At 36.2% G+C, this 106,175-nt stretch overlaps 11 protein-coding genes and 1 long non-coding RNA gene across 20 annotated transcripts; 6 read left to right on the forward strand and 6 right to left on the reverse strand.

Moving 5' to 3' along the window:
- The first annotated feature begins 359 nt into the window (after positions 1-359).
- On the forward strand, positions 360-9,744 carry LOC117912336 (ER membrane protein complex subunit 1). Its single transcript, XM_034826889.1, has 12 exons — positions 360-520; positions 658-785; positions 909-971; positions 2,036-2,157; positions 2,585-2,700; positions 2,786-3,596; positions 4,394-5,125; positions 7,049-7,270; positions 7,409-7,504; positions 7,602-7,796; positions 7,983-8,096; positions 9,307-9,744. The coding sequence occupies exons 1-12, from the start codon at positions 417-419 to the stop codon at positions 9,565-9,567; spliced, it is 2,964 nt and encodes a 987-aa protein (XP_034682780.1). The 5' UTR covers positions 360-416; the 3' UTR covers positions 9,568-9,744.
- A 148-nt stretch (positions 9,745-9,892) lies between these two features.
- Positions 9,893-12,577, forward strand: LOC117912337 (U-box domain-containing protein 25). The gene has a single exon (XM_034826890.1). It carries the CDS (start codon positions 11,396-11,398, stop codon positions 12,422-12,424), a length of 1,029 nt encoding a protein of 342 aa, XP_034682781.1. The 5' UTR covers positions 9,893-11,395; the 3' UTR covers positions 12,425-12,577.
- A 1,334-nt stretch (positions 12,578-13,911) lies between these two features.
- LOC117912408 (L-gulonolactone oxidase 3) lies at positions 13,912-17,225 on the forward strand. Its single transcript, XM_034826976.1, has 3 exons — positions 13,912-14,711; positions 15,911-16,166; positions 16,256-17,225. Exons 1-3 carry the CDS (start codon positions 14,022-14,024, stop codon positions 17,086-17,088), a joined length of 1,779 nt encoding a protein of 592 aa, XP_034682867.1. The 5' UTR covers positions 13,912-14,021; the 3' UTR covers positions 17,089-17,225.
- Positions 17,226-19,676: 2,451 nt separating this feature from the next.
- On the reverse strand, positions 19,677-21,422 carry LOC117913584 (proline-rich receptor-like protein kinase PERK10). The gene is made up of 4 exons (XM_034828587.1): positions 20,634-21,422; positions 20,441-20,512; positions 19,986-20,195; positions 19,677-19,874 (listed from the first exon to the last, which is right to left on the reverse strand). Exons 1-4 carry the CDS (start codon positions 21,283-21,285, stop codon positions 19,783-19,785), a joined length of 1,026 nt encoding a protein of 341 aa, XP_034684478.1. The 5' UTR covers positions 21,286-21,422; the 3' UTR covers positions 19,677-19,782.
- Positions 21,423-23,122: 1,700 nt separating this feature from the next.
- LOC117911996 lies at positions 23,123-23,831 on the reverse strand. Its single transcript, XR_004650959.1, has 2 exons — positions 23,744-23,831; positions 23,123-23,659 (listed from the first exon to the last, which is right to left on the reverse strand). It is a non-coding gene; the product is annotated as an uncharacterized LOC117911996 (long non-coding RNA).
- Positions 23,832-30,577: 6,746 nt separating this feature from the next.
- On the reverse strand, positions 30,578-33,209 carry LOC117912844 (protein PLANT CADMIUM RESISTANCE 5-like). The gene is made up of 3 exons (XM_034827593.1): positions 31,553-33,209; positions 31,343-31,414; positions 30,578-30,963 (listed from the first exon to the last, which is right to left on the reverse strand). The coding sequence occupies exons 1-3, from the start codon at positions 31,761-31,763 to the stop codon at positions 30,938-30,940; spliced, it is 309 nt and encodes a 102-aa protein (XP_034683484.1). The 5' UTR covers positions 31,764-33,209; the 3' UTR covers positions 30,578-30,937.
- A 384-nt stretch (positions 33,210-33,593) lies between these two features.
- LOC117912843 (protein EMBRYONIC FLOWER 1) lies at positions 33,594-41,004 on the reverse strand. Of its 5 annotated transcripts, none has more exons than XR_004651046.1 (7): positions 40,764-41,004; positions 39,585-39,763; positions 38,685-39,115; positions 38,494-38,604; positions 36,942-38,401; positions 33,962-35,804; positions 33,594-33,876 (listed from the first exon to the last, which is right to left on the reverse strand). XR_004651046.1 is itself a non-coding variant. In XM_034827592.1 (7 exons), the coding sequence occupies exons 2-6, from the start codon at positions 39,743-39,745 to the stop codon at positions 34,026-34,028; spliced, it is 3,942 nt and encodes a 1,313-aa protein (XP_034683483.1). In that variant the 5' UTR covers positions 39,746-39,763; positions 40,764-41,004; the 3' UTR covers positions 33,594-33,876; positions 34,003-34,025. The 5 variants fall into 5 exon arrangements, 4 of the variants coding, with proteins under 4 accessions (XP_034683483.1, XP_034683479.1, XP_034683482.1 ...); XM_034827592.1 differs by having other exon boundaries at positions 34,003-35,804; XM_034827588.1 differs by having other exon boundaries at positions 33,594-35,804.
- A 5,971-nt stretch (positions 41,005-46,975) lies between these two features.
- On the forward strand, positions 46,976-54,661 carry LOC117912132 (protein tesmin/TSO1-like CXC 6). Of its 2 annotated transcripts, none has more exons than XM_034826612.1 (8): positions 46,976-47,531; positions 48,818-48,925; positions 49,132-49,309; positions 51,188-51,544; positions 51,914-52,014; positions 52,110-52,204; positions 53,183-53,572; positions 54,138-54,661. In XM_034826612.1, exons 1-8 carry the CDS (start codon positions 47,272-47,274, stop codon positions 54,437-54,439), a joined length of 1,791 nt encoding a protein of 596 aa, XP_034682503.1. In that variant the 5' UTR covers positions 46,976-47,271; the 3' UTR covers positions 54,440-54,661. The 2 variants fall into 2 exon arrangements, with proteins under 2 accessions (XP_034682503.1, XP_034682504.1); XM_034826613.1 differs by having other exon boundaries at positions 53,186-53,572.
- A 5,986-nt stretch (positions 54,662-60,647) lies between these two features.
- On the forward strand, positions 60,648-65,422 carry LOC117912239 (putative esterase YitV). The gene is made up of 13 exons (XM_034826753.1): positions 60,648-60,989; positions 61,385-61,461; positions 61,559-61,639; positions 61,865-61,993; positions 62,085-62,171; positions 62,558-62,611; positions 62,915-63,005; positions 63,093-63,163; positions 63,272-63,341; positions 63,720-63,772; positions 64,044-64,137; positions 64,800-64,897; positions 65,112-65,422. The coding sequence occupies exons 1-13, from the start codon at positions 60,764-60,766 to the stop codon at positions 65,199-65,201; spliced, it is 1,221 nt and encodes a 406-aa protein (XP_034682644.1). The 5' UTR covers positions 60,648-60,763; the 3' UTR covers positions 65,202-65,422.
- Positions 65,423-67,240: 1,818 nt separating this feature from the next.
- On the reverse strand, positions 67,241-78,635 carry LOC117912994 (protein PEROXIN-4). 3 transcript variants are annotated; one of them, XM_034827823.1, is made up of 6 exons: positions 78,539-78,635; positions 71,345-71,396; positions 69,656-69,775; positions 69,451-69,579; positions 68,348-68,477; positions 67,241-67,544 (listed from the first exon to the last, which is right to left on the reverse strand). In XM_034827823.1, the coding sequence occupies exons 2-6, from the start codon at positions 71,348-71,350 to the stop codon at positions 67,456-67,458; spliced, it is 474 nt and encodes a 157-aa protein (XP_034683714.1). In that variant the 5' UTR covers positions 71,351-71,396; positions 78,539-78,635; the 3' UTR covers positions 67,241-67,455. The 3 variants fall into 3 exon arrangements, with proteins under 3 accessions (XP_034683714.1, XP_034683717.1, XP_034683716.1); XM_034827826.1 differs by lacking the exon at positions 78,539-78,635 and adding an exon at positions 78,404-78,525; XM_034827825.1 differs by lacking the exon at positions 78,539-78,635 and adding an exon at positions 78,418-78,518.
- A 464-nt stretch (positions 78,636-79,099) lies between these two features.
- On the forward strand, positions 79,100-81,985 carry LOC117912211. Of its 2 annotated transcripts, none has more exons than XM_034826714.1 (3): positions 79,100-79,373; positions 79,588-79,706; positions 79,824-79,992. In XM_034826714.1, the coding sequence occupies exons 1-3, from the start codon at positions 79,219-79,221 to the stop codon at positions 79,880-79,882; spliced, it is 333 nt and encodes a 110-aa protein (XP_034682605.1). In that variant the 5' UTR covers positions 79,100-79,218; the 3' UTR covers positions 79,883-79,992. The 2 variants fall into 2 exon arrangements, with proteins under 2 accessions (XP_034682605.1, XP_034682606.1); XM_034826715.1 differs by lacking the exon at positions 79,824-79,992 and adding an exon at positions 81,620-81,985 and having other exon boundaries at positions 79,106-79,373.
- An 809-nt stretch (positions 81,986-82,794) lies between these two features.
- On the reverse strand, positions 82,795-103,346 carry LOC117912621 (TOM1-like protein 9). Its single transcript, XM_034827290.1, has 10 exons — positions 103,012-103,346; positions 98,825-98,903; positions 88,973-89,071; positions 88,761-88,874; positions 88,155-88,315; positions 86,733-86,814; positions 86,291-86,376; positions 84,694-84,885; positions 83,890-84,434; positions 82,795-83,677 (listed from the first exon to the last, which is right to left on the reverse strand). The coding sequence occupies exons 1-10, from the start codon at positions 103,110-103,112 to the stop codon at positions 83,061-83,063; spliced, it is 2,076 nt and encodes a 691-aa protein (XP_034683181.1). The 5' UTR covers positions 103,113-103,346; the 3' UTR covers positions 82,795-83,060.
- Positions 103,347-106,175: the final 2,829 nt, after the last annotated feature.

Consider the following 106,175-nt stretch of genomic DNA (forward strand, 5'->3'; position numbering starts at 1 on the left):
GATTTTATTTATCACTTGAATATCTCAAATTTTTTTTTAAAAATGATTTGTATATCATATTATATAATAAAAATTTACAATATATTTATTTATAAGATAATTTTATGAAATTAATATGATAAATTAATTTTTTTTGATAATTTTATAAAATATTATCAAGGTATTTTAGAAAATTATTATTTGAATTACGAAAAATCGTAATAATAATTATATATATATATATATATAACAGTGTATACCGGATTATTATTTATTTTTCATTCAATAAAATTTTTAGGAGTGGGAAATTATTTACAATTACATTAAAAAAAAGTGAATAAAGGAGAAAAAAAAACAGCGAGGCCGGGCCGCCCTTAATCTAACTATTCCACGCCATAGTTCTTAGATCTGTGGAGGCAAAGAGAGAGAGAGTCGCCATGGCCATGGCGACTAGGGTTTTTCTGCTTCTTTTCTTAGTCTTGATATCATCGCCAAGCCCTAGTAATTCTCTCTATGAGGACCAAGTTGGGCTCATGGACTGGTTAGCTTCCACCCTCATCTTCACAAATCGAGTGTCATCTCCTCTATCATCTTCGAATTTCATCATATTCACTCTGATAAAATTTGTGAATTCCATTCACTAATTTTATTTTATTTTTGTTCTTTCATTGTTTGCAGGCATCAACAGTACATCGGGAAAGTGAAGCACGCCGTGTTCCACACTCAAAAGGCCGGACGGAAACGCGTGGTGGTGTCGACGGAGGAGAACGTCATCGCATCTTTGGATCTCCGGCGCGGGGATATTTGTGAGTTTTTTTCAGTGTCAATTGAAGTCCGAAAGTCATTCTGAATTGGTTTGCATGGTTGGTGGATTCAAATCGATGATTTTGATTTGGAAGTGGATATTGATTGGGTTTGGTTATGTGCAGTTTGGAGGCATGTGCTCGGGCCCAATGATGCGGTAGATGAAATTGATATCGCCCTTGGCAAATGTAATTTTGTTCATATCTATAATCTGCCTTCTCATATTGTTGGATTGTGTGTATACCTGCAATCCGTTACCTCACAACGGTTATGGAAGAGTAAAGAATTGAGAAGATCGCTTTAAAAGTTTTGAAACCTTAGGTTTATGGTCCTATCTATGATGGTTATGTTGCATAAATCAATAAAAGGTTCTCTTTTTTGGCTGTGCCTTTCTATCCTGTTATATACTTTTTCTGTACTTTGGTGTTTTTTATACAATGTTATCACTTTATTGCCTATAAAAAAAATCAATATAAGGTTCTTGAGGTTTGCAAATTATGGTTGGCTATGGAGAAATTCATCTACATTGCCTTATTTTTGTTCAGTGCATACTAAATGATACAAAATCTAAACTCATATAAATGTATTCTATCTGGGTTTGGATATAATCATGGCAATGCATAAATAGTACGTGTTTGTGAGGAATTTCTGTTGGGTGATTACCATATGGGTAGGAATATCTTCTCCAAGCATTCATGGCTACCAAAGCATGTTTCTAATGAAAATTTTACTCTAAAAAATGATGTGTATTGGCTAATTTGTTTTTAGCCTTACAAGCTTAATTGAGCCTTAAGATGAACATTTAAAATGAAAGCAAACGGCCTGAATAAGATAATCATTAATCCAACTTGTAACAAATGGCTTTCTTATTCTTTTGTTGACTCTAAATGTTTCAGAACTCTTATTGGACATTATGGAATTACTTTGTGACTTTCTTTTTTAATGTGTAAGTAGAATGAAAATTGAGTACATGAAGTGTCATCTGTAGTGGTTTTTCTTTTTGGTAGGTGTATGGTGGCCTATGTTGTTCACTTGATGAGGTTTAGTAGTTTTTCAGTGTTAGTTCATCAAAACTTATTTAGTTGTACCATGGTTGAAATGCATATTTTCTTATTAATTTTTGTCACAATATTGTTTTTGCCTTTAGGAGTTAGCCCTAAAGGCAATGTGCATTGTCAATTATAATATCGCAAGGTTTAATGTCAACTTAGTAGTTGATTAAATGTCTGAAGGTTCTATATAATATTTTCAGATGTCATTACCCTTTCGTCAGAGGGAAGTATTTTAAGAGCATGGAACCTTCCTGATGGCCAGATGGTGTGGGAGTCTTTCCTTCAGGGCCCAAAGCCATCAAAATCATTATTATCAGTATCAGTAAGTTGCTAGCATTTTACTTAAGTGAAAGATAATGAAAGTTAATGTTGTATTATCTAGATATTGTTCTTTTATCTGTGCCTGTCTCCCATGCGTGTGGCGGTGTGCCATAATTTGTGGAACATTTTATGTGGTTTTTCATGTCAAGCTTATTTCTCCTACTGCAGTTCACGCTCCGAATCCAAAGTTATTGCTTCCATCATTGAAGCTCTCTTCTATAATGTTTAGTCAACAAAATCAAATACTGTAGTTCCACATATGGATTACATTTTCTGCTGAAGCATTTTTTTTGCTCCCTTTCTGTTACTTTAATTCACACCCTTTTGGATTTCCTTGACCTCTGTTCAAACCCACTGCTGGGCAGTTAAAAAAAAGCTTTCTATAAAATTTCCCTTGAATATGAAATTAATATAGCAGCATTGTGCAGGCAAATTTGAAAATTGACAAGGACAATGTGATCTTTGTTTTTGGAAAAGGGTGTCTCCATGCTGTTTCAAGCATAGATGGTGAGGTGCTTTGGAAGAAGGATTTTGCGGATGAAAGGTTTGAAAATTTTGAAATTCTACTGGGCCAGTTATTCTTAAGATTGTCTTGTGACTGATGTATTGTCTGTTTACCTTGTTTGCAGCTTAGAGGTTCAACAGATAATTCACCCTCTTGGAAGTGATATGATATATGCTGTAGGATTTGTGGGTTTGTCTCAGTTGGATGCATATCAAATTAATGTTAGGAATGGTGAAGTGCTGAAGCACCGTAGTGCAGCATTTCCTGGTGGCTTTTGTGGGGAAGTTTCATTAGTTTCAAGTGACACACTCGTGGCACTAGATGCCACTAGGTCCTCTTTAATATCAATTAGTTTTCTGGATGGAGAAATCAGCTTACAACAAACACATATTTCAAATCTTGTTGGAGATTCGTTTGGGATGGCTGTCATGTTACCTTCTAAGCTTTCAGGGATGCTTATGATAAAAATCGATAACTATATGGTATTTGTGAGAGTAGCAGATGAGGGCAAACTGGAGGTTGCGGAGAAAATTAATGATGCAGCAGCAGCTGTTAGTGATGCTCTGGCACTCTCTGAGGGCCAACAAGCTTTTGGATTAGTTGAACATGGAGGTAACAAGATTCATCTCACAGTCAAGCTTGTTAATGACTGGAATGGTGATCTGCTCAAGGAAAGCATTAGAATGGACCACCAAAGGGGCTGTGTGCATAAAATTTTCATAAACAGTTATATCCGGACAGACAGGTCTCATGGGTTTAGGGCCTTGATTGTCATGGAGGATCATTCACTGTTATTACTGCAACAAGGTGAGATTGTCTGGAGTAGGGAGGATGGGCTTGCCTCAATTATAGATGTAACAGCATCAGAATTGCCCGTAGAAAAGGAAGGTGTATCTGTGGCTAAAGTGGAACACAATTTATTTGAGTGGCTGAAGGTATGAACCTTATAGAAATCTTTTATTGTTATTTTCCACTGTATTTTCATTATTTGGAGACATCACATTTTCACAAACTCTCTAGCTACTGATGTCACTCAATTTACTTCTTATCTCACTTTCTGTGCAAAAGAACACCACCGAAGAGTGACAAGTGATAACTATCATTCTGTGCCTTTGTCGATTGACTTAGCCATGAGGACTTGATTATCTTAAAGTTTTGATGGTTGTAGTGAATCTTGAAGTTTAACAAGGATTTTAGACCAAAAGCTTTTTACCGCCATTCTTGATAGTTGTTGTGAACCTTGAAGTTTAAAATGGATTTTAGACCAAAGGGTTTTTTTTTTCCATCCTCTCTCTCTTTTCTGTACTTATTCAAATGTCTTCTAAATGCTTGTCAGGAAAATAGAAAAAGAAAAAGGAAAATTCAAATGCATTCTGAACATTGTTTAAAAAAAGGACAGAAACTTTCAAATCTTGAGTGCACATGCACAAATTCTGGAAAACAAGATATAAGGTAATGAAGTAATTGTATTCTTTTCACCTTCTGTTATCATATTCTTCGAAGATAATACCTTAAACAGTTATTGAACAAGAATTTTAAGTATACCTTTCTTAAGAAATTAAGTACCTGTGAATGAAGGATAATAGGATATATGGTTGATATTTACATGACTGGATATCTTGTTGCTTTCCAAGATAATTCTTTTCTGTATTCATCACTTGAAATTAAAAATGCATCTTATTGACTGGTTCTATGGTGGCAATGAGCTTTTGATATGTTCTGTTATTGGTAGGGACACATGCTGAAGCTTAAAGGAACTCTGATGCTTGCAAGCCCTGAGGATATGATAGCCATACAAGGAATGAGGTTAAAAAGCTCTGAAAAGAGCAAAATGACCCGAGACCACAATGGTTTTAGAAAGTTGCTCATTGTACTTACTAGAGCAGGGAAGCTTTTTGCCTTGCACACAGGTGACGGACGGGTTGCCTGGTCTGCCTTGTTGCATTCTCTTCGTAATTCAGAAGCTTGTGCATATCCCACTGGACTTAATGTGTATCAGTGGCAAGTTCCCCATCATCATGCGATGGATGAAAATCCATCTGTTCTTGTAGTTGGCAGGTGTGGACTTGGTTCAGATGCACCAGGTGTTCTCTCCTTTGTTGACACTTACACAGGGAAGGAACTTGATTCATTGTTTCTCACTCATTCCATAGAACGAATTATTCCCCTTTCATTCACAGATTCAAGAGAACAGCGCCTCCATCTAATTATAGATACTGATCACCATGCACATCTATACCCGAGAACTCCTGAGGCTATTGGTATCTTCCAACATGAGTTACCCAACATATATTGGTATTCAGTTGAAGCTGAAAATGGCATTATCAGAGGGCATGCTTTAAAGAGCAATTGCATTCTTCAAGAAGGTGATGAATACTGCTTTGACACCAGGGATTTGTGGTCAATTGTATTCCCATCAGAGTCGGAAAAGATTCTTGCAACTGTGACAAGAAAATTGAATGAGGTATAATTCTTGCTAATTAAATCCTTGAAGTGTCTGATCTTTAGTCTTTTTCAAATTGATAATTGTCATTTCAGTTTTCTTTTCTTTTTTTGCTTTTCCCTTTCTTTTTTTTTTTTTTTGAAGATTTAGGTCATGTTTGGTTGATTGGATAGAACATGGGATAAGATAAGTTATCGTATCACTTATCACATCTCACATTGAACTAAACATGTTATATGATAAGTGATATGATAACTTATATGACATTTTTTTCTATCCCTGCTACATCCTAAGTTGAGGTATGGGATGTACATATCTCTTACACTATAAATCTCATCTTTTTTTTTTTGCCTTTTTTTTTGTATTACTTATTTTGCAAAAAAAAAAAAAAAAAAAAATAAAGGATTAAAAAAATTAATTTTTTAGTTTGAAAAAGGGAATAAAAAAGTATGTATAATACAACTTAAATAATACTAATATATATTATTTAATATACAAAATGTTTTTATGTATTTAACACCATAAAATAATATTTTCTTATTTATTATTTAAATATTTTAATCATGAGTATTATTAACACAAAAAGAAAAAATACTTATTAAATTGTTAATTACATAATGATTTCCAAATGATGCTAAACATGAGAGAGATTTCATTGAACATGCATATAAACACATCTATAATATTTTTTACCATCATGATGCAATATAGTTTCCATTCTATTTTTTAATCCTTCTACATACCGAACTTGAGCATAGTATAATATATATCACTGAATATAATATCTTAAGATATTACCTTATCTTATTAGAAATGATATTATTTGTATATATCCTATCCTATTCAGCCCACCAAATGTAGCAAAGATTTATAATTTTTTTTTGTAAGTGTTGAGTTCTCGGGTTGTTGTCACATTTTTCAGATTATCTGCATTTTGTAAATAATTTTTTTTGGGTTAACTTGAGACATGGGATTGCTTATGATTGAGAAAACTGGCATACCTGTGAAGAAGCTACTGATGCTTGAGCAACAAGGCCTTTCCTCTCAATTTCAAATCTCTTATCATTGGCCTTTGGTGGAACATTTCAACTACTTAATCTCCTTGTAAATAATCTATCTAGTTACAAGCATTACCCTTGAGCTGTGGATCTTCTTTTATTTTCTGGATGTTCTATTCGGTTTCATTGTTTCTGTCCTCAAGTAATGCAAAGTTGTATCATTTTCTTTTGCTTATCTGTTAATGTAGATTGTGGTTTTATGAGTGTTCATAGTTCGTCAAAATGTGAAGAACGAGCTTTTGTTGAATGCAAGGTTTTACTATCCCTGGAATTTAAGCATATCTAGTTTTCTGAGTGTAAGAGTTTTGGTGTAAAACTAAATAAGGTCCAGTAAAGTGTTATGCTTGTTAGTGTTTATACTTTACTAGATCTGGATATCATCAAATCAATTTGACTACAGAACCAAAGTTTGAGTATTTTAGTTGAACTATCTTGCAGTCCTACAATGATTTCTTTCTTTATTTATTATTATTATTATTATTTTGGATCACTTGGAAACTATAGTAGGAGAAGCTTTGAAGGCAAGCAGTGGTCAAGTTTGGTTGGATCACTGAAAATTTTTCTCATATTCTGCTGCATCAGTTGGCAATAAGATTTTGTCCAGGTTGTTGGGTGGGGATTTGGGCTTCCATGTTTGTCCTTTTGGACTTTGTTGACAGTATGGAAATTGGTTAGGTTTGTAGTGGTCTTGTTTTGTGTTGTTGTTTGATGCTTGTACATGTTGTGTACATGGGAGTTTATATTATTATTTTTATTTGCCTGAAAAAAAATCTCTTGATTGGTTTTTTTTTAAATTTAATTTAATTTATTTTATTATATTTAGGTTTTATTTGTGTTTTGCTGCTGCCGCTAACTTGTGGAACCTCTTGTAACCTGTGTTCTCCAGGTGGTTCATACTCAAGCTAAGGTAATAACAGATCAGGATGTGATGTACAAGTATGTATCGAAAAATCTTCTTTTTGTAGCCACTGTTGCACCCAAAGCCACTGGTGAAATTGGATCAGTTACGCCAGAAGAATCATGGTTGGTTGTATATCTTATTGATACTGTAACCGGCCGTATAATATACCGCATGACTCATCATGGTACACAAGGTCCTGTCCATGCTGTAAGTTTTCTTATTTACTTTCATGGCCTGTTACTGTTATGAGAAAAGTAAATTCCATATGCATTTATCCTCTGACATGGCTCTTATGAGTGGTGCTGTTTACCACTACTAAATTCCATTATGCTCTCCTTTGTGAAGGTTTTTAGTGAGAACTGGGTCGTCTACCACTACTTTAATCTCAGAGCACACAGATATGAGATGTCAGTTGTTGAGATCTATGATCAGTCTCGGGCGGTATACCCCATGAATTTGACTCATGCATTTCTTGTATCTCATTATACTTTGTGCTTTTCATTCTAATCAATTTCTTTGCCTTGAATACCATGCACAGGATAACAAAGATGTGTGGAAGCTTGTTCTTGGAAAGCATAATCTTACTTCACCTGTTTCTTCATATTCTCGACCTGAGGTCATAACGAAATCACAGTTTTATTTTTTTACCCATTCTGTGAAAGCAATGGCAGTGACATCAACTGCCAAGGGTATAACATCGAAGCAGCTCCTTATTGGTACAATTGGCGATCAGGTTCAAAAAAACATTTTACTATGAGTGCTTGCTGATTTTTTGTTTTGTTTTTCTATCATGTTCTCTAATGCTTTGTTTTGTTCTGGTTTCTTTTTCTTTTTCCTAAGAGGGGATTATGGAATGGCGTCTTGATTCATATGGATCATCTCTTTTTGTTACTTCTAAGTGGGGGTTAACATTTTACAGGTTTTGGCACTTGATAAGCGTTATCTGGATCCTCGTCGAACAATTAATCCTTCACAATCTGAGAGAGAAGAAGGAATCATTCCTCTGACAGATTCATTGCCAATCATTCCTCAGGTCTGTTGCACACTTTTCTTTGTTTTGTTTTGACTGTTCAGTCTGTTATGATCTTCAGAAATCACTGACAATATTATCCTCTTCACTAGTCTCTTGTTCCTTGTATTCTAGTAAAAAAAATGTTCTTTATTTGATCAAATTGTATCCTTCAAAGTTTTGGCCATAAGATGTTTTTTGGTTGTACAAGTTTTTTTGCCCTGGTTATTTGTAATTAATGGTCTTTGTGGGGTGTAAGCAGAGTTCTCAAGAGGCAATGTTTGGTGGAGTTGTACTTGGGTCTGAGTCACACAACATGAACCCAGAACATTTATTACAGAACCTTCTGTAACCAACAGCAACCTGTTCATCTTGAGAAAATACTTCAAAATATTAAGAATTCCAAGTACTGATCAGATTGATTTTGAGTTTGTGGGTTCAGGCCTGATTTTTACCAAGGTCATTTAGCAAAACATGCACCTGAGGGCATCTTGGGGTTGGGTGTGTGTGACAAACCCAATCCATGCCAGTGCTTCACCTCATCATTCCACTGGCTGGTTGCCCCATCGATCGGTGCCAAAACACCGATACAGAGTTATGAATTTCTGACTTAACATTCATTGGATAACTGGTCATTGATACACTAGTACTTCTAAATGTTGGCTATGGTTCTTGCATACCGTGTTATCAAGAATAAGAATTATGGAATTCTTGTGCATTTTCAAGAAAGTGATAGGAATCATGTTTATATTTTCATATGGAAAGCAAGATTTATTTATTTTTATTTTTATTTTTATTTATTTATTTATTTACCCCCCCTTTTTTGGGTCCAAAATGATTAGTTAACTAATTGTATAAAGTTGCTGCTAACATTCTAATAGAAATGAATACATGTTTTAAGTGTTGTATATTTTCCATATGATTGCATTTGTTTCATGTTTTACTTCATATAAATGCCAATGATATGAGCCAATCCCACTTTTGTTGGTACCTTGAGCCTTGAGGGATGGGTTCAGCTTACAATCCTTGAGATAAATGTCAGGTGCACTCAAGCCAGTGCTAGTTAACTCAGTTTGTTTAGAAGCTCCTAGATAAAAAATCTGTTTGTTTCCAAACATAGTGGTATTAGATTGTGGCAGCTCAATGGTGTAATCATCATTTTAGGGCCACATTCTTTATTTGGTTGACTGTTTACTGATTGTTCATTCATACTGGTGTATTGTGTTTTATGCAGTCATATGTGACACACAACCTTAAAGTAGAAGGTCTGCGAGGCATAGTAACAGCACCTGCTAAGCTGGAGTCAACTACCCTTGTCTTTGCTTATGGAGTGGATCTGTTCTTCACCCGGATTGCACCCTCACGGACGTATGATTTGCTTACCGATGATTTTAGCTATGCTCTACTTCTAATTACAATAGTTGCATTGGTTGCGGCAATATTTGTAACATGGATTTTGTCTGAGAGGAAGGAACTGCAAGAGAAGTGGAGGTAACTCAAATCTCTTCTCTAGTCAATCTTTCACTGATACCTTTTTCATCAGGTTACATCTTGATTTTGCTTAGATGTGGAGGTTCACTCCTAACTTGTAATTTTACATAGACTTTGTAGCATGCCTTCTCTTTATGTCACTCTTAATTTTTGTTATGGAATATTTAAATTTAGTACCCTTTATTGTTGTAAATCTGAAAGTTTGAGAACAAAATCACATTACCTTTCCAAAGTTAATCAAAATTTTAACAGGCTGTCTGTAGCTTTAATTCTTATCATGTTCTCTAATTCCAAGCTGAAGTAGTTTTTCCTTAATGATCTCTTAAGGAAGATGGCTATGTAAGAACTCTTGGCCTAATATGGTCTGGAAAATTCAGAGCCAGAACCCAATTTGTTGGAGACTGTAGAGGAAAGCTATATATTTCAGCTGAATGGTTGCCATGCCCTTATAATACATAGAACCTTCACTATAGCTCGGGGATTGTCTTTCTGGCATAATGTTTATGAAAATGTCAAGTTTGTTTAGGGGCAAAATTGGCTGGAACTAGGAGAAAGCTTTTTTCGAAACCTATTAAGGTTATCTCCTTTATTGATCCTCAACTGGGATGCCCCCGGGGACCTCCATTCAAAATTTAAGGTCCGAAGTCTTTAACCCCTCGTGTACAATACGACAGTGGGAGGTTCTTACAGCTTAGCTCAACCAACTGATGAGCCTGGCCCATATCGATGAATAAAAAATATTCTTGATCAGGTTACAACTTACAAGTGGGGTACAGACAGTGCCATTATGAAAATTTTGGCCTTTACTTTCAGTGTGTGGTCTAAAGGATCCATAATAACATCTACCAAGGGGGTGGGGGTGGTGGTGACAGGTGGCAGGGAACTCTATAATTGAAGATTATGACAAGGGTGAAGGGCCGACTGTCACTGTGGGCGGGCGTATAGGAGTCGTACCCTGTCTGTTTGGAGTCCCGGACGCCCTCTGCTCTCTGCGAAGTATCATGTGAACTGTGGTTCATCTTTTCATGTCCTCCTGCGCCCAACCTTTTCCTTTTATTTTAATTTTTTTTAAATTAACTATAAAAAAAACTCTAATATTTCTTTTTGGGAAAAAAAAACTGACACGTGTATGAGCTGCTGTTTTGCGCCCCTTTCCTTGTTTTACCTCCGGATATCCATTGCGGCTGTTTTTTTGGGTTCTTTTTTTCTTTTTTGAATCATTTTAAAATAAAATAATATTTGAATAAAAGGGATAAAACAATCCCTAAACCCTCATGTTATTGAAGTATGGAATTAGACCTTAATAAAAATACATTTAGTCAATTATACAAACTAGTTTTTGGAACAAAAAAATTACAAAAGAGTATTTATATCCATATTATAGTTAGAATTTAGAAAAAAAAAGAGGATTTTGTAAGGGGTATTTGAAATTTGAATGTGGTAAAATAATAATTAAGATGCAGTTAAATGTAAAAAGGGTAGTTAAGACTTAAGATTGGATTATTAGCGAGGGAGGGAAGAAGAGAAAAAGGTGGTTAAGACTTAAGATTTGATTAGTAGTGAGGGAGGAAAGAATAGCAGTACCCCGTCCTTTTTGTCAAAATATGTTAATATGGTTTGGAATGGGGATGGAGGGGAAGGGGACCAGAGGGGCATTTTTTGCGAAAAAGTCCATACGTTACTGCGGAAGTGAGCAGAGGGGTTCTCTGCCTCTGCGTACAGAGTTGATGTTATAGTATTACTATTGACTGTTACCGCTACCACCTACCAACCCACTATCTCTCTTCTCCTTCTCTGCACTCTCCACTTTCCTTACTTTTTAGAAAATCACCATGAAAACGGAGCACCCAAAGCTCAAGACCACGCCTCGCCCACTCTTCTCCTGCGGCTTCTTTAGCCACTGCACCCAGTCCGTTATCAGCCCCACCACCCCCAACACTCCCTCTCTCCCACTCTCTTCTCTCCCCACTCCACCTCCTCCTCCTCCACCCCCACCACCCTCCTCCCACCACCAATCTCACCCTCACCCTCCCCCTCCCCATCACCCTCCTCCCCCACCTGACTCTGAATCCTCCTCCTCTTCCACCTCCCAAAGCTTCACCCAGTGGCGCTTCCCTCTCCCAAACTCCCCTATCCTTCACCACCACCAACCTCCATCACAATCTCATCCCTCACACACCCAAATCTCTCCCCAGACCGACCACCCGCCGCAGTCTCCGCCGCTCATTGCCGTTGCCAATCTCCAGGAGCTCTTTCACGTAGCGGAGCTACAGCTCAGCACCGGCTCCGACGTGGAGAAACTCGCGGCTCTTCAGTTACTGGAACGATCACTTGTTCCGGCTGCCGGCGGTGGAGAAGAAGCGTGCCCCGCGGCAGTGATGCGAGGGGTAGTGGGGTGTTTGAAAGATAGGGCGGGGGCGAGACCGGCGACGAAAGTGCTGTTGGCTCTTTGTTTGGCGGAGGGGAACCGGCACGTGGCGGTGGAGGCAGGGGCGGTGGCTGAGGTGGTGGAGGCGATGTCGGAGATGGAGGGGGCGGTGGCAGAGAGGGCGTTAGCGGCGCTGGAGCTGATGTGCACGGTGGCGGAGGGGTTAGCGGAGCTACGGGCGCACGCGCTGTCAGTGCCCATGATGATATCAATGATGGAGAGCATGGCGGGTAGAGGAAAAGAGTGCGCAATTAGCATACTGGCAGTGATATACATCGGGGCTGGCGATCAGGCGCCGCCGTCGGAAGAAGTGGCGCGTGCAGTGGCGTTAGCGTTGCAAGGCGATTGCAGCGCGCGAGGGAAGAGGAAGGGGGCTCAACTTCTGAGGGCACTTCAGGAGAATGGACGATTGGAGTTAACCCAAGAGGGATGATGAGCGATGGGGATTTCGCCGTTGTGGAGCCTGGAGGTTGTTAGGGCTGATAATAACGGTTATTAAGTAAATATATGTATCAATTAATTCTAATCAGTAGTCACTTGTACACTTCTGTTTATGAATCCATCCTACCCTATCATCTCTCTTATATATTCTTTTCCATTAATTATCAAAAATAAAATTAAAGAAATTATTTTATTTTTTTAATGATTGTAGCAAACCATATTCTTTCTTGAAATATTTTCTTCAAAATAAAATAATTTCTTAATATGAAATCCAAAAATTTTATTTGTTTTATTCATCAACTGTTTTGTGAAACTTAGTAAAAAAAATAAAATAAAATAAATAAAAGTGATCAGATGAATTGTTTTTCTCAAGAAATCTTTCACTTGTCAAGTCCTTTTCTGCATTTCCCACCTCTTAAATCTAGGTTTAAGAATATATGCTACGTCAATTATTTCCTAAATAATAATAATATATTTAATTTTTTTTACAAATCAATTAATGATAAAAAAGAAAAACTTTACAATAAACAACCACTAAATTTTTTAAGAATATAAAAAAGAAGAAAAAAAATACAAAAGATAAATAAAATAAATAACTTAATTTCTTATTATTGGGCAAAAAAAATGGCCACTCCTATCTTAAAACTTTATTTATTTATTTTTGATAAATTAATTTATAAAATATCAATTACAACACAAATATTCAACCAAAAAACTAATATGAAATATATTATTTCTAACCACACATCCTCTTTTCGGGTGTTTGGTACATAAAAATGGGGAGTGAGAGTACATATTTCATTTCTTACCTCTCTCATTCTCATGTTTTGATAAATTTTATAAAAATAGAAAAAAAAATGATTATATTGAAATCAAATCTCACTTATAAGTAAGTAATATGAGATTTATTCATCTTATAAGAAAAATATAAAATAATTTAAAATTATTATTTTACCCTTAAATTTCATTTATTAATCCTGATACATCTTCGTCCCATAAGACTATTTTTTTAGTCTTATTATTTAATAATAATAAAAAATTCAAATTTTATTATTAAAAAAAAAATTTATATTATTGTTAATTAATTTATTTATTATTCTTATTCCTATTATTGCCGAACATTAGAATGAAACAAATAATCGTTTCAATTTTGAATTCCTAAATTTATCCAAACACTAAAAATAAAATTACCAAATTTATTTTGATTCACCAAAAAATAAGAATAAAACCAAACACCCCCTACCTCTAAAGGAAAACACTCGTGACTTGGAAAAAGTTAATGGACTCCTTAGCTGAAGCAACCTCACATAACCAACTTCCCTTCAAAAAGTCCAAAAAAAAAAAAAAAAAATGCAAAATATGAATATATCAATATAATGCCAACTGGTGTCATCATGCCAACAAGCCTACCATCAAAATAGGGAATACTTTTTTTGTTTCTTGCATTACAAAACGGGTTTTAACTTTTATATACCCATATTTTATATCTTGCTCTCCAATCCAAGCAAGTTTCATATCAGTATGATCCCCCTTCCTAGCTTATACTGACCAAAACTTCATTCCAAGACGAGAAAAAACCAGGGCTTGGCATGGGGGATCATGGGTGGTTGCTGGGCTTCTTGCTGAATTTTTTGTTGTGGGGTTCAGCCCTTGTGCCCATCCATGGCATGCCGCCGCCGTCACCGGTGCAGTGCAACAGCAGTGCTGGTTGCATCCTAAGAAACTCCTACGGCGCGTGGGGAGATCGAAAGGATTGTCGGGTTCTGAGCATTGCGTACCCTGAAACTGAAGAGGAGATGAGGCTGGCAGTGGCGCAGGCTAATCAGAAGAAGCAGAAGGTGAAAGTTGTTAGCGGGTTTTCACATACGATACCGAAACTGGCTTGTCCTGGGAAGGAATATTATTCTGGAAATGCAGTATTAATAAGCACAGCCAAGTTGAAATCCACCATTGAAATTGATACCGCCGAGATGGTTGTGACTGCAGACTCCGGGGTGGGGCTCCGGGATCTGATCAATAGAGTGGAAGCGGCTGGGCTGAGCCTGGTGGCGGCGCCTTATTGGGAGGGGTTAAGTGTTGGTGGGCTGATTAGTACTGGGGCTCATGGGAGCTCATGGTGGGGGAAAGGTGGGGCGGTTCATGATCATGTTGTTGGCCTCAGTCTTGTGGTTCCTGCTAAAGAATCCGAAGGATTCGCCAAGATTATCAGATTGGAAGCTCAAGATCCGCTTCTCAATGCAGCAAAAGTTTCACTGGGAATGTTGGGCGCCATCTCTAAGGTCAGTACTCATGATCCTATTGATTAATTTAATTTAATTGCGTGAATGAGGCTTGATTATTTTGATTTCCATTTTGAAATCTAATGGATTCCCATTTTCATTTGTGATGGAGAACCCACTAGCCTTGATGATATGCTAAATGGACACTTCAAAACTGTGATATGATGTTCTCTTTCTCTTGTTAAATACGTTAACTCAAAGGCACTTAAGTTCTATATTTGTATCATTGTGTATTATAACTCTTATAACACAATGCCCTTGAGTCTTGAAAACAAAAGAAGTTATTATTTCTGATTTATGATATCGATATCGATAAATTTATATTTATTAATTTAAAGAATATTGTATTTCTGTATAGAACTTATACAAAGAAGAATATATATATATATATATATAAAATATAACTAAAATAGACATCGTAAAGGTTACTCAACATTGGATTTTATATGTTTACTGTTTAATCAATTATTAATTTATATTTTTTTGAACCCTTAAAGGGTTTCTAAAAATATTATTATCTTATGCATTTAGTGTATTTATTTGTATATCGGCCCAAATTGGAACCATATGATTTCATTATTTAAGCAAGGTTATTGATTCATTAAATATTTATTTATCAAAGTTTTACTAATTTCCTTATGTAAAAAGTATCGTCAATCAAATTGTACGACTCTATACCTAAAGTAGCGTTTATTTTTTGACTAAATAAAAAAAGTCAAAATATTTGACTTTTTCTATTCAGTTAAAAGTAATTCATTAACATCAATCACTATAATTAAACTAAACTTATTGATAATAAATTCACTTTAGTTATGTTGGTTAATATCAATAAGGTGCTATTAGTTGAATAGAAAAAATAAAATATTTTGACTTTTTCTATTCATTCAAAAAACAAAGTCTTATTTATTTGTATCCTTATATCTTGATTCTATTTGTTTGTAACCTTAAAACTCATCGAGCATATTCAGCGGTCAAGTTGAGAAGTTCAATGGATGTCCATTGGGTTGTAACTTAATATTTTCCCCCTCATTATGTCTTCCATAAAATTAGCTTAAAGCTATAAATTCTTATTTCAGGGATTAAGACAATGGATTTCTCAATTTTCCATCCTTAATACTTTTTCTTTTTTTGGTTACAAATTTTTTTCTTTTGCATACATTGAATCCAATTAAATATGAAAATGAATTACCACATACTAGGTGAAATTGTCACTGGAGCCAAGATTCAAAAGAAGCATAACCAATAACTTCACAGACGATGCTGATTTTGAAGATGAATTCATGGACCATGCAAAGAAACATGAATTTGCAGACATAACATGGTATCCATCAAGACGCACAGCTGTGTACAGATATGATGATAGAGTTCCTCTGAACACATCTGGTGATGGAATCAATGACTTCCTGGGCTTTCAATCCAATTCTATTCTGACCTCCAAATTGCTTCGAGCAGCAGGTATATATTCTTTCGTCTCTTTTATATCTATGTGGTATCTCAAGTTCCATAAACATGTGAAACTAGTACTAATAATCCGAGAAACACAGAGAAAGCACTGGAAAATTCGCGAAGCGTGAGGGGAAAATGTGCCACGGCATCCACAGTTTTGGCTTATAAGAGACTAGTGGCCAATGGGTTGAAGAACAACAACCTAATCTTCACAGGCTATCCAGTGGTGGGTCATCAAGGGAAGATGCAGACCTCTGGTTCTTGCCTGTACTCGTCTTCAACTAGGACTGATATCACATGTGCTTGGGATCCAAGAATCAACGGCCTGTTCTTCTATGAGACAACGGCCATATTCCCAGCTACAAAATTCGCTGAATTCATCCGTGAAGTTAAGACACTGAGAGAACTAAAAATCGATAACTTTTGTGGGGTGGATATGTATAACGGGTTTTTGATTCGTTTCATCAAGGCTTCTGGGGCATACTTAGGACAAGCCGAGGACTCTGTGGTAGTAGACTTCAACTATTACCGCGCAGACAATGCTTCAACTCCAAGACTGAACCAAGATGTGTGGGAAGAAGTGGAGCAAATGGCGTTCTTCAAGTATGGGGCTAAGCCACATTGGGCTAAGAATAGGAACTTGGCATTCTTGGGGGTGCAGAAAAAGTATCCCAATTTTAACAAGTTTGTTGCAGCCAAGAAACAACTTGATCCTCAGAACATTTTCTCTAGTGATTGGTCTGAGGCTATACTATTTGGGAAAGAAGCAGAGAAAGGGGATGGATGCGCCTTGGAAGGACAATGCATATGTTCAGGAGACCGCCATTGCAGCCCGGAGAAAGGGTACTTCTGCAGAACTGGGGTTGTTTACAAGGAAGCTAGGGTCTGCAGGTACTCACCATCTTCCATAGCATGGACATTTTCTAATTGATTTTGCGTCATATGGAAGGTGATCAAATGTGCTGATAGCTAGTGGTGCAACTGAGGTTAATTTCATCAGTCTCAAGTCAGTTTTGTGGACAATATGAATGGTTAACAATGAAGTTTTGAATTCGTTTTAAATATTAATGATCCATATAGTCAAAATGAGATGAGGGCAGTCTTAGGGTCAAGAAAAAAAGAAAAGGATCTTAGAACGAGAATAGAAGTCCCAATTAAATCAGTGCAATCAACACAAAATAATTAGAAGTCTCTGACAAAAAATAATCATACCAAAACGAGTGGAATGTGTTTGGCTTCACAAACCATCAAAAGGATGACTAACAAATCAGCGAGTCCTTAGCTGGAGCTACCTCACTCACGTTACAAACTCTGCTTCAAAGAATTTCCAACAATATCATATACAGATGTGATGCCTAATTGTGTAAACGTGCATGCCACGAAGGTAACCAGGAAACTATTAAATTTTATTACCCAAAATGCAAACAAAGATGACTGACCCAATGGAATTAATTGGCTTCTGGAGATGGAACCGTACTCATTTTGCAAATCTTTTTGGTTGATTTAGCGGTAACCCCCCTTCTCTTAAATCTACAAAGCCTTCAGTTTCACCAAAAATTTCATTCTAATACAAGAAAAAGGCAAGCAGGATGGAGAACCATGGGTAGTTCCTACACTGCATGCTTGCTGCATTTTCTGCTCTGGGGTTACATCCCTAGCGACCATCCATGTAGGTCAACACCCAGGACTAACACCTATGGTGGATGGTGCAACGATTTGCTCTTAATCATGCGGACACTGAGTTTATTGACTCTCAAGAGCTTTAAAATGTTGTTAATAGTATAAATACTGTCTAATTTGGTCTAATAACTCTAGTGACTTTAAAACACGTCTAAAATTATGAGAGTTGATTGGGTCTAGAACAGACAATGTTTACACAATTAGGAATAGATGATTACATATGAAGATGGAAAAGAATATCCTCTTAGAGGCATCAATCTCATACCCAGAAACTGAAAAGGAAATGGATTGACAGCTTGGTGACTTCCCTGTATTGGAAATGTGTGAGAGTGGGAGGTTAGCACTGGACCTGATCATATAGGATGGTTGTCAAGATCATGCTGTTAGCCTCCATGTGGTTCCTGCAGAAGAATCCCAAGAATAAGCAAAAATCATCAAATTAGTTGGAAGCTCAAGATTCACAACTAAAGACAGAAAAAGGTTCTGTGGGGGTGTTTGGAGCCATCTCCAAGGGGTAATTGTTTGAATGGTATCCAATGATTCAAAGGTCACTGTCTCAATCCTACCTCACTATCCATATTTTGCCATAGTTGTTTTGTTGGGCTGCAGAAATTGAAACTAGGGCACCAAAAAATAAGCCTAGAACGCTCCAAAATGCAGTTAATAATTCATGACCAATAACTGCATATTAATTTCCGCTTTCACATTTTGATAAGAGTTGATGTGTTCTACAGACAAATTGCTGGTAAAACTCATATGATGTGGGTACAAATATGATGGTAGAGCTGCTTTAAACACCTTTACAGATGGAGTCAATAGCTTCCTGGCTTCCCATCCAATCCTATCCTATTCTGGTCCTGAAATTGGAGCCAACATCATTCTAACTCCCATGAAATGTTCACTAAGTATAGCGATTTTGATCATGAACAGCGTACTGACAGTGAGAATTTTTAAGAAAGGTGGAAAATGGACATAATCATGATGCCAGTGCTCACATGCATTGATCCAGTGGTTGGCCATCAGGGAAAATTGCAGACTTGATCAGGTTTCTTGTTACTTCTGGCCTTCCCCTATGGCTGGTGTCCCATCACTTGTCTATGGCTGGTGTCACATCACATGTAGTGCTTGGGATCCATTCTTTGCTACGCTTGTTGCCAAAAGTTTGAAAAAAAAAAAAAAAAATTAAATTAATAAATTATTTTTATCTTTTATTTCAAACTTATTTTGTAATATTTAATTTTTCGTTAAAGATAGAATTTTTTATTTTATTTATAGTAAAATCAAATATTTGTTGAGTACTTTTGAGGAATCAAAGTATTACTGCTACAAATTCTGCTGATTTCAACCACCATGTGAAGAAACTGAGACCCAAAACCCCACATTGTACATATACAGCGGCCTTCTGATTCGTTTCCTCAAGGCTAACGTGACTCGTGAGAGGCGACATATGCTCAGAATACCAATACTACAGCCTGGACAAAAGGGTATTTATGCAAAACTGTGTTGTTTATAAGGAAAAGCTCGACTGATTTTATGTAGTCTGCAAGCTGAAATGCAGTCATTTGGACAGTCGATCACAGCACCGACCAAATATCCATGCATTCTCCACTGTAAGGCTGTTTGAATTACTTTAAAAAATAGAGATATTTTATATATTTTTTAAAAAGTAATTAAATAAAATCAGCTTTGTATGATAACACCCAAGTCCAGCAGAACCCTAGCTCAAACCCATTTTCGGAATCCAATTATGTTCAATCCAAAATAGCTCAAAAATGATCAAAGTCATGCCATCTTGCCAATCACATTACACCCAGAACGGTACGAATAAGTATTTAAAATTTGAAAAATAAAATAAAACTTGAATAATACTATTGATGTAGAAAGTCCAAAGCTCAAATGACATTATTTTATAACACTAACGCTATGAAATATTATACTTTTGTTCTCATCTCATCATCATTTGACTTGTTGGAGGAATGGCATTATTCGACTGTTGCTGCATCTGCTCTTGAATTTTGGCAACCACCCCATTGTATCCTGCATGAAGTTTAAGACATCAAAGTTCATATATAGTTGTAGAAATAATATTTTTGTATGACCCAGTAACTTATAGCTTATCTAAATGAGTAATCTGATGAATATATATACCTAGAAATGGATCATAGCCTTGATTTTTAAGCTCTCTGAACTCCTGGCACAAGGCACACAACGGGAACAAGACATGTGCAAGGCGGTCAGTTAGTGGCGTCTCGGCAAGTTCATAAGCATTTCGTACTCTTCGTCTATACCGAACTCCAACATTCCAATGGCATATTACCAAGAACAAGAAGAAATAAAGCATTGCCCCAGTCACACAACCTACAATTGGGAATTCAGCGCCAATTACTCAAAAGGCAGAACTGCAGGGACTAAATTAAACGATTGTAGCTGTGCATGATTCCTCATGAGAAGACACGGGAAAAGAAAAAGAAAGCTCGGAATCTTGTTACTGTTTGGAATGGTGAGACTTTTTCTAGCTTTCTTCTCTTTTCTTCTGTGACTACTCAATGAGAATCATGCACTAAGCCTGTTACTGAAATTCAAAGGAGAAAAAGGCGACTTACTCGTACTGCCATTGTCCACTATCTCAGCGATTTGGCCGAAGGTCACGCATGGTAATACGGTTGTTATTATTGCTGCATGCCCGAAAGAAAAAACGAAGCATATAATAGGGAAGAAAAATTAATTTCCTATGTCTATCAGTCCTTTAATGTATTTATTCATGGAGTGTTGCATGAAAATGGAACATAAATATACCATTGACAGGGTGCTGGTAGCAGTCAAAGAGGCCACTGCTCCAGGGGTTCCCAACAGACTGAATAAGAACCAGATGTGCCTTTCCAGACTCCTGCCTTGCTGGTGTCACCGGCACGAGAGCACTAGCTCCACCACCTCCAGCGCCCTCCATGTTATTACCCTCCGGCATGGGGACGCCATACAGCACAAGCTGGTTGTTAGGACGAGGCGGCTCAACCGCTTGCATTCTAGGCTGGGGCGGGAACGCCACTGCTGGGATTGAGTCTATCCCATTCTCCAACTTTGGCTGCTGCCTCCTCACGCTTGCAGTTTCTGGTGCCACCTGCATTGGCTGGTTGCTTGAGGGTGGCGCGTGGCTGTCATTCGGCTGCGGTGGGAAGGCCACAGCAGTGGTTTTGTCTATGTGTTCACCTTCGGATGGAGGTTTCACGTGAGGCACGTGATGATCATTCGTGTGAGGGTCGGCGGTGGGGGGGTGTGGGGGTTCTTGCTCCATGTGTTGTGGTTGTTGATGATCATCATGAGCCGGGAAAGAGGTGGTTGTGTGGGAATGAGGTACAGGTGGTAAAGATGGGGCTGCATCTGGGTCATCCGATGACGGGGGTTGCTGATGATCAAGATTTGCTTGCGGGGTTGTCTCTATTTTCCCCATTTTCTCACAATCAGCCTCTATAGAAGATCAGGGAAGGATGAGAGACTTGTGACTTAATCAACACTTTCTCCCTTTGGTGCTTCCCTCTAGCTCTTTAGTTTATAAACAAAACACCACCAATCAGATCGCCGGTTCCATATTGTTCTTCCCAGACTATACAAGAAATCCAACCCAACTCAGTCTGGAAACACCTCGTTTTAATCCTCCATAAATCGATCCAGTAATGCAGCCGTCGCTTTCTTGTTACGTTTGAAAACAATGGTGGACTTAATTATCTTATCTTAGCATGTAATCTTATTCAGGAAAGCGAAACATTTTGATGTCATCGTTTTTTCCGATTTGTCATTTGTGTGATATCATCCATACAAATCTATTTAAACCTTTGTTTGAGGATTGTAAATGGCAGTATGTGTTTGTCCCCAGAAGGCTAGTTTATATCCTGGAGTGACTTCTGAGTTGTAACAAATAGATGGCATCATGTCCATTCACACTATATGTGCTTGAAACAAGAGAACTGGAAAATTCACAGAAGTTCAGAACTCAACTATCAAGAACCCAACTGATCAGATTCATACAATTTCCAGTGGTCTCACTCACAGGGGTTTGATCTTCAGATATCAGTATCTGACCTTGATGAACATTATAAGCACACGAGTCTAATTGTAGTTCAAATGCCATGGCACACATGATAGACTAGATTTCTATGATCAGATATTCATATGCCCCATAACCCATTTGAAAATACTAGCGAATGATCCAATTCTTGCTTATTTTCCTAGTAATGTTTCTACTCTAACGTGGTTCGGCTAATTGCCTACATCCACGGGAACAAGGAAAGATGATTTTCACTATATATCAAATTAGGGTTACATAAAATGGTATTTATATTTCGACTAATGCAGATGTCACCTTGTTGTTTTATTTCAAAAAAATGGAGGACTTAATTATCTTAGTGTGTAATCTTATTCAGGAAAACGAAACATTTTGAGGTTATCAAATCGGTTTTTCTGATTGTCATTTGTGTGATATTTACTAGGCAAATCTATTTAAGCTTTTGTTTAAGGATTGTAAATGGCAGTTTGCGTTTGTCCCCAGAAGGCTAGTTTATTCCCTGGAGTGGCTTCTGAGTTGTAAAAATTAGATGACATCATATAACGTATGTCCATTCACACTACATGTGCTTGAAACAAGAGAACCGGAAAATGCCCAGAAGTTCGGAACCAAAGTATTAAGAACCCAACTGATCAGATCAATCTCCAGTGGTCTCACTCACAGGAGTTGCATCTTCAGACATCTGTACCCAAGCACATGAGTTCTATAATCAGATGTTCATATGCCCCATAACCCATTTGAAAATACTAGCTAATTATTCGATTCTTGCCTATTTTCCTAGCGATGTATCTACTCTTTCATTTCGGTATTTCTGCATTGAATCCAGGCTCAAATTTTTTCAGCTGAGAAAGTAACACTCAACTCAGCAGGTCCCTTGCAGTAACTATTTTCTTCATCCTCAAAAAACAAAATCGAAAGGATCTGGGTTTCTTATGGGACATCCAAATTAGGTTGGTACAAACTCATAGAGAGATTTTTTTTCACTTTCTAGCAGGTGTTGATTGGTTCCAGTCTTCCAGAGAAAAAACCTTGGAAAGGGAATGAATTACGAACCAAGAAGAGAAGTAAGCATCAAATATGCACTCCAACAGCAAATCCTTCATCCCAACAAGTGCCAAATATTCAGGATTCAGGCTTCTGCAGCATCAGTCATTGCATAAAATCACCCATAAACATCAAAATAGGGGATACTCTTGCTCAAACTTTCAATAATGTCATCCTCCAATGATTCTACATACTGAAGCACCCAAATTTCATTAAACATTGTCTCATTCTCACCAAGTTATTTGGTAAAACACTAAATAAATTACAAGCTTTGGGGTCCTCTCTATTACATCGATTGGAGTCCCAAAATACCTACTGTCCTGTTCTATGTTTCCATTCCCATTTCTTGGTCAGGCACGGAGCATAAGACTAAAACCCAAGAAAACTGAAGAACCATGTGAGGCCCTAGAAAACCAAAGGGCGATATTGGGGCTTTTATGAAACCTTGTCAAATATATATGTAAAGTTTATTTTTGCAAGATTATGGTATATGTAGGTATATACAGGCCTTTACCTCGCACCTAATAAGGCTCTCATAGTTCATCCCTGGACACGGAAAAGGCCCAATAAGATACAGAGCCAAGAGAATCATCACTCCTGAGCTGAGTAAAGATCAGTTACCATGCATAATCTGGCACGCATTTGCTATCTGATATCCTCCATTAAGCATACAAGGTTTTCTCTTTCTGCAGGAACCAGCAAGAAAAACTTCCACCTGCTGAAAATGAAACAAATGAAGACTCAACTGGAAATTCAAGAAACAATTTTGTCTAATGCACTTGAAAAGGATGTGCCCTATAACCATTATTTCAATGAGAGATGTATTTGGAAGTGAACTGCTACTGGTATTGAAATCTGGGAGAAGCTCATGCAATTCGGCGTCGAGCACGTTCTTTGACAGAAGTGAGCTTTAAATCCCTCTTTTTCTTGTGCCCATCCATATTGATTAAGCCAGTTCTATTCTCAGAAGAAATTGATTTTCCAAATTTCAGATCTTCTGGCACGCTAAAAGCAGCTGGATAATTGTTAATACTGCAGATTTCGGTCTCATACCTGCTGCTGATAGGCCAAAAAGTTCCACAATTGCAATGGGTCTCCAATGCAATGCATTCAAAATAATTTTAAATCGTAGACGTTGCAAGGGAAACATCATTGAGTTGGAAGCACCAAGGAACCTTTCCTGCATATCATGGGTAGGGATAGATTCAAGATTTATGCCATAATCACCACTTGTGGATGAGGATTTTCTTGATGTGCAGCCTCAATTCTGTATAGGTGGAGGAAGACCTTTTGATTTCTCTTTTCTTCGAGATCTTGGGAGAACTTGATCTATTAAACCAGCAGGCTTAAAATTCCCATCCTTTTGACTTGAAGAAGCAAAAAGGCACCAACGGACGTAACAGCAACAGAACACGCACAGGGTCTTTCTGCAAGGTGATTTTTACCATATAATGATCAGATGATGGTTTTCTTGAGGAATTTCTGGCCTATATGTCTAGGACGAGTGTAAATGTGAAGTTGTGTTTTAAGTGTTTTAACTTCTCCGCATGGGAAAGATAATAACCCTTTAGTGGGTATATTATCTATCCCACTTTCCTTAGCCTAATGGGCTTGTGGAGAGGTATAGGAGAGTCTCCCTCACCGATAGGGCCCAAGTCCATTTAAGTGGGCTTCAATTACAACTGGAGTCTTGTCTCCATACACCAATTTTTTCAGAGAGTTCTTCAGTTCATCACTGTTCTTGTTGCATTCATACATCTATCTAAATGAATATTTTTGAACCCGAGTTGTACACATCTCACCTGGAGAATGCACCTAAGGCAAGATTCACTAGTTGTCACGCCGAGTTCATCTTCGAAGAGGGTGGATCTATTTCAAAAACAATGTTTGTCACACCTTAGCCTATCATCGATAAATTTTCAGTTCCTCATTTTGTTCTTTGCTTGTGTATTTTGAGCAAATTTTTTTTTTTTTTTTTATACTCTTAGAATAACAATATACACCAAGAGTCCCATTGGGATTGTGTTAGTGGTTCCGATTACAAGTAGAGTTTTGTTTACAAGTAGAGTTCCATTTGAACTATGTTAGTGGCTTATAAAAGCAGGTCACCCAAAACTCTCCATGCACAAATTTTTTTAGAGAGTTATTCAGTTCATCACTTTCCTTGTTGTCTCCATATACCAATTTTTTCATAGAGTTCTATTAATTTATCATCGTCCTTGCTGCATTCATACATCTATTTAGAGGAATATTTCTGAACTCGGGTTGTACACGTCTTACTTGCAGAGTGCACCTAAGGCGAGATTCATTGGTTGTTGAATCCTGGAGATAGATCACCAGTATCCAAGTGCACTGAGTTCATCTTCGAAGAAAGTAGATCTATTTCAAGAAAGGTAGATCTATTTTAAGGACAGTGTTTATCATGCCTCAACTTACAAGTTTCAAGTTCTTCATTTTGTTCTTTGCTTATGTGTTTTAGGGCTAATTCTCTCTTTTTTGATACCCTTAGAACAACAATATGCACCAATCTCTACGCCTAAGAACTCCCTAGAGTCATAATCACGAGGAAAAGCAAATTTCTTAAGGAATTTTGAATCTTCTTCCATACTGAAAGGGTTGCTTGACTTCGTCCCTGAATCCATGAGTTTAAGTAAATGCATAGCTGGTATGTTTTCATTGGAATACAGATCTAAAGATCCCATGAGCTTTGGATGAAGCTTGATCCCATTATCATTGCAAGCAAACGGATATTCCACATGTGCTCTGTTCAAAGTTTCAGAACCAATGTTCAAAAGCATTTAAATTTAAGAACTTCAGATCTTGTACTCCATTAGTTTTTCTTTTGTGAAGCATGTTTGACGAATGTGAAATCATATTCATGTTATTTGGATGAGTTGCACATTCTTGAGGAATGCTGAATCCAAAAGCCATGTGATTTGGTGTCATGGTGAACCAACCATGAGGAGCTTCTGCACTCTGTTGAGGAGCATTGTAGCATGCATTGTATGCTTCGAAGGCATGCAAACTAGTATGAGAGGACCTCTGCCCCACCAAATCTCTACTCCACTTGCAATTTGACGCACCATTATGTCGGCTGGGACCAGGACAAGAAAATTGCACACCACTAGATGGCTTCTCTTGACACACTGGAAACGCTATAACCCCAGTATAGCCATGAGTTCCTTCTGGTTGAGCCATATTGAAATGGTTCCTGTTGCTAAAATGAGAAAAATAGCTACCTGACTTCTGTCTGCTGGATCCTACATTTTCATCTGTTGTGATCATACTATTTCTTCCATAGCTGGACTGAGGTTATGCCTGTGGCTGTTTTCCTCCTGCAACGATCTGAATGCTCCATTAGCATATACTTTAGTGAAATCCATCATTCCAGCATTCCTTGTGTCATTGGTTGTCTCTGAAAGATGATAATCATTTCTAGTTTCAGAAAGACACCTCTCGTACTGATTTCTTGCCATGAGTTCAACAATTTCCATAGGTATAAGTTCCTTGTTCAAATACTTCATCAACTCTGTGGTCACTGTGCTTTCTATTAGCTTCTAAAAGTTCTTGAAATTCAATGGCTTTCTCCGTGTTGCATTTCCCAGAGAAATCCTGTGAAAACGATAATCAATACTACCCCAAACAGTACACTTCCAAAGTAATGAAGCATCTAAAATCTAAGCATAAAAAGGGATGACTAAAAAGTTAAATTAAGCACATACAATCAAACATTATGCAGAACCTGCATGATATATTGAAACATGCGCATATGAATCCATGTACCATGAGATCAGTGTCGTGCAAAAGGAGATATAAAACCCAACAGCAGTAAGAAAACTATCATAATTTGCTTCAACATTGAATGATTCAATCAGCACTGCAACATATTTAGGCCATGCAACATGCTTACACATACGACAAACAAAACTCTTTCCTTAATACAGAAAACATGATCACAATGTTCAAAATGTCCAAATGAAAATCGTAATTAAATTAACATGATTGTCATAGCAGAGTTCTCAACTATGCGGGATGGACTTGATTTCCTCACTCACTAGGGTAAGGTGACTACACATTTAAGCTATGGACACCATCATGACAAATGACATTAGAGTGAGAAAGATATTCATATTCTCTTGGGAAGGTGACATTCATATTTTGCATTTTCCTTCACCAAAAAATTGAATCCACCTTTCCATCTATTTCCATCCCACCCCCAGATGAACGGACTACAAGAACTTCTACCTTCACAACCAGTTCAGGATTGGCTTCAATTACAAAGAAAGGTGGTAAGAGCATTTATTGAAGTCAGAAATTGATCTCTACACAAATATTCCCTGTCTCAGTCAGTCTATACGTGGCAAAACTATTAGAATTCAAACGAGAGGTTTCCTTTGTTATTCTCATGTTCAGACAAAATATTCTGTAGGACAAACCATGTCATGAAAAAAATTTGCAGCTAGATTACCAGTAATGGATCATGTTGGGAGTAACGGAGGAGAGAGAGGCAAAGCACCCCACACATTTATAATATAAATGTTCTAAGGAAAATATATTATTCTAGCAAATAATAGTATGAAAAGAAAGGCTCGTACCACTTTCTGCTTCAGAGAAGAATCCCAATCTTCAACCCTGGGGGAGCAGTTTTGTTTTTCACTTAGGAAAGGGATTCCATGAGTAGTTCTCTTCCCATTGATATCGCAATTCACCCCTACCCCAAATAATCTATCTGGTACGGTATAGGTATAAAAGGACTACTTGAACCTCCAACATGCTGTTTTCTTTCCACATCTTTCCTCATAGCTACATCTTGAACCGGTGCAACATATTTTGCATCATCTTTTCTCTGTGCAGCCAAGCTGTTGAGAAAAAGTTGCAGATCTTTTCCGAATGATCTTGTACTGATTGAAATGGAACAGTTTGAGGCGTAGACCGCAAATATTCTACTTCCTTCCTTGTGATTTGATCTTTGCTGATGACTCCATTTTTCCAAGGCATTAAAGAAGCCTCCCTATCTTCAACTAGAGGCATCTTATTTTTCTTCTTAGACAAAATAGATTTTCCCTCAGTTAGCTGTGCAGGCAAATTTTTAAGAAAAGCCTCAATCCTTTTACCCGCAAATGCATCATGTGGTGATTTGGACAAAACAGCATCAGTAGCGTTGCCTGTATCTGCATCCCCAATTTTGTCCTGAATTTTTCTGCCAATCGCTACTTGTGGAGGCAGTAATGAAGAGCATCCCTCATCTACTGAGGTCTTCTTATTCTTCTTCTTATTGGGACCAGATATTCTATCAGTTTTGGGTCTGGTCCAACGAGTCTTTACACCAGTTTGTGAACCTATTCCAGCAGGTCCATCTTCTTCTGATTCAGCATTGTCAATTGCAGTGTCGATGTCAGTTATTTCCACATCTCCTTTGAATGTCCTAAATTTTTTATTCACATCATTTTGACAGCATCTTCCTCTTCCTATTCTGTCCCCTAAAACTTCTAGCATTTCCTTGGACAGCTACTTCACCTTGGGGAAAGGAAAGTGAATATATGCTGGTAGATGCATCAATCATTGCATTGGAGGTAGAATTATTTTCATTTGCACCCAACAAGTCTGTCAGCAAACGCACCTTTCGAGATTTTCTTCGACGCCAACCACTTCAATTATCATGTTGCCGAGTAAAGCTATTTTTAATCAAAATGTCATCGCTCTCAGATGATGCTTGATCTGAGTCATCTAATTCCAGTAGTGGATGATCCTTTTTATGGACACTGACAGAGTTGAAAGCTTCATCAACCACACTAACTGCAGTGACTACCTTGGACGAACCCCAAGCTGTCTTGTTCTGATCATCCATTGAAGTGTGCTTTCCCATTTGATTGTCTCAGCAGAGCTGTTGACCATGGATTAGAGTTTTCCAACAGTAACCCCCATATCAGCAACTTCATAAACTCCATTGCAGTTCAATTCAAGAGCCACTGTTTCAGAAAATAGAAAGTAATTACTATGATTGAACACAGCTAAGTTGCAAATTGCTTGGAGGCTTTGTGATTCACAGTAAAATTACCTATGTCACCTGCATGTTTTGCCAGCATCAGGCATGGATTCACTTTCGCTGAACCACAAGGTGGTTCAGGGATAAGCTGATCAGCAACATCTTCTGAGCGATTCTCATCACCCGGAAGAATAAAATGAATGAGTCAGACACGCTAGTATGTTCAATAAGATGTTTAAATAACAAATTCAATTGAAGTATACATATGATGATGCTACATGCAACCTCAGCTTGCTTTTCTTGCTTATCACTACATAACGAAGCACGATTTCTTCCCTCAGAAATGTCCACATTCAAAGCTCTTGGATAATCTAAGAGCAACACAGTCTCAGCACCATGGGATGTCATGTGCAAACAAGTTCCACTGGATTTATATAGAGTGTTATTACAGATAGGAACCGTTGCAATTTCCTTCTCAGCATCCTTGGTGCCAATCTCCTGAAGACAGTTTTGGCAATGCCACCGTCTAAATTTGGGCACGTCTAGAGGAGGAAGGATGCAGGTTTGCTCCTCCAACTTATTTTGGGTTTCATCCAAGGCAAATGGCCAACAAATCTTCTCGTCTCTTTTCCGAACTTCAGCTACATATCCACTGCATTCACATTCAAATGGACTTACTAAGAAGTAAGCTACTTCCAGCTTAAGATGGTATGTTTCAGTGGACAAAAGAATAAAATTTAATCTAATTTTGCGTTTAAAGAAAAAAAAAATAAATAAATAAACAAATGGTATAGCTCAGTTTCATGTATAAAGTACCAGATCTTCGTAAGTTTATATCAACAATAATAAAGAAAAAAAACAAACAAAAAAGATTTAAAAATAATAAATTATTTTAATATTCTAGTTCCAACTTATATTACTTATTTTATTCTTCCTATGAAAAATTAAATAATTTGAAAATATATTATTACTTTTTACTGATTTTAATTATATTTATTTTTTTATTGTAAAATCTAACATTAAAATATTTTATTTTATTTTATTTTTTAGTATTTTAGGGTAACCAAACATAAAATTACTGCTACAGATTTTGGCCATGTGAAGAAACTGAGACTCAAAACCCCACATTAACACTTGTGAGGTGGACCTGTACGTATACAATGGCCTTCTGATTCGTTTCCTCGAGGCTAACGGTGAGAGGCGACATATGTTCAGAATACCAATACTGCAACCAGGACTAAAGGGGCACTTATGCAAAACTCTGTGTTGTTTACAAGGAAAAGCTCGACTGATTTTATGTAGTCTGCGAGCTGAAATGCAGTCAATTTGGACAGCTGATCACAGAACCCACCAAATATCCATGCATTCTCCACTGTAAGGCTGTTTGAATTACTTTAAAAAATAGAGATAATTTTGAGACTTTTTTTTTTATAAAAAATAATCAAATAAAATCTGCTTTGTACGATAACACCCAAGTCCAGTAGAACCCTAGCTCAGACCCATTTTCGGAGTCCAATTATGTTCAGTCCAAAATAGCTCAAACATGGTCAAAGTCATGCCATCTTGCCAACCACACTACGCCCAGGACGGTATGATAAGCATTTAAGATTTGAAAAAAGAAAAAAAGAAAAAAATCAGAGTCCAAGAATCTATAGCTATCACAAATCTTGAACATAAAGCTCAATCACATTATTTTATAACACTGAATTCATGACTATAACGCCATGAAATATTAGAGGAATGGCACCATTCATCGAACTGTTGCCGCATCTCCTCTTGAATTTGGGCAACGACCCCATTGTATCCTGTAGGAAGTATATATATATATATATATACCTAGAAATGGATCATAGCCTTGATTTTTAAGCTCTCTGAACTCCTGACACAAGGCACGCAAGGCGCACAAGGCGGTCAGTCAATGGCATCTCGGCAAGTTGATAAGCATCTCTTACTCTTCGTCTATACCGAACTCCAATATTCCAATGATTTATTGCAAAGAACAAGTAGAATTTAAAGCGTTGCCCCAGTGACATAACCTGCAATTTGGAATTCAGTGCCAATTACTGAAGTGGACCATAGAGAGGCAGAACTGCAAGGACTAAAAGATTGTAGCTAGCTGTGTATGATTTGTAATCTAAAAATAATAGGACACTTAGAATATTATTTGCTCGGGTCTTTAAAACGCATCTATATAAGAAGAGTTCATGCTTAGTATCAAAAACTTTTTCTACTTTTCGGAACACCACGTGATTGCTCGTGAAAAGACACCAGCAAAGAGTGGAAAACTAGAATCTTGTTACTGTTTGGAATGGTGAGACTTTTTCAAGCTTTCTTCTCTTTTTTTCTGTGACTACTCAATGAGAATCATGCACTAAGACCATTACTGAAATTCAATGGGAGAAAAAGGGGACTTACTCGTACTGCCATTGTCCACTATCTCAGCGATTTGGCCGAAGGTCACGTATGGTGCTACGGTTGTTATCATTGCTGCATGCCCGAAAGAAAAAACGAAACATATAATAGGGATGAAAAAAATAATTTCCTATGTCTATCAGAGATTCAGAAGTAAACTCCTTTAATGTATTTAGTCATGGAGTGTTGCATGAAAATGGAACATATATAAACCATTGATAGGGTGCTGGTAGCAGTCAAAGAGGCCACTCCTCCAGGGGTTGCCAACAGCCTGAATAAGAATCAGATGTATCTGTCCAGACTCCTGCCTAGTCACGGGCACGAGAGCATTAGCACCGCCACCCTCCATCTTGTTAGCCTCTGGCAGCGGGGCGGCATACACCACAAGCTGGTCGTTTGGACGCGGCGGCTCAACCACTTGCATTCTAGGCTGGGGCGGGAACGCTTCTGCTGGGATTGAGTCTATCCCATTCTCCAACTGTGGCTGCTGCTTCCTCACGTTTGCAGTTTCCGATGCCAACTGCACTGGCTGGTTGCTTGAGGGTGGCGCGTGGCTGTCACTGGTCTGCGGTGGGAAGGTCACAGCAGGGGTTTTGTCTGTGTTCACCGTCAGGTGGAGGTGTTACGTGAGGCACGTGATGATCATTCGTGCGAGGCTCGGCCGTGGGGTGTTGTGGGGGTTCCTGCTCCATGTGTTGTGGTTGTTGATGATCATCATGAGCCGGGGAGGAGGTGGTAGTGTGGAAATGAGGTGCAGGTGGTAAAGATGGGGCTGCATCTGTGTCGTCCGATGATAGGGGTTGCTGATGATCAAGATTTGCTTCTGGGGTTGTTTCTAGTTTCCCCATTTTCTCAAAATCAACCTCCATAGAAGATATCACCAATCAGATCGCCATTTTCATATTGCTCTTCCCAAACCATACAAGAAATCCAACCGCACTCGGTGTGGAAACACCTCGTTTTAATCCTTCATAAATTGATCCGACTAATGCAGATGTCACCTTCAAAAAAATGGAGGACTTAATTATCTTGGTGTGTAATCTTATTCAGGAAAGCGAAACATTTTGAGGTTATCAAATCGGTTTTTCTGATTGTCATTTGTGTGATATTTACCAGACAAATCTATTTAAGCTTTTGTTTAAGGATTGTAAATGGCAGTTTGCGTTTGTCCCCAGAAGGCTAGTTTATTCCCTGGAGTGGCTTCTGAGTTGTAAAAATTAGATGACATCATATAACGTATGTCCATTCACACTACATGTGCTGGAAACAAGAGAACCGGAAAATGCCCAGAAGTTCGGAACCAAAAGTATTAAGAACCCAACTGATCAGATCAATCTCCGGTGGTCTCCCTCGCAGGAGTTGGATCTTCAGACATCTGTACCTGAACTTCATGAACATACCAAGCACATGAGTCTAATTCTAGTTCCAATGCCATGGCACACATGATAGACTAGATTTGTATAATCAGATGTTCATATGCCCCATAACCCATTTGAAAATACTAGCTAATTATTCGATTCTTGCCTATTTTCCTAGCGATGTATCTACCCTTTCATTTGGGTATTTCTGCATTGAATCCAGGCTCAATTTTTTTCAGCTGAGAAAGTAACACTCGACTCAGCAGGTCCCTTGCAGTAGCTATTTTCTTCATCCTCCAAAAACAAAATCAAAAGGAACTGGGTTTCTTATGGGACATCCAAATTAGGTTGGTACAAACTCATAGATTATTTTCACTTTCCGGCAGGAGTTGATTGGTTCCAGAGAAAAAACCCTGGAAAGGGAATGAATTATGAAACAAGAAGAAGTAAGCATCAAATATGCACTCCAACAGCAAATCCTTCATCCCAACAAGTGCCAAATATTCAGGATTTAGGCTTCTGCAGCATCACAGTCATCGCATAAAATCACCCATGAACATCAAAATAGGGGATATTCTTGCTCAAACTTTCAATGATGTCATCCTCCAATGATTCTACATACTGAAGCACCCAAATTTCATTAAACATTGTCTCATTCTCACCAAGTTATTTGGTAAAACACTAAATAAATTACAAGCTTTGGGGTCCTCTCTATTACATCGATTGGAGGCCAAAAATACCTACTGTCCTGTTCTCTGTTTCCATTCCCATTTCTTGGTCAGGCACGGAGCATAAGACTAAAACCCAAGAAAACTGAAGAACCATGTGAAGCCCTAGAAAACCAAAGGGCAATATTGGGGCTTTTATGAAACCTTGTCAAATAACACCACCATACAGACCCAAAATCAAAACTGCATATATGTAAAGTTTATTTTTGCAAGATTATGGTATATGTAGGTATATACAGGCCTTTACCTCACACCTAACAAGGCTCTCATAGTTCATCCCTGGACATCGAAAAGGCCCAAAAAGATCCAGAGCCAAGAGAATCATCACTCCTGAGCTGATTAAAGATCAGTTTCCATGCATAATCTGGCACGCATTTGCTATCTGATATCCTCCACTAAGCATACAAGGTTTTCTCTTTCAGCAGGAACCAGCAAGAAAAACTTCCACCTGCTGAAAATGAAACAATGAAGACTCAACTGAAAATTCAAGAAACAGTTTTTTGTCTAATGCACTTGAAAAGGATGTGCCCTATAACCATTATTTCAATGAGAAATGTATTTGGAAGTGAACTGCTACTAGTAATGAAATCTGGGAGAAGCTCATGCAATTCGGCGTCGAGCACGTTCTTTTACAGAAGTGAGCTTTACAACCCTCTTTTTCTTGTGCCCATCCACATTGATTAAGCCATTTCTATTCTCAGAAGAAATTGATTTTCCAAATTTCAGATCTTCAGCACCAATCATATAGATATTTCCTGCTACTGGCACACTAAAATCAGCTGGATTTTTGTTAATGCTGCAGATTTCCGTCTCAGACCTGCTGTTGATAGGCCAAAAAGTTCCACCATTACAGTGGGTCTCCAATGCAACGCATTCAATTGAATTTTCAATTGTGTGAGGTTGCAAAGGAAACCTCATTGAGTTGGAAGCACCAGGGAACCTTTTCTGCGTATCATGGATAGGGATAGATTCATGATTTGTGCCAGAATAATCACCACATGTGGATGAAGATTTTCTTGATGTGCAGCCTCTGTTCTGAATAGGTGGAGGAAGTACTTTTGATTTCTCTTTTCCTCGAGATCTTGGGAGAACTTGATCTATTAAACCAGCAGGCTTAAAATTCCCATCCTTTTGACTTGAAGAAGCAAAGGCACCAACTGACGTAACAGCAAGAGAACATGCACAGGATCTTTCTGCAAGGTGATTTTTACCACAATGATCAGATGATGGTTGTCTTGAGGAATTTCTGGCCTTATATGCACCAATCTCCAGGCCTGAGAACTCCCTAGAGTCATAATCACGAGGAAAAGCAGATTTCTTAAGGAATTTTGAATCTCCGTCCATACTGAAGGGGGTGCTTGATTGCATCCCTGAATCCATGAGGCTAAGTAAATGCATAGCTGGTATGTTTTCATTGGAATACAGATCTAAAGACCCCACGAGCTTTGGATGAAGCTTGATCCCATTATCTTTGCAAGCAAACGGATATTCCACATGTGCTCTGTTCAAAGTTTCAGAACCAATGCTCCTGTTCTGCTTTTCAAGGTCAAAAGCATTTGAATTTAAGAACTTCAGATCTTGTTCGCCAGTCATTTTTCTTTTGTGAAGCACGTTTGACGAATGTGAAATCATATCCATGTTATTTGAATGAGTTGCACATTCTTGAGGAATGCTGAATCCAAAAGCCATGTGATTTGGTGTCAGGGCTGACCAAACATGAGCAGCTTCTTCACTCTGTTGAGGAGCGTTGTAGCATGCATTGTATGCTTCAAAGGCATGCAAACTAGTATGAGAAGACCTCTGCCCCACCATATCTCTACTCCACTTGCAATTTGAAGCACCATTATGTCGGCTGGGACCAGGACAAGAAAATTGAACACCACTAGATGGCTTCTCTTGACACACTGGAAATGCTATAACCCCAGTAGAGCCATGAGTTCCTTCTGGTTGAGCCATATTGAAATGGTTCCTATTGCTAAAATGAGAAAAATAACTACCTGACTTCTCTCTGCTGGATCCTACATTTTCAGCTGTTGTGAACATACTATTTCTTCCATAGCTGGACTGAGGTTTTTGCCTGTGGCTGTTTTCCTCCTGCAACAATCTGAATGCCCCATTAGCATATACTTTAGTGAAATCCATCATTCCAGCATTCCTTGTGTCATTGGTTGTCTCTGAAAGATGATAATCATTTCTAGTTTCAGAAAGACACCTCTCGTACTGATTTCTTGCCATGAGTTCAACAATTTCCATAGGTATGTCATCTGAAGTTCCTTGTTCAAATACTTCATTAACTCTGTGGTCACTGTGCTTTCTATTAGCTTCTGAAAGTTCTTGAACTTCTATAGCTTTCTCCTTGTTGCATTTCCCAGAGAAATCCTGTGAAAAAAATAATCAATACTGCCCCAAACAATACACTTCCAAAGTAATGAAGCATTTAAATTCTAAACATAAAAAGGGATGGATAAAAAGTTTAAGCACATACAATCAAACATTATGCAAAACCTGCATGATATATTGAAACATGCACATATGCATCCATGTACCATGAGATCAGCGTCATGCAAAAGGAAATATAAAATCCAACAACAATAAGAAAACTATTATAATTTGCTTCAACGTTGAATGATTTAATCAGCACTGCAACATATTTAGGCCATACCAACATGCTTACACATAGGACAAACAAAACACTTGACTTCATACAGAAAACATGATCGCAATGTTCAAAATGTCCAAATGAAAATTGTAGTGACTAATTCCAGTGTTGTTTCATTTCTGATGAAACATAAAATATCTAAGCTTAATAAAAGTCAAGATGAGGATCAAATTTAACTAAAAGAGACAGATAATTCCTCTTGTAATTAAATTAACGTGATAGTCATAGCAGAGTTATCAACTATGTGGGATGGACTTCATTTCCTCTCTCACAAGGGTAAGGTGACTACACATTTAAGCTATTAACACCATCATGACAAATGGCATTAGAGTGAGAAAGACATATTGGATATCCATATTCTCTTGGGAAGGTGACATTCATATTTTGCATTTTCTTTGACCAAAAAATTGAATTCACCGTTCCATCTATTTCCATCCCAACCCCAGATGAACGGACTAAAAGAATTTCTACCTTCACAACCAGTGCAGGATTGGCTTCAATTACAAGGAAAGGTGGTAAAATATTCAGATCAGCACAAAGGCCAGATTTATATAATGCATTTTCTGAAGTGAGAAATTGATCTCTACACAAATATTCCCTGCCTCAATCAAGCTATAAGTGACAAAACTATTAAAATTCAAACAAGAGGTTTCCTTTGTTATTCTCATGTTCAGACAAAATATTCTGTAGGACAAACCATGTCATGAAAAAAAATTGCATCTAGATTACCAATAATGGATCTTGTTGGGAGTAACGGAGGAGAGAGAGGCAAAGCACCCCACACATTTATAATATAAATGTTCTCTAAGGAAAATATCTTACTCTAGCAATAATAGTATGAAAAGAAAGGCTCATACCACTTTCTGCTTCATAGAAGAACTCCAATCTTCAACACTGGGGGAGCAATTTTGTTTTTCACTCAGGAAAGGGATTCCATGAGTAGTTCTCTTACCATTGATATCGCGATTCACCCCTACCCCAAATAATCTATCTGGTACAGGTTTAAAAGGAATACTTGAACCTCCAATATGCTGCTTTCTTTCCACATCTTTCCTCATAACTACATCTTCTCTGTGAAGGTTCTCTTGTTGTGATAAAAAGAAAGCTAACCCATCTTCAACCGGTGCAACATATTTTGCATCATCTTTTCTCTGTGCAGCCAAGCTGTTGAGAAAAAGTTGCAGATCTTTTCCAGCAGAATGATCTTGTACTGATTGAAATGGAACAGTTTGAGTTGTGCACCGCAAATATTCTACTTCCGTCCTAGTGATTTGATCTTTGCCGATGACTCCACTTTTCCAAGGCATTAAAGAAGCCTCTCCATCTTCAACTAGAGGCATCTTATTTTTCTTCTTAGACAAACTAGATTTTCCCTCAGTTTGTTGTGCAGGCAAATTTTTAAGAAAAGCCTCAATTCTTTTACCTGCAAATGCATCATGTGGTGATTTGGATAAAACAGCATCAGTAGCCTTGCCTATATCTGCATCCCCATTTTTGTCCTGAATTTCTCTGCCAGTCGCTACTTGTGGAGGCAATAATGAAGAGCATCCATCATCTACTGAGGTCTTCTTATTCTTCTTCTTATTGGGACCAGATATTCTATCAATTTTGGGTCTGGTCCAATGAGTCTTTACACCAGTTTGTGAACCAATTCCAGCAGGTCCATCTTCTTCTGATTCAGCATTGTCAATTGCAATGTTGATATCAGTTATTTCCACATCTCCTTTGAATGTCCTAAACTTTTTATTCGCATCATTTTGATAGCTTATCTCAGGGGGTCTCCAGTCTTCATCTTGAAACATCTTCCTCTTCCTATTCTGTCCCCTAAAACCCCTTCTAGCATTTCCTTGGACAGCTACTTCACCTTGGGGAACGGAAAGTGAATCTATGCTGGTGGATGCATCAATTACTGCATTGGAGGTAGAATTATTTTCTTTTGCACCCAACAAGTCTGTCAGCAAACGCACCTTTCGAGATTTTCTACGACGCCAACCACTTGAATTATCATGTTGCCGATTGAAGCTGTTTTTAATCAAAATTTCATCACTCTCAGATGATGCTTGATCAGAGTCATCTAATTCCAGTAGCGGACAATCATTTTTAAGGACACTGACAGAGTTAAGAGCTTCATCAACCACACCAACTGCAGTAACTACCTTGGACGAACCCCAAGCTGTGTTGTTCTGATCATCCATTGAAGTATGCTTTCCCATTTGACAAGTTTCATCAGAGCTGTTGACCATGTATTTCATTTTTCCAACAGAAAGCCCAATATCAGCAACTTCATAAACTCCATTGCAGTTCAATTCAAGAGCCACTGTTTCAGAAAATAGAAGTGTAATTACTATGACTTGAACACAGCTAAGTCGCAAAGTTGCTTGGAGGCTTTGTGATTCACAGTAAAATTACCTGTGTCACCTGCTTGTTTTTCCATCATCAGGCATGGATTCACTTTTGCTGCACCACAAGGTGGTTCAGGAATAACCTGATCTGCATCTTCTTCTGAGCGATTCTCATCACCTGGAGGAATAAAATAAACGGGTCAAACACGCTGGTATGTTCAATAAGATGTTTAAATAACAAATTCAATTGAAGTATACCTATGATGATGCTACATGCAACCTCAGCTTGCTTGTCTTGCTTATCACTACATAATGAAAGATGATGCTCATTGTCATTCGCATTTCCAGAAGTGCTAGCATCAACTTTTCTTCCCTCAGAAATGTCCACATTCAAAGCTCTTGGATAATCTAAAAGCAACACCGTCTCAGCACCATGGGATGTCATGTGCAAACAAGTTCCATTGGATTTATATACAGTGTTATTACAGCTAGGAACCGTTGCAATTTCCTTCTCACAAGCCTTGGTGCCAATCTCCTGAAGACAATTTTGGCAATGCCACCATCTAAATTTGGGCACATCTAGAGGAGGAAGGATGCAAGTTTGCTCCTCCAACTTATTATGGCTTTCATCCAAGGCAAATGGCCAACAAATCTTCTTGTCTCTTTTCCGAACTTCAGCCACATATCCACTGCATTCACATTCATATGGACTTAATAAGAAGTAAGCTACTTCCAGCTTAAGATGGTATATTTCAGTGGACAAAAGAGTAAAATTTAATCCAATTTTGTGTTTAAGAAAAAAAATGGTATAGCTCAGTTGCATATAAAAGTAGCAGATCTTTGTATGTTTAGAAGGTAGAAGACAGTATAATCAACAAGGATTTTGAAATGTGTAAAACCATGAATAAAAACTGACAGCAACATATTACAAAGAAACTAGGAACTAGAAAATATTTAGTTCTAAAACATTCTAGGAGTAACAAATCAGAAGGCATGGTACCCATTTTATTCATAATATTCTACTGGTGGTGGATCTTACTGCTCATGCATGCATGCATGCAGCAACAAGATCATGTCAGTGTTTGACCAAGTAATGATAGTTGGGAAAAAATTATACAAATGCTACAAGAATGCCTTATACTTAGGTTAAAGGCATACCGTATTGAGAAATGTTGACACTTTTCTGCCTCATTCTTCTCATCAGCACTGATCAGATCAATAGATATGGAGTCAATCTTAACAAGTGGTCTGTTAGGCTTGGATGTAAGAATGGAATCTCCTCTCTGATGACTCGCCTCAGCCAAAACACACTCCTCCATGGTAAAAGAATCAGCTAACTACACAGCATGCAGACACAAAGCTTCTTATGATAGAATGACTGAAATGGTCAGATGAAGATTCAGATGTGATGAATTCAGTATGCACACAACACAAACACACACCCAATATTTCCGAAATACATCACAAGATTGTGGTTGAAGACCCAAACAGACAAGTGAGGTTTTATTCACACACTATGAAATCATCAGTGAAAAATACATCAGTCGTTCTAAAAATTATAATGAAGTAGTTCACAAACCAAATGAACGCAGATTTATTGATTCGGCACATAAAATAACAACCCACAAACCAAATGAAGGCAGATTGATTGATTTGGCACATAAAATAACAACCCACAAAGTTAGACGAATGCAGAAGTTTATAATGAAAAAAAATTGGAAACCCTAGATTTGCATAGAAACAAAGATAAAGATGCTCGCAGTCACTGTTTCCATGACTTTACATACAGTAAAATCAACCATATAGGTAAACCCACTAAGACAACCAGAAAGTAAATCATAAAATAACGCCTGATGATTCAAAACAGGCATTAGGGTTTTGCATTTTATGAAAATAATACAGCTTGGCACTAGGGAAAGAAAAAAAAACTTGTGTCAATGTCCCAGATTTATCATATAATCCACAGACCCACATCAAACTCACCTCCAAAAACTCCAAACTATAAAGTACAATCAAGCGTATCAATCCATAAAGAGAAAAAATTAGGGTTTATTTGCTAACAAGATCACAACTTTCCAAAGAATTAACACTCCTTACCAAAAGAATTAAAACGAAACATAAAATACCACAAAAGGCTTTAGAATCTCACATAAAATGAAAACCGAACAAGAAAAAACAAACCAACGAACAAAATTGACGTACGAATCACAACAAAATGACCTAAATATCGAGAAAAAGTGAGCTGAAGCCCAGCTAAAACCCACACAGATCAACACAAAATCAACCGTCAAAACACAAACAAATCAAAAACCAACCAATTAAACATCAAAGCCACACCTTTTTCTCACTCGAATACCACCCACAACGATCTTCCCTCAACCCGAGTCCGATCCTCCACGGCCCACCCAACAAATGGTATCGTCAGAGAGAGCATCCGAAGCTGAGAGCCATGAGATGAAGCGTGGCCAGAGATTCCAAGGTGGGTCACCAGAATTCGAGTGCGAAACTGAGAGAAACCCTGATCGAGTCTAGAGAGAGAAAGAGCAGAGAGAGAGAAAGAGAGAGTAGTGTGTTTTATCTTTTGTCCTTGAAAGGAGGTTTTGTTGTATTAAAATCATCCAAGGGCATGACCATGCGCCCTTATGCCATGACTCATCTCTCTGTCATGCCCCTCTCTCTCTACATATAAATATCTATATTTTCCTTTACTTTTAGAGTAAGAAAGTGGGACACCCTTAGAGAGAGAAACTAGGTCACCCTATCACAGCCCTCCAACTGGATTTTTGGTGCTCTGCTTCTTTATCACTACCACATTGTAGTTGCCCTAGCAAAACCCTAGTGAATAAAGCCCTCCCCGCGCGTGCCCTCCACCCTCCATTTGGTTGATATTTTACTGTCCCTGTCATGTCAAACTCAGGTTTAAGATGCCTCCCCACATATCTCTCCTGTGATTGGTACGTGTCTCTCACTCCATCTACATGAAAGTGGCGGTTCTTCTCCCAAACCCTAGCACCCATCTCAACAAAAATAAATAAATAAATATATATCCAACCTGATTCATGGGCTAATTATTTTCAAAAAAAAATAAAAAAAAAAAGAAGATATGATTCCCTTGTGATATGATTTTTAACTTCTAAATAATTCAAATTATGTCAACTTATTCATTATTTTTTTTTGGAAAAAATCTAATTATGGCAATTTATTTATTATTTTTATGAGAAACCCAAATTAAAAGAGTCACCCCTTTATGGAGAAACTCTGGTATTTGCTACACTCACAGTCAAATTTCTTGCTTCCACTTCCCATATTAACCATTCATCTTATTTTTTTTTATAAGTAACATTTTCAATTATATTTATAAAGTTTATGCATTTTCAAAATGATTTGTTGTTGCTTATTGTAATAATGTCATTTTGTATGAATGTTTCGTCATACATGTCATGCTTTATTAATGTTTTTTAGTGTCATATCTTATGAAAATCATAAAGGTATGTTTTAACACTCTTTTTTTAAAAAAAAAAAAATAAACTTATTTTATTAAGAGTGTTGTTAGTAGTGATTTTGGAAAATGTTTTTAGTTTTTTTAATATTTTAAAAATAAAAAAATTTTAAATATTAAAAAATTTAGAAACACTTCTAAATTTTCACTTTATTTATTGTGATTTAAAAAAAATCTATAAAAAAGGAAATATTTCCTTATAAAAAAATTATTTTTAGTCATATAATAAATTCTTTTACGTTTGATATATTTTCATATCAATATTATTATTATTTTTAAATGTAACTTAGACTTTAATTTTAACTTTTATTTAAAAAAGAAAAACAAACCTAAGGTCTATTTGATAGTTATTTTTGAAAAATAGTTTTTAAAAATAGTTTTTGAAAAATGTTTTTTGATTTTTATAAAACAAAAATCAGTTTGAAAATCTAAAACATTTTTAACCTTTTTTTAATATTTTAAAATACGTTTTAAAAATAATTTTTATATATCTAGTGTTTTATTTTTTTATCATTTTATATATTTGTATAATTAGTTTTTAAAAAACAATTAAAATATGTTTTTTTAAAACACCATGTTTTTATTTTTAATAATAAAAAACATAAAATAATTTTTTTATTATCAAAGGAATTTTTTTTTTTTTAAGAACAAAAAACAGTTTTCAAACTGAACCTCAATTTTGATTAAAAAATGAAAAATAAAATAAAAGACATATATGTCAACAGGAGGATCTAAGCATTGAAAGTTTCAGTGGACAAGAGAAAAGGCATAAAATAAAAATAAATAAATAAATAAAAATAAAAATAAAATTTGTGGTTGAAAGTGAGAGATCTCAGCCCTTTTATGAAGAAAAGATCTGCATATACAAATATAGAGAGGGCCCTTTTCAATACATTGATAGGAGTAATAAACAAATGTTGAGAAAGTGAAGTGCTTTCCTTGATACATGGGCAATCACATTTACATCTCATGGGGTGCAACAATTTCTCTTTTTTACAAAACATTTTGTTTTCATTCCTTTATTTCTACTAAGATACCCCATTTAAAAAGTAATTTTTAAAAACGGTTTTCAAATGAGTCTGATATCAAATATGATAAAAAACTTGGTTTGATTCGATTCATTAAATATTAATTAATTTTCTAATTATGTCGTAACATGAAAAATAATTAACAATTAAATTATGTATTACATTAGAGATTATGAGATTGGTTTTAAGATGTAAGTATATGTTTTTGGGGTTTAGGGTTTTGTAAATATGATTTAAGGCTTAAAAGTTTAGAATTAATGTATTTAGATGGTAGTTGGTGAAACAAGTGGGTCATGTCCACAACTCAGCCATGATATTCCATCCATGTCGTAATCTCATTCAATACCTTCTATTTTCATTGATGGTAAATATTTGAATTTTATTTATAAGGAAATTGTATATGCTAAAATTTGGGTAAAACAAAAAAGAAAAAAAAATGCTCATTTTGTTACACTTATTTTTTCTTGTTTTTAAAAATAAAAATAATAATTATTTCCATATAAATTTGTTGACTATTTCAAACTTTAAAAAAATTAAAAAATAATTTTTAAGAGCATAAAATAAGAATATATTATTATTTTTTGGAAAAAAAAAGTGTTTTCATACACTTATGAAAAAAAAATCATAAAATGGAAGTCTGAAATTATAAAATACAAATTTTAAATTATTATTTAAAAATAATTAACATTTTATGCTTTTCTTGTCAAAGGTATTATCTTTCATTATTCAAGTAGTACTTTTTGTCGTATAAGTATTATTGATCATCTTAGGTACTATATTTGATAGGTGATATGATAAAATTTGAATTATTTTTAAAGAATTATTATTTTATAATTATTTTTATAAGAGTGTGTAGAAATATATTTTTTTATTTTTAAAAATAAATAATATATAATTTTAATTCAAAGTTGTGCCTTAAAACCAAAAATTAATATATATATATATATATATAGCAAAAAAATGCATTAAAATTATAGAAAAAATTAAAATAAATGTCATGGTGGGTATTTGAAAGATCAAGTCAAATGACTTGTTGTAAATTGAAAATCTAAAATTTATTTTTTATTTTCAAGCAAACCCGTGAATGTTTATCTTCTTTGTGGTCAATGATGCCATGTACAGGGTACAGTGCAGTGGCAGCAAAACCGTCCGATTATGATCAGACGGCTTCTTCTAGTTCTGCCAGCAGTACTCTTGTTTAAGATACACCAGATCTCCTCCTCCACAGGACAATAAAAAGAAAAAGAAAAATAAAAGGAAATCATAGGTCAGATGGATGGATGGATGGTTGGTGAATGAATTGATGCATGGATGGATGGACGGATGGATGGATGGAGGGAGGGAGGGGTCCGGGGTGCTAAGGGCTAGGGCATTAATGAGAGAGCCCACAGAGGTTCCTTTCGATCTTTTGCCTTTTTCCTTTTGTGACCAAGCTTACATCTTATGTTATATTTCACTGTGACTGAATTCGTGCGTGAGAACAGGAGAGTCCTTCACATGCACTCTAATAATGCTGCGATATTTTTGCTTCCTCTAGACCACCACCCATCATCATTCTTCAAATTTTCCATCTTTTTTTTTTTTTTTTTTATTCTCTCCACATTTACTTAATAACTTAATTTAAATTATTAAATATATTTAATGAATAACCTTATACCATAACTTAATATAAATTATCTTATTTATGTTAATTAAGATTAAAGAAAGTAAATATATCGATCTAATACTTTCGAAAAATTAATTAATTTAACTTTATGAAATAATTCATTAAATACAAAATATTAATATTGAACACTTGTTCATTCTTTTCTTTAATATAAAGTTATTTCATGGAAAAAACTTAATCCAATAATCATTTTGAATAATTTTAATTTTTTTTTAAAAATTACTTTTGCTTGCCTTTTTTTAAGCCATATGTTTGTCACATGAGATAGAATTGCATAAAATATTATTTTGTATTTAAAAAAATGGAATAAGTATGAGATTCAAAAATAATCAATTATGTTTGGTTTCAAAAAATATTAAGGAAATAAAAACAATACTAAAGAAAATAATTTTTTAATATTTAATTTCACTATAAAAATATAAAAAAATCAAATATAATTAAAATTATTTAGTCATTTCGTAATAAATGAAGATAAGTGAAATGAATTTAAAGAAATATATGAAAATAATTTATTGACTTTAATATCTTTTTTATTTTTTACTATTTATTTTTTTTTCTCGTATTTTTATAAGAACCAAACATATATATAATATCCACTTATAGCTAACTAGATTTTCAAATTCAATCTTGATAATACGTGAAATGAATTGTCTTTTAAAAATATTTTTATTAAAAATAAGTATAATTTTAATATTTAAAAAAAAAAATTATTTATCACCTTGCATGCCCTTTGAATAGGAACCCATATTGAGTCGATCTAAATACCTCTAAAACGATATCTAACTTTCTAATATTTTCCTTAAAAAGGCATCGTATTCTCGACCTTTTGGATATTTATGAGGAAGAGGTAGGTTGGTAGTTAATTATTATTATTATTATTATTATTATTTAAATAAAAGATATTGGAATGAGTTAGGTGGAGGTATGAAAAATCAAATACTAAAAAGGAAAAAAAAAAAGTGGGGTTTTGGCTTTTGAGATAGAAATAAAAAATAATAATAATCTTAGGAACCTTAATTCCTTTTCCTTTATAAGGATAAGCCCTATCCGACCGTACAGTATGGTGGGTCCTGTGAGCAGAGACTCCGACAAAGTAGTAGACTTCTAGATTTTCAAATCCTTCCCTGCCCAACTAGCTCTTATAGACTGATAGTCTTATCACTTATTCCCCACCTTCCAACATCGTATTCTTTTCCTTGTTTTTTTTACTAATTAATTTTCACCCAAACGCATTTATGAATTTCAACAATTGATGTATTTAAATACATGTCTTGATCTTAAGATTTATAAGATGCAATGAATAGCAACTACAATGATATGATTGATCAAAAATAATTTGAAATACTATTTGCATGTTTACTCTCACATTTGAAGAGTAGATGCTATTTGCATGAATAATAAAATAACTTTAAAATATATAAAAAAAATTTAATTAATTTTAATTATATTTGATATTCTTCAAGATTTTTCATATTACAACAAAATATAATAAAATAATTCACTTTGAAATTTTTTTTTCATTTCATAGTACTTCCCAATAATCAAATATAACCTATAAGGTTGAATATTGAATGAAATTGTAAATAGAACAAGCAGAGCAAACAAACATCGTTAAGGTTAAGGCAAATCAAAATTTAGCATTGACAAGTAATGTAATAACGTCATCTTCTTTTATAGAAATTTTCAATAAAAGTAGGTTTTTTTATACTCGAAAACCCTAATATTCCATTAAGGAGACTTGACTTTACCAATTTTAAACTACTTGAAAATAAAGGATGAAAAACAAAATGAGAAATATAAATGGTAGGCCAAATGTTCGAATACCAAAGAGGCTGTTCGAACGTTAAAGTCAAATAATTGACACTTAATATATTGATTAATTTTGAATCATAATGGATCTAATAACTTTTTAAAGAATTAATCTATAAGATGTAGCTCAAGGACTTCGGAAAGTTGAATTTGGTAAAATCTCAAAGCTCCCATAAAAAGTTTCATGAAACGACGCCGTTTTGTCTTGGCCTTTACTCCTACTCAACACTATCCTGACAATTTTCTTAGACATTCAAATGTCACACGTCCATTCTCACCCTAAGAAATCTGGAGCGTCCACGTGTAAAAGACGCGAACCGCAAAACTTTTCTCACTCCAGATTAGCGCCAAATTCCTTCTCTTTCCCTAACAAACACAAACACGATGATCCAACGGCTAATGATCACCCGCCAGTTTTTCATCCCATCTCAGCGGTCAATTCAATCTTTTCAATGTCAGCCGTGCGATCATCGTCGTCCTCATCTCACCGTCAAAAGTCTCAAAAATTCAATTTCAAAAGCTCGAGAGGGAGGAGAGGAGAGAAAAAGCCTAGACTGTACGTCTCTCCCTTCGTCTCCGACCCCGTACAAGTTGCAGGTGTAGATTCCGATCACCCCGCAACCGCTTCGGACGAGCTATTTCAGATTCCGTCGAGAGCGGAAGCCCGAGCCACTCGACGACACCGTTTTTTCATTCTTCGCGCGAAGTGATAGAATCCTTGGTTGGCTATTGTTGAATATCTATGATGAGCGTCGTTGAAGATTTTTACGGAGATTTCGAGAAAAATTGGTGACTTTCGTTTGATTACTTTCAATTTTTTTTACAAATCTTTTCTGGATTTTAATGGAGCAAAGCGAGGCATCTGATTTTCCGGCGAAGAGGCAATTGGATTTCACGGCGATGTGTCGAGCTTCGGCAAATGTGATCTTGCCGGAGCACCCGCAGTTACCGCTACAGACACAGCCACAACGATCACAATCACAGTCGCAGTGGCAGTTACAATCACAGTCACCGCCGCAGCTGTTGCCGCCACAGCCGCGGCCGCAACTAGTGCCGGTGTTACCGCGGATAACGAATCCCTCCCGGCCAACATTGCAAGCGGTGTAAGTTCTCTGTGATTCTTGATTGTTCTGTTTGGCTTGTAATGAAAGCTTAAAAATTTTGTAATTTCTTTGCTTTCTAAATTTGGTGTAAATGTTAGTGTGGATTGTCGTGTCAAGATCATGAAATATAGGTATTGATCAATATATCAAAGAAGACGTCAATGCCATGAAGAAATAAAACAAAGAAAAAAATGGTGGGATTTTTTAAAATGTTGAGACTTTCAGTGAAAAGTTCTCCTCCAGACAATCGATCTGCAAAAATTAGATGTAAGACGCGATGGTGATTTTCAAATTTCCATGAAACCTACAATAACAACAAAACAGTGGAGGAAAGTTCAAAATCCTAATGCTCTGTTTGGATCTCCCTAAGTATCGAGGAGCTAAAAAAGGTAACTTCAAATTCTCTTATTTGGTTTGTTATAAGAAACATGAAGGAAAATGAAACATAATGAAAATTACTTAAAAATTTGCATTTTTAAATTTGTAATTATCTATTTAAAAAAGAATGAAATTAGTATGTTTGGTTCTAGGAAAATACTTAGAAAAGGAAAAAAAAAATGTTAAGGAAAATTAATTTATCATGTTTGGTTTACCATGGAAAATAAGAAAGAAAATTTAGGTATAGTTAAAATTAATTAGAAATTTATACATTTAAAAAACTTATTAATCTCTAAATAGAATAGAAAAAAATAAAGTTAAAGATTTTTAAAAATATGTAAAAATAATTCATTAACTTTAAATCTATTTCTTATTTTCTCTTATATTTTCTTTCATTTTATTTATTTTTCTTTATTTTCTTTCTTTCACATTTTTCCTCAAAATTTCCATGAATCAAATATTGGGTTAGAGAAGAAATGGAGGAAAAATTATTGGACTAAACTTATTTTTTGTTTTCTTTCCCATTCCTTTCTTTCACTTTTCATTTTCCTTATTATTATCCTTCACCGTTTCCAAGTTCCATATGGAGTTTAAATTAGTGATACTTGAAATACAATCTAAGTCAATAAATCTTTATCTCAAGGGTGTTTTCTGGACTATGAGGTTATACCTTTTGTACTACTTTGTTACCTAAGCAAGATGCTATGTCTTTTCTGACTGCCTTAAGGAACATGCCTTTCCGTTCTTTCTTGTGGCTCTTTAACTGAAACTAAATTGGTTTTCTTTAGGAGATCTGATATTACAAAAAAGATAATATATTTTCTCAGAATAGGGGTATTGTTTTCTTACTGAATATTTTATAGTCTCAAAGTTCTCAATGTTATTTTAAAGTGTTTTTTTTTCTTCAGCAAGCAAGAGTCACCAAGATCACTACCACGATCCAACAGTGAAGTGAAAGATGGAACTCCAAAGAAGAAAAAGCATTGTAATTGCAAAAATTCTCGATGTTTGAAATTGTAAGTACATTGAGTTTTTATCTAATGTAAGTTTCAATATTTGTTTGTATTTTCAAATCTTGATTTGATGAGAGAATGGATGCTTGGTTTTATTGACATTTTAATCCATATGGCATTTTGGCTGATGACGTTAGGATGTGCATCATGTTGTTGTGATTTTTTTTTTCTTTCTCATTGTTATAAAGCTGCTCTTGATGAGTTTTCAGGTACTGTGAGTGCTTTGCGTCGGGAGTTTATTGCAATAATTGCCACTGTTCAAACTGTCAAAATAATGTGGTGAATGACGCTGCTAGGAAGGAGGCAGTTGGTTCAACCTTAGACCGTAATCCAAATGCATTCAGACCAAAGATTGCTAATAGTCCACATGGATCTCATGATGGTGGGGTGAGTATTTCAATTCCTTCAAGATCTAAGGAAATGGCTATCTGATGATGTTAACCATAATTGCTTGGTCAGTGCTCATGTATGGAGTTTGAGCAACACACTAACTTTTTTGTTAAGATTTGGAAGATGGAATATACAATCTTTCTCTTGGATTTTTATTTATAGATTTTGGACTTTACTCATGAATTCCCTTGATACGTTGAGTGATCTATATGGTGCTCTAGTTGCCAGTGGTTCAGTCATTGATGTCTTATAGTTGGTGCTATGATGGATGTTAAGACTGGGGATTCATTCTTATTTTTATTTTCTTTTTTCAGTTCTCTTAATTCCTTTTTTATATTAATAATTTTTAGTTCGGTAGCAAGGTCAAACTGTTCAGGTTTATTAAGTGGATGTTGTTACCTTTTTGATGCCATGGCTTGGCATGTTTATTATGGCCATGGTCCAGTTCTTGCCTTGCCATCACAACAAGCTTTACATCATCACTGTCATCTCTCACAGTTTTCAATGCACTAAGTCCATCTTGATCATTGTGGGTGGCACCAGTACCATAAGCTGCTATGATATGCATCATAAATAACCATATACGTTGATAGAACTGTAATGGCACTTTTATCCTTGTGACTAGGTGACTGTATTTCTTTTGGAAAGTCTATCATCAGAATGTCAAAAGCTTTTATTTGCCAACCAATAAATGTAAAATACAGGTGTTTTTAATAATTAAGCTTGTTCTTGCTGTTGTGAGTTAAACTAATTCATCATCATTTTAATAGAACTTGTCTGTTGCTATAATTGGAACAGGTATAAGCACATGCAATGCTCAAGAAAACAATAAGAAATGTTTAAATAATAAAAAAAAAAACCTTAATTTCAATCAGATGGCTAAACCTCGTGTATCAAACTTAGTTTTTTGATACACTTGATTTTCTGTACGTTTGATTATATAAATAACACAGGCTTACAGCTAACCACTGACCCAAGTTTTTCTGTCCCTAAGAATCATTTTGCCTTGCCTTCAACTGTTCCTATGCTTGTTATCACTCCCTTGTACATGTGTATTTTTTCCGGCCATTTCTTGCTGCTACTTTTTTGTCCAGACCTATCAAATTAACTTGTAGGTGTTCTATTACATTCTTTCTTCAATTCATCAAAAAATTTCTTTAAGAACTTTCCTAATTTATGATTTGATTTTGTGTAATCTTGTACTCTCTTAGCATCTTTGTAAATGAATGTTCTCTCCACCTCTCTTTTAGTCCCTTTCATTCTTCATTGAGTCTGTTTTGGTCATTTTCCATAATGCATCTATCATAAATTAGGTTTCTACTTTTGCTAGTGGGATACACTGTTTTTCAATTCTTTCATGAAATGACCTATATATAGGAGGACACAATCCACTACTAACCCATGCTTTCAGGTGAAGCCAATTCATACAGTCTTGATGCATGAAAGGAACAGCACCTGGTTTAGCTATTGGTGCTTGGGACCTGATACTATGCATCCAAGAAGTTCAAGAACAACATGATCCCCTTGCATGCACAGTTTAAACTAGAGCAATTATTGGAAAACGTTTTTTTTTTTTTTAACTTGAAATAAAATATAACATACATGCTCCTTTGAAATTGCATTCTAGTGGAAGGTTGTATTTTATTGTTCAGGTGATAGCTATCTGTTACTACAATATGGGTCCTTTAGTTTTTCCACTTTAGTTGAAGTATCAGGCTTTTAAGTTGCAATATCTTGTGTCATTGCAAAAGAGAAGCAACGTCAAGAAGAAGGAAAATGTGTTATTTCCCTAAAGATGTGAAATTATCAATTTTCATGAATATTGCTAACTGATTTACTTTTCTTTCTGGGCTGAACTGTTCAAAACGAATCTAGGAAGAGGCTGGGAAAGTCCCATTGGTGGGAAAGCACAATAAAGGATGCCACTGCAAGAAATCAGGTTGCCTCAAGAAGTACTGTGAGTGCTTTCAAGCAAACATTCTGTGCTCTGAGAACTGTAAATGTATGGATTGTAAGAACTTTGAGGGGAGTGAAGAGAGAAGGGCTCTTTTCCATGACAATGGAAACTACATGGCCTACATCCAACAGGCAGCCAATGCTGCCATTAGTGGGGCCATTGGATCCTCTGGCTATGGGATAGCTGTGGCATCCAAGAAGAGAAAACAACAGGAGGTCTCCTTTTGTACAACAGCCAACAATCAATCGAATCATAGGAATACTCAATTTCAACAGGTATCTTTTCTTAGAATCCTTGAATATAAGAATATCTAGTCTGTTTAGCTGATTATATGTTTTACATTGAACTAGAAGTATCTAATGTAGATAAGCTATCATTCAATAAGGAGCTTTATATATGGGCGTAAGTTCTTTCCATTATTCAATCTTGGGCTGTGAAGTGGTCTATTGTGGTTTTAATGTTAACCTCAAGTCCAACTTTTAGAGCACTTGAAAATTAATCATGCTTATGTTCTACATGAGTTTGGAGGAAAAAGAAAAAGAAAGTAAAAAACCACCTACTCCTAATAGTTGTAGATTTCCGGTTCTTTTCCTCTCACCTACTCTGTAAACAAACTGAGTAGGGATGTGTTCTATTTAAATCAGGATAATCATCTAAGAGCTTCTGCTGTCTCTCCTTCGCCCTCCATTTCTGTTACTCACACAAATAATGCAGCAGTATTGGGTTCTTCAAAATTCACATACAGGTAGGTACTTGTCCTGTCATCATACAGTTCATGGTTGATAAGAATTTCTTTTTCTTTTTCTTTTCTTTAAAAACTAACCGTTCCCTATGCTGAAGGTCTCCATTAGCAGACATCTTACAACCGCAAGATGTGAAGGATCTTTGCTCTCTTTTGGTCGTAGTTTCACAGGAAGCTGGAAAAACACTCACAGGTTGAGATCGGTATATCGAAATAATTAATGCTTTTACTGGCTCTTCTCATAATTAACTTCTTTCATAGTTTTATAGATCATTTAAACTTAAATTGCTATAATATGTCTATGTTTATGTGTGAACTGTGAAGGCCAATTGTGTGCAAGAATTAGTAGATCTGCGCTTAACAATCTTCTAGAAGGGTGATAGAAGATTTTGTCTTTTCATTCGTTACTAATTCTTATTGTGTTCATAGAATAAGGACAAAAAGTTTGCCTCGTATTTTCTTTAAGAGTTGAAACTTTTCAACCTTGTACTTCCTTTAGTGCCTGTTGACTGTTTGAGAGGTGAGAACTTGTGGTGGCCTTGGTGTGTAGAATCATTGTACTTGTAAATTATGCATGTGCCATCTGTAGTCTTCATAATTAATTTTGCTTGACTGTCAAATGAATGTGAAATTGGTTTGTAATGATTTATTTTATTCAATTAACATTGTTTCACAATTTCATACTCTGAACTTGCTTAGCAATCAGAAGAAATTTTATACGTGCAATTGCGTTCAACTGCTCCTGCATTGCTGTATAAGAAAAAAAAAATTATTTTCTCCATATTTATAATGCACAAACCAATTATAGTCATAGTTCTTTCCCATTAGTGTATTGGCTCCTCCACAATCATAGAGGCTTTAACAATACAAAATCTAAAAAGCTTTTCTCTGGGTCCTATTCCCAAATTGAAAACTTCTTCTCTTTATCTTGTTTTTGTAGTTCCTTGGGGTTTTACCTTTCAAGTTGTGAACAATATTTCTTACTTGCATGCTTATTTTAGCAGTTGGAGACCCTGATTAGCAAATTACTATTATGCGTTGACTAATTGACAAATAGATGCCTCTAAATATCTTTCTTACTGTGATCTCTATGTTAGTATGTTTGTGCTATAAGTGCTCTTTCAGTTAGTTACTAAAAAGTCGTTAATATGCACCAACCCTTTTTTTTTAGAAGCGGAGAGGGATCACATTGAAACTTCTATTATTTCTTCAACTCAAGAGAGGGAACATCTTCAGACAGATGATGTTCAGAAACCATTGCCTGATGCTTGTTTGAGCGAAAACCAAGTGGAAAGGGTTCAAACAGATGAATTAGACCAAGCTGATGTACAAAATGGGAGACTCATGTCTCCTGGAACTCTTGCGTTGATGTGTGATGAGCAAGATTCAATCTTCATGGCTCGTGGGTCTCCAGATGGGGTTGTTGGCAGTAGTCAAATCCCAACAGTGAAGTCATCTCATGGGCAAGCCTGCACTGAGGTTTATGTAGAGCAGGAAAGACTTGTGTTGACAAAGTTCTGGGATTTCCTTAACAGGCTCATCACTTGTGGGAGCATAAAAGGTAATGTTTATTTTAGTTACGAAACATTGAATTATTATAGTTTGTTAAACGTCAAAAGCCAATTTCAGTTTCCTGTAAACGTCTTCTACAGCTCAAAATTGTTCAATCATGTCAATGAGATATGTTGACATTCCCAAATAGTTTAGAAATTTATTGTAGTGATGAAACCAACATCGAGAAACCAAATCTTTGAATAGGCAAAGGTCAAAACTTAGAGATATATTTCTGTAAAAGATACAAGAAAAAATGCCAGATGCTGTTGATTGAAGCTTACTTTGGCTGCCTTACCATTACTGCTAATATTGGCATGTTTGGTTTGATGACAGAAATGAGAAATAACTGATTAATCCTGTCGCATAGGCAGAAAAGTATACAATGGCCTGGAACTGGAATAAACTGTTTGAAGATTTGAAATCTTGCTAAATCTTAAAAAAACCGATAATGGTGAAAAACTTGTTCCTCCCATTTTCTGTGCTAGCGTTTACAAATCAATTATTTCATTATTTTTGAGTCTTTGACACCTTCAACCGATCTAATAGACATTGTTTTTCTTCTCATATTGCAGAAACTATGTGTTCTCCATTAGCCAAAAGCGAGACAGGAAACCAGCAAGAACCCTTGGAGGATGACGCCACAAAAGTTAGAACTGGAAAGGGGAATCACAAGGAGCCCAACGGCAATAGCATTGTAAAACCTTCTTTCGCAGCCACAACTCAAATGTCTCAGACAATCGCTGCGGCCAAAGGCAATGGCATTGCAAAACAAAAACCTCCTTTCCCAGCCACGACTCGCATATCTCAGACAAACCCTGCAGTCCATGGCAATGGCACTGCAAAACCCCCTCCATCCACAAATCAAATGTCTTAAGACAACCAATACAGTCACCTCTGGACCTAGCCCCGGTTCGCATCCAATTGTGGTGTCACCCACTGATGAGGAATTGTAATGAGACAAAAAGGAAAATAGTTCAAATCATATAGCTATCTCTGTAGTCTTCTTCAGTCATGAGTTCTAGCTGTTCATGACACAATTATAAGAGGTCCCTGGGTCCTATTTTTAGAAGTTCAAATTGTTTTTTGGTTTCAACAATCAACTATTGCAGGGCCCTTTATATATATATATATATATATATATATATATATATATATATATATATTATTTTATTTTATCACAATATATTGAGTTTTGAATCAAAATGATCCATTTACAAAAAGAAAATATAAGATTTAACCACTTTATGAAACTTATGTTCAAATTAGCCTATTTGGTGCCACGTAGGAGTCATGTTATATAAATATATATATATATTTTTCATAATTTTAGTTAAAGTCTCAATTGATAATTGAGACTTTATTTTTAATTGAAATCTCAAATGATAATTGAGTCTTCATTTTTGAACTAAAGCCTCAATTGTCAATTGAGTTATTTTTTTAATTTAAAATTTAATTAAAAAAAATTAAATTATAATTTATTATTTAAATTAAAAATATATACTTTAAATTAAATTTATTATTTTTTTAACTGAACTCTCAATTGATAACTGAGACTTCATTTTTGAATTGAAGTCGCAATCGCCAATTGAGACTTTAATTTTTTTAACTGAAGTCTCAATTGATAATTGAGGCTTCATTTTTTGAACTAAAGCCTCAATTGTTAACTGAGGCTTCAGTTATTTTTTTAATTAAAAATTATTAAATTATAATTTATTATTTAAATTAAAAATACATATTTTAATAATAAATTAGTCGTTAGCCCATCACCTTGTTAGTGTCAGCATCATTACAGCTCCCTACCTTTTTATCCTCAAGATTAGTACAGTCACCCATTTCTTTAGACCTACCATCAATGCAATCCCACTCTACATTTTCAAACCCACCATCAATACAATCCCCTATTTCTTTAGACCCTTACCTCTTCAAATCCACTATCAGTACAACCTCTTGTTTTTTTAGACCTATCTTCAGTTCAACCCCTTACCTCTTCAAATCCACCATCAGTACAACCCTTTACCTCTTTAGACCCACCATCAGTATAACCCCTTACCTTTTTAGACTTATCTCCATTACAACCCTCTACCTCTTCAAACCCACTTTTGGTGTCTACTACCCCATATGTTGATCCCCTTTCATTGCACCTAGATGCTTTCTTAGCTACTCCATTAGGACTTGAGTTTAGGACATCAATTTTACTATCACCAAAGTCATTTATATTTGTCCTTATACCTATGCAGACTGACACATCTACTCAGCCATATTTATCCCCAGCCATTCTAAGGGGTAGGTGTGGCATACGTCGACTTAGATTGCTACCTCCACCACCACATTTATTTCCAACTCCAACTTTATCACAAATAGATGTTCTTCATGTGTAACATGTAATACTTACTATAATTCGAAAAGAGCGACCAAAAAGGAAGATAGTATCAATTACATATAGGTTCTCTCTTTGTGGAGGCATGTGAGATTATATATGTTTTTTTTTTCTCACTATATAAATATTGAGTGGGTATTTTTGTGATTTTGATGAAACTATTAAAAATTACATTTTGTAGTTAACTTTTTCTAATTAATTTCATTAACTAATTTTGTCAAAAAATCTATATATGCCAACTTAAGAGTACTATTATTTCGATAAAGATAAATTTGTCATAATACAAATAAATTATTATCTTAAAAAATAAAAAATTAAATATCTTAAATTAATAAATTATGTAATTTTATATCTTATTTATATGTTATATAAATTTATTATTTTAAGATTATTAATTTATTAATAAATAAAATATTCATTTATAATATCTTCTATTTATCAATTTATGTTTATTAAAGTAATACTAAATTCCTAAGTTTAAATATAAATACTGTATTATTAAAGTATATATATTTTTTTTAATTTCAATAATAAGTTGTAGTTTAATAGTTTTTAATTAAATTTGAAAGTAAAAAAAAAAAAAAAAATCAATTGAAGCCTCGGTTGGTAATTGTGATTAAGAGTATCTCATTATTTCGATAAAGATAAATTTGTCATAATACAAATAAATTAATATCTTAAAAAATAATAAATTAAATATCTTAAATTAATGACTTATACAATTTTATATCTTATTTATATGTTATATAAACTTAATATTTTAAGATTATTAATTTATTAATAAATAAAATATTTATTTATAATTTCTTCTATTCGTCAATTTATGTTTATTGAAGTAATACTAAATTTTTAAGTTTAAATATAAATAATTTATTATTAAAGTATATATTTTTAATTTCAATAATAAATGATAATTTAATAGTTTTAATTAAATTATAAATTAAAAAAAAAAATGAAGCCTTAGTTGCCAATTAAGGCTTTAACTAAAATTATGAAAAAAAAATATTGTGGACCCACGTTTTTCATGTACGTTCCCACTCGACGGTGAAACTCGCTTTTCATTCATTTAGTGAAAATTTGATTTTTTTTTTTTTAAAAGACTTGGAATTTACCATATCAAAAGAATTTATTACAAAATTTCAATTTAGTAACAAAAAATATTTTTACTTGCTTTTATCATAAAAGAATGAATTTTCACAATTTTATTCATAAAAGTATTTTTATTCATTTTCATTTAAAAAAAGTGATTTACACAAATTATTAAAAAGAAAAAAACATAGCTTCATTTGCAAAAGAATTTTTTATTAAAAATTAATTTTTGGGACAACTTTATTTACAACAAAATTTTTGGACAATTTTTATTAAACAAAGAAATTTTGGGACAATTATTATTAAAAAAAAATTCAAATTCTATTAAAAATAATTTTTTTTTTCTAAAAACATTTTTCTGAATTTTTATTAATAAAAAAAAACTTTCATTTAGAAGAATATTTTAAAATTATTATTTTATTAAAACATATTTACTGAATTATTCCTCTTATTTAAACAAAATTTCCGATTTGTTCGATATTCAATTATGTACACACTCAATAAATATATACAAACGAATATTTACAAGAACTAATAAAAATAAAACCAAATAAAAGTGAGAAATAAACTATGTACCTAAATAAGCTTACAATAAGCTCAATGTCTTCCTATAGCTTTTCAAGTCTCACTTCTTCCATGAAATTTCATGTTCCACACGTCAGAAATTCGTACTTAGCCAACAGAATTGCAACATGGACCCATACAAAAATAAAAATAGCCCAAAGTGTAAATATAAAAAAATATGTAGAGTTCAAAATAATTATTCAAACCTAAAATCAAACTTCAAATTAGTCCAATAAATTTCACCAATTAAAAATGAGCCCAAATTAATAAATATAACCTAACAAAAAATATCTAACATGTCATAAACCCTAATCTAAATTTTCCAAATTAATAGTCAAAATATAAACTTAATTAATTAAATCCAAAACATGATAAATTAAAGCCTAAATTTAATATCCCATAATCCAAACCCAATTTAATATGAAAACCTAAATCCATAACCTAAATCAACCCAATTTAATATACAAACCCACATCCAAAATATACCATAATATTATATTATATTTAAATTAAATAATTAAAATGAGCATAACAACCATATAAATTATCAACTAATTTAGTCCAAATTAACAAATTTCAAATTAATTCATCAACAATAAATTAACTCAAATTTCATATTAATTTACCAACAATAAATTAACTCAAATTTCATACTAATTAACAAAACTCAAATTTCATATTAATTCAACAACCCAAATTTCACAAACAACCATTACTATTAAAATCAAAGCAAGAAAAAATAAAATAAATCAAAATAAATTTACATTTTTTTTGGAGACATGAAGGAAAATTGGGGTTGACACTGGTTGGGAGACGAAAAAATTGCATTAAAAATAAAGATAAAAAAATAATAAAAAGAATAAAATAAAGAAAGAGAATGAGAGAGAGAGAGAGAGAGGATGAAGGGTGCCGGTGCCGAAAATGGAGATGGCGTCGGCGGCGGCGGCTCATCAACGATGACTGATTGACTACGAGTATGAAGATGGGTTTCACGGAAACCAAAAGAAATAGAAAAAAGAAAAAGAAATGAGGAAGGAAAAAAAAAAAAAGGAATGGAAGTAGGGATGGCGTGTGGTAATGGGCATTTTCAATGGGTGTGGTTGCGAAGGGTTTATGGGAGGAAGGAAAAAAAAAAAGGAATGGAAGTAGGGATGGCGTGTGGTAATGGGCATTTTCAATGGGTGTGGTTGCGAAGGGTTTATGGGGAGGAAGGAAAAAAAAAAAGGAATGGAAGTAGGGATGGCGTGTGGTAATGGGCATTTTCAATGGGTGTGGTTGCGAAGGGTTTATGGGGAGGAAGGAAAAAATGGAAGAGAAAATGGGGGATCAACCATGTCCGGTGTGTGGGTCATGGAGTGGCTATGCTACTATAAGGGAGCTTGAAGAAGAAATGGCGGAGGGAAAAAAGAAAAGAAAAAAAGGTGAAGAAAGGAGAGTAGAGAAAGATCTTTTTTTTTTTTTTCATTTTATTTGTTATTATTATATTATATGACAGACTTAGACGCGTAGGAGAAGGGAATGGGTAAGGGGAATAGGTGGAGTTGATAGGACGTGGAGAAAGAGGAGAGAGAAGAGAGAAAATAAAAAAAGAATATGATATAATAATAATAAATAAAATAAAAATAAAACAATTTATAAAATAATAAAAACTAATAAATAAATGATGTAAATGAGTCAAAAATATCACATGTAATTGGAATGTAAAATCTAAAGATAAAATTATGTTCAAAATTAATATAAAAATAAAATTAAGATCTACAAATATATATTTTTATGATATGACTATAGGAGACTAATTTGAAAGTAAGTCTAGATGTTAAATGTCCCATTTTGACCCGAAACTCCCATATATTTATTACACATGAGAGTCTTAGATCTATTGCTTCATGGTGTTGCAGCTATCTCTAATCAAGTTGTTTTGCTTCAGGTGACAAGCTTCCCAATGGGTGATGCGGATAAAGATGATGTCTCTTTCCAAATCTCACCTGGTCAGCCCAACTACTCAATCATATCCCCTGCTGCCATTGACTTCATCTATGCTATTAAATAACACCGAATCTCTGTTTGAATTATTTTTTTAAATAAAATTATATATACAAAAATTTATTAATATGAAAATTAAATTTCACTATTATTAGAATTTTGATTCTCTCTTTCACATGCCAAACGCACCTTTAGGCTATGCCCAATACCTAAGAATACGAAGTTACAGAGGAAGTATGACTTCGACCCTCCATTTTTAAAATTTTTTGGAGCTTTCCTTCCTCCTTCCCCATCTAATTTTTTGGTCTAAGGGGAGTTTCCTTCTACCTTCGTCTCACGCTCTTTTCTGATTGGAATAAAAACTTTTGGTGGATGGTATCTTGTCTTCAGTTTGGCTGCTCAGAAAGAAACCGTAATCGTACGAAAAGGGAAACTTCTAAAACAACCTTAACATCAGCCGTCAATTATATCCTTCTCGGATCATGTGCCATTTGTCTGTCATTATGAGAGCAATTACTTTTTAAAGGTTTCTCTTTTGACTTTTGGAATGCTTTTCTCTAATTTCATTTGGGTACATAAGAAATAATTAATTTCATTTAAAATAATTTATATAAATAGTTTGTTATTATTTTTAATTAATTAAATAAACTATTTTAATATAGAAATATATTCATTTATAATAATTTATATTTAACTTTGATTTCAAATAGATATGAGATAATATTTTATTTATATTAATTTTATTTTTATATTTATAATATTCGTATTTCTTATTTTGTTTTAAATTAAAAAAAACAGTTATTATAAAAAAATATTATAATTTATATTTTTTTTAAAAAACTCGAAAGCCATCATTAATTTCTAAAAATCCATATTACGTGCATCTTAAAATTTATTTTCCAAGGTATAATTTTGATATCGAAGTCACCAGTGGACATGTGCTCATAACCCCTGTCCGATGCCTATCCAAACACACCCTTAGTGTCGTCCACGAATTGCCTTCGGCAACCTATGGAATATATGCTCACAACCCCTATCCAATCGGTAGACTAAAAACAGTATCTTATTTTAATTTCTCTCCTCCGAGAAAATCCATGATACATTTTCCCGGGAAAGTACGAGAAATTTTCCCCAAACTCCACTCCACTCCACTCAACAATCATTCCCTCAGCTTTTTAAGCCATAATGACAATCTTACCACACATCTCCCACGTGCAAGTCCCTATCACCCGCACGTGTGCCCATCCCATACCCAACTTCCGAACCACCCCGCCAAAACCCACGGCCTATAAGTGCCGTTTCCAAACACGCCACTCTGATCATCGCCAAGACAGGAAAATGGAAGCCGTCGACTCCGCCGACCTTCGTTCTCAGTTTCTTCAAGTCCTCCGGAGTCGACGCTCCAGTGATGGTTAACAAATCCAAACCAAAACTCTAGAATTTTCTGTTTGATCAACAATTGGAAGTGATTTTCTTGCTTTTGGAATAAAAAAATGTTTTCATTTTGGTTCTCTCTTTGGTAATTCTAACCTAACTGTAGCTTTGGCATCATTTTTTGTTCTTGCTTTTCAAGGCCAAAACTGCTGTTTGGTTAGCGTTTAAAAGCAATTTTTCTCTACCTCATTGGACCGATATCAGTTCTTTGTGATGACTAGATTTTAAAAAAATATTGAATTTTAAATTTTGGGAGAAAGTCGTATTGATCTAGCCTTTTGATCGATGCATTTGAATTGATTGAAGTTGTGGAAGGATGTGAATTACTTGTTGTTTGAGCTACATTGATGTAAAATTGTTGGACTTGTTCAGTTCCGCTGTCTGTGAAACCTGCGAAACCTGTGGCAGAACCCTTTTATCAGGAAATTCCTCGGCCTCGCTTCAGCAAGGTTGGAATTTAATCTCCTTCATGATTTTTGAATCTCTTTTATTTTCTGGGTTCGTTGTTCCTGATTACTCCTTCTTGGCCTACTTTCAATTTTCCAGGCAATGGAGTCCTGTCCAAGGGCAAACATTACCAATTTAAAGGATCTACTTCATGAAGAAAATCTTTACTTGACTACTGAGGTGATTGGAACTTCAGATTGTATTTATACTTACTGATTCTTCAATTAAAATACTGAAATGTGGTGTAAATGGATAAGAAGATGAGAACCATGGGATAGTATGCCAATGTTCAATATCTATAAGTGTATATATGTATTTACTATTTCCCCAATGTTCTTATCAGAAATTTCAATGTTTGGGTACTGATTCAATCGGCATTTCCTTCTCTGTAATGGTCATCAATAGGCAGGAGAGCAAGGACGCTTGCCTGTTCTGATCTTGAGTCTGAAGGAAAACAACCCTGGCAAAAGGCCTGCTGTTGTTTTTCTGCATAGCACAAATAAGTGTAAAGAGTGGTTACGTCCTCTGCTTGAGGTAGCAGCTGTTGTTTTTCTTTGTCCTTCAGTCTTTATCAGGTTCTTTCTTTGACTATGGGAGATTGCCTCATTTATTTTTCTTGTTTCAGGCTTATGCTTCACGAGGCTATATAGCTGTTGCCATTGATTCTCGCTACCATGGTGAACGTGCCAGCAATTTGACCACCTACCGAGATGTGTGTAGTTTATACTGATACTCTTTTAATTTGATCTAGATAATTGGATTAACAATTTTTCTTTTACCAAATTACCTAGGTAAGAAGATCAGAATATGTTTGGATGATGTGTATAGGCAGTTTCAAATGCTTTTAGTATTAGCTGCCACTGTATTGAGGCTGAAGAGTTGTTAAATTCTTTGGCTTATGGCCTGGACAGCCCCTCGGCAAGTGATTTCCCTTAAGGAGAGTGATCTTCACTTGCATGAGAAATGACCTAAACTTGTAGGGATCCTCATGCATCATGCTTCTTCCATCAGACTGTGGACCAATTCAAGTTTCAGTTATGGAAATTCAGTTCTCTTTGAGCATTACAATGCTAATATGGTTTTATTATTTGAATGTAGGCTCTTGTATCATCATGGGAAAAGGGCGATACAATGCCTTTCATATTTGATACGGTAACAACTCAATCACTTTGTTATTGGATTCAGTAGTTTTCTAGATTGTTTCCTATTCTTAGAAAATTTGACATGTTACATTTTGTTTGGGGATGCGGGGCATGAGGGAGAGATGGTGTGATTTTTTATGAGTCAAGAGTTGTAATAAGGAAATGATTTTGGTTTGGTTTTTCAATTAATCTCATAGAGGAATGTAGTTGAAACTTTGAATCCTGCAGGTTCAGGATTTAATGGAATTAAGATGATTTACTTTTCCAATCATTATGGTTCACAACAATGTACTTAAAAGTTTTGAATTTGCAGGCTTGGGACTTGATAAAATTGGCAGATTATCTTACGCAGAGGGAAGATATAGACTCTGATAGGATAGGAATCACTGGCGAATCACTTGGAGGTTGGATTAATGAAATTTAAAAGGACGACAAATTAAATTTTATTCTTTCAGTAATATGGAAACTTATGTGGTCATTGTGCAATGCAGGAATGCATGCATGGTTTGCTGCTTTTGCTGACACCCGCTATTCAGTGGTTGTCCCTATTATTGGTGTTCAGGTGTGCCTCATTAAATGTTTTGAGATTTATGAAGACTATCAACTATCTTTCCAACACCTTTCTTTGGATGGCATTAAAGAGCTGAATGTTTATGCACTAAATTTGTAGGGGTTTCGATGGGCCATAGACAATGACAAGTGGCAGGGTCGAGTTGACAGTATAAAGGCTGTATTTGAAGGTAGATTCAAAGAAAACTAAATATAGAACAGGAATAAATATCGGCGAAATTTTTTTATTGACTCTTTAACATGATAAGGACTCTAACTGTGGTTATGCCATGTTCATCCTAGCATAAAGCTGATGTTTCCCCAATATGTATTTTGACCGTGACTATATTTGATTCTAAGCCTTATTCAATTAGGGAGAAAAACTCTCAAGTGATTGCATTTAGTAAATTTTAATCTAAATAGTGAATTTCTTTCATTAGTGCTGGCATGTGCACAATACATCCAATATTAAGTACTAAGTTTCTTGAAGCATGTTTCTTGCATCAAATGCATGTCTTGGAGTTGCTGTTATATTTCTTTCTCTTATTCCCTCAGTTCTTTGGTTGCAGAAGCACGGATTGAATTAGGCAAGAGGGCAATCGACAAAGAAGTGGTAGAGAAGGTCAGCAACATTTTTGGATATGCACATATATTCATATCCAATTAATTTGCTTTTGACTTTCTGCATGATTATCACTAGAGCTAGAATGGGACTTTATGCTGAGACCTTTTCCTTAACTGGTTTTATTTTTTGTTATGTGGACTCTCTCAGTTAAGCATCTTAGTATGGGCACTAACACGACGGTGGGATAACATCTTTCACATATAGAGCTTTACCTGTCTGCAGTGCACATAAAGCTGGATAACATCTTATATTTTACTTTTCTGACCAGGTCTGGGATAGGATTGCTCCTGGTTTAGCCTCCAGCTTTGATTCACCTTATACTGTTCCAATTATTTCACCCCGTCCTCTGTTGATTCTAAATGGTATGGCATTTCTTGCTCATTTCTCATCAGAATATATTCTTACTAGTTCATTTTTCCAGCTTTATTCCAAACATTGAACATTTTAATTTATTTTGTGCAAGTACAATCAGTTCATCACTAAATTGATCACAATAGTTGTGAATTAATTTGGTGATTCAAATTTAATGTAACTGGCTTTCATATGAAGTTTGCCTCAGGGATGTTATTATAGTTTCTTAACCTGTCACCTGTTTCTAATTGCATGCCTCCAGAATTTTGTGAGATAAAATTGCTATTTCCTTTCTACCGTAATCCTCCTTGTGTTAAAGAATGCACCAGTGACAAACCTCTGTCAGTGAGGTTTCAGCAAATTGCATTTCTTAGTTTTACCAGTGTCAAACTTAAATCAGAGGAACAATTGAGATCATATATTACCCACCCTTCTCACCCTTGAAACTTTTAAAGGATGAAAAAACTCCATTGCTGTTACTTTCTAATCAGAGGCAGCTGGATACCACTGGACCACAAGGCCAGTGGTAATCCAGAATCTAGATTTTGTCTGTTTCACAGTCAACCTAGAACTTCTCATCTATAATTTCTTTCAATATAACTGCAACAGGAATTGATCATTTGCTGGTTTTTAAATGTTTATTTAGTAATGAAACATTTTCTGGACCATACAGGCGCAGAAGATCCCCGTTGTCCACTTGCAGGTCTGGATGCTCCCGTATCAAGAGCATCCAAGGCTTATGAAGAAGCCAATTGCCCTGATAATTTTAAGGTATGGACCTATCACATTGAAAAAAGAATAAGATGAAATAACAATCTTTTTAGTATCTTAAATTACCTATCATGCATACAGTTTGCTGGTAGACCAAACCAGATCACTTCCCTTGTATAATTTTCAAAGTTGTATAGCTGTTAGCGAATGCATATAATTTTCGGAATTGTATAATTATACTGCTTTTAACAAACATTCATTCCCTAACTTGCAGCTGATAGCAGAACCGGGGATTGGGCACCAAATGACATCATCCATGGTGAAAGAAGCTAGCCACTGGATTGACAGGTTCCTCAAGAAATAATACTATATAGTCATTGGTAGTGTGTTTGTTGTAGGTCGAGTCACCTAGTTGGGCAGAAATACCACTGCATTTAGTAATTTCATGTTTATTGCAAGTGAAGCTATGTACTTTCCTTTGTGAATGTTTTGTTGATATTTATGATGATTTATGGCAATGTTCCTGCATTCTTCAAATGTAGCTTTCATGCTCCAACAGGAAGCTCACTCCTCCACATTTAAAAAGGAAATTTGGCTTTCACGGTTCTCATTAGCTTTCCTTCATGTTTTATCTTGAATTTCATCTTTAGAGATAGTTTTGCTCCTCGTATTAATAATTAAAATATTTAAAACTTTATGGGAAAAATGCTCACACACCCCTTAAACTTTTAACTACCGGTCAAAAGACCCCCTTAACTTTTTTATTGGCCAATTTACTCCTTAAACTATTCATAACTGCCAAATTAATACTTCAGTTAGTCACACGTTAAAACACTAACGGAATAAACACATGCCACTCACGTGGCTTTTAAATACAAACTGAAAAACACCCAAACATCCAAAACCCAACGGAAGAGAAGAGAACCAGTCCAGGCCGTTCATAGCCACTGCCAAGCTTCTCTCCGCCGTCTCGCCGCCCTTGTCCCGGCGGCTCCTTGGTGGTTCCGCCGCACTGTTCAATCTAGGTATGTCTTTTTTTTTTTCTTCTTCTTCTTACGTCTTGCTATTTAAATTTTCTAAGAACTTTTATTTTTTTTTAATCTCCATGTGCGAATTTTTATCTTAAAAAAAAAAAAAAAACCCTCCATTGTTAACATTTCTTTCAAACCAAACAGATCAGGTAGACATCCAAACAAAATCATCACCGCCACTTGCAAACCCCTACAAAACCAAATCCATAAACTCCAACTTGGACACTTGTGATGGGTTCACCCTTGTCGACATTTGCCAACAAGTCACTTCCTCAAACCGCCAAACCCGCCCACAACCCACCCCCCCCCCCCGCCCTTCCTTGTCGGCTCTAAAATCTCCACCGACCCCATTCCCACTGCCTGTTACCGACTTCCACCTTCCTCAATTGTTTTTAGTTTTCGTTCACACCGGTCCTTTTTGACCCTCCTGCTACAAGCTTCCATATCCTTTTTCTGTCACCATTATCTGCAGTTTTTATCATACCAAGAAACCAATTTGTCAAACCCCTCCGGTGTGTCCACACCATTTTTTGTTTCCTTACATCGGAAGATCCATTTGGCGGTTCTGATCAAGCCTTAATCTCTATATAAATGCTGTTCCATTCTGGGAACGAAGGAGATTGATAGTTGACTGCTATTGTGGGGTTGGGGTTCAGGTTTTTGGGTTTCATGTGCGTGTTGAAAGTGGCGAACGCGAGAAAATCTGAACAGAGATTGAGGGTTGAGGGGGTCAGGGACGATGAGATGGACGCCGGCGCTGCCTCAGGGGTGATGTTTCCGGGGCATAACAGAGAGAGGGAGATGTCAGCAATGGTGACTGCTCTCACCAATGTGGTGGCCGGCCACGTTTCTGATGATCTGGTGAACCAGACTGGCTCTGACCCCTGTTGTTTGCTGGGTTCTTGTTCGTGGGGCGCAGGCCACAAGAGAGGACGAGATGATCAAGGCCATGTCTCTGAATCAGTTTCCACTATTTCTAGAGCTTTTGGCGATCTTTCACATGGAGGATCATCATCTTTCAGAGGTGACTAACTGCAGTATTAATTTGTATTTAAAAGCCACGGCATGTGTTTATTCCGTTAGTATTTTAACGTGTGACTAACTGTAGTATTAATTTGACAAGTGTGAATAATTTAAGGAGTAAATTGATCAATAAAAAAGTTAAAAGTTTAAGGGGTGTATGGGCATTTTTCCCAAACTTTATATATAAACAATATTATATTTTTCAAACCAAAGATTTAATTTTTAATTAAAATTTTTGTTTTACCAAGTGACTAAAAAAATAAATATAAGAGAATTGATAAGAAAAAAAAAAATATCTCCTCCCTTGCAGTTCGAATAAAAAGTTATGCGGTTATAAAACCATCAAACAAAAGCAGAAAAGTAGACATCTATCGTCTTAAAAATCAGCTGCTTATTAAATGTAGAGTCGCGTCTTTCAATACAACAGCAAGCCACCAATTACATGTCCCATTCAGAATTTGAAGTTTTTTTTTTTCTTTCTTTTTTTTTTTTTTTGAGGTTTTGACCTAGGGAGTTCTTGCAGGATAGTAACAATGTGATCTTTTGAAACAGCACTCCAATACTTCACCCTTTCTTGGGCATGGCCGCAAGCCTAGTGTACATCCTAGCCATGGATTGATATCCTCTTATATCACCAGATCGTAGAAGATTGCCTGCGCCCAACCAGGAGTGGCTTGTCAGGAATAAACATTATTAGCGAGTGAACATCTAGAAGCTGTAAAAAACTATATAAAAAAGAAAAATTTATATGCTATTTAGATCTAACAAAAGATAAGTGTCTTTTATATACTATTCAGAGAAAGGGATGACCGGAGAATCAGGAGTTGGAATAGGAAACCCAAATTCCGACATGAAATTCTTGAGCTCGCATCCAAAAAACAAATTCCTGTCTACAGTGACAACGAGGAGTGGGGAAGGGAAAAAAATACTGGAAGATTAGGAATTCACAACATTTGTGGACCTTTTTTAACCTTTAAATACATAGTCCCAAAAGGTTGAACTATTTTAGTAAAAAAACATTCACAATGTCAAATGCAGGTCCTCAAAACCATGAAATTCAAAAAGTCAATGTACAACAATCCATTTGTTTCACCAAGAAAAAGTGAAACTTCTAAAATGATCCATCAATCCTGCTGGGTTTGTTCTTGGAGGAGATACATTAAGGGAAATGAGAAAGAAGGAATAAATGAGGTGAAAAATAAAACTTCTATATTGATCCATCTAAAAGTGTGATGATTTGGAGAAGATGAAGCTGAGCACAAAAGTTTCTGCTTGGGGAACAAGTGCTTAGTAGAAGGACCTGGGTAGGTCTCATCCTTTCTACTCCGTTCATATTCTCCTATGACAAACTAAAGAAAATATTCAAGCTTTTCTCACTCTCTCCTCCTTGTTACCTCCTCCTCAAGTGAGGAACAACCAAAAGGAAAGGACTTCAAAATATAAAGCATACACTAACCTGAATCGCAGTTTAGTGGGCTATCAGGCTCTGGATGAGCCATTAAAGCAATTATAGCCCTACATACAGACTGGAGTGTCCAAGCTGGGCTCCATGCATTCTTCAAGATATCAAGGCAAATCTCTCCTGTCTGCAGAAAAATAATAATAACAATTAGAAATAACTAATACTTAATCAGCAGCTAACTCGTACCCACATTAGCATTCGGCTAAGTTTTCAAAATCACATTTATTTATAATAAATATGGTCCACCAGAAGTTGAATGTAATTCAGAAGACCAACCAGTTGGCCATTTTCAAAATGAATATAAATTTGATAGTGTGTGGGTGTGTAATTCTTTCAGCTTTCAACAGCTTCAAAATTGATGCCAAACAAAGTAGAAACTTGCTCAGTCATCACAAGAGCTTTTGTTGCCTAATTTTCATGCAAATCTTTCCCAGTTTCTTATCTGTTCCAACTACATTACTTCATCCATAGTTTAATAAGGTTCACAGAGACAGAACTATACTGATAACAATAAGGTGCATTTTTGTTTCACACTAGTAATCATGATTATTAAGATGGTAAAGTCACTACAGTAATTATATAAAAGATTTATTAACCTACCAATTGAAAGTTCAAACTGGTAGGTAGTGGGCCAACAATACATATCAATCTAATTTGGGCTTCAGCCATGACACTTCGACCCATGGCCAGTTTTCTTCAGACTTGCCTGTAAGCTCAATAGGACATAAACAAATGGTGAGGTTCAAACTCATAATCTCTTCCAAAACAAGGCTTGGATACCATGTTCAGCTACCAATTCACCTAAAAACTGAAGTTGTTAGGTAAAGGTGGGCTACTAATGTTCTATCAAGCTTATTTGGATTTTGGATTTGGACTACGACAATCTAACACCATTTGGTGAGCAACCTTCTTTAGGTTCAATAAATTGGGGAAAATAAACATGAGATGAGGTTAGAATTTATGACTTCCTGCAATGGGTGACTTCCAACTTCATCAAGGAACACAAAGATACAAAGGGGTGGGAAAACAAGACTCTAATACCATGTTAAATTACTAATTGATATAAAAGTTTAAGCAATTAGGCAGCAAATTTATACCTTAAAATGCACATTTGGATGAAATATCTTTGTTAAGAACCGAACTTGAGGAGGTTGCAAAGGATACTGTTCAGGAACAGCAAACGCAAGCTGGAAAACACCACCCTCAAAAGGTGTCTCCGATGGTCCCTGAATATAAAATAAGCCAAATAAGGTCAATCAACAATACATTAGACCCAATTTTCTCCATTCTAGCTAAGTTCACCTTGATAAGAGCAGTCCATTTGAATATGTTGGAATCATCACAGACAAGTTGAATATCTGGATCTGCTGCTTTCTCCCGCTGCACCTCTTTGTATTCCTTGAAAAGCCTAGCCCTTGATGCCTACACCCAAGCATAATCCATGTACAGGTTTATGGACAGGGTTTCATTTGAATAAAGTATATCCATTGTGCACTCAGTTCAAAGAAAAAGATAAACATCTAATAGAGGTTTAATGTAGTCACATGGACATAGAATAAGAAATCAAGTAGTCTATACGATGTCTAATGTATGTTCAAATACAGATAGTATGCATTGAAGAGTACGTTGATATTAAGAAACTAATAGCCATACAGGGACTATAGATCATGTCGTTTTACATTACCCTGCAGTCTTGGAGTTGCAGTGTAGGCTGTTTAAACTTGCAGGAATGATTGGGTTCCACCCGAAAGGGTCGAGGAGATATTGACTATATCCTTTAAAGGTCTTGGAGACTTCCTTAAGGCAGGTCTCTTTGGATTTAAACCATATGGTGGGAAAGGAATACAAAACTTTTTGAGGTTAGGTGGAGGTCTTTGAAAGTAGTTTCAGATTTGTTTTACTTTTCTTCTTCCCTTTGGGCTTTTTCTAGTGAAGCTTCTACAGACATCCCTTTGAGCTTCATTTGACTAGATTAGAACCTAAAATACAAAACCACAAGCACAAGGTTAGCCAAGGAGACACTTTTCAATGACAACCACCTCCAATAGTTTTTTTAAGCTAAACTTTGATATGTGTTCTTTGGGTAGCCTAGAGCATCTAGGTATTGGAGGGTTGCTTAGAGACTATTTTGGCTTGATGGTAAGAGCACTCTTTAATTTGCAGGTCAAGGATTAAGCATTGAGGTAAATATTCTAGCCCTTTTGGAAAGGTTGTTGCATGCAAAAGCTTTACACCTCTCTACTCTCTAAGTAGAAGGAGATTCTGCTATTGTCATATCATGCATATCTAGAAAAAAAAGAGGCTTGTGGAATGGGTGGTTGCATCAAATTGTTGATATTTCGGGTTTGGGATGTTCCTTTCTCATAGGTTCCTTGCTTAGTCAATCATGTGGCAGATTAGTTAACAAAACATAGAGCTAGACATTTGGTTTCTTTTGTAGAAAACTTTATACCTACCTGAATTATAACTAGCATTGTCCTCACCATTTTGATGTGTAGATAGATTTGCCTTTTTAAACCAGTATATGCTTATCCGCCCTTTTTATTAGACTTTCTATTGGGGGTTTTGTACTTGTTGGAAGGATTTCTCATCTTTCTTTGTACATAATATTTTACAGCAATGAAATGGTTATTCTAATAAAAAAAAACATAGCCAAACAATAGTAGATATGATTTTATGAAATCGTGACAAAGAAAGTAGATATAATGTGCAACTAGTTTGAAGTTAAAATATAAGAATGACTTGCAATATCATGATCCATAATCCCACTAGCACTGACTGTTGACAATGAGAGAAAAGTTTGCCTCAAAAATTAAACAAAAGGTGGCAAATTGCTAATGCTTATAGCAATCAACTTACGCATTAAAATTATGCCCAACTAAGCAAAATTATGCAAAAGAACAAAAACAAAAAAAGGCTACATAAACAAACAAAACCCCAAACCCCCCACCCCCTGCGAAAGAAAAAAAAAAGGACAAAAAGGAAGCAAACCTGCATCTTGTTTGCTGCTTGGCAAATCAAAGATGTGAATGTCCCTTGATAACTGCAAAATCAGAAAATAATATGCATCAAATTCATATGCATAGGAGTCCATCAGTGTGCCATTAGTATAATTGATAAACCCATTCACTTCTACATAATGTTAGTCCAATTTCTACTAGTAATTGCAATATACTAGTGTTTGGTTGCCAAGAAAGTCCAATCTAATTAAAAAAGAAAATGGACCTGTTTGACAAAAGAAATAATAATGTTTCTCCTAAATTGCTTCATTTTAAAAAATATAAAATAAAAAAATGAGAAAGAAAACAATGAACACATTCATTTTGGACCATTTTCAATTGGTGTTGTGCTTACAGTTTTACAGACACAAAAAATGTTTTAATGCTTTCTAAATATGACTGAACCAGTTTTTGAACATGTGAGGCATGATTTTTGTTGAGTCGTTTTCAATTTCTAAATTTTCAAAAATATCAAAATTTTCTCATTTAGCTACCAAGAGACCCAAACTTGAATCTTAAATTTTCATTGTTCAGTAAAAAAAGATGATGAGCGAGAGAGCGAGAGAGCGGGTTGGTGTGAGAGAGGGTGAAAGCGATGGGAGGGAGCGAGGCGAGCGGCGTGTTCCAGAAGGGTTAGAGGGAGACTCAAGGGCTGATGTAGAAGGTGATGACTTCGTGGGGGTTAGGAGCAGGGCCAAGAAGGGAAGCTTTGGAGTGGAGTCGAAATGGTTCGATGTAGAGGTAAGGGAAAAGAAAGGCAAGATGCAAGCCCTGATTGTAGAAAGGAAAGGGGGAGTCTCCTCGTGGATCAGGATGGGACCGAATAGTATTGGGTGCTTTATCGATGGTCTGGAGGCCTGTATTGAGAACGCAGGAACCGGATTTTGGGAAAGGAGGTGGAAGGATAGTGGGAGGTCCTTCCTTATGGTGCGAGACCTAAATAAGGGGGGGCTGTTCATTCGGTTAGGGGTTACAGAGGTGGAAAACAAAAGGTATAGCATTTATATCCCGAAGGGTAATGGAGATAAGGATGGCTGGGTGCTAATGGTGGAGATGCTTCGTCGTCTGGGGTGTAACGTCGGAGACGAGAGCTCTCAGAAAAAGGGCGCGGCGCTTCTGAGGTCACCAATGGGGAAATCCTATGTGGAAGCTGTGGCGCAATCAAAAGAGATGGAGTCTGCAGTGGCGAGGGTGGAGCTATGTAAGAGGGGATTGAGCCGGATCATGGGGAAATTGGTCCACTGCCTGGTAGGGAGTTGGGACCCTAGCTCGGGGAAAGAGGTTGACATGAGAGGTTAAGGGATGAAATTGGTGAAGTTTTGGAGACTGAAGGGTAACTTAGGAATTGCGAAATTGGAAAGGGGCAAAGCCCTCTTAGAGTTTGAGGCTCTGGATGAAGCAAAGAAAGCCCTAAGAATTGGGGGTTTCTCGTGCGAAGGGTCCTCTCTCAGCCTGGAAATATGGAGGCCTGAGAGTGGGTGTACGTCGGAAGGGGAACAGAGGCGCGAGGCTTGGGTGCGTATCCTGGGGTTGCCAGTCTCGCTATGGGAACGGGATACTCTGAGGAGAATAGGGGATGCATGTGGGGGATTCCTAGATATCGACCCACAGACGGAGACGCTGGAAGACCTGCAGTGGGCGAGGATCTTGGTGAAGCTCAACAAGGAGAGGCCCCCCAACGTCGTGGAAGTGCGGACCGAGGAGGTTTGCTATGAGCTCACACTTTGGTGGGAATTCAGACCCACTGTGAGGACGGCAAGGGAGAGAAAGGGCAAAGGTATTCTTGCTGCAGAAGGCGAGGGTGGGGGTGAAGTCCCTGCACGTGCGGGGGGCGCGTGAGGGGTTGGTAGGAGACCCAAGTCTCGAGGTCAGACTGCAGACTGATGATGGGACGAGGGGTCAGTCCTCGGGGTCGGGTTCGGATGCGGTTCCAGATTCGGCTTGATGGCGGATGGGCTCCATGAAGTGGGTGGGCTGGCGACGCAGAGGGTCCTTGGGCCTTTTGACGACTCTGGGCTCTCCTTGCCCACGGCCTTTCCTAGCGCGCCTAGGCCGCCCCTTCTTGGGCTGTCTTTTGACGCTGGGCGGGCTCCGAACTTGATCGGAGGGGCTGGGCTGGGAGTTCCAGGCCCAGATTCGCCTCTGGCTTCTAATGCGGACGAAGCCCATTTGAGGGGGTCCGTCCCTTTATTGGGCTGGCCCAAGCCCTGCGGGGGCCTTGACCAGTCATGGTCGTTAGTAATGGAGGGATTGTGGAGGCTTGTGGCTGAGGAGTATAGAGTGGAGGGGAATTCGGAGACAGCTGATGCTCTACTGGAAGAGGCTTCGAGGTACGGGAATGTCCTAATTTTTTTGGGCCGTTGGTGTGTGTTTCTCCTTCTCCCCCTTCTTCTTTTTCTAGTCGGACTCCAATGGGGGAGTATTACGACCGTTCTGGGGTGGCTTTGGACGTTTCCCAGTGGGAACCTATGGACCAGAGGATGATTGGAAGAACGCCTGCAGTATTGAAGAATGTGGAGTGCTGGGAAATTTTGGAAAATAATAATGGCGTGATGGAATCCAGTGGAAAGGATCTCTGTCCGGTTGGTGTGATGGTTCCAGAAATTAGGGATTGGAGGGTGGACAACTGGGAGGAAAGTGAGTTGGCAAGGTTCAGTCAGTTCTTGGGGTTTTCAACAGTGGGTTTAGAGAAGGACATTATGGAATTTATGGTCAAAATAAGAAAAAGAAGGGAAAAAGTGCACAGCAAGTCTCTCTTAGAAAACTCGAAATTTGAGAGGGAATTGAAGAGACTTGAATGTTCCATCAATTACGATGGGGAAGGAAGCAGAAAGGCATTGTACTAGGAAGAGGGGGCAGTCTCCAGCTGTATCATGAAGATAAAGCTGGTAAGTTGGAATGTTCGGGGAGCTAATGATAGCTCTAAAAGGAAAGTGATCAAGGCTTTGATTAGGAGTCAAAGGGCGGACTTAGTTTGCATTCAGGAGACGAAAATTCAGACTATGACTGAGGGGGTGGTGAGGAGTCTGGGATCTGGGAGGTTCCTCGATTAGGGGCTATGGGAGCCCAAGGCTCAGCGGGTGGTATTTTGGTTTGCTGGGACAAGAGATCCTTGGAACTGTTGGAGATGGAGGTGGGCAATTTTTCTATATCATGTAGGTTGAAGAATGTTGAAGACGGAGGGGTTTGGATTTTTACTGGAGTTTATGGGCCGTGTAATAGGAAAGAGAGGGAGGAGATGTGGGAGGAGTTAGGAGCGATAAGGGGAATTTGGGAAGACCCTTGGTGCTTAGGAGGGGACTTTAATGTTACTTTATCCCAAAGGGATAGGAGCAGGCAGGGGAGCCTTAATGGAGCAATGCGTAGGTTTGCTCAGGTGGTGGATGACCTTGCCCTCATTGACCTCCCCTTGCAGGGGGGTGTGTATTCTTGGAGTGGGGGTAGGAGTAATCAGACTTAGGCAAGACTAGATCGATTCCTGGTGTCTCAGGGGTGGCTAGATACCTTCAAGGGGGCTGTTCAGTGTAGGCTCCCTAGGCCTACCTCTGACCACTTCCCTATTTTGTTGAAGGGGGCGGGATGAGCCGGGGTCCTTCCCCGTTCAGGTTTGAAAATATGTGGCTCAAGGTGGACGGGTTTAAGGAGCTTCTTCGCGAATGGTGGCAAGGAGGGGAAAGAGTAGGAAGGGCTAGTTTTAGATTGGCTGCTAAATGAAGGAGATGAAGGAGAAAATTAAAGTGTGGAACAGGGAAGTTTTTGGTAGAGTGGAAGTGAATAAAAGTCAGCCCTTCGGCAAATTGAGTTTTGGGACAAGGTGGAAAGTGGCAGGGACCTCTCAGAAAGGGAAATGGACTTGAAAATGAAGCTAAGGAGAATTTCAAGAAGTGGGTCCTCTTGGAGGAAGCCCATTGGAGGCAAGTGTCTAGGGAGCTGTGGCTTAGAGAAGGGATAAGAATACTGGGTTCTTCCACAAGATGGCTAGTGCCCACTGGAGAAATAACTTTTTGGACAGAATTAAAATAAATGGGGTGGAATTGGTGGAGGAGCAGGAGGTGAGGGAGGGGATTGTCAAGGCCTTTCAGCACCAGCTAAGGGAAGAACCAGGGTGGAGAGCCGACATAGAGGGGCTACCTCTTAATAGTCTTGACCACAGTGAAGTTGAAGCTTTGGAGGCCCCTTTACTGAAGAAGAAATTTCCTCTGCCCTGATGGATATGAACGGCGATAAGGCCCCAGGCCCGGATGGGTTCACTGTGGCCTTTTGGCAAGCTTGTTGGGATTTCGCTAAGGATGAGATAGTAGAGCTGTTCAAGGAATTCTACGATCAGAAGTCTTTTGCCAAAAGTTTGAACGCCACGTTTCTGGTCATCATCCCAAAAAAAGGTGGTGCTGAGGACCTTGGGGAGTTTCGGCCTATCAGTTTGCTTGGGGGGCTGTACAAGCTTATGGCCAAGGTTTTGGCCAATAGGCTGAAATTGGTGTTAGATAAGGTGGTCTCGGCTGATCAGAATGCGTTTGTGAGAGGAAGACAAATTCTTGACGCCTCTCTCATAGCCAATGAGGTGGTTGACTATTGGCAGAAGAGGAAAGAAAAGGGGATGGTGTGTAAGTTGGATATTGAGAAAGCCTACGACAGCATCAGTTGGAGCTTCCTTATGAAGGTCTTGAAAAAGATGGGCTTTGGGTCGCGCTGGATGGAGTGGATGTGGTGGTGCTTTTCAACGGCAAAATTTTCTGTCCTTATTAACGGGGTTCCAGAAGGCTTTTTCTCCAGTTCTAAGGGTCTGCGTCAAGGAGACCCAATCTCTCCCTATCTCTTTATTTTGGGCATGGAAGTGCTGAGTGCACTTATAAGGCGGGCAGTGCAGGGGAACTTCATCTCTGGTTGTAGGCTGAGAGGTAGTGGGGAAGCGGAGATTATGGTGTCTCATCTGCTCTTTGCAGACGACACTATTTTCTTCTGTGAGGCCAACAAGGATCAATTAACGCATCTTGGATGGATTTTGGCGTGGTTCGAAGCGGCCTCTAGGCTTAGGATCAATCTAGCCAAGAGTGAGCTGATACCAGTAGGGGAGATTGATAATATGGAGGAAATGGCGGTAGAGTTAGGCTGCAGAATTGGTAGCTTTCCGGTTAAATACTTGGGGCTGCCCCTTGGGGCCCGGCACAAGGCCTTGTCCACGTGGGATGGGGTGGAGGAAAGAATGAGAAGAAGACTTGCCTGGTGGAAAAGACAATACTTGTCTAAGGGCGGGAGAATCACCCTGATTAAGAGTACCCTTGCTAGCATTCCTATTTATCAAATGTCCATCTTTAGAATGCCTAAGTCAGTGGCTAAAAGGCTTGAGAAAATACAAAGAGACTTTCTGTGGGGAGGGGGAAACTCGGGTAGGAAAATTCATTTAATTAATTGGAAGGTGGTGTGTGCTCAAAAGGAGAAGGGGGGTCTTGGTATTAGAAGGATGGGGTTATTGAACAGGGCTTTATTGGGCAAGAGGATTTGGAGATTTGCCGTTGAGAAGGATGTCTTGTGGAAGAAGGTAATCGGGGTGAAGCATGGGATGGAGGGCTGTGGTTGGAAATCTAAGGAAGCCCGGGGGCCGTTTGGAGTGGGAGTTTGGAAGGAGATTTTAAAGGAAAAGAGTTGGTGCTGGAATAACATGAAGTTCAAGGTGGGGAGGGGGACCAAGATCAGGTTCTAGACTGATCATTGGTGCGGCACCGAAGCGCTGTCCCATGCATTCCCCCAGATTTTTGCCTTGGCAGTGTGTAGTAATGATCTGGTGAATGATGTGTAGGACCCAAGGCTTGGCCAAGGAGGGTGGAATATCAGGTTGATTAGAGATTCTAATGACTGGGAGCTGGTGCTAATAGAAGACTTGCTCTTTTTGCTAAGGGACATCAGAGTAAGTCCAGAGGAGGACTGTGTGCTATGGAAAAGCGGGGTTTCTGCCAGTTTTAGGATTCGGGTGGCTTACAATCTGCTGGCAACCCCTAATCCTTGTGTTTTTCTGGGAAAAAATGTTTGGGTGGATAAGGTCCCAACCAAAGTGGCTTTCTTCGCGTGGGAGGTTACTTGGGAAAAAATTCTTACGTTGGATAGGCTGCAAATGCGTGGATGGCAGCTTCCAAATTGTTGTTTTTTGTGTGGTTGTGAAGAGGAAAATGTAAATCACATTCTTTTACACTGTACAGTGGTTAGGACCCTTTGGGATATCGTCTTTGCCTTATTTGGGGTTCAGTGGGTGTTTCCAGAGAAGGTTAAAGAGGCGTTGTTCTGTTGGCGGGGTCCTTTTGTGGGCAAAAAAAGGAAGAAGATTTGGAAGACCATTTCGTTATGTATATTTTGGACGGTGTGGAAAGAAAGAAATAGGCTAGCTTTTAGAGGGGGTCTCTTGGCTATTCAGACTCTCAAGAAGTCTTTTGTAAGTAGTCTGTGGAGTTGGGCTAAGTTGTATAGGGGAGAGGAGTCCTCTTCACTTATAGGCTTCTTGGAGTGGGTTGCGGTCCCATACGGGCTGGTGAGGTGTTTTTGTTTTTGGTTCTTTGGCCTTGTGGCTGCTTTGTATACTTCCTGTATGCTGCGGCCTTTCGGCCTTCTATAATATATTTTCTGCTGTTGCTTATCAAAAAAAAAAAAAAAATTTCATTGTTCAGTAAACAAGAAGAGGGAAAAAAACCTAAAAAAATCACTGAACTAAGCATAAATCTCCATATTTGTTTTTTCTTTTTTCATTCCCTTTCCCAGAAACCAAACAGCAGTAAAGGAAAAGGAAACAAAATAATAAAACAAATCATAATAATGATTCTTGGTACCAAATAACAAAGATGGTTTTATTCAAATTCAATCCAAATAAAATCCAAACATGAACGGAAGAATTGACCCTATTCAGAACAAAATTACGAATTTAAATGAAATAAAATCAAGACCCCTATCCCTATCAAATTAGAACCAGCTGGAGAAATACATTAACATTTAAAACCAACAATCAACTTGTCTAAATAATCGCAAAACGCATGCTCTTCTCTATAAAAGAAATTAAGGAAAATACAAATCATTAATCACCGATTGGCAGCAGAGAAAACCGAACAAAACGATGGAATAGGAGTAATCCAAACACAGATTTCTTAGATTTTCCTCTGTTTTTTTTCTTTTCTCGGCAACCAAACATAAATTGGTAACTCACCTGTTTAAGTATCCAAGGGAGACGCCTTGATCCCCTTGCTTCGATTTGGGGCTTGTCCGAATCAGAAATGCGCTGCGACTATCAAATGTATCGCGGCGTACCTTTTAATTGTCTTGCATGTCTTCTCCGCCGTAGATATCAATGCCAAAATAAGCGGTTGAGATCTGGTTGTTGACGATGATTATTTCAATATTTTGGGTTGTAATGGATTTTATAAAATAATAATAATAATTAAAATTCATTATATAATATATTTCTCGCAAATTTCAGAATAAACAATAATTATTAATAATTTAAACAATTTAAGATAAATAAATGGTAATTATTTTTTTTAAGAGTACCAAAATCAAAAGCGTCATTGAGTGAGACATCATGATCAACGGCGGAGGTAAGAGTCAATGATGAGAGTAAGGTGAAGTATACCTTATCAATGGAACACCCGGGTTTGTCTCTCGTCCGTTGATCGCAAAAATCAACGGTGATTTGAGAAAATGGATTAGAGAGATACTCGGACAATTGTTTATACTTTATATTGTTATATATCGGGGATAAGGCTTTCCACGGATTATTGCACACCGAAGCCAAACACAAATAAGCGCACTGCACAACCGGCGTGGTATAATCGTTGCTGATCGTAATGGAATAAAACCCTAGAAAACGGTTAAACCCTTGAGTCGACGATGGCTGCTTCAACGGTTTTGTCCAGATTATCGTGTCGTTCATCGTCTTTGGCTTTAAAATTCACCTCCAGATCAACCAAACCCTCGGTTTCTCCCTTGAAATCGAGCTCTCAATCTCAGTCCGCTTCGACTAAGCGCACTTCTCGGATTCCAAGGTTAGTCCGAGATAATTTTTTTATTTGTTTTAGTTGTTCTTTTTCATTTCTGAGAAAATGCTGGCAAAAGAAAATCAAAATTTTGAATCTTTAGGTTGAATCATCAATAAATGATTGGTTTCTCTTATTTTCCAGCATTTTCTCTGCATCCAAATGGAGCACTGGTTCATAGTTTTCTATTTTATTATTGATTTATTTTTGGGTTTGGGGTTAGATTACCGGTGCAAATGAGTAGCTTAGTTTCAATGATGCCATTGCATAGCGCAATTGCTTCTGCTCGGCTGACATCAGTCCTTTCAGTAGAGTCGCAGAGCTGGGGTTTGATTCCTCAAGGTGAATCTCTTTATTTGCCTTTACCCTTTTGTTTCTTTGCCTGCAAAATGAAGAATTAAAAAGTGGAGAAAATGTCTATAGTGTTTTTTTATTTATTTTTTATTTATCTTGTTTTAGTTTTCAAGAAGGAAAAACCCAGTCTTCCTGGAAGAAATGGTTTTATCAGGATCAGTTGAACCAAATGATGAGAAACCCATGATTTGGAAGGACAATTTATTTTCTCGTATGGATGTATATTCTAAACAACCAAACACCAATATAAATTGTTGGAACCATGATTACTTGATATTGTCTTCTCCTCCGGAAAACTCCCGTTACTTTTAGATGCTTCGATTTCCCCATTTCGCGTTGCCTGCATTTTTGTACGATGCATTTCCTACTGCCCTGTTGCATATTATCTCCCTGATATAACTTCTCCGAGAGAATGGACTAATGGCATTCTCCTGCTTGCTCTTATGTTATTTCAACTTATCTGGTATACAACTGTAAATGTTTCATGCTTTATATTGATCACTGAGGAGCAAATACTATATATGCTCTAAATTTATCAGTTGTAGTATGATTTTTCTTTGTACATTGTAAAGCTGAGGGCTTTATGAATCACCCAACCCAAGGCTTAGAACATCCAGCCAAAGTAGCTGCTTAGAATTGGATTGCCGACTTTGAGTTTACGCAATCCTGCACCTATATATATGATTTACAGTGGCAATTAGTTTGTTGGTAATGAAACTTCTATCTAGTATCACATACTAAGAATACACCTCCTAGCATTCTTGTACACATAATCCCGGTATATCTTGTAGAGATGTCTAGCACAATCATCCCTCCCCATTGAGTGGGCTGTCATGCTTTAGTGCAGTTATTTTATTGCATAAAATCCATTTCTAACTGCTAAAGAGTTATAGGGTGTTTAGTTGCATTTTAAAGTACTTATGTAGAAGATATTAAAAGTTCTTTTCGGTAAAGTTAACAGTTAGACGCTTTTGCATAGGAGCTTACACAAAGTTGTTTTATAGTTTAACATTTTTTACATATTAAATAATAATATCTTTTTAATGTGATATCCCAAATCACCCCAGGAGGATAAGATCTTGGTACTTATTGGAGAGCCAATCTCCAAGTTTGGTCACCCAATAACTCCAGGGACCACAATGAGTATGTTGTGACTGTCTAGGTTGCCTGAAGGGGGATGAGTTCACAAATCTTTTGAAAAAAGTCCTTAACTAGAGGTCATGGTTGGGCTAAATGGGTCATTGACCCTAGATGATGGTGAAGTGGTAGTCACAATAGCGATGAAGGATGGTCATTCTTAGTGGAGCCACTAGAAGTGAATTGGTTATTCTAGATGGTGGGTGGGTTTTTATGGTGGGAATGACAATTGTTTATTCTAGCCAAAAGGTTTGGTAACTCTAAAAGGGAATTCATATCCTTTGCTATCTTGCCTAGGAGATAGTACTGTTGTAAAAGGTTGGTAACTGTAAGAGGGAATTCATATCCTTTGCTATATTGCTTAGGACATAGTAATGTACAACAGGTGGGTATCTCCAACACATGGAAAGATCAAGAACACCCCCGGCAGATATATTTACGGTGCCAATTGGTTTACTTTCTGTAAATAAAAATAAAATAAAACAAAACCATTAGTTGCACCATGAAATCCAACTAAATGACATCAGAAATTTATTCTCTCAGAAAAAACATCAAATGAATATTGCATATTACAAAGCCCTGGAAAATCTATATGTGACATCTGTGGATTTACAGGAACATAAACAATAATTCCTGCCCATAATTGACAGTTCATGGCATGCCTTTTTCATTGACCCCTTAACGTTAATACGTTCAGATGTTGCATAATTTTCTGATGCAGAATTGTGTATTTTCTTTGGTCCATGTTGCTTTCCTTGTTGCAGGCATCTCCATGCCTTTATGACAGATAGTAGCTCCTTCATCAGAATCATCACAGGTTCCCACCATTGCAAATGGATCTTCTATTTTGTTAAAATTTTATGAAGGATGTTAACCCAGTCTCTTTGAACTTTATTCCAAGGGGTGACTTGGTGAAAGTTTTTTGTTCTTTTGATTCCCTTGTTCCCTTGTTTAAATCGGCATCATGAATGGACATGTTCAGCACTGATGTTAATCACTCCTTTTTATTCCCTTTCTCGGAGCTTCTCTTTCTTCATGGTCAGTCAGAAAGAGGATTGGATATCTGGTGAATAATGTTTATCTTACTGCCCTGTTAGAATTGATTTTTTCCGAGGTTCTTGCTGCTGTCATATACTTATTTGCTTAACCTTCTTTTTCTCCTTTAAATTTCAAATGAATCAAAAGCCAATGGCAAAATATATTTAAAAAACAATCAGTTTGATAAGAATCAAGCTATCTTTTTGTTAATTTCCCTTAATAATGTGAGGCTTTTCCTAGCTGTTAATGGCCTTTGTCCACATTCTTCAGCAACTCTAGTTTTGAGAAGCAACTGGGTCTATCATCTATGCACTTAGTCTTGAGAAGCCGCTGAGTGTATGCACTTAAAGAATCGCTTCATATAATTTTTTTGCTCTAGAAATAGTTTTTAAGATTTTATCAAATGCGTAATTTTTATGGGGAAAGTGCTTCTAACCATTAGAAGGGCCTCCAACTGCCCTAAAATTACTTCCAAGTTCCAATCATACTCTAAAAACCCACGTGCCCAAACTGGAGCAATGAGAATAAAGTCTGCAAAGATGACTGAACCTATAAGTTTTTATTAGAATTTAGACAATGCTCCAGTGACAAGGCATCTCATTCTATAAGAAGTTGCTGGAGGAAGCTATATAGCAGCTGTGTAAAAGTCATTGCATGCTTCACAAGAATGTGGACTAGGGTAAACCACCTGTATAATCGTATTCCACAGGGAGCCAAACAGCAAACAACACTTGGCTGTAACATTCTGTTCTAAGAGTTCAGGATTCTCCACAAGTAGAAGTAGGCTTAAGGCATTGAACCCTGTAAATTAAGCCTAAATAGCTTCTATGTGCTTGGACATCATCGATCATCAGATTTCACAAAACAGTTCAGAACTACAGCCAACGGTTGAAGTAGGTTCTCAAAACTAAAGTGACCAAAGGATTCTGATTAAAAGAACTCCAATTCCACAAAAATTACCCTAACCCAAAAGTCTTTCAATTTGTGTCTTTTTCTCTACAAGAAATATACATAATTCCAAATAACAAACAAAGCAACACAAATATGGTGCCAAAAGTGAAGAATATATATATGTAAAAAAAAATTAAATAAGGGAAAAAGAAAAAGAAAAAAGGATGAGTTAGCAAACAAAAAATAAGGGGAGAAATGCAATATCCAGCTGTTGTTTCACATGCTATCAGATCGGCCAGATGTAGGTTTTGCCTGCTTCACTTTTGCCATGTTAACAAGGTCTCCAAATAGCTTATCCTCTGGCTTTTGAGGCTTCATAGGTGGTACATAGGATGAAGTGGAAGCCTGGTTCCACGAGTTCCTCAAACCAATGTCATCTCTAACAGCGAGTCCGTGCATTCTGTGCTCAAGGAACTGAGTATTTTGCTGCTGACCGTATCCGTATCCATAGCCTGCCATATGGTTGCTATACATTTGTTGAGGATACATAGAAGACATTGGTCCAGCTTGCATTGGGTGTGGAAGCATACCCATCTGCGCTACTTGGATTGGTTGAGAATGCAAACCCATGAACTGATTGTTTGGAATAGCCTGTGTATTAATTCCCGGGAGATGACCACTTGCAATTGGTTGGCTATACATAACTGCAGCTTGATCATTTCCCATTGGTTGAGGGCCTTGAGGATACATGCCACCTGGCATCGGCTGTGCATGTGTAGCAAAGCCCTGGGGAACTTGCATAGGTTGAGGGTATTGGGCGCCCGCTAATTGGCTATTATCAGTTGACTGAGCTTCCCAGGGTGGGGGTGGTAGCGAGCTGCCACTTTGAGCACCTGTTCAACATTCCACAATGTGATACTCATAAAAGAAGAATAAATAGCACAAGTTCTCCAAATTTGCATCTAAAGCCCAGCCATCATTCTATGTGTGTCAGATTAAACAACCGTTGAACAATGTCTACCTAAATCTGATAGAATGTGATTGGGTAGGGTCTGCATCCACAGTACGTAAAATATGTTTTGGCTAGAATGAGATAGAAGCGTACCATAGACAGGGGATGGTGGCTGCTGCTGGGAGATCTGACCATAGACTGGAGACTGTGGGGGCTGCTGCTGCTGTCCAATCTGGCCATAGACTGGAGACTGTGGCTGCTGCTGCTGGGCGATCTGGCCGTTCCAGGCAAGTGACTGCTCGTATTGAGGTAACCCCATGCTTGGGGCACTTCCATTTGGATAAAATGTGGATTGTGGAGGTTGAACATTCTGCTGTTGTTGGAATTGTGGGGTCAAAGGGGATTGCCCGGCAGGATATCCTGGTTGAGCATTGAAATTATTTGGGGTGTTATTACTTGAAGAAAGCATGTCCACAAGAACAAGGGCTTTTTGCTGAGAAAGAGGGCTGCTTGACTGTGCTTCTCCCACAGGAACAAGGGCCAATGAATTATCTGCCTTTGGTGAGTTATAATCATCACCACTCAGCAGGTCCATTTTAGGGTTGATTGCTGGAGTTGCTGCTGGGCCATTAGTTGTAGGAGGGGCAGGAAGCAATAACTGAACTTGTTGAGTTCCTGCACCAGCACTTGAGGTGGATCTGCAGAAAAAACCTTGACATGAACTGATTGTGCTGAGTACAATGAATAAACCTGAGCAGGAACCACGTATAGAAGAATAGTGCTACTATCATAGCCATTCGTTACTTCTATGGCTTCCCACATGTTAATATGTTACAATACAATAAGCCACTTGAATTTGCCATGAAAGCAGCCATATAAATCTGGTAATAATACTGGCTTAAATAAGTGGCCAATTCCAACAGCAATGTGATACACCATTCAAATAAACTTCCTTACCCGCCATCTGGCTTTTTGTTGCTATCTCCTGTATCAACTAGAGGATTATCAACTTCAACAAGGGCTTGAACAGGTTCAGTCTTGGGTTTCTCTTTTGGAACAGGAGTTCCTGAAGCAATAGCTTCGTGTTTGGCTAGTAACCGCTGCAAGTCATCATTCAGTGCCAGTCCTTGACATAGAAGCGATTCATCCCTGAAAGAGTAAGAAGATAAAAAATGAAAAAATAACCCCAATGACAACTGTTTAAACTTCAAAAACATAGAAATTCTCAACTTCTGATTTAATTTGTAAATGGCACTTTAACGTATCCTCAAGGAGTTTCCTGTTAAAGTTAGCATGTTTCCACAAATAATGACCTTATATTCCAGCATAACAATTCAGTCATTGTGATCCAAAATACATCCATGGTCACATGTATATATAATCATAATCCCCATTATGAGATTACTCTTCAACCTTCCCATGTTTGTTTACTCATATTGCACTTTTAGAGGAGTTTTTATCCACAATAAAACTGCTACAAAATATAATCCCTTTTCTACAGAGGGCAAGTTTTGGCTCTTTACAACTATGAAATATAAGAGCTCACAAAGGTGAACAGCTCATTGTCCAAACCTGATGTCAGCATGCTATTGTAAATAATTGTTAATAAATTATGCCAACTGCCTTTGAGGTCTCTGAACAGCAATGATATCCCTAGTCAAAAGGGGTGACTTGATAGTTAATAGTTTAATTGAAAAAAGATAAGGCTTTAAAAAAAAAATACACTCATTCAAAAATACAAAATTACCCTTAAATAAAAGATACCCTTATTAAAAAATACAACATTATCCTTCATTTAAGGATGATGTTGTTTCATAAACTGCAGTGGAGGTTTCCATAATTAGCTATAGGTTATTAACTCATACTTCAAGGGACAAAGATAACCGGATCAAGGATAAGATGCAATCAACCAGAACAACTACAAGATAACACTTGCTCTATAGACAGTAGTCTGTTCAGCAACCACGTAGCCGGAAGAAACTTAGCTCATATGGTAAGACCAACAGGCTTAGTCAATCATCTCTATCAGGTCATGTCTTCACCCCTCTATTCCCTAATCATTTTTTCATGCAAAAGGGGGGCGAGGCCCCACCCTCTATCCGTCACTCACAATATCTCCAACAGAGACATGTTTCTACTACCCAAAATATGCATCTTCTTACAAAGCAGAAATTGATGAAATTGATGAGAAGGTTGAAGAACATGTCTTGCAGAGAATTGGATAAACAGTGAAGCAGATTCTCAACCCTGGAAACCAGAAAGAATCACAAAGAATAGCCACAAGTTGGACTATTTGCTCCACAGGCTGTATAGCCCTAGACATATATGATGAACACTCCAACAGTGATCAAGAAAATCAAAATTGCCCTTAGAATAATTGAATGCTAATAAACGATGTATATCAGTCAACAGAATGAAGGCATATATGTAGATCAACACCAACACATGCACACATGTCTAGGTAGCAGAAGCATGAAAATAATGCAAAGTGATATGGGACAATGATTACAAAGTTAACAAAGCATGTAACAAGAAAAGAAGTATGAGGCCTCACGCAGTTGAGTTGACAAGGTGGACCACTCTTTGCTTGTATGTCCGACACTGATCTACCAAGTCCATGATAACCTCCTGCCTGAGCCCCTGTTAATTAGGACAAAAATAACCCAACATGAACACAGAGACTGAACTAAAGAAATCTAATATGTGCAAAAAAAACCTCAAGGATGACACAAATGCATAGAATAGTAAATCATCCCCAAGGTCAAAAGTATTTTACTTTCAATGATAGCCATCTTAATAGCCATCTTAAATCAGCCCCATATTTGTCAAAAGTATTTCGTGTGACAAATATTAATTTAGTCATACTAAGCCCTTAATAGCCATCTTATTCAAACAGTGACACATTTAATAACAGGATAGAGTATTTACAGTATTTATATATCATATGACACCAATGTACTTTTCTTCTTTTCCTTCATTTTAAATTGCCAATATACCTCTTTGTTTCCTGGATCTAATGCACTCAGCATTTCTGCAAGGACATCCATAATACCTCGTGCATTCTGAATTTCTGTCAAACTAGGAAGGAATATTCAAATTAAAAACAAGACATGCATAATAACTTGCAAAAAGATCGAAACCATGCAACAAAAGATGTTAACCAGAGAGACAGATTTTACATTTTAAAAAAAAAAAAAAACACTTTATTTCATTAAATGAAATAGAAGGTAGAAAGTATGATGAGACAGATTTTATATTTGCAGCAGAATGTTTGGCCACTTCTTGGATTTTGATACCACAATTTTATTCTGTAGCAATAGTGAAGATATCCCAGAAAACTCTGCAGGGAGCATACAACTTCATCATCTTTATCTTTCCTCTCATAATCTGATATTAAAGCACACCCAGTAGCAAGGAAAAAAGGAACTGTGAAATTATCCAATCACTGCACTTGCCCATGATAGAGTGGATAGCCAAATATAACCTTCTTATAGTCAATAACTTTACAGGTGTAACAATTCAGCTGAGACTTCGATGCTGATATGACTAAACCAGTGATGTTTCAAAGAGGGAATCTCCAACAGTAATAACCAAGATATAAAGACAATAGAAAGTGGCATTTTGTCGGGAGGACTCCTCATCCTTATCTTGTACTTTTTATCTATAATTAATATATCTTTGTTTCTGATCAAAATAAATAAAAGACAATAGAAAGTGAACCTACTAAAATGTGAACTGCATATAAATTAATTATCATCCATTACTTCAGAGACAACTAGAGAGCCACTCTCCCAGACCCCCCTTTTTTTCTGACCCGTTCCTGCATAAAACAGGTGGATAAGCAAAAGGAATACCTTGATTTATCCACTCTGGTCAGGTGAGACAATAAAGAGCAAACATTCAGAATGTACCAGACAATCCTGGCTCAATTCTCACATTATTTTTTTCTCAATAATGAAGTATGTCCTTGTTTCTCCTCCATAAAGTATGTTTCATGCAGGTTGATCAATTTTATTTTCTATATTATTTTTTTGTGATATACATACATGTGTATATATATATATATATGCACAACTGCTTCATGGGTCATTCTTATTTCCAATGTGCACCTTGTGCAATGACTGGAATAGGGAAAGAAAATACAAGGCCAAGAAGCAAGGAGCCTAATTGTTGTATGTAACCACAGTTTTGAATGGAATCTTCAACATTGCCAATGAAAAATTGAACTGGCATCAATTTCAAGCGGATTGGATTACCGCCATATAATCATAACCTTTCAGAATCAATTAATCAAATCCAGATGGAACAAAAGGCAAGACTTTTCAAAGTGGCAAATAAACAGCTACCCTGGAGAAGCGGATTCTAATACTAGGTTAAACCATCCATTCTAATGACAAATAAAGTGTTAATAGATGTACCTCAAGGTAGGAAACTCAGACTCGGTAGAAGACTCAGCTCCTTCTTGCCGATACTCTGGATTACGAAGATTTTGAGGAAATGATGTCAGAGGCTGCGTTTGTGGAGGGGTAAATACAGGTGCTGTCCTCTCAGACCTCTGAGGGAATACTGCCCCAGCACGCTGAGAAAAAATAGTTGACATGAGAAAAATATAAAAGAAAATGAAGACAAAATGGCTAGAGGCACTACTTGCATAACAACCAAATTTTGAAGCAATAAAATGATGAGTTAATTTCATTCACCTCCTTTGAGATTTTGGCTAAATACTCCTAATCCCCATTGATTAGAAATTTCATCAAATACCTCCCATATTTTGAGTGCGGAAGGAGGTGATTGAAAATAACAAATAAAAAAAATAGGGGAGGTATTTGATGAAATTTCAAACCAATGGGGGTCATGTTTTTAACCAAAACCTGAGGGGAGAGGAGTGAAATTAACTATAAAATAATAGTTATGTTCGGTTAATGGAGCACAAAGAAATGAATGAGCAAAGTGGCCAGTTTCTAGCTTATTAAGCTCCACTAACTGAAAGACATTTAGGAACAAGAGTCATTCAGTAAATGTACCAGCAACTCCTGGTATGCAGCATAGTATTGTGGATATCTTGCCCTTGGTCCTCCAAAAGCTTCTTGCCAAGTATCTATCAGAATCAATATCTTCTCTCTGACATGCAAATCAGGCTGCAATTTTGCAGAATAAATACTATGAACAGGTTTCTCGGATAAATAAATAAATGAAACTAGGGAACAAAAAAATGGTACTTGAATGACAGTCTGACCTTTTTCTTTACTATTTTCACCATCTCATGAAGAATATCTCTCTCTGCTACATGCATATGGACAATATCTCCACAGTTTTTTACGACTGTCTCCAATAGCTATAGTAGAAAGACAAAAGCAAAACCAATTTAATCCTCTATCAGATAAAGGCAAGCAGGAGAATGCAATAATTGATTGAATGAAATCTACAACTGAAGGGGCATCTACGTTAACTTTCTGTTAATTTTTTCCAACAAACCAAGTCAATTTGCTCAAATAAATGGATTTGAATCAAGCAAGCTCTCAATCGACTCAAAGACCATATCATATATGAACCTAGTTCATCCGTCATTCTATAAAATTCAAAAACAAAAGACAAAACAGGAAAAGAAAAAGGGAAGAAAAACAAAAAAAATGCAAGCACACAAACGCATACAAAGCTATTTCATCAATTCTTCAAATAATGTGTTAGATGGACAATCAATACATATAAAATATATTTTTTCTTCTCAAGGACAGTAAACAACAAGGTTTTTGCCACTAGGTAAACAAGCCCACTAGCCGCCACTTACCACCAACAAAACTATATTTTCAGACTCATCCATACTAATCAAAGTAATCATGATTCTTCACTTTAATTGGATAAACCTATATTTCAACATATTAAAATATGGCATTTCTAAACTATAAATGTCAATTGGGAAAGAAATGCAAGGATTTTTTAGGATAGTGGAGAAGTTAAAAAATGATATGGAACTTAATCCACTTTTATTCCTCTTTTTAGGCCTAAAGTACCTAAGCTTTCAAGGGCACTCCACTTACTATTTATTCAACTCAATTGGAGTTTGATGTGTAATTCCAAAGCCTCTGGTTTTTTGTAAATGTATTGTTTTGTAATAAAAGAAGAACCATATTTCCTGTGCCGATAGGAGAAATTGTGTTTATCCATTCTTTTGATCAAAATATGTAAATTCTTGGAACCTCAGAAAGAAAAAAGATACATACAAGTTAGAGAGAACTCATATGCAAAAACAAGGACTCCACACCCATCAGCTAAAAAGAACACACATCAGTTATTGTACAACCTTCACTTTGGCACTGCAAATTAAACAAGAAATTTTTTCTAGGACCATTAAGACTTTTTTTTTTTTTTAATCAGAAACCATTAACTACATAGTCTTCATTTGAAATCCACAGCCTTAAAAAAAAAACCCCAAGAGTTTAAGGCTCATCTCTATGCAAGTCTAACCTTTATTTTCTGTTTGGATGTGGTCAAAGGAGTCACAAGATAATAAATAAAGGATATCTTGTTGATTAAGAATAGCTTTATCATCTACTAATGTTGTATGGATAATGTCAAAGAGTATCTTGTTTATATATATATATATATATATAGGTAGATTTTTGTCCCCATTGGGACAACCTCCCACAAACTCTTCCCATCCCTTTACCACTTGAGCCAAGCCTCAAGGGCTTAAAGAGTATCTTGTTGATTAAGAAAAGATGAACTGTTAAAGAGTATCTTGTTGATTAAGAAGAGTTTATCTTGTTCCAATGTTGTATTGCTATATGAACAAAATTGGAGTGGAAGACCTCTTTGCTTCTTTAATTGGTTATTTCATCCTAACAATTGTTAAATTGGTCTATGTATCTAGCTTGATCAAACTTAAATTGTTGTAATTGTTATTCTTTTGCTTACTGTCATCTTAGCTAAATTGAACACCTTAATTTCATTTAACTCCATTTGTGAGGACCAGTGAACTAGATACCTTAATTTGTTAGATTCCAGTAGGTATTTATACAAAACAATACACAAAATCATTTAAAAAAATTGTTCCTCAATCAAATCATAACAATTTTCTTTACAAACAACAAAAGCATGTATTAAGAAGCGCTAAAAAGTAGGGCCACACCCTACATACACAAGCAATATACACAAAACACCTCAAAGCAAGCACCAAACAAAAACAAGGTTAGCCTACAAGGGCAGGGCAAAGCTAACCACAAGAAAGAACATCTAAGAAATTCAAAATAGAGGGGTTCTCCAATTCCAATGAATCTTGAGACCACTCTTAAAGTGTACAAATGAAGAACTACTTTAATATTTGATCTAATAACTCTTCATCTTCAAAAGTCTTTCCATTGTGCTCTTTCAAAATACACCAAAATAAGCAAATCAAAGCCAAGTGCCAAACTATTCTTTTCTTCTTATCTAGCCCCTTAAATTTCCATTCTAGAAGGAGATTTCTCAAAAATGCAAGAAACACCTAAGACAAGCCAAAGACTGCTAACAAAAAAGTCTATAAGACTCTTGACTTATCAAAATGAATCAGAATGTGATTAGGAGAATCCCTCACCCCTCTAGTAGTCCATCCTCCCTCCATTTCCCCGAATTTTCAAAGAATGATCTTCCTCCACAAGCACTCTCACTCAAAAAAAAAAATCTACATAACCATTTGCCTAGCAAGACTTGATTAAGACCCTCCAAACTTCTTAGCCCCAACCCTCCGTTTTTCTTATTCTTACAAATATCTAACCAATTTACCAAGTAGATCTTTCTTCTTTCTCTAGTATCTCCCCACAAAAAGTCACTTTGAATTCTCTCTAATACGATCCTCACTTATTTGGGAATTGCAAAGGGGAACATAAAATAGATAGGAGGTTTGATAGAGTGCTCTTAATAAGGACAAGCCTTCCTCCAATGAATAGGTATGGTTTTCTCAATGCAGCCAATTTCTTTTAAATCTCTCCTCGATTAAATCCCCCCCACACACCACAAAGCTTGTGAAGGGCCTCAAGGGGTAAGCCAAGATAAGAAGTGGGAAGTTTCCCTACTTTACAACCAAAAAGAGAATTTTCTCTATCTACATCTTTCGCCTCCCCCACTAGAATAATTTCACTTTTTTGCATATTTATTTTCAAACTGACACTTCAAAGCAAGTAACAATCCACTTCCAATATTTCAATCAATCTACATTATCCCCACCAAAAAAGAAAAAAAAAAGAAAAAGAAAAGAGTATCATTTGCAAAAAATAGGTGTGCAACTAGAATCCCTTCTTCCTTTCTACCCTCAATCTTGAAGCCCCCAATGAAACCTCTTTACTTAGTCTTTGCAATTAAGCTACTAAGGGCTTCCATAACCAAAACAAAAAGATAAGGTGAAAGGAGGTCCCCCTGTCCTAAACCTCTAGAGGTCGAGAAGAAGTTATGGGGGTGTCATTGACAAGAACTACCAATCTCACAAAAAAATATGCAAAAGTGGATCCATCGTCTCCATTTAGGACTAAATCAAATCTTTTCTAAGATTGAGAGAAGGAACTTCCAACTTACACAATCACAAGTTTTTTCTATATCTAAAATATAACATTGCCCCACCCCACCTTATTGTAGGAAATTATCATTTTTCTATACAAAGGAATATTTAAGCACCAAATATTTAATATGGGGAAGAGACCTTAGTAAAAGTATGTAACGCAAAGAATACCTAAACTAAAAAATCCCTATCACTAAGAATGATAATTTCCTAAATTGTAGGATAATCCACACTGCCTTTAATAGGTAAAATTCAAGCTAATTTCAAACAGGTGGTGTTGATATAGGAATACTTTAAAAAATTGATAGGCTTGAATAGGGCATCGACCTAACTACAACCTGCCTTAATTATATTTCCATTGTACCAAATATCCTTTTGTATTATACATGATATGAAATTATCATAATAGAAAACCCCATGTTCATTTGTTGCAATGCTAATTCTACCACTTAATGAGTCTACTTCTTTATTTTTCACCCACCACATTGCCAAAACTTCACCTTTTGGTTATGTACTACAATTAGGTTTGCAAGTTTGGTAGCTCATACCATATTTTTATTTTTTTATTTTCATAGGCAAACACACAAAAAGCATATATTAGAAAATGGCACCTTGAGGCTGACCCAAAAGCATACAGGGAGTATACAAGAGGCGCCAAAGGGCACAAAAAGAAGAGGAAATACAAAACCAGCCCTCAACTAGCACCTAGCCAATCAAAAAAACTGAGTAAAGGAAGAGGACCATCATTTACAACCGACTTAGTCCACAACAAAAGGTTACATACAAAACAATTTTTCAACCTATGAATCGAAAGCTCCTCATTATCAAAAGCAATCTTGTTTCTTTCCTTCCAAACCGCCCAAAAAATACACAAAGGGACTGCCTTCCACACCTTTCTGCGCTTCTTACCCAAGTTAAAGCCACACCAACCACTAAGGGTATATCTAACCAAAAAAGGAAGGACCCAAGTAACACCAAAAAGAGCAAACAATAACTCACATAACACTCTTGCCCTGGAGCACTAAATAAGAATATGATCAATTGACTCTTCTTCCTCACAGCAAAGGAAGCATCTGTTAGCTAGAAACCGGCCCCTCTTTTTGAGTTGATCCAAAGTTAGCACCTTACCCCAAGAAGCTTCTCAAGCAAAGAAACACACTTTAGTAGGCACACAAGGATTCCAAATAATGTTGTTAGGGAACTGAACAACTCTTCTTGAAACTAGAGTACTATAAAGAGATTTAACTGAGAAAATCTCATCCTTAGTCTCTTTCCACAGCATTCTATCTTTCCATAAGGATTAAGCCTCCTAAACCCAGATTGTCAAAAGTAATCTCTCCACCTATCTCCACCTCCCAGTCATTAAAGGGCCTAGAGAAGCTAGGACTCCAAACCCCTTCTTCTCCCGAATGATCCCACAATTCCTCTAACCAAGCCTCTTTATATGATGCAAAGGCATACAAATAGGGAAAGGAGTTACAGAGAGTGAAATTCCCACACCAATTAGGTCATACCATAATCTCACCATCATTGTTTTGAGCTTGGATTTAGTGCATTTTCCATTCCATTTCTCATAAACCAAACACCATTTTGGAGTTTTTTAATCTGTCTATTTTCTTAACAACCAAACAAATTGGGATCAACTTTTTGGTTTCACATATCATTTACAATATATATATAGGCCAAACACCGCAGATTTTGAAATTTTTTCTTCCATTTCTTTTGTATTTTTTTAACAATAGATAAAATTTTTAGTTTTATATTTCATTTTATTAAGTATTGGCAACCAAATGCTCATTTGGGATTTTTTAATTTTTTTCTCATTCAAACAAATGGAACTTTGGTTTTCTTATTTAGTTTTTATTTGATTTTTCACGAGCATTACTCTTAAACATTTTTTAAACAAAAAAAACCCTATAAAATAATGTTGTTGGGACCAAAAGAAATTATTATCATGGTAGAGTTATTGATTTATCGATAAATAAATAATTTGTTAATTTATCGATAAATGAACATTTATTAATTTAGAGAGAATCATGTGTCTCTTTAAAAAAAATAGTTCTTAATTGTAGAAGATAGACTCCTAAAAAGAGGAGTTATTTCAAAACTTAATACCCTTATGTGACATTTCTGAGAAAAAGTTGAATTGAGAAAAATATAAGTTAAAAAGTTAATCAATATTGTATTATGGATTTTTGTTTGTTATTTTTTATGTACTTCATTATTTATTAATTTACATTTCCTTGGGCTCTTAAGGATTTGTAAAAGAAATATTATCTTATGCATTTAGCAAGGTCGTTAGCTTGGTACATGTACCAAAGTTGGGATAAGAAGATTTTATTCTTTAAGCAAGGTTATTTATTTATTGAACATTTATTTATCAAGGCTTCATGGTAATTTTCCTTCTATTTGTCAATTTATTTGGTTTTATTTAATTTTTAACTTTCAAGGAAGACCTCTCCAAATCATTACTCTAGCTAGAATATGACACTTCTTGCTATCACCTATGAAGAGTTTGACCCTTGAAATTCCTAACAACACAACCCCCCTCCACAAACTTGAGCCCAATGACATTGAAACTTTCTCAAACGTCAAAACTATAGTAAAAGAAGATGACATTGTTAGTGTGCATGATATACATTATAGATCCAAATCCTACAAGTTTAAGTTTGTAGGAAAATTGGTTGTTCAACATGATATCAGAGTCTCATTTGGCAGGAGGTCATGTATTCGAACTTCACTACATGTTTATCTTCTCAATTTAGTAAGCCCAAAAATAGGCTACTTTATTTACCTAATTTATTAAGCTCACTTGTAAGTCCAAAGGAGGTTACATGTGCATGAGAATGTTAAAGTGCATGATATACATTATGGGCTCAAATTCTATAAGCTTAAACTTTTAGGAAATTTGGTTGTTCAATAAACACAACACAAAAATGACCACTAGATGTATTAAGTTTTTCCCTAATCAATTTTATATGGTTAGCATGGCATTTTCAAGGCATTTTTTGATAAGTAAAAGTATTGTATTATGAAGAAGCGCTAAAATAGCGGTCTAAAGATGTACAAGAAAGAGATGCTCACCCCCTTACATCTAAAACAAAAAACTATCCAATAAGATATACAAAAAACAACCCCTCCCTCAATGGGAACCCACCCAATCAATGAAATCAATTAATGTCGAAGGATCATCTTTTATAAATAATTTAGTCTCTAACCAAAGTAAATACACAAAAGAAGCTTTCAGCATTTGGATGGACAGCACACCGTCTTCGAAGACAATTCTACTCCTAACCTTCCAAACTGACCAAAACAAGCATAAAGGGCCCGCTTTCCAAACTATCCTACGCATTTTACCCACAAAAGACCTGTTCCATCCTAAGAGGGTTTCCTTAACTGAGGAAAGAAACACCCAAGACTCTCCAAACAAAGTAAAGAGCAACTTCCATACATCCCTTGTCTTTTCACAATAGAAAAGAAGATGGTCAATGGACTCTTCATGTGCTTGGCAAAAATAGCATCTATTTGCTAAAGCCCATCCCCTCTTTTGAATTTGGTCCAAAGTTAGAACTTTTCCCCATGAAACTTCCCAAGCAAAGAAGCTTACTTTTGGCTGCACACAAGAGTTCCAAATTATTTTCATTGGGAAAGAAACTGATAAGTCCAACTCTAAGGCTTTGTAAAGAGACTTTACCGAGAAATGACATTTTCAAGGTATTACAATCAAGGTGGTTAGAAGTTTGACACCTTTCTATTTGTTTTGGTATATTTGGAAAAAGCGCAAAATTGTCTTTGAGGGATGGAGAAACCAATTTTGGTTATGAAGAATTTGCTTTTAAATGCATTGTTCTTTTAACCTAATGGAGAGAAGAAGAATGATCCAGAAGCATTCAAAAAGTATGCACATACAAAACCACCTTAGCGCATTAAAGATAGAATTGGTTTAGCAATAGAAAGTCATTGAATTAGGTTTCTGATATTAAGGTTTTCTATTTTAATTAGGTTTTTATCATGTCACTTTTTTCACTTTACTTAAGCTTCCATTTTATGTTTTTCTATTTTAGGAATAATTCAATTATGATTAAGATTGCTTTCATGTGTATATAAGGTTTGGATTAACACAATAAATGCCTGAGATTGTAAACAATTATTTATTCAATAAAAACGCTATTTAAAATCTCTCTTGATTCAAAGAAAAGTTTTTTTGCCTTTCTTTTTACTTCTTTCCCAATGAACTAAATGCCACAACCCAAAGAGAGACTTCAAAAAATAAAGCATCTAAAAAATATGAATTATCTAAAAGAAAAAACTATGTGAGAGAACTTCTAATACTTGTAGAATTCCAATAAAAAATCTTTGAAGAAAAGGCTTTATAACCATAAAAGAATTAAAAACGAATCCCATAATCTCCACCTTAAAATTCTTGACAAAGATGTCTAAACCTTAGTGTTAGCTTGTTAAAATTTCTATAATAAGCACATAAGTTATACAACCCAATGGACTAAAAGCCACAACCCACCTAGATTTCTCTGCTATTCATTAAACAAATGGTTTATATATAACATAGTGGGATTAAGACCATAAATGTTCTTAGAGGCATTATAACAAGTCTGAGTCATAGTCACTCAATGTGGTTGGCAAAATGGAGCATGAGACTTGTAAAGCTTGTGGGATTGGAGGCATACCAATGTCACCATTACAAACTTATAAGGTTTTACCACTCTACTGGACTAATTGTCATGAATCAACTAGATTTCATCCACCTATTTTGACATTAATTGGTCTTAGCCGTTCAAAAAGATTGTAGGATCCAGACCAAAGCAAACAACCACATTATCTTTGATAGGTAAAATATGAGAATATATTAAAAGCCATATGAAAGGGCACAACAATGTACACACTTAGTATACAAAAAACACCCATAGGCAACAAGAAATCAAAGAGAACAACAAAGGAAAACCAACCAGACACACCACCTAACACCCCAGAAAATCAAGTTTGTCCCCAGCCAACTCTCAAGCTCCCACTGCTTACCACACCAAGAAACGACTCAGCTTGAAATCCTCATGAAACAAGAGCATAATTCCCATTGCTCCTCCCTCTGCTCCTAACTAACAAAGGAGACATTGTAGTTAACCCAACACTCCAAATTTTGGATCTCCCTCTTGAAAGGGGAAGACAAGTTTGGCTTCCTCCTCCCCCCTAAGATCTTGACTCCATGCCCTCTCCTTGCATCTATCTTCCTCAAAAGTGAGATAATCTCCTTTCAAAACCCACCATTGCATCCCCACAAAGCTATTGAAATCAATTAGCTTATTAAAGAGGTCATCTAAAGGATATGCTTCCCACGTTGAACAGCAGCCAAACTTCATCTTGGGGGACTCTGACTCTGATCTGACTACAATGTCCTTATAAAAAGGGTCATCCATAACATTAGAGAACCATCTTTGAACAATATCCTAAGCAGTTGATTTCCCTCTCCCAAAGACCCACCAGAAAGCCCCACTTTCGACTGAGACTTTTACTCTCAACCACAGTTGTCTTCCAAGAGTTGATTCAAATGCCTACCACCATCACTTGGAGACCCAGCCATTGAGAAACCACAAAAGAAGAAAAATGGGACACCCCTCCCCAAAACAAAGAGATTGGCTTTCCTTCAAACCCTGCTATTTCAACCAATAGAGCATCATCAACTCCAAAAACCTCTCCTCTAGACCTTGAAATCACTCTTGTACAAAGGGGATCAACGAAAACTTCATCGTTGTTGTCATTCTTTCTACTAGACTGCTAGTGCTGGAAGCCCTGCTTGACCTTCTTAAGCTTGCCAGAATTAGCCCTTGGTCCATCCTTCTTAAACTTCATGTAACCTAATCATGAACTAAAGTTCCAACATCAGTCCAAGTTGAGCACAAATGCAAGATGTCCTACCATAATCACTTTCTCCATTTAGCCTATTTCAATAGATTTAATTGACTCTGACCCCATGTCAGAAAATAACATAATATCATTGTCTGCCAATAGATACATCAGTTCATAAAAATGAACAACAAGAGTTGCCACCAATAGAAGATGCATAAAAAAATCCTGATGAACAAAATTGAGTGTCCACTCAGTTTTCCCACATGAAAGATATACAGAAAAGTTGGGAGAACTCATCCATATGCAAAAATAAAATAAAATTAGAATTATTTGTAAAATAGTAGTTTGTGCAAAATTAGTTACATGGACCTCCACAAGATATCAATGGTGGATAGGTTTAAATATTCAACAGCAAACAATAATTATTCAACAGTGATTGAGGGATGGAACCTCAAATGACAAAATGTTGAGTAATCTTGAGAGTGAAAATTAGTCCAATACATATGGTTGTAAGGCATGAAGGATTATTAGAAACCTAGGATAAAATGAAAAAACAAATTGCTGGTAATGAAAATTTTGAGTTTCAATGTTAAAATGACATCAAGGCCATTTGCAGAGCAGTAAAACAGAAATTTGAAAATCACCCCATTCATCAAATTTACATAGTCAAGAAAGAGATTAAGTTTTTGTAGAGCTTACCGTCAGTGCAAGAAGTTGAACTTTTGGATTCTTACTTCCAATGCGCTTTTTTATGCCTTTGACCACATCCTTTGCTTGCCTGATAAATCAAAACCATATTCAAGAATTATTCACCCTAGATTGAACAGCACAAATACAGAATGAATTTCCCCATAATAGTAAATTGCAACAAAGAGGTTAAGTACAAAAAATTCAGCTTGCATACAAATACAAAAAATACAAGTTTTCCCAGTATAGATGAGAAAATTTTGAGAATTCCCCTAATAGATCCCAACTATTAAGTTGGGCAGCAAAATTATTATTACTTTTTTTTTTTTTTTGATAGGTAAAACAAAGAGTATAAAAAGGAAACACCAAAACAGCGTCCCGAAGTATACACCAGCAGCCAAAAGGCTCGACCAAGCGAAGGAGGCAAAGAACAAAAAAACATCACATGTCCTTCCTTAAAACATAGCCAATCGATAAAGCTAAAAAAAGAAATATGGTCCACATCTACAGACACCCTAGACCAAGACCACAAATTACAAACAAAAGAATTTTTCGTTCTTTAGATTGAAAACTCCGCATTATCAAAAGCTAGGATGTTTCCTTTCCTTCCAAACAATCCAAAAGATGCATGATGGGGCTGCCTTCCAAGACTTTTTATGAACTTTACCCACTAAGGACCAATGTCACCCAAGGAGTGTGTCTTTAACTGAAAAGGAAAGAACCCACGACACTCTAAAGAGAGTAAAAAGCTGCTGCCAAAGAATCCTTGTCTTTGCCCAGTGGAGAAGAATGTGATCAATAGTTTCTTTTTTTTATATAAGTATTTTCTTAAACATAAAAAATTAATGTGATCAATAGTTTCTTCTTCAAAGTGGCAAAGAAAACATTTGTTTGCCAAAGAAGACCCCCTCCTCTGAACCTGATCCAAAGTTAAAGTTTTCCCCCATGTCACCTCCCAAGCGAACAAAGCCACAAGAACTCTAAATGATGCTCCACGGGAGCAATAAAGGGTCATCGGGCTCCAAAGCGAAATAAATGAATTTGACTGAAAACTTACCATTCTTCAAAACCGTTCAAATGACCATGTCTTCCTCATCCCTATACACCCTTTTTGCTAGAAGTTTCAACAGAAAGCGGTCCACACTTTCCACCTCCTAGTCATTAAACGATCTAGAGAAGCAAGGAGCTCATCCACCCCTTTCAATTATTGAGTTCCAAATGTCCGACACTCATTCTTCCTTAGAAGCGGTCAGGGCAAATAAGGAAGGAAAGGAAACACGTAACGGTTTGTCTCCACACCACTTGTCTTTCCAAAATCTCGCTTTCTGACCATTACCCAATGAAAAAGATATTATGCTGCTCAAAAGATCTCACTCCTTTCTTATGGTTTTTCAAAGGCCAACACCATGCCCATCTCTCACCTCACGAGAAAGCCACTCCCCTTCATCTTCACCATACTTCTGACTAATAGCTTGCTTCCAAAGTGCCTCTCTTTCATTGGCAAAGTGTCAACTCCACTTATAAAGCAGAGCTTTGTTCATCATTGAAAGATACCTCACACCCAAACCCCACTTCCTTTTGCCCGAATAGACCATCTTCCACCTTAATAAGTGTGGTTTTTGCACAAATGCCCCACTATCCTTCAAAAAATCCCTCTGAATCTGCTCTAACCTCAGTCTGACCAGCCTTAGCATGCAAAATAAAGACATAAAGTAGATAGGCAAACTACAAAGAGTGTTTTGAATCAGAGTAAGTTTCCCTCCTTTTGAGATATATTATCTTTTACATGGCTAACCTTTTGCGAAAACTCTCTTTCACCACATCCCAAGCTGGCACAGATTTTTTATTTATTTATTTTCATAGGTAAGCTGCCACAAATTTAAAAAGGACCCCCAAAGGAAAACCCAAGTAAGAGAAAAAAAAACGCCCACCTTACAACCCAACTCCAAGGCCAAGTCATCTCATCATCCACACTCCCCACAGGAATTAACTTCCTTTTGTCCAAATTGATTCTCAAACCTAAAATGGCCTCGAACCACATAAGTAACTAGCTTAGACAAGTCATCTGATCCAAAGACACCTCATAGAAAACGAGAGTATCATTAGCAAACAATAAGTGAGAGATTTGAATCCCATTTCTACCCTTGCCCCTTACCCGCCACCTAGAAAGATAACCGCCACTCACTACCCTCTTAAAGGGACAACTAAATACCTCCATAGGAATCACAAATAAATAAGGAGAGAGGAGGTTCCCCTATCTCAAACCCCTAGTGCTTTGATAAAAACCGATTGGGGTTCCATTCACAAGAACAAAGAACTTTGCCGTTGAGATGCACCATTTTATCCAATCAATCCACTTCTCCCCAAATCCCATCTTTTGTAATTCTAACAACTAGAAATTCCAATTTACATGATCATACGCCTTCTTAGGACACCGCATTCGTTACTTTTCAACCTTGAGTCTACAACCTCATTGGTAATCAATGTCACATCCAAAATCTATCTACCCTCAACAAAAGCATGTTGGGTGTCAGAGATCACTTTGCCCATCACCTTCTTAAGTCTATTGGCTAAAGCCTTAGCCAACAACTTATAGAGGTTGCCCACCAGGCTAATTGACCTTTTAATCTCTCAAATCTTCAGCACCACCTTTCTTGGGGGTAGAACCAGGAAAACAGCATTCAAGGACTTGACAAATCTACCCCTCTCATGGAAATCTCTGAAAAACCCCATCACCTCTTCCTTCACAATCTCCAAACTAAAAAGCCAAAACGTCATAGTGTACCCATCCGGACTTGGCACTTTATCCTTACCTACGTCTAAGAGAGCTATGAAAACCTCTTCTTCCGATAACGAATACTCCAGCCTTGTAGCCTCAAGGCCCCGTAGACTCTTAAAAGACAAACCACTAATGTTGAGTCTCCACTCCCTAGACTCAATCAAAAGGTTCTGAAAAGAACAATAATGACAGTGGCAACCTTTGCTTTTTCTGCATGCAATGGTTCTTTAATTTTTTTCTGTTAGCTGAACCCCCAACTCCTTCCCATTTGGGCCAATCCTCAAGGGCAACTAAGTTTGGCAACTTGGATGTAAAAGAAAGTAATTGCTGCAGCTAATGATATCAGGGGTCTTCACCAGCAGATAATCGCCCATTTCAAATCACTTATTATCCTCTTGGTTATTGAGAAAATTTAGAAGCAAATCAAATATTTTAATCTTAGACTATTTAAAAAGGTAATTCGACACCCTATAAAATAGGAAACTCTAGTTAACTGATTCACAAGATTTTATATTTTCCTTGTTTATCCCCGATTCTCTAAGCAACTGTATAGAGTTAAAACTCCATTTGATTGCTAAGATACGGTAGGGAAAATAAACACTTGGATCCAAACACGCTTGGTCCTAATACCATAGTTGAAGGAGATTCCCAATTTTCCAAAACCCAAAACAAAATAAAGAATTAGATTCAAAATTTTATTAGTTTTTTCTTTTCTTTTCTTTTCCTCGGTTTTCAAATTAAACCAATGAAGAGGAAAAGTTTCATTCTGTTATGGATGAACCCTCTTTTCCAAAACCAAAACAAAATAAAGAATTAGATTCAAAACCTTATTAGTTTTTTTCTTTTCCTTTCTTCAGTTTTCAAATTAATTAAACCAATGACAAGGAAAAGCTTCATTTTGTTTTGGATAAAAGCATAGGGAAAAAATGAATCTTAAACTTATAATTGATTGACCCTAAACTAATCATTCTGGCTTAGCCAATGTGAATTTGCAATCGTTCAGAAATAGACTCCTAGCAACCAGACACATAGTTGAATCTTCGTTATTCCTAACCTAGAACACAATGGAACAATACTCAAAATCTATATTTTTCTCACTTTTCTCGGCAACCAAACAGAAAAACAACTGTTCAATCAAAATTCATCCAAACGAAGCTTTCCAAATTCAAATCTATACTTTTGTTCCTTTTCCTTCACTTTATGGGCAACCAAAAAGAAGACAGATGTTCAATCAAATTCATCTAGGTGCAATTTTTCAAGACTGATTCAAAACACTTTCCTCCCTAAATTCTTCCGGGGCCAAAAAAGAAACTAACTGTTCCATCAAATCCACATAGCAGACTATCACAGAATCCTAAGAAGGAAAAAAGAAAACCACGATACTTTAAGTGTTTGAAAAAAGGCGCAGATAAATATATACCCAGGGTCGTGATTAAGCATATCACAGATCTCGATGTTCATCGCCCAATCTGGACCGATCAACATGTCGCTCGTGGCTCGTTCAACCATAGAATTCACCATCTTCGCCTGCAAATTCGATCGACAGTTAATCGAAATCCGGCAACGATCACGGTTCCCGGCGAATCACAGATTCGTTTCTTCCTCCACAACTGTGTCTCCCTTTCCTGCTCTCTCTAGAACAGTAGATCAAATGCGTGTAACAGAGCCTCAAATCTCCCCTTTGCCCCTTTCGTCTTTCCTCTTTCTCTCTCCAAAATCTCAATCTCTCTCCGATCGCAGGTTCCTTCTTTTTCTGTTCAAGCCCATTTTCCTTTTTTTTATTCTTCTAAAATTAAAATTCTTTCTATTATTCACCAAAATTACTGTTTTGTCCCCAGTTTTGGGTAGATTTTCACTTCTATTGCATTTTTTTTTCTGTAAATTGGGCATAAAGCGACATTTCACTGATACGTTAATTAAAAAGGTGTATCATAATTATATTAGTGTCCATTTTGGATATATTTTCTATTTTTATTTTTAAATTGATATTTTTTATATAAAAATAATTGCTTCATATTTCTTAAAATCACATTAAAATTTAAAATATTAAAATATGTATATTTTTAACTCTATTAGATTTTACTTATTCACTTAAGTTCACTTTAAATTAAATTATACTTCATTTATTAATTTTAAACTTATTATTTAATTCTTACTTTAAATATTAAGGTTGTATGATAAAATTAACTTAAATTATATTTTAAATCATATATATTGACCTTCTTAAATTTAATAATTATGATAAAAAATATCAAATAATAATGAAAGTCTTAGAACAATAAAATAAAATAGATCATATAGATAATTATGGTAAATAAGGATAAAAATGTAAAATGATTATATAAACTTAAAAATAAATTAATTATATTTATTTATTACTTAAATTTTTTTTAATTTTAAGACATATTATTAAATTATTTTACTAAATATACTTAATTTATTCGATGAAAATTATGTTATTAAATTACTTTTAAATTAATTTACCAAACCTCAACATGATCTCTAAGATTTTTTTAAAGTGATTTTTAGAATGTTATGTATCAATTTCATATTTAGAAATACTTTTATTTATAAAATTACATATTTAATAAAATTATAAAAATAAAAAAATCATAACAATTTACAAGTGTTCTCGTAATTGATTTTAATCTATGTAAGACACTAAAAAGACTATTATAAATATTATTTTAAATATCTAAATGTAAGAAATTAATTCTAAGACATTTTTAGAAATTGGTAGGGCAGCAGGAAATGATAGAAAGAAAATTAATTTTAAGTAAATATTTAATTGACATGTATTTTTAAGAAAAATAGCACTAAAATTGGAGGAGAGGTTCTAATATTGGAAATTGTGGGTAATTTGGGAAAAAAACATTAAATTTATGTTATAAAATATAGAGATATAAAATCTACACTTTACAAAGGCTTTTAAAAAATAAAAATAAAACATTTTTAAATTCTAAAATTTTGTTATTAATACATTTTTATATCTCAGGGTGGTTAATGTAAAAACATTTTTTTAATTATAAATAAAAAAAAATCCAAATGGAAGTTATTATAATCTTTCATTTATTTTTATTTTTATTTTTATTTTAAAAATATTGGTACTAATTTTTAAAAATAAAAAATAAAATTTTTCCTTTTGATGATAAAAAGAATTTTTTTTTTAAATTGAAGGTATTAATTAAAAGACATTTTTTTATAGGAATTATTATATTTTATATGAAAAAAAATATTATTATTTTATATTTTTGAAAATAGGAAAGAGGAAGTGTATTCAAAACAAAAAGTTTTTTAAATTTAAATTAAGTTTGAAAATTATATTCAAAGAAGAAATAATATTGAGGGAGTATTTTTGTCATTTTTCTGTTCTTATCAATTCCTAGTCACGGACAAATATCCGCGTTTCTGTTTGATTTCGCCTTGGAAGGATTCAAACTGCTCCTCCAATGGGCTCTCTTAGACTTCCACCTTTTTCCATCGATATCGACACGTAAGATTTTGTCGTGTCCACCAATGGCGTACGACTTGCAGGTCTTCCGTCCTCACCGTACGATTGACCGACCTTTTAGATCGACGGTGGTGAATGTTTATTTGAAGTGTACCCCCATATTGGTAGCAATTAAACGACGTCGTTGCGGTATTCAACAAACTCACCAGTCACCACTCACCAACTTGTGAAAGACACGGGTTTAACGTTATAACTGCTGGTAAAATTACAGTGTTAACCCTCAACGTATAGAAATTTGAAATTTCACGATCTAATTTTCGGACTATATTATAAGTAATTTTTGAAAATATTATATTGGCTGGTATGAGACGGCGATGAGGTGGAAAACGGCTTTGTTCGTTTACCTAAGAATTTTGTGTTTGTATGAAACCTAATTGCCTCCAAAATAAAGCCAAGAAAATGAAAGCGAGACCACCTCTTGTTTTGGTTGCATGCAGAAGGCCCCACAAAGGAAAAAGTACAAAATATATTGAGAACATAAAAAAGAAAAAGAAAGAAGCCAACAGTTAGATGATAATAATAGAGAAAGGTCCTACAAATGATTGGATAATTGATTGTTCCAAGTGTAATCCGAATACAAGTCCATGCATTATGCTTCTCAGCTTATACAAACCTTAATGGCTGAAAATGAAATATAAAGAGTACCTTTCTCGTGTTTGTATTCAAAATGTTTTTTTTTTTTAAATATTTGAAAAAAATATTAAAAGTAATTTTTTAATATTTTAATATTTTGATAATGATTTTAAAAAGCATTTATAATATTTTTAGTATTTGAAATTTTTTATTAAAAAAAAATTGTTTTTAGGTGTTACAAAGGCTAGAAGGTTAAAGTTGAAGACATCCAATATTTTAAATAAATTTCATAAAATAACCTAAAGTTATACTTAAAATCAAAAATAATTTAAATGTTACTTTTCTAATACCAAAATAATTTTGTATACCCAGAGAGAAAAAAATATAAGAAAAAAATCAATAAATTAATATTTTGTATTATTCTCAACTCATTTTAATTTTTTTTAATAAAAATTAAATAAGTATAAAATAAATAAGCTTTTAATTAATTCTAAACATAT

The sequence above is a fragment of the Vitis riparia genome, chromosome 4, assembly GCF_004353265.1.
Source record: "Vitis riparia cultivar Riparia Gloire de Montpellier isolate 1030 chromosome 4, EGFV_Vit.rip_1.0, whole genome shotgun sequence".
In the NCBI taxonomy this organism is placed as follows: Eukaryota; Viridiplantae; Streptophyta; class Magnoliopsida; order Vitales; family Vitaceae; genus Vitis; species Vitis riparia.

Coding starts and splice junctions, on each gene's coding strand:
- LOC117912337 (XM_034826890.1), top strand. CDS start 11,396: ATGAAAACGGAGCACCCAAAGCTCAAGACCACGCCTCGCCCACTCTTC.
- LOC117912994 (XM_034827823.1), bottom strand. Junction 69,580..69,655: donor AATGGACTGCTCTTATCAAG/GTGAACTTAGCT, acceptor TTTTATATTCAG/GGACCATCGGAGACACCTTT. Junction 67,545..68,347: donor CCCACTAAACTGCGATTCAG/GTTAGTGTATGC, acceptor GGTTGGGCGCAG/GCAATCTTCTACGATCTGGT.
- LOC117912336 (XM_034826889.1), top strand. CDS start 417: ATGGCCATGGCGACTAGGGTTTTTCTGCTTCTTTTCTTAGTCTTGATA. Junction 2,158..2,584: donor AATCATTATTATCAGTATCA/GTAAGTTGCTAG, acceptor AGCATTGTGCAG/GCAAATTTGAAAATTGACAA. Junction 5,126..7,048: donor TGACAAGAAAATTGAATGAG/GTATAATTCTTG, acceptor TGTGTTCTCCAG/GTGGTTCATACTCAAGCTAA.
- LOC117912408 (XM_034826976.1), top strand. CDS start 14,022: ATGGGGGATCATGGGTGGTTGCTGGGCTTCTTGCTGAATTTTTTGTTG. Junction 14,712..15,910: donor TGTTGGGCGCCATCTCTAAG/GTCAGTACTCAT, acceptor ACCACATACTAG/GTGAAATTGTCACTGGAGCC. Junction 16,167..16,255: donor CAAATTGCTTCGAGCAGCAG/GTATATATTCTT, acceptor CGAGAAACACAG/AGAAAGCACTGGAAAATTCG.
- LOC117912844 (XM_034827593.1), bottom strand. CDS start 31,763: ATGCAAGTGGTTGAGCCGCCGCGTCCAAACGACCAGCTTGTGGTGTAT. Junction 31,415..31,552: donor CTACCAGCACCCTATCAATG/GTTTATATATGT, acceptor TCGGGCATGCAG/CAATGATAACAACCGTAGCA. Junction 30,964..31,342: donor AGTGGACAATGGCAGTACGA/GTAAGTCCCCTT, acceptor TCCAAATTGCAG/GTTATGTCACTGGGGCAACG.
- LOC117912621 (XM_034827290.1), bottom strand. CDS start 103,112: ATGGTGAATTCTATGGTTGAACGAGCCACGAGCGACATGTTGATCGGT. Junction 88,875..88,972: donor TGAAAATAGTAAAGAAAAAG/GTCAGACTGTCA, acceptor GCAAAATTGCAG/CCTGATTTGCATGTCAGAGA. Junction 86,815..88,154: donor TCTGAGTTTCCTACCTTGAG/GTACATCTATTA, acceptor ATTCCTTCCTAG/TTTGACAGAAATTCAGAATG.
- LOC117912239 (XM_034826753.1), top strand. CDS start 60,764: ATGACAATCTTACCACACATCTCCCACGTGCAAGTCCCTATCACCCGC. Junction 61,462..61,558: donor CTCGGCCTCGCTTCAGCAAG/GTTGGAATTTAA, acceptor TCAATTTTCCAG/GCAATGGAGTCCTGTCCAAG. Junction 61,640..61,864: donor ATCTTTACTTGACTACTGAG/GTGATTGGAACT, acceptor GGTCATCAATAG/GCAGGAGAGCAAGGACGCTT.
- LOC117912132 (XM_034826612.1), top strand. CDS start 47,272: ATGGAGCAAAGCGAGGCATCTGATTTTCCGGCGAAGAGGCAATTGGAT. Junction 51,545..51,913: donor GGAATACTCAATTTCAACAG/GTATCTTTTCTT, acceptor TATTTAAATCAG/GATAATCATCTAAGAGCTTC. Junction 53,573..54,137: donor CACTTGTGGGAGCATAAAAG/GTAATGTTTATT, acceptor CTCATATTGCAG/AAACTATGTGTTCTCCATTA.
- LOC117913584 (XM_034828587.1), bottom strand. CDS start 21,285: ATGGGGAAAATAGAGACAACCCCGCAAGCAAATCTTGATCATCAGCAA. Junction 20,196..20,440: donor AGTGGACAATGGCAGTACGA/GTAAGTCGCCTT, acceptor TCCCAATTGTAG/GTTGTGTGACTGGGGCAATG. Junction 19,875..19,985: donor AGGCTATGATCCATTTCTAG/GTATATATATTC, acceptor AACTTCATGCAG/GATACAATGGGGTGGTTGCC.
- LOC117912211 (XM_034826714.1), top strand. CDS start 79,219: ATGGCTGCTTCAACGGTTTTGTCCAGATTATCGTGTCGTTCATCGTCT. Junction 79,374..79,587: donor CGCACTTCTCGGATTCCAAG/GTTAGTCCGAGA, acceptor GTTTGGGGTTAG/ATTACCGGTGCAAATGAGTA. Junction 79,707..79,823: donor CTGGGGTTTGATTCCTCAAG/GTGAATCTCTTT, acceptor ATCTTGTTTTAG/TTTTCAAGAAGGAAAAACCC.
- LOC117912843 (XM_034827592.1), bottom strand. CDS start 39,745: ATGGAGGAGTGTGTTTTGGCTGAGGCGAGTCATCAGAGAGGAGATTCC. Junction 39,116..39,584: donor TGTCAACATTTCTCAATACG/GTATGCCTTTAA, acceptor ATGTGAATGCAG/TGGATATGTGGCTGAAGTTC. Junction 35,805..36,941: donor CTTCTATGAAGCAGAAAGTG/GTATGAGCCTTT, acceptor TTTTTTTCACAG/GATTTCTCTGGGAAATGCAA.